This window comes from Schistocerca serialis, chromosome 1 (genome assembly GCF_023864345.2).
Source record: "Schistocerca serialis cubense isolate TAMUIC-IGC-003099 chromosome 1, iqSchSeri2.2, whole genome shotgun sequence".
NCBI lineage: Eukaryota > Metazoa > Arthropoda > Insecta > Orthoptera > Acrididae > Schistocerca > Schistocerca serialis.
Window position 1 is genome coordinate 765,510,355 of NC_064638.1, and position 144,179 is coordinate 765,654,533.

Consider the following 144,179-nt stretch of genomic DNA (forward strand, 5'->3'; position numbering starts at 1 on the left):
GTTTGCCTTGGACGATATTTGGTACCTTTTTAATCTGAAGTGTGGACTTTAGTGTGAAACTTACTGCACATGTAACTCCTCCTGCAATGGAACACATTTCCAATTGTGTACTTTGCGTCAATTAATTTTCGTCTTACATCCTCTGTAGTCTTACAAAACCCAGCTTCGTTAAAGGGCCATCTTTCCCCACAGTTGGTCATCGCACGTTATCAGTGCTGTTTTCAGCAGTAAGATCATGTACTCATCTTTCGTTCTAACAATAAGTCACGACTAGGCTTACACTCCAAAATGTTCAGCAAGAGAGAACGAGATGAAGAGTAAAAGGCGACCGCAGCGCCAGTGTTCTCAGACTCGACATACTGTCGGAACTACAGCGGGAACGAAGTAAGCTCGTTAGCACTGACGTAACAGCGGCGCCTTGATTTGTGGAGTATGCAACCCACAACATGGGACTCTTTCTCGCTCCGTTCCTAATCTGCAGAGCCATAAGATGAGGCCAGTGTAGTTCAATTAGTTCTACGAATCTAGTCGCCGTAGTAGCCTATTTAAACCGTTTACCAATACAACTCCTAAAGAAAGGCAAACGTGTTACTGGCCCAGAATTTCCGCGCTCATTGTTTGACTCTTACTCAGTGCGCAACACAGTGCTTCAAATTGCTCTAAGTGCCTTCTGTCAGCGCCCCATGCAAATATCTTCTAGGTATGGATAGTGTAAACTATAATTGTTTGCAACGTACCATAGTGATGTAGGTGAAGGCGAGAGGAATAAACTGATGTTGGACACCTGTGGTTTGTCAAACTAGGAAACAGCCTCAAATTGGCTTATGAAAGTCGCCTAAGCTCCAGCACATGAGACCGCACGAGATTTTGGCTAAAATTGTCCGTGAATATTAAAAATCGCTTATTTCTGTACTTATAAAATGTGAAATTGAGGCCTGCGTAAAGTTTTCCTCAGAAAATTGTGAATTTTAACAGCATAAAATTAACAGTTATCTGGTTTTCTTTGGTTGTTCTATTTTGTTTGCAAGGGTTAAGTTTGGATGGACTTATAAACATAATTAGTTTTTGCATAACGTTTAAAAATGTCTTGTTTCTTTCATTCCCTCATTGAATGTTAAAAATTAGCAAATTTTAACGAAACAGTCGACTAAGACAGTGGAGTAAGGGGGCAAGAGTATACTAAAAATCCGGCGTAGCGTGCATGTAACTTAGATTGCTTGTGCCGGCCAGTTCCCGGTTTGATAGATGTGTCCTCTATCAAACTGTCCCTATCGACTTGCCCTACACCACTCGGGTACGTTGTAATCACTTGTTTACCACCTGTATGCACGGAGGTGACGTAAGTCATGGGATATCTCCTAACATAGTGTCGGACCTCCTTAGTGCACCAGCTCGACGCGGCATGAACTCAACAACTGTGCGGAAATCCCCTACAGAAATATTAAGTCATGTTACCTCTATAGTCGTCGATAATAGCGAAGGTGTTGTTGCTGCAGGATTTTGTGCGCTAACTAATCTCTCAATTACGTACCATAAATGTTAGATGGGATTCATGTCGGACGATCTGGGTGGCCAAATCATTCGCTCGAATTGTCTACAACCAATAGCGAGCAACTGTCGCCCTGTGACATGGCACATTGTCATCCATAAAAATTCAATCATTGTTTGGGAACTTGAAATACATAAATAGCTGCAAATGGTCTCCATTTAGGTGAGCATAACCATTTCCAGTAAGTGATCGGTTCAGTTGGTCAAGACGAACCAGTGCATTCCATTTAAACACAGCCCACACCGTTATGAGGCAACTACCAGCTTGCATAGTCCCTGTTGAAAAAATGGTTCAAATGGCTCTGAGCACTATGACACTTAACTTCTGAGGTCATCAGTCCCCTAGAACTTAGAACTACTTAAATCTAACCAACCTAAGGACATCACACACGCCCATGCCCGAGTCAGGATTCGAACCTGCGACCCTAGCGGTCGAGCGGTTCCAGACTGTAGCGCCTAGAACCGCTCGGCCACCCCGGCCGGCAGTCCCAGGTGGAAACCTGGGTCCATGGTTTCATGGGGTCTGCACCACACGCGAACGCTACCATCAGCTGTCACCAATTGAAGTTGCGACTCATCTGAAAGACCAGTCCTCAAGGGTCCAGCTTGGTATGAGCCCAGGAGAGGCACTCGTGTCGGCTGTATGCTGACATAGCTCATTAACGTCAAATTTCGCCACACTGTCCTGACGGATAAGTTCGTCGGGAGTCCTACACTGATATTTGTGGTTACTTTACACAGTGTTGCTTGTCTGTTAGCACTGACGACTTTACGCAAACGCCACTGCTCTCAATCGTTAAATGAAGACCGTCGCCCATTACGTCGTTCAAGATTAGAGGTAGTGCCTGAAATTTGGTATTTTCGTCATACTCTTGACACTGTAGATCTTGCAATATTGAATTCTCCAACGATTTCCGAAATGGAATGTTCCAAGTGCCAAGCTCCAACTGCGATTCCGCGTCAAAAGCCTGGAAATTCCCGTCGTGCGGCCATTATCATGTTCGATACTATGTCACATGAATCACTCGAGTACAAAAGAAAGCTCTGCCAATGCATTGACCTTTTACACCTTGTGTATGCGATACTACCGTCGTCTCAGTATGTACATATCGCTATCCGAAGACTTTTATCACTTATGTCGCCCACTTCAAGCCGTCCATATCCACAGTCGACTGCTGAATAACGTACCAAAATGAGTGCGCACTTGCTGCGGCCCCTGCGGAAGGAGCGAGTCAGCAAGTCGAGTAGACCTGCCGCGGTCGTCCGGCGGCAATCCATCAGGCGGCCAACAAATGGATTGGAAATGCGGGCATCACTCATCGCCGGTGACACCCGCCGCTGTCAGGCCGAGCTGCGCGACGTGTGCTAAGCCTCCGACGGCTCTACCTCTGCAGCGGCGCTTCCCGCTCACAGCGTTTGCTCTGCCCTCCAGTAGAACACTGCCAATACAACTACTCCTCCTTCACATACAGAATCAATAATCTTAATGTAAACAGGTCTCGATGTTCTATAAAACGTACGTTCATAACCTAGCCGGGATCTTATAAATGCTTTATACAGGGTGGTCCATTGATAGTGACCGGGCCAAATATCTCACTTGATAAGCATCAAACGGAAAAACTACAATGAACGAAACTCGCCTTGCTTGAAGGGGGAAACCAGATGACGCTATGGTTGGCCCGTTAGATGGCGCTGCTATAGGTCAAACCGTGAGATATTTTGCCCAGTCATGATCAATGGACCACTCTGTAGAAATGGATCCGTATGAATGCACCCCAGTCCAGTAATCATTGTCGCGAGTCCCCTTGGTTAGGTAACTACAACCACTTCAAATATGAGACCTTGGAACGGTATCGAATCTTTGAAATGTAAAACTGTGTCCTCCATTGGCATGGCAGGTATATTACAAAATTGACTGAAACGGTTAAAATCTATTCATACACACTCATTAATGGAAAACAGAAAATCAATATGAGCAGTCCACTCTTCCAACCCTCCAATAGCAAACTGCAGTTAGTGTGTTTTGTCACACGGCTGGAAGAGCAGCAAAAATCTGAAAAAATAGTCAAAAAACACTGTCGACGCTCTGCCACTGATAACAACGGAAAATAGGCTACATTCACAGTACTGCTTTAAGAGATATAATTTTCCTGCACATTTCCATCAGACAAAACTTCTCCAACAACACAGACCAAATGTGGGACAGGAAGGAACGCAAGAGTAAGCCTCGTCTTCCACGAAAGCCCCATTTATGGAGCTGCCTGGGAATATTGTGCATCAAAGCAGTATTACAGGCCTTGTGCATGACGAACTATATGTCTTCTAGAAGCTTTCTACGTCGGAAAGCCTGTTGTGCAGCCATTGTCATGTTGTCAATGGCGGTTCGATGCCTCGTAGCAGCTAAGGAGCTTCCTGTTGATAGGTCTTTCATACGCTTCGGTAACTTGTTCGTACCTTTGCTGTTTTGAGTAGGAGGATCAAAATTACTCCTCCTATAATCTCAAAATTGTTCTGTCTGCCATATGGTACAAGAAAAATGTTTGGCGAATTTTTTTCTAAGATTGAAAATGAAAATTTGGACCGCCCGTCAGGCAGTAGTAACATTAACTCTCAATTTGAAATTTTAACACCACATAATGGAATTGTTGTTGGCTGTGAAAAACGTGTGGCGTCATTGGTGGTAGAGTTAGGGGTGGAAACGACGGTGTTCTTACTGATGCTGAGAAGGCACTGATAGATATGGCTTGCAATGGTAGCAGGACACAATCAGTGACAAGAAAAATCGCGAAGAGTGTGTGGCGAAAACGGAAAATGGTGCATATGGATGTAAGTGCAGGGGTTGACGCCACAATAAAACTGTGTTTTAAAGATGCGAACAAAGAGAATGAAACTTCAATGAACTGCGAAAATAGGTTATTAATTATGCTACACGAGAGTTTATTGCTGTTCATGGTGTTTGGCAAAACATAGGTTGTTATTTTGCGAAGTTTGAGAGCTGTGTGTAGAGACTAGGGAGGGATTGGAAGCTGAAAAGGGTCTGATCTAGGGCACCGCCGTCTGCAAATCTGACTCTGGTCGATAATCACCCACGTCTTCCAGATGGACTATATGTATCCAACATTTCGATATAACACAATTCACCACGATTGCATCCGTTTGGCAGTGCCTTTATTGTTCATGAAGAGCAAGTCATTAACAGGCCTGGTAACTAACACTTCCCAACACTCACCACTCTTTAACGGTAAGTGGTACTTGCAACAGTTACTCTAGTGATTACAGAGAGCGCACGTATCGCTATAAACAGCAGACAGCAACATCAGTATACGCTTACAGCATGAAGATCCATAATACGATGCCATTGGATTTCAATTAATTCTACAAACCGCAGTCGTGGCCGTGGTGGCCTGTTCGCAGTGTTTACCAACTCAACTCTAGGAGGAAGGAAAAATTGTTACTGGGGCAGAGTTTCCACACACAGTGCTTGACTCTTACAAGGGAAAGGCCTCAGATATGGCTAGCACATTCGGCTCATGTTTCACAGACCCCATGTACTACCTCTAAAGTTTATGAATGCTGTTCTTGATTTGGTTGTGACTGGGCGCAGTACTAAGAGACTCAGACAGTTATGAATCCCACCGCCACGTGGAGAAGGGAACTGTTGTACGACACTGGGCTGGCTACAGTTGCCTACAAGATGAGTCCTAGTGCGCGCACACATAGAAAGCGGGTCACCTGTGCAGTGATGTCCAGCACAAGGCGGTTAAAACCAACATGGAGAACATCGCCTCGTTCTCTAACTGGCCACCACACACTGACAGCCGAGTAACGGCGCCGACTAGTACTGACTTGCACCTGCCAATGAAATGGAATGAAAGAGACATTGTTTGCCAACGTCGGAGCCAATGGTGGTCGATGTGTTGTACGCCTTGCAGTCGTCCTGAGACGGTATTGCGGTAACTATTTAGTAAAAAAGAAAATTATATTTTTCGTTTCTTATACTTTATATGTCAGTTTCATGGCGAAATAGCCATAATTTTGATAATTATCATTGTTATTTTGATATTCCGCATTTAAGTAACGCGCTGTGAAATTTGAGTAGTTTGCAATGAAACACAGGGTTCACTATGATTTTGGGTTTGGTGCCTATTAACTCATACACAGCTGATTATGAAATTCAGCTAACACATTTAAGCTATTTATAAACTTGGGAGGAGATCTACATGTATCTCAGATCTTGAGAAAGTGGACTGTGTGTAACGGAGTCATTCGCGTTCATGCCCAGTGAGAATAACATGTTGATAACATCCATTGCATCTCCTACATGTTTTGAGGTATGAAATGATAGCATATAAAGAGGATTTTTCTGTATGGTTAACACGGAGACCATTCTTATCTACTGCAGTATAGCAATGGCTATAATTTTTTTTCTTTTTTCACTACAGTACTGTAATTTTGGAGAGTCATCAATAGGTAGTGAAAAGAGAATTGGCTAGTACGAAAATAAGCATTAAATTTCTTCAGATATGCTACTGCAAACCGGCACAATGAAGTTTTCCAGAGATTATTGACCTCTCTGGTTGTCAAATACTTGTTTAATAAGAAACTCTGTTTCAGCATTCAATCACGATAGCTTTTAATACGTTTGTAGGTGACACTGCATAGTCTCCGTTGTACATAAACAACTACTACTATTGCATTTTAAGCGGGATTCCGAAACCCAAAATATTTTTAATAATAAACAGTTGGTACTGGAACTTACCAAAGTATTTTCTTCCACAACTCAATGACTAGAAAAAAATGAAAACAATTCACAGAAGACAGTGTCATCTTATTGTTTCTATCCCAATTCAAAGTGAATTGCTTATCTGTTTCATTTCAAATACGTTTTTATGTATTAAAGATTATCTTCATCTTTAAGAGCAATTGCAAGTGGCTCATAAATGGCGTTAACCATGTTTCAACGAATAGAACTTTTTCTCGTTTTTACCTCTGAAATGGTAGTTCCTGTTGAGACAATATAGTATGTCATGATGTTACTTTCGATCCTTAGTATATTTAGAATGTTAGGCTTTCAGTTATGTTCAGATACTTTTTCTCTTCATATAACTGCTGGTCTCTGAAAAAAACCAAACAACCTCTGACCATTTTGCATCTTTGCACTCAATAATGGAACAATTTTCTAGGATTATCCATCACTCAGAAAGAAAATATTGATTGTATGAAAGCAGCTAGTAAGAATAATACGTAATGTTCACCTTCAGTCGTCGTGTAGGCACCACCTCTTCAAAAGTTACGCATTTTCACGACGACATCAGTATACACTACGTGCTAAAAAGTATCCGGACACCCCCCAAAACATACGTTTTTCATATTAGGTGCATTGTACTGCCACCTGCTGCTAGGTATTCCATATCAGCGACGTCAGTAGTCATTAGACATCGTGAGAGATCAGATTATGGCGCTCCGCGAAACTCACGATTTTTCGAACATGGTCAGGTGATTGGGTGTCACTTGTGTTATATGTCCGTACGCGAGATTTCCACTCTCCTAAACATCCCCAGATCCACTGTTTCCGATGTGATAGTGAAGTGGAAACGTGAAAGGGCACATACAGCACAAAAGCGTACAGGTCGACCTCGTCTGTTGACGAGGTTGAAGAGGGTCGTAATGTGTAATAGGCAGGTATCTATCCAACCATATAGGAATTCCAAACTGCATCAGGATCCACTGCAAGAACTATGACAGTTAGGCGGGTGGTGAGAAAACTGAGATTTCATGGTCGTGTGGCTGCTCATAAGCCATACATCAAGCCGGTAAATGCCAAGCGACGCCTTGGTTGTTGTAAGGATCGTAAACATTGGACGACTGAACATTGAAATAACGTTGTGTGGAGTGACGAATCACGGTACACAATGTGGCGATCCGATGGCTCCGTATGGCGAATGCCCAGTGAACGTCATCTGCCAGCGTGTGTAGTGCCAACAGTAAAATTCGGAGGCGGTAGTGTTATGGTGTGGTCGTGCTTTTCCTGGAGGAGGCTTGCACTCCTTGTTGTTTCGCGTGGCACTAGAATAGCACAGGACTACATTGATGTTTTGAGCACCGTCTTGCTTCCCTCTGTTGAAGAGCAGTTCAGAGATGGTGATTGCATCTTTTAACATGATCGAGAACTTGTTCATAATGCACGGCCTGTAGCGGAGTGGTTACACGACAATAACATCCCTGTAAAGGACTGGCCTGCACAAAGTCCTCACTTGAATCCTGTAGAACACATTTGGGATGTTTTGGAACGCCGATTTCGTGCCAGGCCTCGCCAACCGACATCGATACCTCTCCCCATTCCAGCAATCCGTGAAGAATTGGCTGCCATTCCCCAAGAAACCTTCCATCACCTTATTGAACGTAGGCCTACGAGAGTGGAAGCTGTCATCAAGGCTTAGGATGGGGCAACACCATGTTGAATTCCAGGATTACCGATGGAGGGTGCCACGAACTTGTAAGTCATTTTCAGGCAAGTGTCCGCATACTTTTGATCACATAGTGTTCATATATTCCAAAATGAAATACATCATAAACAGTCCCTCTCAATTAGTGAAGGATAATGATGTCCTGATGTACGTACCCATAACGCTAGAGGAAAAAAAGTGTCTTTATTACTAATTATTAAAATTGCCAGTGGCTCTGAAACGCGTTCAAATTGTAGCAATAAAAATGTTTCAGCATTTGCTCAACACGATAAACTGACAGGCCGCAAAGCAAATTTTACATCTAACCTAAAATCATTCATCCTAGCGGCTCCTTCAATTCCATGGACGAATTTTTATTTAAAAGTTGACAGCTTTTAAACAGAACGTAGTTTATAAGTGTAATTGCATAGTTAGGACTAAAAATTAGTTTTCATTAACGTCAACACTGATCAGGTATACACATGCTATAAACTGACTCTTTCCACACCAGTTAGGTTCAAATGGTTCAAATGGCTCTGAGCACTATGGGACTTAACATCTGAGGTCATCAGTCCCCTAGAACTTAGTACTACTTAAACCGAACTAACCTAAGGACATCACACACATCCATGCCCGAGGCAGGATTCGAACCTGCGACCGAAGCGGCCACGCGGTTCCAGACTGAAGCGCCTAGAACCGCTCGGCCACCCAGTTAAGTAAACGGCGGCTATTAAACCCTAATCCTCCGTCCTTTTTATCATTACGATGAAAGAATCGTTCAGATGCACTATGGAGCATGTAACTAACTAACTACGCAATGTTGCTTTTACCTTCCTGTGCCTGACGTGTTCAGAGGAGGAAATTGATTCGTATAATTTTTCCAGTGCTAATTTCTTTTGTGTTGGCAGAAGAGCCGACACCGTGTTACGAGTGGAGGCCGAAATGCACGCGTTTTAGGTCACGCTGGCTGGCTTGAGGAGGGAAGAACTATACTGACGTGAGGTCTGGAACATGACAAGGAATGAGAATTCAGAAAGCAGACACAATTAGTTTGATACTTAACTTTAATCCATTAATGATGAACGTCGCTCTTGACGGTACATGATTCACAATATTATCTGTTCAGGATACATTCTTGAAGTAATTTTAGGAACTGAATATGGCGCCTTGCTAGGTCGTCCAAATGACGTAGCTGAAGGCTGTGCTAAACTGTCGTCTCTGCAAATGAGAGCGTATGTAGACAGTGAACCATCGCTAGCAAAGTCGGCTGTACAACTGGGGCGAGTGCTATGGAGTCTCTCTAGACTAGACCTGCCGTGTGGCGGCGCTCGGTTTGAAATCACTGATAGTGGCGACACGCGGGTCCTACGTATACTAACGCACCGCGGCCGATTTAAAGGCTGCCACCTAGCAAGTGTTGTGTCTGGTGGTGACACCAGAATTTCGACTGCAGTATTTGGGTGTAAATTATGTTTCATTACTTATCGTTTGCAGCAGAGGGCCACAATTCTGTGTTTTTGTCCGATGACCTACCTTAACAGTGGACGCACACAACACAACATTTATCTGGTGACACTTGAAGCGTTTATAGCAGCAACGGAAGAGGGAGATGGAAAACATAGACAGAAAAAGAGACAGCGGCGTTTCAGAGTTTTGGCCAGCGACCAGAAGCGGCGCGCTCGATTTTCGATCCGATCCGGCGCTCAGCTCGGCACAAATGCTCGCGTGGGCGTTCGCTTTGTCTGCCGCGACCCGGGCCGCCGGCCTTTATGCTGTGCTGTGGCGGCAGCCGACGCGTGAAATGCTGTGTTTGTCGCTGCGTGGTGTGGCGTGGCCCGCGCCAGTTATTTCACGCGCCGCCGCTGCGGGGATAAAGACGCGGCGGGTGGGGGTGGAGCGGCTAAGGGCTGATAGGGGGAAGGGGTAGTAGGGAGGAGCCACAACGCATCAGGCTTACCGGGGTTAACTGCCACGCGCGCGTTTTCACTTCCCTCGTGGCACTCATAGCGACTAGGTTCGCGCACATTTTATTCGCTTAGTTCTTTGCGACACACGGGGAAATGCGTTTTAAATGGTGGGGTTATCGTAACGCCGTGAACCTGCAAGATCCTGTAAGCTTTGACCAAAAAACAGAATGACGCTAATTCAACAGCAGTAAATCAGTCTGACGGTCAGCCTGTAAATATTGCAGCACTATTATTATTCCGCAAAGGAAGGCTATATTATTACAGTAAGCAAAGCACAGTTTGTAACGATCCAACAAAGGAAAAAAAATTGGTCTTAAGGGACCAAACTGCTGAGGTAATCGGTCCCTAAGCTTACGCACTACTTAATCTAACTTAAACTAACTTACGCTAAGGACAACACACACACCAATGCCCGAGGAAGGACTCGAACCTCCGACAGGAGGAGCCACGCGGACCGTGACAAGGTGCCTTAGACCGTGCGGCTACCCCACGTGGCGATCCAACGAAGTTTCATTATTATACCTATCTGTCAACTGGCGTCCAGCCAACTGATTGCAACACACATGAGCCAGCTTTGCTGATGCCCTGTTGCCTGTGCCAAGTGCGTGGCATGTGACCCCACTGCCTGAGTTGCATCACCAACACTTGCCGTCAGTAGTGCACGCAGATGGTTGACATCTTGCTGTGGTAGCGAGCTCTCCTGTTTGAAACCTCCCCCTCCCCCATTTGTCCTACCACGGAAACAAGGAATGGGAATACTCTTTCGAGCAGGGGTAGCTAAGACACAAGGGTCTTGGAGTGGAAGGTACCAGGAACAGAAAATTAAATGTACTGTATTGACAATTGTACTTCGGCACTTGAGCAAGCCGCGCGGGATTAGCCGAGCGGTCTGCGGCGCTGCAGTCATGGACTGTGCGGCTGGTCCCGGCGGAGGTTCGAGTCCTCCCTCGGGCATGGGTGTGTGTGTTTGTCCTTAGGATAATTAAGGTTAAGTAGTGTGTAAGCTTAGGGGCTGATGACCTTAGCAGTTAAGTCCCATAGGACTTCACACACATTTGAATATTTGAGCACTTGAGCAATGCACACAGTTATTAAGAAAACAACAAACAATTGGCGTTAGCCACATTACATAATAACACATTCCAGTTTTCAGTTTAATTCAACAAGATCCGACCAATCAGGGTTCCTACGTTTCAAGTGGCCCAAGCTGCCCTTAAAACAAATGACACAAGCTAACAAGTAATACAAATTCAACTGACCTTTCGGTACTAAATATTTACAACGAGACCTCAGTATTCCCCACAGGTGTCAGCAGTCTCACCTAAAATGCTCATTTCTGATTCTCGGTTCCAACTGGCACAAGCCGCTCTATCGCAGTAACCACATAAGCCATAGAATCATTCAAATCAGCAACGGGTCTAACCGTCTACGTATGATTACACAAGACTGAAAATACTAAAATTTTAATCGACGTGTACCCGCCTTAAAACACTTAACTCGACTTCCCTGCTTGAATTGGCCCTTAAATTGCAAACTACGTAGAATATGAGATAAGATAAATTTTTCCAGTGATCTAAGGACTGCGCAAATAGACAAAACGCGGATTTTAACTCAGCGCTCAGCCGTCTTTGAGTTCACAATCTGAATCGGCTCTAGCCGTTTAACTTTTCAAACCAACAAAGCAGCTTGCAGAAAGATATTAATTATTTCAGTTTAACTCGGCGTTTAGTCGTCTTTAAATTCTGTAATGAATTTATCAAGTCGAATCGGCACTAGTCGTTTTAACTTCAGGTATACATGAAACATTTTTTAAATCCGGCCCGTGGCCACATATAACAGCATTTTTTTTTAAAAAAAAAAAAAAAAGAACTTCAAGGCTTTAGCAGATATTAAACTAAGCAGGTTTACAATTTTCCTGGGCAGTGACAGGTGCTTGGGAGTTTCAATTCAAAGCACTAATGAAGCTGATTGTGCAACAGGGCATTCTCAAACGTAGGACTCTATTGTCACAGCTCATGAAAACAATACTTGCATTAACCGGTGCCTACGGCGCTGACGACACACCCCGTTACTCGCAAGTCCTGCCAATTACCTGAAGTGATACGGGCACTAGCTCCTTCATACTTAATCAGAAATAAGGTAACCACTTGTGAGTGAATAAGCCCTCAAATCCTGCAACATAACAGATGGAAGGTTTTAGAAGTATTCAGTGATAACAATTTAAACATATAGGTGCGACTGGAGGCTAGACATGAACCATTTTACTGCTACAAATTACTCTACAGCAGTGCATAATGGTTATCAATACAAATGTGATAGAATCAAATGGTTCAAATGGCTCTGAGCACTATGGGACTCAACTGCTGTGGTCATAAGTCCCCTAGAACTTAGAACTACTTAAACCTAACTAACCTAAGGACAGCACACAACACCCAGCCATCACGAGGCAGAGAAAATCCCTGACCCCGCCGGGAATCGAACCCGGGAACCCGGGCGTGGGAAGCGAGAACGCTACCGCACGACCACGGGATGCGGGCTGTGATAGAATCCTTGAATGTAAAATATGGGTGGAATGGAATCTTTTCAATAGGGCAGTACTGCTAGAACATGTTAAAGATGGCCATAAGAATAATAACGACAGAGAAGATTTCAACTAGGTGGCTCTAGCCCTCCCACATATCACCCAAGAGCTCGTAATATGCAAAATTTCCTTTGCTAAAATTTCCTTTGCAAACGTTTAACTTGAAAAATAACAGAAATAACAACCACTGGGTAACCATTACAGCCACATAGCAGATAGTTTAACAGGTCTTTAGCCACTTTGTATTTTATATTTTTGTAAGCACACATAAATTTTAAATAAAGAAAGCACTCCGTCTTCAGGCCACAAGTGGCCCATCGGGACCATCCGACCGCCGTGTCATCCTCAGCTGAGGATGCGGATAGGAAGGGCGTGTGGTCAGCACACCGCTCTCCCGGTCGTTATGATGGTTTTCTGTGACCGCAGCCGCTACTACTCGGTCGAGTAGCTCCTCAATTGGCATCACGAGGCTGAGTGCACCCCGAAAAATGGCAACAGCGCATGGCGGCCAAGACGGTCACCCATCCAAGTGCCGGCCACACCCGACAGTGTATCCACTGCGGCAAGGCCGTTGTCACATAAAGTTTAAGTACAATAGCTATTCGGTACAAAACAGTTTTAGCCCTTATGTACAACGCCTGTTAATTTTAGTCGCAATGCTTTACATTTGTCCACTAAGACACAGCTCAGGAGCATACCCAAGATTCCACATTTCTAGCGAAACCCGCGCAAGATTCCGCACAACTTGAGTCTTTCAGCATACCACAACGTAACTTTTTATGAAAACCAGCTGATAAATTCTCCAGGAACGATACTTGATGATGTTATCATGAATCTAGGAATAGTAGTTCCCGCTTCGCACTCCCAAACCTTCTGGGCCCCAGCCGCAGCGGCATGATTTTCATCTTCGCTAAATGGCACCGCGGCACGCCCCGCTGCTCTCCACGTTGGTTCGCTCGCACTCTCGAGGGCTCCGGAACCCTGATCTACTGCGGCGTGCCAGGTGTTGTGCACCGACTCGTCCGCTGCTTTCTGTGCTTCCTCTTCTCACCATCGCGCGCCACCCTCCACCTTAAAACCCTGTCTTCGCGACCTCGCGCGACCTCTGGTCGTGCAGTCAGGCAGCAGCTATCGCCGATGTGAATCTCTAGCCAAAGAAGTAATCAGCACTCACCGCTGTTGATGGCTTCATCTTTGCTGCTGCGGAGGCGCGCCCATCGCGGTGGTGAAAGATGACCACCGTGCGCGGAATGCGACTCGCTGTCTCCTGGGCAGGAGTCCAGCTGCTGTAAGCGTGAGACTGGAAGTTTGTTGCGCTCTGGTACTTATCATGAAGGGCAGACCAAGTCCTGGAAGCCGGCACTGCAATGAAGACAAACTCTTGACTGCTGCTGACGGCTCCACGTGGTTCCCTCGCCTGGTGTAGCCTCGACATCCTGATAGACTGCTGCACTGCGAATGAAACTGCTACAGGTATGAGAGCTATTTATATAAGGTAGCGCCGGCCGCTGTGGCCGAGCAGTTCTAGGCGCTGCAGTCCGGAACCGCGCTGCTACTACGGTCGCAGGTTCGAATCCTGCCTCAGACATGGATATGTGTGATGTCCTTTGGTTTGTTAGGTTTAAGTAATTCTAAGTCTATGGGACTGATGACCTCAATGCCCCATAGTGCTTAGAGCCATCTGAATTTATATAAGGTAGCAGCAAATGCGTTGTCCTAATGCGCCGCTTCCAGTCCTGTGCTCAGCAAAACCATCGAAACCCGCTGGTGGGGAATCCCTTTGCCTGTGCTGTGCATTACCGCTGCACTGACATGCCTCACTGAGCACGCCTGGCCCAGCTTGCAGTAATTCAACAGCTCGGTTGCCATAACCGATATGACAACACCCTGCACGAACCAGCTGCCAGAGTATGACTGTCTCAATGAATAAAGAGTGTAACTGCTAATGGAACATTTCTGATTACATGATTGGCAAGGAGCAGCAACCTACGCAACATCCTGAAACGACCGTCGTGGCATAACACAGTGTCGTTTCCCTGGCACCATCACAAAGGTGTCAGACTAGGCAACGACGTGTGTCAGCATGCAGCATTGTCATCGCAGTGTGGTGAGTGATGAAAAACTAATTTGGCTGTTTCCTATTCGAGTAGTTGAGACTGTCACGCCGAATAGACGGAAGAGTGCGATGATAGGTTCGATTCGTGAAACTGGACTAAGGCAATGGTCAGAAGGAGTTCAGGGGGGGGGGGGGGGGGAACACTAGAGGAAGAAATGCTGCTATGCACCCAGCTAGGTGTGCACAGTATAATTTCCTGGCGCATTGTTCTCATTGTGCTCAATCCTCGCCAGCTATCTGTTTTAAATGCAGAAGGCCTGGACACTACGCCAGTAAACTCAAGGAGGGTGCGTGACTGGCACTCAGGTGGAACAATTACGTAGTGTTTGTAAAGATGTAACAGTGTTGTTACTAATAAGCGCTTTCATGAGGTATTTTTGCAGTTGTTATAGTCATAGGCTTTACGACGAGTAAACCAGGAGCAAAAGGTTACCATTACAGAGGTGGTAAAGTCTTCGGTAGAACAATTGGCTATAATGAGGGCAGATAAAAAAGACTTGCATAGGGAGTTACTTGCACTAATATGGAACAGGACCTCATCTAGTTATGCTAGTGTCACTACCCTAGTACTTCCTCTTTAAGGTAAAACAGGGAAAAAGTGTTAACATTTGTGGGCAGCCTGTTGACAGCCGCGAAGCTCTTACTGGTCAGAGGGACAGATACGGTTAAGTTACATTTAGCGACAGATGCCATATCGTATGTAATGTATCATCAGAAATTAAGAAATACCTAAACGTTCGAAGTGTCAGGAAAGGCTTATTGCAGCATTGCAGGAGGCAAACTAGTTGTAGGTATTATTTGGAGCAGTTAAATAGTGTGCCAAGGAGACAGGACGGATCTATTGACGAAGTTTCGTAAATCGAATAAATATATTCCGCGTCAGTTCATATGATTTGACGGGTCTGCGACGACAAGAATAAGGTATTTGTGTAAGAAGCAGAGCAAAGGACATTAGACGCATTATTGGGGGGTTGCACCTGATGTGTGAAGAAAGGTGGTGGCAGTATCTCCAAAGGAACTAACGAAGCCATAGCAATAGCAACGGCTTTAGAAGAGATAGTCGCAGTGACCAAAGTCCTTGATGAAAAGGGTATTTCTTCCGCTGACGTCGTTACCGAAGTCTTCGATCGCACATCACTACGGCGAGACTGCCGTGAGTCGTGATATAGGAAATGCGGAAAAATATGGCATCGGGAATGGGACTAGACAGAAGAGAGGACAGATTGGGAAGGGATGGAATGGGAATAATCAATCGTTAAATGGTAATGAGGCCCCAGGACTGGCGAGCAGCGCTCCTTGCAAATTTTAGCGCAACTGGAACGAACGTGTAACAGTCGGAATTTCGCTTGTTCCAAGTGCCAAACCGTGGAGAAAATATTTCAGACATTCATTAGTAGATGGCGCATGCTAGGAGAAAGGTAAGCAAGACCCTTGTTCTGCAAGGTTGTTGAGTCAGCTGAAGCTATGAACAGAATTCTTTGATTTTAAAGGTGCTACTCAAATATTGTTGTCAATGCTGCCATGTAAGAACACAAAGGCAAATCGCTACATAAAAATTCTTACTATGGAACAGAAGAATGGGAAAATGTCAATGTTTTCAAAATAGAAAAGACCATGCCAAATGTACACCATACTCAATTCGTTTGAAAGACCAGCCATATTCATCAGTTGCAAAACAGAAAGACCTGTTGACGATGTTGCCGTTTCTTCCTCAACAATGCACGATGTTCACCATATAAAAATACACCATGTTCAACAGCATCTGTCGAAAGTTTTTTTTCTTTTACACAAGGACCAAGCAGGACATGACGATAGGTACTGCTTCCAATCTTCTGTAACATGAACTAGAAATAATTAACTTAGAGGGTTCTCTTCCTATTAATGATTACCTATTTTCGCTCGTAGTACGACAATGTCGATGACGATGCGTGGTCTTCTTGAAGATTATTCACGTGCATCCGAAGATTTGACTTAATGGTTCGTAATGCGCATAGAGGGGAACAGGTGTACTTGAAACTCGTAGAAATAAAATACTTTTCTTCCATGAGCTATCAACTTTTTATTTGTTATGCACATATAGAACAAGATACGTCCGCACACCACGCCGGTCGAGAAAAGAAGAGCTATGTTACAAGCATTAAAACAAGAGAGGTGGTTTTAAAAGAGTTGAAGGTACAGGTTTTAAATTTTTCCGCCACCCTCACAGATTGTATTAATGCTGCGTAATTAAAAATTAATATATCTTTGGCGCATTCAACTGGCGCCTGTATGAATTAAAACATTTCATTTTGCTATACAGGTAAACGCTATAGGTACCTACACAACCAGTTAACTTTGCAACATCTGATCCCAAAATTGGAGTTGCGTAGGGAACAGAAGTCAGTACAGAAAGATTTTTCTCTTGAATTAAATTTTGTTACTCTCTTGCAAAAAATTAAAAAGCTATGACAAATGGGTTTTGTTGACTACAGTTATATTAATGAAAACATTACTGTCGTTACTGCTGCGTTTCTGTACTTGTATTATCACAAATAAAACATAGTGCCTCGGTATTAATGGCCATTGACATAAAAACTTTCGTATTGGCATTTACAACCAATCAATTGGCTGGTGTAACACATAGAACTTTCCTAATAAGTAACTAATTTTCTAATCTGTCAGATTATTTTTGCAGCATAATCCTGTCATATCAGAACACCTTCTCAATTTTTTGCATACACATTAGTTATTTGCGAAAAGAGAAACGTCGTTTTTTATTCTTCTGACAAGTGTGAGATTTGGCGCTTAGAACGTTTGATATTTAACCTCTTCAAATGTTTATTTCATCACGATTCCTTATTATACCTCTATGACATGTCATCACGAGTACCACTATCATATCAGGAGCAGACCTATTACTGTTCGCCTAGGAGACTCGAACAGAGTACAGACGGGTTTCTAGTCTGTCGTCTTGGCCGGTTACGTTAACATTGCTGCATGAAGGCTACTTATCAAGTATGGCATTCTCCAAGCTCGTAAAATTTTGATCCGCGGTTTCTCAAAAACGTTCAAGAAGCCTATCGTACTAGAGCAGCACTAGCGACGTCTAAGTGTGTATACAGTAGCGCGAAAGATGGAAATAACCGGTGATTCATCGGGTGTAGGCTTTCTTTGTAATTGATGAAAGTACATATGACATAAATACAGCTGTCTGATAAACATAGTTGTTAAGCTCATGCCAGTTGGTAAAATAAGATAATAATTGTCGTAAATTTGTTTTGCGTTGTCTGAGTAGCGGATTGATTCTGAGAGGCAGTAAAGCGACAAAAAGACAATTAGGACTTACGGGACGTAGCTGTTACTAGTCCAAAACGATTACAGAATTCTCAGAAAGCGAGTGGAGAAGCTAAGGATTCAGCCACAGAGCAAACGTCTTGTCCACGGAGTGTTCGTCCCTATGAAACGAATAAGTTGGTCGATAATAACGGGCAGTCACCGTCGTAGTTGTGTATGTTGTATACTTGTGCAAGGGGAGGCGACCATCATTGCGTTATTTAGTTGAAACTGCTTCAGTCAGTCAGAACTGAGTTGGACGTACACTGGCGAAATGTGCAGTGGTCGCCGAGAATTTAATGTATGAACACAATCAAACTACTTCTTCCACCAGAGGAAACAGCGGAAATGTACAGTGGTCGCCGAGAATTTAATGTATGAACACAATCAAACTACTTCTTCCACCAGAGGAAGCAGCGGAAAGCAACTGAGTAACTCATTGTCTTAAATTGTGAACGTTTAGATTGTGGAAGACAAAAAGATAACTGCAGAGGGAAAGACATTTTTGTTTTTGAATGGAAAAATAGAGATTCCTTTGTTGTATTCATTTATTGATGTGAGTTTTTACGATGACACTATAGGCCAGATAGTGAAATTTAAAACAATCAGTTGAGTCAGTATGCTCTTTCGTAATAAACCGTAAGTTTTATGAAAGATGAAAGGTATTAGCTAGATGTATTTAAATACAAATTTATGTCCAGCATGGATAAACGTATCTTAGCTAGAAAATTTCTGTCGAAACTTTAGAGAAACCACTGCCTTGTTTTCTTAGAAAAATTTGCTAATAGAATGTCAGCAGTAATCCAGAGAAAAGAAATTAATAGATGCCGAATTTTTATTCAGTAGCGCTCTCATATATTTTGGATTATTTAAAATTTTGCAACCAATATCTAATTTCGACAACAACTTCTTGTTAAAGAAGGAAATGTTTCCGCAAAGCACAATAAGTGGATATCTGCGTAGATGTGAATATCCGCAGTAATACACGGGGGTAACCGAAACAATAATCACTTTAAGTTAATGCACAATGTCCATAGCAAGATTTTCGTTTATGTGCATTACATGAGATAAATACACACATCAAAAAAAGGTTTGCATCAGCCCGATTCCCAGAACTCCTGAACATACACGTTGACTGTGGATATTGTATCACAGGCACAGTCCCTTTGACTGTTCAGAGATGTCACTAAACCCTCACAAAGATGTAAACAACCATGCATGAGCATGGAGGGGGTCCGACAGCCGATCAGTTCCTGTTATTCCACCAGGATGGAGGTACACGGCTCGTGTTGTCGGTAGTTCAACCATTCCTAGACGGTCGATCGCGTACACATTGTTACTTTGCGCCAGGAAGGCCTCTCAGCAAGGAAAGTGTCCAGGCGTCTCGCAGTGAACCAAAGCGATGTTGTTCGGACATGGTGGAGATACCAGACAGCAACGCCACCATGTTGAATAACACTTTTCTTGCAGTCATAGGACGTCGTGTTACGACTGAAACTGTGCGCAATAGGCTGTATGATGCACAACTTCACTCCCGACGTCCATGGCGAGCTCCATCTTTGCAACCACGACACCATGTGGCGCGGTACAGATGTGCCCAACAACGTGCCGAATGGACCGCTCAGGATTGGGATCACGTTCTCTTCACCGAGGAGTGTCACATGTGCCTTCGACCAGACAATCGTCGTGGACGCGTTTGGAGGCAACCTGAACGCCTTAGATACTCTTTCTAGCGAGCGCAGCAAGGTGGAGGTTCTCTGCTGTTTTGGGGTGGCATTATGTGGGGTCGACGTACGCCGCTTGTGGTCATGGAAAGCGCCGCAACGGCTGTACGATATGTGAATGCCATCCTCCAACCGATAGTGCAAACATATCGGCAACAAATTGACGAAGCATCCGTCTTCATGGACGACAATTCGCGTCCCCATCGTGCACATCTTGTGAATGACTTCCTTCAGGATAAAGACATCGCTCAACTAGAGTGACCAGCATGTTCTCCAGACATGAACCCTATCGAACGTGCCTGGGATAGATTGAAGAGGGCTCTTAATGGACGACGTGACCCACCAACCACTCTGAGGGATCTACGCCGAATCGCTGTTGAGGAATGGGACGGTCTGGACCAACAGTGTCTTGATGAATTTGTGGATAGTATTCCATGACGAATATAGGCATGCATCAACGCAAGAGGACGTGCTATTGGGTATCAGAGGTACCGGCATGTACAGCATAAGTGTTCAAGACATGCTTGTATACTGCACACATCCCCTCCTCCCATTTCTCTGTGTCCACCTCTTCCATATACCTCTTTATCCATGTCATCCTCCCACCTCTCTCTCTTCCTTCTCTGCCCAACTACTTCTCTCTCTCCATCTCCTCCTCCCCTCTTACTTCGTCCATCTCCACTACCCTTTCTCTCTGAGAATACATGCCTCCCCATCCCTCTGTCCATATCCTCCTTCCCCTCTTTCTTTCCCACCTGCCCACTTCCTTTCTACACCTTCCACTGGCTCCTGCATTCTCCCTCCTTCCCCATCTCCCTACGCATCTCCCCCCCCCCTCTGTCTCTCTCTACGTCCATTTCCTCCTCCCCTCTCTCTGTATGTCTCCTCTTGCCCCTCTCTGTACGTTTTCTCCTTCCCTCTCTTTGTAAGTTTCCTCCTCTTTCTCTATGTCTCCTTATCTTGCTTCTCTCTGTCAAACTCCTATTCCCCAGTCTGTGTACATCTCCTCCTGCCCCCTCTATAGATATCCTCCTCCCACTCTCATTGGCCTGTCCTGCCACCTTCTCTACCTATCCATTCCTGTTACCCCCTTTCGGACTGTCCAACAACTCCCATTCCCCTCACTCCCTATCCACCCCCATATGCCCCTGCTCAGTCCATCCCTCCCTCTACTTCTCTCACCACCTCTGAAGGTGTCGCTGCATGGTGGTACAACATGCGGAAATTATGTTTATGTTGATCTCTATTCCACTTTTCTCTACAGGTTCCAGAACTCTCGGAACTGAGGTGATCCAAAACTTTTTTTGATGTGTGTATTAAGTACTAGTGTATATTAGCAGCATAAAAAAATCTACCTTACAGAAAAATCTCAGAATAGACACCAGACCGAATTTCTTCCATAATGAATTTCTATTGAAAGAACTGGTAGTCTGCAAAAAATAAATAAATAAGTAAATGAACTTGTTTTTAAGTATAGTTGCATGAGTTGGAGTAAACAATTGTGTGTTCATTAATGTTAACACTAATCGTGTAATAAATAAACCGAAAATTAGTTCCACATCATTTCCAGAAAAGAACCATTCAAATAAACTATGGAACATGTAACTGACTAACTAACTAATAAATGATGACAACATAGGGAACATAAAGGATAAACGGCGTTGAATCAAAGATATGGTGAAAGTAGGAACGTGGAATATAAGAGGTATAACAAAAGGAGTCTTGATAAACAGTTATCTGGAAAGGATATTAATATTGCTATAATTACACACACACACACACACACACACACACACATACATACATATATATATATATATATATATATATATATATATATATATATATATATATATATACACTCCTGGAAATTGAAATAAGAACACCGTGAATTCATTGTCCCAGGAAGGGGAAACTTTATTGACTCATTCCTGGGGTCAGATACATCACATGATCACACTGACAGAACCACAGGCACATAGACACAGGCAACAGAGCATGCACAATGTCGGCACTAGTACAGTGTATATCCACCTTTCGCAGCAACGCAGGCTGCTATTCTCCCATGGAGACGATCGTAGAGATGCTGGATGTAGTCCTGTGGAACGGCTTGCCATGCCATTTCCACCTGGCGCCTCAGTTGGACCAGCGTTCGTGCTGGACGTGCAGACCGCGTGAGACGGCGCTTCATCCAGTCCCAAACATGCTCAATGGGGGACAGATCCGGAGATCTTGCTGGCCAGGGTAGTTGACTTACACCTTCTAGAGCACGTTGGGTGGCACGGGATACATGCGGACATGCATTGTCCTGTTGGAACAGCAAGTTCCCTTGCCGGTCTAGGAATGGTAGAACGATGGGTTCGATGACGGTTTGGATGTACCGCGCACTATTCAGTGTCCCCTCGACGATCACCAGTGGTGTACGGCCAGTGTAGGAGATCGCTCCCCACACCATGATGCCGGGTGTTGGCCCTGTGTGCCTCGGTCGTATGCAGTCCTGATTGTGGCGCTCACCTGCACGGCGCCAAACACGCATACGACCATCATTGGCACCAAGGCAGAAGCGACTCTCATCGCTGATAACGACACGTCTCCATTCATCCCTCCATTCACGCCTGTCGCGACACCACTGGAGGCGGGCTGCACGATGTTGGGGCGTGAGCGGAAGACGGCCTAACGGTGTGCGGGACCGTAGCCCAGCTTCATGGAGATGGTTGCGAATGGTCCTCGCCGATACCCCAGGAGCAACAGTGTCCCTAATTTGCTGGGAAGTGGCGGTGCGGTCCCCTATGGCACTGCGTAGGATCCTACGGTCTTAGCGTGCATCCGTGCGTCGCTGCGGTCCGGTCCCAGGTGGACGGGCACGTGCACCTTCCGCCGACCACTGGCGACAACATCGATGTACTGTGGAGACCTCACGCCCCACGTGTTGAGCAATTCGGCGGTACGTCCACCCGGACTCCCGCATGCCCACTATATGCCATCGCTCAAAGTCCGTCAACTGCACATACGGTTCACGTCCACGCTGTTGCGGCATGCTACCAGTGTTAAAGACTGCGATGGAGCTCCGTATGCCACGGCAAACTGGCTGACACTGACGGCGGCGGTGCACAAATGCTGCGCAGCTAGCGCCATTCGACGGCCATCACCGCGGTTCCTGGTGTGTCCGCTGTGCCGTGCGTGTGATCATTGCTTGTACAGCCCTCTCGCAGTGTCCGGAGCAAGTATGGTGGGTCTGACACACCGGTGTCAATGTGTTCTTTTTTCCATTTCCAGGAGTGTATATATATATATATACTTCCGATCTTCTTTGTATATATACTAGCCTTTTCCCTGCAGCTTCATTTACATGTATGTATATCACATATAATGTGAACATCTCTCCTCTCTTCTCTCACTATCTCTATCTCTCTCTCTCTTTGACTCTTTCTCTCTGCCCTCCACCTCTTCACCTTTATATCTATCTATCCTATGCTTCTGCCTCTCTCCGTCCATCCCCTCCCCTCTTTCTGTCTACCTAGTCCACTCCGACCCTGTCCATCTTGTCCTCCCCCTGCCCTCTCCTGCCCCCTTTCTCTCTACCCATCCCCTCCTGCCTAACTCTCTCTCCCCATCCATTCCCTCTTGCTTCGTCTTTCTCACCATCCCCTCTTCTATCCATGTCGTCCCTCAGACATGCTCATCTGCACATGTAGCGCATCGAATGGACGCCAACCAGTGCAGCACAGCAAAACAGCGTCAAGAAGGTGCTCGCCCACAAGCCAATCAAATGAGCAGGCAGCACCACACCCGAGGAAGACAGAGTTCAGCACCCCCTGTCAACGCTGATTGCATCAGTTGCCCATCCCTCGTCAGCCCAGTTCGGTTGCAGTCTTCGAGAGCCCTGATTGATAGGAAGACGTTGCTTAGCCTGCATCCCGTGAGTAGTAATAGGTTCAAAGTACACACAATAAGTCTCTTCTTTGTAAAAATGAAGTGTTACATTAATCTTAAAGTTTTGTACACATGATTTTGGATTCCTGCTACTTGCCATTCCAAATTCTCTCCTCCTTTCTTTGTATTGGTGCTGACTCCCACAGTAGCCATCAACAACTTGCACAACACACCTCTTCTGCAGCAAAGCCTATACGCTAAGGGCATGGAAACCCTTTTGTCCTGTGACATGTAGGCTGCCACGCAAAGCAGGCTCATAAACCAGGTCAATACAACTACAACTCACCTTTTCTGGTGGGAAGTCAATAAGTTGGGAACTGGAAAACTGTTTCTGACCCATGACATATAGGCTGCCCTGCTAAGCAGGTCGATAAGGCAGGTTGACACTATTCCCACGCAACAAATATGTCATTAAGGGCAGCCTGTATATAGCAGGGCTTGAAAAAGCAAGCATGCCTATATCTACATGCATATATACTAATCTTTTTCCCGCGACTTTGCTTGGATAAGTGTTCAAGACATGCTTGTATACTGCACACATCCCCTCCTCCCATTTCTCTGTGTCCACCTCTTCCATATACCTCTTTATCCATGTCATCCTCCCACCTCTCTCCCTTCCTTCTCTGCCCAACTACTTCTCTCTCTCCATCTCCTCCTCCCCTCTTACTTCGTCCATCACCACTATCCTTTCTCTCTGAGAATACATGCCTCCCCATCCCTCTGTCCATATCCTCCTTCCCCTCTTTCTTTCCCACCTGCCCACTTCCTTTCTACACCTTCCACTGGCACCTGCATTCTCCCTCCTTCCCCATCTCCCTACGCATCCCCCCCCCTCTCTCTCTCTCTCTCTATCTCCATTTCCTCCTCCCCTCTCTCTGTGTGTCTCCTCTTCCCTCTCTTTGTATGTTTCCTCCTCTTTCTCTCTGTCTCCTCCTCTTGCTTCTCTCTGTCAAACTCCTCTGCCCCTGTCTGTGTACATCTCCTCCTGCCCCCTCTATAGATATCCTCCTCCCACTCTCATTGGCCTGTCCTGCCACCTTCTCTCCCTATCCATTCCTGTTACCCCCTTTCTGACTGTCCAACCACTCCCATTCCTCTCACTCCCTACCACCCCCATATGCCCCTGCTCAGTCCATCCCTCCCTCTATTTCTCTCAGTCTTCCTCCAGATGCACTCATCCCCAGTTTCGAAACGCTGTATAAAGAGAATCATTGCTCAAAATGACGTCAAATTTGGACAGAGTATTATTGACGCTAGAGAAAACATCATGGAACAAAAAAATGAAAATTTGATTAATAGACGGCTCTTTAAACGTCAGAATATACACACCAACAGACACACGGTACATCGTCCGAGATGCTCAACATGACTGTCTCATGAAGGATCGAGCGCTAGTGACAAAGCCCTTCTACGAGAACAGTTACCGTGTGCCAGTAGCCCTGCAGAAGTTCCGGAGACCCACGTTATGGAAGACGTCATTGCCCAGTACCTGCTAAGGGTCAGGAGGTTCAGAATATACGAACTGCAGTGTGACAGAGGGAGGAAAGCAGTTGTTGCGACGTCTATCAAAAATGTGGCCAAAGCATTGCAGGAGGGATCGAGCAGTGGTATGTAAACATGTAGTACATGGGGAACTGCCTGAACGTTGCACATGTCTGGGACCACGGGGCATAAAATGCTATGAAGCATCCTGGATTGCTATCCACACAAAATCACCACGCTCAAGAGGTGGTTCCTGCTGACCTGTCAGCCAGACAAACATTCGCTCTGAAATTTCTTGCTAGGGCCGATATCTGCCAAAATTAGCAGAATTCTCCTCAAACATAACATCAAAAACGTGTTTCCATCCACCCACCAAGATTAAGGCTTTGCTAGGGAGTGTGAAGAATGACCTACGTCTACAGAAACCGAGCGTTTACCACGTAGCATGTGAATGTGGTATGGCGTACATCGGCCAGACGACCATGACCGTTGACATCAGATGCAAAGAACATCAAATACACACCAGAATGAGAGAGGCAACCAAGGCCGCGATTGGCAAGCATAGTTTAGAACTCATTCATTCTATGAAGTAAGATGATATCAAGATTGTAATACAAACATCGAGACACTGGGACAGCGTCATTAAAGAATCTACTGAGATTAAGGTCGCTGAGAATCTCATTATCCGAGACACCGGTTTCCATCTGAGCTCGGTTTGGAACGCGCCGCTCGATCTTCTGAAGACGCAACGGAGGCAACATCATAACTCCAAGGGACACAAGTATGAAGATACACTACTGGCCATTAAAATTGCTACACCACGAAGATGACGTGCTACAGATGCAAAATTTAACCGACAGGAAGAAGATGCTGTGATATGCAAATGATTAGCTTTTCAGAGCATTCACACAAGGTTGGTGCCGGTGGCGACACCTACAACGTGCTGACATGAGGAAAGTTTCCAGCCGATTTCTCATACACAAACAGCAGTTGACCGGCGTTGCCTGGTGAATCGTTGTTATGATGCCTTTCCGACTTTGATAAAGGTCGGATTGTAGCCAATCACGATTGCGGTTTATCGTATCGCGACATTGCTGCTCGCGTTGGTCGAGATCCAATGACTGTTAGCAGAATATGGAATCGGTGGGTTCAGGAGGGTAATACGGAACGCCGTGCTGGATCCCAACGGTCTCGTATCACTAATAGTCGAGATGACAGGCATCTTATCCTCATGGCTGGGACGGATAGTGCAGCCACGTCTCGATCCCTGAGTTACCAGATGGGGACGTTTGCAAGACAACAACCATCTGCACGAACAGTTCGACGACAACGTTTGCGGCAGCATGGACTATCAGCTCGAAGACCATGGCTGCGGTTACCCTTGACGCTGCAGCACAGACAGGAGCGCCTGCATTGGTGTACTCAACGACGAATCTGGGTGCACGAATGGCAAAGTGTAATTTTTTCGGATGAATCCAGGTTCTGTTTACAGCAACACAATGGTCGCATCCGTGTTTGGCGACATCACAGGGAATGGACATTGGAAGCGTGAATTCGTCATACCCATATTGGCGTATCACCCGGCGTGATGGTGACATTGGTTACACGTTTCGGTCACCTCTTGTTCGCATTGACGACACTTTGAACAGTGGGCATTACATTTCAGATGTGTTACAACCCATGGCTCTACCCTTCATTTGATCCCTGCGAAACCCTACATTTCAGCAGGATAATGCACGACAGCTTTGGGAGGTCCTGTAGGACCTTCCTGGATACATAAAATGTTCGACTGCTGCTCTCAAATGGTTCAAATGGCTCTGAGCACTATGGGACGTAACGTCTAATGTCATCAGTCCCCAAGAACTTAGAACTACTTAAACCTAACTAACCTAAGGACATCACACACATCCATGCCCGAGGCAGGAATCGAACCTGCGACAGTAGCGATCGCGTGGTTCCAGACTGTAGCGCCTAGAACCGCTCGGCCGTTCCGGCCGGCCTGCTGCCCTGGCCAGCCCATTCTCCAGATCTCTCACCTACCGAAAACGTCTGGTCAATGGTGGCCGAGCAACTGGCTCGTCGCAATACGCCAGTCACTACTCTTGATGAGCTGTGTTATCGTATTGAAGCTGCATGGGCTGCTGTACCTGTACACACCATCCAAGCTTTGTTTGACTCAATGCCCAGGCGTATCAAGGCCGTTATTACGGCCAGAGGTGGTTGTTCTGGGTACTGATTTCTCAGGATCTATGCACCCAAATTGCGTGAAAATGTAATCACATGTTAGTTTTAGTATAATATATTTGTCCAATTAATACCCGTTCATCATCTGCATTTCTACTTTGTGTAACAATTTTAACAGCCATTAGTGTAGAAATAACAACCCAGTTGTGGGGTGGCGGGTGTAGAAATTTACTGTTGTATAAATGTTTGAATGTAGAAACACTGCATTTCCTGGCCGATTAACCATATGTGCGGCGGCGGGTGTAATTATTGTTGTTAAAATGTTCCTATTATTTATGCTGTCTTTCGCCGTTCTCAGCACTGGCTCTCTAACTACAATATTGGCTACCAGAAAGTGATTAGCAAAACGTGAAGCCTGTAATTAGAATTCCTAGTGCCCACTTCATCTGAGTATACACTTATAGTTACAGCTTATAGCTCTGAGGAATTAGGAGATTGTCTGGGATTTATAGTCAAAAACGGTCGTGAAAAAACGTACTGTATTCTGAAAGTCACAGATGAAAACAAAAGAATCCACACAATCTAATTAACAGAGCAGTTCAGAGTCTAATGCGCTGATGCAACTATAACTGTCCAAATTAAATGTTTAAATGAATGCTCGCCATAATTTGATGATTAGTTTCATCAAACGCCACGCTAAATAATGGTAGAATGTCTGTCCCGCGACGGCACGTGAAAATACGACATACGCAAACTGAAGCTAGATAATGAAAATCATCCCAGAATTGACACTTCACTCGAAAATGATTTCATGGTTACGCGTACCTCGAGTAACTTAATACGGCATCCGAGGCTGTTTGTAGCAATGATACCGACGCGACGCGACTCCCGACACAGATGGCGTGTTATTCAGTGTCTGGAGAGAACTGGGGCCTTGCTTCCTCGCGCCGCGTTCTTATATATAAAGCCGCGGTGCGGACGGCTAAGGGAACGCCTGATCAAATCGGCTCTCCCGACTAGCCGCTGGGCTAGTAATGCACCACTTTAAGTTACCGAAATAAATCATAGCTTCTTTTGCTGATGGCCGATGAAGCTCTCTATTTAAATGTGCATTCAGCACACAGGTAAGTAATCATAATAAAATTTTTATGTGGCCAAGTTAAATATTTTGGGCGAGAGAATTAATTTAATTACACTGCACACAGTAGACGAGCTCTGAACTGGCCCTTTGGAGATACGCTATCGCTATAGTTTTATAGATATTCAAATGAAACTTCTCACATCCTTATGGTGATAGCGGATCTCCATTCTACTTAAATATAAACATCCTAGCCTTATTTATTAGCCTACTTAATCTATCTTGCTTCCTTAAGTTTTGAGACGAAAACCAAAAAATCATGAATTTCCACTAAAATCTTAATTTGTGAGATCCAGAAGACTGTTTCTATTAAATAATTATGTAAAAGATATTTAAATATAAATTTTTAAGTCTAGCTCTTTTCTGTTGCGCCAATGATTTTTACAGAAAAACATTTAAATTTCGAAAATGGTTAAAGTTATCGAACTGATATTCAACACATATTAATTTAGTATTACTCCTGACATGCTAGAAACATTTTAGGTTATTTACTTAATTTTTAAAGTATTGCACAACATTTATGACGTCAGAGCTAGTTACAGCGGACTGGCTGGCACACAATGGAAAGACTGATGTGAATTTACTACAGCGTGAGTAGGCTGCTTCCCTACATCACCCTCTACTTAAATTTTTTGTTTTTGAATGTTAATGAACGAAGAAAAATTAATCACAAAAAGGGAAGCAAGAGTACAGCTTAACTTCCTATGAAAATTAAAATTGAAATGTAAACATGTAGAAATATTAAAAGAAAACTGATTACCTACATTATTTATTTAAATACTGATATTCAACACATATTAATTTAGTATTACTCCTGACATGCTAGAAACATTTTAGGTTATTTACTTAATTTTTAAAGTATTGCGCGACATTTATGATGTCAGAGCTAGTTACAGCGGACTGGCTGGCACACAATGGAAAGACTGATGTGAATTTACTACAGCGTGAGTAGGCTGCTTCCCTACATCACCCTCTACTTAAATTTTTTGTTTTTGAATGTTAATGAACGAAAAAAAATTTAATTACAAAAAGGGAAGCAAGAGTACAGCTTAACTTCCTATGAAAATTAAAATTGAAATGTAAACATGTAGAAATATTAAAAGAAAACTGATTACCTACATTAATTATTTAAATTGCGGGCATGTTCACTGCCTCTTAAGCAACATTATTACTCAAAATTTAAGCAAAGTCAATGAAACACTTTGGCATACATATTGCCTTAGACAAACAAACACATAAAAATATGTAATATTATGAAAATCTTAAATCCATTAAATACATTTTTACATACACAAATTCATGCTACATAAACAGATGATTATCTCTTAACAGTCTTTTCTAAACCTGAAAGAGAATTTTACAAATCATTTTTACACACGTGGTTGTAGCCACTTTGGCTGGCGTCCTACACTTCCATTCACAAGGGTAGAGGAGGGGAAGTTGCTATGGTGTGTGTCCTTCACATTCACTCTAAATTACATGGGGAAAGGGGAGGGGTCACTGTGAGTTGTGTCCAAGTCACTCCACGCTTTCACGCAGCTACCAGGCTGCCATTATCTGGTTTTTCCTGTAGAACAAACAAAAAGAGTGCCTCAGACTCTGTTCACGTAACATCTAAGGGTGGGTCACAATGAAATGGGGATATATACATTTTATCCTTCAATATTTTTCTGGAACAGAACCTTTTTAATTTTACTCTCACGGTTACTTGACTGTCATAAAATCGGTAATCAAATGGCTCAAAACGCCGTTAGTCACGTACTAGAGAAAATTTATGCTCAAGGCATACAATCATGAATCCTATTTAACATCAATTTATTATTTCTGGGCCGGAACACTGAACCAATGCTCGGTACATTCCTGATACATTTCTATTTTATTTATTTAGCGGACTCATCTTCGATTACCTTATTCTTAGAGATAGTATGAGTATATTTGATTAGTAGTTGTTTTCTCAGCTTCTTTGTACATGTGAGTAACTTTTGGTAACAGTACAGTTGTGAGTGTTCAAAACACACTACATTTAGTTGACTACAAAATCCACTTATTGATCCTCTGCTGCTGTGTCAGTTCCACACCTGCAATTATGTACTTACTTCATAGAAGTGTATTTATGCTGAGCTAAAAATAATGTTTCCCGTCTGTCATTATGTTATTCAATTATATTGCTAGTGTATGTACTTATTTAACACTCACTCTATTAACATTTAAAGCATAGGATAGCACATTTACTTCATATCTTTAGTGTATTGCAGCTGATCAGTTTGCTCACGTGGCAATCCATTTCCACTCGATCGGACGCTGAAACCACAGGTAGTCTCTCTCGACCTACCACTTAAGTGCATCAAGTAATTATGGACGAGCGTAATGCTAAATTCCTTAAACCTATAGGACACCATGAGCTGCTCTGTCTCATCTAACATAAGTGTACCTATAGTCGCATTCACGCCTCCAACTCATAACCTCAATACATGTAGGTGTGTCCTGTCACACACTACACCAAAATAATGGCCAGCTCCGACCTTATAAATACTTCAGGGACGTGTCCTTCACCTCTCAACCACAAACACTGTTCAATTCTATTACACTGCCATTCCTTGCTACACAAGATGAGTTGATTCTTACAACTTGTCTGCATATTTTTCTTAACACTGAGCAATCTCTTTTACTATTAATTAGTTAGCTCTACAGCATACAATAGGTTTCACTGCCACTTCAGATCCTGCTTGTACACGAATTTGTATATCTTTTTAAAATATTATTGTGGGACCATTTCCAATAAAACAACAACTTTCTACTTATAATATTACCAGGGTTCTATACATAACTGTTACTCAAATACATTTGTATCTTAATTACGTCATACTTCTCTACTGTTTATGCCACTGTTAGGTTTGTCACATTAGGTTTTTTTTTTCACTAATCGGTGGATAGAATGGTTACAGAACTCATGGCTTGATAGCCATGACGGAAAATTTTTTTATTACAAAGAAGGAGTCGAAACTTTAGTGGATAGGAAAGATGAAGAGTGAGTGAGACCTGAAATGGGAAAGAAGATCTCACACAGCTGGGACTGCACAGCTGCCACACTGTGTAGAGGTTACAGAACAACCTCCTCCCTACAGCATTCATTCATAATCTTTGACCACGCCACGTCGATCTGAAAATACCTTATGATGCCTTTTTAGAACCTGTCTCAGTTCTTCCTTCTGATTAGCTGAAATTTTATCGATTTCCTGCAATTTAGCTTCTATTTTGTCTAAAATAATTGCTTCTTCTTCTTCTGTGTTCAGCTTATTTTTACTAAGATTAACACCTTCGTCCCAATATCTCCTGTTTTTTAGAACTCGTATAGGCAGCTCCCAAGTTTCATCATTAGTTACTACATGTTTATCACTAAAAGGTACTGTAATTACTTCGGTTATCGGCAAGACAATTTTTAACTGGCTTCTTTCAAAGTCAACAACACTCTGATATTTTGACAAGAAATCTATGCCAATTAAAACTTCAATACTGAGATTGTTTACAATTAAGCATGGATGATCAATTAAATTACCATTAATGTTAAAGGGCAGCAAAGCTTCTTGCTTTACCGTTTTTGACACCTTGCCAGTAGCACCAATTATTCTTAGTCCTGATACCCTCATTACTGTAAGCTTGTCTTTACCAGGTAATGCATCAAAGAAGGACTGAGATATCGCACTCACCTCACTTCCACTGTCTAAGAGACAACGTACATTGATACCCAACATATTCACTATTATTATAGGGTGGCTTATTCTAGGTTGTACAGGTGGTTCCTCAAACTCATCCAATAGTTCCTTTTGGATTTGTCTCCAACTAAAGTGATTGACATCTGTCTTCATTACATTTAGGTCACAGTGTGTAGGGGTTTCCTGAATTACATTTTCAGCTGCCTTTTCCAGTCGGTCTATTAATTTCAAATCGAAACACCGCACGACTTCACTACATTTAGTTTGCTGAACATAACCCAAATTACTGTAGTCTGGGCGATTCTGCGCCTCCAGACCGGGCATAACACTAGTTACAGCTAAACCACTTTCACTATTATCGTCGGGTTCCTTCTCAAGTGACAACTGGTCACAGCTACTGGGTTCATCGACCCCCAACAGGCTACCCTCTACATTCTCACTTACCTCCTGTCCTAAATCTATTAGTACATTATCAACATCCTGCACAGGCACTTTAGATAAGAGCACATCATCCTCATCGTAAATATAGGCATGAATTTCTTCTGCTTCTTCACCTGACAATTCAGTATTTTGTAGTTCCTCCCTATCGTTACACAGCTGCGCCTTCTCTTTCTCTTCCCACTTAGAAAGCGTCTCTAACACGGTATCTATCAAATACTGTGAGTGATCTAATATTTCTGTTGTATCCTTAGATGCTACCGACACTTCATCCACATGTTCAGTTTGAGTATTCTGATCTGTCTTACCAATTATCGTAACTACTGGCTTAGGAAAAGTAGCCGCCTGGTGAGCGCCAGTGTCCTCATAGACGGGAACTAGTTTTCCTGCCTCGGCCTACTACTGTTTCCTTTATTTATATTATAGTTAACTGGCACAGCATTGCTTTCCGTACTGTTGTTTACCTGCTTAATTTTGTTTGAAACAAAATTACTATCATTTGGATGCCCTTGCTGGTTCTGATAATAATTTCTCCGTTTCCTACCTCTCCTAGGATGGCGAACACCTACTGTTCTGATGCTTACGTTGCCATTCTGCTCGTTCTTAAAATTACTACTACTGTTATTAGCATTTCTTTTATTACGTGCTTGCTCCTCATTGGCAGCAACACGTTCTACACGTTCCAAATATTCAATGAAACGATCCAGATTGTCTCTAGGGGCAGATATAATTCTAGTTTGCCAATACCATGGCAGTTTGGCTTCAAGACCTAGTATAATCATTTCCGGTTTTAGCTTTTCCGCTAAATGTGACAAACGTGAGATCCATGACCTAGCAAACTCTTTAATTGATTCCTTGCCTGCATTGAAGCGTTTTCCACTCCAAAATTCTCTCAACACTTCATTTTGCTTATTGCTAGACCAATACTCATTAATGAAAGCTGTTTTAAACTCCGCTAATGTTTTACACTTCAAGATAACATCAGCTGACCAATGCATGGCGTCACCTGCTAAATGGCTTCTAATAAATGAGATTTTCTCTCGTTCAGACCAAGTTGGTGGAATCACATCTACAAAATCGTTCCAGAAATCTAGTGGGTGGATATTTTTATCTGGATCGAACCTCAAGAACTGCCGACACCCGATAAAAGCGGCGTTTGCAGCTACAACTTGTTGTATACTACCATTACCAGAAGTTACTGAAGCTACTTTACTTTCAATGTTAGCAATGTTAGTACTGATATTTTCTACTCTCATTTCAACATTATCTACTCTTTGCACAATATGAGTAGTATCAGTTTTGATTGCGTCTGCTTCTGCTTGACATATGTTTACTTTTATATTAACATCTTTAAACCTATCTGAGCACAGTTCAGATTCCGCCTCGATCTTTTCTGTTAACTTGTGCTCCAGCTTCGCATCTTCCATTTGGAAGTCTCTGCGAACCTCAGCAACGTTGGATTTTACTGTTTTATACATTTCAGAAAATTGTTGAGCAACCTTTTTCTTAATATCCTCATGATTGTAATCAATTTTATAATTCAAACTGTCCAGATCCTCTTTCAACTTATTGCAACCAGCCTTGAAGGTATTGTCCATTTCCTCCAATCGTTTATTAAAATTAGTTTGGCTGGCCATAATTCAGTTATTTACCTCAATTATATCAGATTTTAATTCAGCTGTCATTCTAGCATTACTGGCTGACATTTTTGCATTATTGCTTTTGACCTCAGTTATTTCAGAATTTAATTCAGCATTACTGGTAGCTATTGCTTGTAATATAACATTTAAATCAATAGCCCCAGTATCTTTGGGTTGCTCACTAGCTGGCTTTTTATCACACTCAGGTGACGAAAAACTAGCTCCAACACAAGAATCATCAAAACTAAATGAAACTTCTGATTGATCAGTCATACCTAACTTCTCCTGTTTAAACTCTACCATCTCTGATGACTGTTTCGGTTTTAACTCATCAGATAAACTATCATCCAATAAATTAACAATTTCTGCTGTCTGCTTTACTACAGGGGTCTCTATTATTGAATCATTGGCCCCTTTTCACACTACTGCCAGGAGACAATACTTCATATTTCACCTCAACATTACTATTTTTATGCATATTTACACTTGAACCGTTGTCTGGATTTACAGTTCCCTCAACAGATATAGGTTCTGATTTAAGTTTAACCTCAGTTTCTTTTGGTGGTTCCATCGCCGACAGTCTTTTAGTGCAGGTTAGTAAAATTTTTAACAACTTTTCACTTAACTTAGTTCCTTCTGCACGACGTACGGCGTTGCCGGCGCGGCGTACAGGATTACTGATGCGACGTGGCACGTTGAAATGCAGACAGCACTCCGACGGCTGTTGTGTGTTTGCGTGGCCCGCAACTGCAGGCGCGGCTCCGGCTGCCTCGGCGGATGACTGCGGTGCGGCGAAACTGGCTTCTCGCGATGCCGGCAGCGCCGCTAGACTCAGTGCCAGCTTCGTCAATCCCGATGCATCGTTATTCCAATTGTGTCGTCCACATGCACACGTAACACACTCACTGTTCTATTACTCAGTTGCATGTCGCATTTCACTCCCGAATTCGAATATTTAAAAATCACTTTCACTTCACTCAGTTTATTTCCTGTGTTCCCAGCCGATGCACCTTATGTGGGGCGGCGGGTGTAGAAATTTACTGTTGTATAAATGTTTGAATGTAGAAACACTGCATTTCCCAGCCGATTAACCATATGTGCGGCGGCGGGTGTAATTATTGTTGTTAAAATGTTCCTATTATTTATGCTGTCTTTCGCCGTTCTCAACACTGGCTCTCTAACTACAATATTGGCTACCAGAAAGTGATTAGCAAAACGTGAAGCCTGTAATTAGAATTCCTAGTGCCCACTTCATCTGAGAATACACTTATAGTTACAGCTTATAGCTCTGAGGAATTAGGAGATTGTCTGCGATTTATAGTCAAAAACGGTCGTGAAAAAACGTACTGTATTCTGAAAGTCACAGATGAAAACAAAAGAATCCACACAATCTAATTAACAGAGCAGTTCAGAGTCTAATGCGCTGATGCAACTATAACTGTCCAAATTAAATGTTTAAATGAATGCTCGCCATAATTTGATGATTAGTTTCATCAAACGCCACGCTAAATAATGGTAGAATGTCTGTCCCGCGACGGCACGTGAAAATACGACATACGCAAACTGAAGCTAGATAATGAAAATCATCCCAGAATTGACACTTCACTCGAAAATGATTTCATGGTTACGCGTATCTCGAGTAACTTAATACGGCATCCGAGGCTGTTTGTAGCAATGATACCGACGCGACGCGACTCCCGACACAGATGGCGTGTTATTCAGCGTCTGGAGAGAACTGGGGCCTTGCTTCCTCGCGCCGCGTTCTTATATATAAAGCCGCGGTGCGGACGGCTAAGGGAACGCCCGATCAAATCGGCTCTCCCGACTAGCCGCTGGGCTAGTAATACACCACTTTAAGTTACCGAATAAATCATAGCTTCTTTTGCTGATGGCCGATGAAGCTCTCAATTTAAATGTGCATTCAGCACACAGGTAAGTAATCATAATAAAATTTTGATGTGGCTAAGTTAAATATTTTGGGCGAGAGAATTAATTTAATTACACTGCACGCAGTAGACGAGCTCTGAACTGGCCCTTTGGAGATACGCTATCGCTATAGTTTTATAGGTATTCAAATGAAACTTCTCACATCCTTATGGTGATAGCGGATCTCCATTCTACTTAAATATAAACATCCTAGCCCTATTTATTAGCCTACTTAAGCTATCTTGCTTCCTTAAGTTTTGAGACGAAAACCAAAAAATCATGAATTTCCACTAAAATCTTAATTTGTGAGATCCAGAAGACTGTTTCTATTAAATAATTATGTAAAAGATATTTAAATATAAATTTTTAAGTCTAGCTCTTTTCTGTTGCGCCAATGATTTTTACAGAAAAACATCCAAATTTCGAAAATGGTTAAAGTTATCGAACTGATATTCAACACATATTAATTTAGTATTACTTCTGACATGCTAGAAACATTTTAGGTTATTTACTTAATTTTTAAAGTATTGCGCAACATTTATGACGTCAGAGCTAGTTACAGCGGACTGGCTGGCACACAATGGAAAGACTGATGTGAATTTACTACAGCGTGAGTAGGCTGCTTCCCTACACAGTGCATGCAACAAAGGACGCACGTAAATGGTACCTCAGACAACAGACACAATAGCTGAGGACGTTCTTCAGAGTCTCGAGCGGTAATTTGAACACCTGAAAATAACACTGCAGCAGCTCCTTGGGAGAAGGACTTCGAACGGATAGCCTAACACTGCACAACACGGTTAACAGAACGTCCCAAATCACAGAAGGACTTAAATGACGACAATCGGAAGATAAAACGTCTAGCACGGCTTGGACGTCATTGATAACATAATTCAGAAACACTGACAACGGATAAGAACCACAAAGTACCCGCACAACGTTAGGAACAGCGGCGGCTATAAGAAAATGCTGCTGTTAGTAGTCGGCGCACACCACGGATAGAGCACCGGACGCGGTGCGGACCGCAGAGGGAGCGCCTAGCACAACATAGCCATAATCACCGGACTCATTCCACACTGGAATCAGTTTCAGACAGCACCTGAAGAAGACTGCGAGCCACGCTGTTGAAATATCGCGCAGGAAAGACGCGAATAACCGGCAGAAACCCGATTATTCAACATTACATTTTATCATGCAAATATTAATTCATAATTCTCTGTAGTAAAATAGCATTAATATAATAAAGTTACCAACAGTGGAACAGAACCACATGAGCAGTAAAATTGCACATTTCCTTTGTAAGGGTATAGAGGTGAGTCAAAGTTTATAAATAATAATTATTAATTTACTATCTTGAAAAACATCGATAGTAAATTACGATCACACAATGTTATAGCGATGAAAGCAGACAAATGCAATGCAAATGTAGCTATGCATAAAGAAGGCTTTATTACAAAAACAAAAGAAGTCTTCAGAGCGAATAAGATTGTGAGTTCATAGAAAGACTCAAAGAACAAATTTTAGACAGTCATTAAACAAGCAGTTAATAAATGTGATTTTTTAATTTCTAGCAAGGAAGTGATAGTTGAATGATAACAAAACCACAAGCATTTAAAGAGAGAGCACAAACTTAAATGCACAAATAAGGAACTCCTGTTAGATCTGTTGTGAATCATGTAAATAGCTCAGTATACTCACTCACTAAGAAACTAAATAAATTACCTAATACTATACATATGCCAAGAAATAGACAGTTAGTAATACAATGCACCTAACACGTCACATTAAAGCACAAAATTATCTTTTAATCGAAAATTCATGTCATTGGATGTCAGTAATCTGTACACATATGTGCCAATTACCGAAACTATAAAAATGGTAATAAAGAACCTACTAAAATTTAGCAAAATTAGCCAGCCAGAGAGATATGAACTGATCAACCTCCTTGAAATAGACCTCTCACACGTCATTTCACTTTACGATAAGAGATACACAAGCAGATTTATGGATTGGCTATGGGAAGTTGCCTTTCAGGAAGCCTGGCAAATATTTTCTAAGATCAATGAGAAAATAAATTTTTCAGAGAACAAATCCAACTGGTTGACAAATTCATTACTATGCTAATCATAATCTCATTCTCTTTAATGGAAACAATGGATAGATTAATGAATTTCACTACCAAATGAGTAAAATACTTAATAGCATCAATTTATCATCGAATGTGAAACTGACAAGAGCATTAGCTTATCAGACTTAAAAACAGCTAGCAAGAATAGTATCATAAATCTGACATATTCTGTTAACCAACCTTAAGTGATTGCATAGTACATCACTCATCATCACACCCACACTCACATAAAACAGCGTTTTTTCATGAGATGGCAGATACTGTCATTAGAGTTCTCCTCCATAAGGGAAACATGAAAACAAAATTGGGTGCATTTAAAATTATACCTGCAAATAACGCCTACAATCCTAATATAGTCGACAAAGTATATAGAAAGAGAAACAGGGCTACATTTGCAAACAAAAATTACAAAATAACATTAGCAAAAGTGGAAAGAAAGGAGGAAGGTAAAGAAAGCAAACTCGTTATGCTGCTATATATTGAAGATATTTCTCTAAAAATAAGTAACACATATCGCAATACTAACGTTAAAATTAACACAGAGAATAAACTAGGAATGAATATGGTACGTGGAAGAGACAAAGCTGAAAAATACAGGTAGTCAGCAACATATAAAATTAAATGTGGTGACTGTAACATGTTCTACATCGGAGAAACAAGATGAAAATTCACTACACGATACAAATAACATATAAACAAAAGTGCGAACAATCGTTCTACATTCAGTATACATCTTCGAGAACATCTAAACTATTCAGTAGACACAAGAACTAATCTTTCCATTCTTCATAGAACCAAAAAAGGAAAATCCATGAACGCCTTACAGGAGCTGGAAATCTACACACATTTAGTAAAAAAACCGTAACATTTTAAATGAACTAACAGAGCCTAGAATTAAAAAAATGTATCCTGAGCTTTCACAAAAAATTTGTAAGTCTTAGAATTCAGCAAAAGACAGTGCTAAATTTTGCATTGATATAAATCGGTTTTCATCAAAGACATAAATTTAATAACAGACCATTTCTCTTAAACAAAAATCGATACTGTAAGAGACATGCATAAATATGACCACAAGTAGACTATAACTGAAAAAAATTTTGATCTTATACTGTACATAACAATTATACCCACAATAACTGTACATTAATGAACATAGCAATGCTTTGCCAATATGTATGGTAATTGAATATACGTTGTAATCAAGGATATCCCTGTAAATTGTCTCAGGAGGTAAATTTCGGCTCGTCGTTGCGACTTTGCTCACTTTGATGGAATGGAACTTGCAGGTACAATAAATGATGTAGAATATAAATGAAAAACACTTTTTTTGTTTTTTATTGTTTTAACTTGTACACAACATAATTACAAAATATTAATATATACAATTTTTCCGTTTCTTTTGCAACTATGTGCCAAGAGGATGATCTGGTTTTCTGAACTACCGGTTTGTGAAAGGGCGATATTCAACTGACCATGCGAGAATGTCTGGGTTTGAGACTTGTTATTTGCTACTGCCATTGAAACCTTGGTTCGGAATTGAGGTTTCATTGAACTTTAGGTATGTGGGCGCATAATGCCGCATTCGTTTTTTTAAATATACGTGATCAAAGCTGATGAGACCATTTTTGAACACACTGTACGTGGGAGAAGCAAATGTGTCTGGTGATTTAAGTGAAATGCTATCGTAGTTAAAACCGACTGCGAGAAATAAAACAAAACTGCACATTTTTACACCACAGTACAATTCACAGGGTTTTCTTTTCATAGTCGGTTTTAACAGAAAACCTGTACATTGTTGTTTGAAAAGTCAGGTATAGCTAGTTTTAGTTTAGTTTAGTTTTAGTTGTGTCATTTTCCGTAGATCATTTTCTCGATTATTTTATTGATATGATGTCCATCCGAATGTTTAATAGAGTATTGGGCAAAAATCTGTAGTGAACCAGTTAAGACCTTTTCGAAATTTTTGCTAAGAACGTATCCTATTTATATGTTGTACGTATTTAAAAAGTTTATATAACCCATGTCTGTCTGAATATATATATTATGTTTTATTTAGCGAGCAATGGCTCATTCTCATCAGTACCTTGAATATATATTCAAGATACTGGTGAGAATGAGCCATTGCTCGAAACAGGTAGCGGTAAATAAAACATAAAAAAGTATCTCTGATGGATTATTGTTACAGTAGTATGCATTTCATACCTTAGAAGAAGAGTATGAAGGTCGACGGTCGGAATTTTGTCGTCGACTGATTGGAAATAGCCGAGTAATCCCATTAATGCTGTTTATTGATGAAACCAGTTTCGCTCGTGTAATACGCGTAATTCGCATCGATGGTCCGCCTAAATCCGATATGCCTTTGCCGAGACACATTTTCAAGAACGCTTCTCTGTTAATGTATGCTGCTGCATGATAGACAATTGGGCCTGTTGTCTGATCACATCGTGTTACAGATTCCCGTTGGCTAGGCACACTTGAAAACTAGCTTCCTGCACTGTTGGAAGAGGTACTTTCTGCTGCATGGTTATGTTTTTCAAGCGTGACGCTGCCATTGCCCATTCTAGTCGTCTGTTGGCACACCATTTAAACCCATCATTCCTCGGAAGATGAATTGGCGAAAATAGTCACGTTTCTTGGCCAACAAGGGCTCCGGATGGTTCAAATGGCTCTGAGCACTATGGGACTTAACATCTATGGTCCCCTAGAACTTAGAACTACTTAAACCTAACTAACCTAAGGACAGCACACAACACCCAGTCATCACGAGGCAGAGAAAATTCCTGACCCCGCCGGGAATCGAACCCGGGAAAAGGGCTCCGGACATTGATGCTTTAGACTTATACATGTGAGGATACTTGGAAGTTAAAGTCTGCAAAAAAAAAGTAAATACAAGAGGAGAAATTGACTGGAATATGAAAAGTGCTGTCGCATTTAAAGAACGGCAAGAAGACCTCAGAAGAGCAATATTTGACGTTGCCAAGAGAATTGGAAAATACATTGAAATAGTAGGTGGAATTTGTAGAAATTACCTATGAACTAAATGATTTGCCTGTGCCTAACACCTTCTGTGAGTGTTTGTTTGGGTTACATTGTAATAGCTGTATCTCTGACACCAAGAAAAACTAGGCACGTGATATATGGAATGTTTCAGTCTGTAGTGCCGCTTTGGAAAGGATTACCATTCCTCCTGGAACACCCAGTGTAGTTACAGGCGATGGCAACGGACTTTCAGATCCAACATTCCGACTGCCACCCAGCCCCATGTTTACCGACACTCACAAGAAACACAGGCTTCAGTGCGTACGACGTGTAACACGCCCGGGAGTACTAATCGGTGGGGTACTTTAAACTGGTTGTCGTTTCGACCGTGCGCCCTGTCCACATCACGTACCTGATAATCCCGCGGCGGTCGTACTGTTCTGCTACACACTGCTGCTGGCTTGCCTGAAATTATCTATCGAAACTCGCAAGTGGGTTTAATGGAGCCACTCAAGTCAAGCACAACACTGTCCTACGTCTGATATGAACATCTATATTCTGAGACGATAAGAAATCACAGGTTGGACTGCTTTCATTCTAAGTCATAAGTTGGTTCAAATGGCTCTAAGCACTATGGGACTCAACTGCTGTGGTCATAAGTCCCCTAGAACTTAGAACTACTTAAACCTAACTAACCTAAGGACAGCACACAACACCCAGCCATCACGAGGCAGAGAAAATCCCTGACCCCGCCGGGAATCGAACCCGGGAACCCGGGCGTGGGAAGCGAGAACGCTACCGCACGACCACGAGTTGCGGGCGTAAGTCATAAGTTCTGATGCCAACTTCAAGATGATCATCTGTCCACAAAATCACTTGAAGCAGCGTACGCGTAACCGAACACGGCGCGGATGATTGTTGATGGTGCGAAAGCCGAATAATCGAACGAAAGTTCTTACGCTCGCCACGCATACACAGATTACTTTTGGTATCAGTCCTCCTTGACACTAATAATGATATAACACTGTCCGTAAAGATAATTTTTCAGTTTTCAGTTCTCACTTGTACGACGAGCGTGCGCGTAACCGTCGCGGCGCGTCTGATTGTTGATAATGCGGAAACGCGATGATCGAACGCACCTCGCAACAAGACACTGGCACTTGACTGCACTCTTTTATGGTAACTAATTTCTACTGATTCACATCAGTTCATTCTGAGAGACCGATCACGGCGCGGGTGGTTGATACTGTGCGACACGCAACGAGAGGTTGCACAAATACGTTATCGGCGGCACTGCTCATTTTTAATTACTTCTTGACGCACTTTCCTCCAAATTACTTCCATATTTCATCACTTTACTGTGATAGCACTTGTAACAAAACTTCAACTTCCATACTAACAATGCTTCTTACATGCAGAGCTACCCACAACACAACAGTTCGGTGACCCGCGCTCGACTGAACAACGCTCTGCCCGCAAAGATACTCCGCAATTAAGCCAGTGATATGATAGTACGCTTACAGTCATAGCATGTGACGTTGCAGATCTTTTTAGTGCCAGTATCCATTTCCAGCGGTTAGAGAGTAACTATTTTAGGCGAGTTTAATAACTCTTAACTGCCTGTTTAAATACATGCAATGACAAAGACACGACCTTCAATGGATATTTTTTCATTGCCATACTGATTTCCCTGTGCCCTGCACGGCGCTGACAGTTCGTGAAGAATGGAGGACAAGGCGATTAGTGTGACGTCACGAGTTCCTTGCGGGGCCCGTATTTCTCGCAGGCGCCGGTTTCTGCACGGTGGCCGTGGGCCCGCGCTCGTCCCGCTGCAGGCTCTCCCAATGCCGGCTGTGCTGCCCTCTCCTGCCGCACAGCGGGGCTCGTCAGCCTGAGCGGCTGCTGTGTCTCTTTAGCTTGTTTATTGACATTAACAAAGCGTTACAACGAAGGAAAACGTTACGCTTCATCAATTCTTTTGTGTATGGTACAGTGGGGAATAGTGAACGGCATACAGCATTGTACAAATACACTACTGGCCATTAAAATTGCTACACCACGAAGAAAAGCAGATGATAAACGGGTATTCATTGGACAAATATATTATACTAGAACTGACATGTGATTATATTTTCACGCAGTTTGGGTGCATAGATCCTGAGAAATCAGTACCCAGAACGACCACCTCTGGCCGCAATAACGGCCTTGATACGCCTAAGCATTGAGTCAAACAGAGCTTGGATGGTGTGTACAGGTACAGCTGTCCATGCAGCTTCAACGCGAGACCACAGATCATCAAGAATAATGACTGGCGTGAGCCAGTTGCTAGGCCACCACTGACCAGACGTTTTCAATTGGTGAGAGATCTGGAGAATGTGCCGGCCAGGGCAGCAGTCGAACATTATCCAGTATCCAGAAAGGCCCGTACAGGACCTGCAACATGCGGTCGTGAATTATCCTGCAGAAATGTAAGGTTTCGCAGGGATCGAATGAAGGGTAGAGCCACGGGTCGTAACACATCTGAAATGTAACGCCCACTGTTCAAAGTGCCGTCAATGCGAACAAGAGGTGACCGAAACGTGTAACCAATGTCACCCCATACCATCACGCCGGGTGATACGCCAGTATGGCGATGACGAATACACGCTTCCAATGTGCGTTCACCGCGATGTCGCCAAACACGGATGCGACCATCATGATGCTGTAAACAGAACATGGATTCATCCGAAAAAATGACGTTTTGACATTCGTGCACCCAGGTTCGTCGTTGAATACACCATCGCAGGTGCTCCTGTCTGTGATGCAGCGTCAAGGGTAACCGCAGCCATGGTCTCCGAGCTGATAGTCCATACTGCTGCAAACCTCGTCGAACTATTCGTGCAGACGGTTGTTATCTTGCAGATGCCCCCATCTGTTGACTCAGGGATCGAGACATTGCTGCACTATCCGATACAGCCATGCGGATAAGATGCCTGTCATCTCGACTGCTAGTGATACGAGACCGTTGGGATTCAGCACGGCGTTCCGTATTACCCTCCTGAACCCACCGATTCCATATTCTGCTAACAATCATTGGATCTCGACCAACGCGAGCAGCAATGTCCCGATACGATAAACCGCAATCGCGATAGGCTACAATCCGACCTTTACCAAAGTCGGAAACGTGATGGTACGCATTTCTCCTCCTTACACGAGTCATGACAACAACGTTTCACCAGGCAACGCCGGTCAACCGCTGTTTGTGTTTGACAAATCGGTTGGAAACTTTCCCCATGTCAGCATGTTGTAGGTGTCGCCACCGGCGCCAACCTTGTGTGAATGCTCTGAAAAGTTAAACGTTTGCATATCACAGCATCTTCTTCCTGTCGGTTAAATTTCGCGTCTGTAGCACGTCATCTTCGTGGTGTAGCAATTTTAATGGCCAGTAGTGTATGTACATGGAAAACATCGTGCCCGCTGCCCACTTCGACATTGGATGCCGCCCGGTGACGTTGCGGTCACGTGACGCGGCAGCAAAAGTATGTAAGTGGAGCAGACGGGGACGGGAGATCACCTTAGCGAAGATATTGGCAGTAAATAGGGAAATCCACTGAGATGGGTGATTCTGACAAAAAGAAGATTATTATTACACAGAACCTGGTCGAATGTTCCCGTGATACTGTCGTGAGACTCTACGGAAAGAGGTAGAAGGACAGTGAAGCTACCACTAGGCGCTAAATGGTCGGACGTCCACGACTCTTCACAGAACATGGGATTCGGTGGCTTGTCTGTTCTGTAATTAGGAGAGATGGTATTCTGTGGCACCTCTGCTTAAAGAACACAAAGTTGGTGTAATCAGAAGTATTTCGAAGCACACCATTTATCGTACAATGTTGAACAAGGAGCTCCGCAGCAGACCACCCTACATGTCCACGTGTTGACCCAACGACATCGTCAATACGATTTCAGTGGGGACGGGACGGTCGGGACTCGACCGTCGGTTAGTGGAAACGTGTCGGCCCTTGGCTCTTCGGTGTACTTACACATGTTTAAGTGAATCGCTTTTATGGAAACAAGTAATTAGTCCAGAGGCTAGATACAATGACGGAGACTGGTCAAGCAGGCCCACCGTGGCAGTGCTTACTCCGCCATAACCAATCCTGGCCGATTTGTTTTTGAATTTTGAACATGGGACACTTTTGCGAAAGTTCCAACAACATTAATAATTCACTGTACTCGTCTCCTCAAGAGATTTCCTGTGGCATTAGGAAATATATGTTCCCAGTAAACCAATTAATGAAAAACATACTTGCTGCGTTACTTCGGTTGATAAACGAATTGAACTGATTAAATATGGAAACAAATTATGTATCCCTAGGTACTATCATATGCCGAAAAATCGCTTAGATATCTCCTACGGTTCATGGAAAAAAGGATGCAAGTTTTGGGTCATCTTTGAAAAATGTGTATGTTGAACATGTAGGAGTTGCTTCGATGGGATGTCACAAAATTCACAGACAGGCATTTCTGGCGTATCGACATCGCAATGAAGGGTACTACTCAACGACATAACATGATGAGGAAGCTATGTCTTTGAAATATACATTCGCACAAGAAAAATGTTAGGATGTGTTGAAACGGTACAGTGGTTTCCGCTCTATAAGCAACAGGTTTCGCTGCTCGCTTGCACCGGGAAATAGAAACAGAGGCGGCTGCGCAGCCAATTTTATTACACGACGCGGCCGGCCGCGGGTGCAACAGAACCCACGTGGACGGGTGGAAAGAAATGTGTCAGGCTTCATAATACGTTTTTATATGTGTCGTGTATTATGCATTTCTTGTACGTGGATGTGAATCTGCACATGAACTTTCCTAATCCTCCTCACACCTTTCCGTGAAGTATGGCCAAATCTTTGTTGGGAAGTAGTTCTGTAGTATAGTAGTGCCAACCTTACTCCTGGCTAGGGGATCAGTGAGACAGCACAGGCAGGTAAAAGTCAAAGACTTTCCAGTGTCACAAGATTTGGGGTGGAGAGATTGGTCACGGCCAAGTGGTTCGACCACCCCCTCCACCGGGGTCCAGGAAGACCTCCGGGTGCCCGCCATATAGGGAGTGTTACAGAAGACGGGTAAGTGAGCAGACGTGCCCTCAGTGCGTCTGTCTCAATGTTCACGCATGGAAGAGAGGTATTTGAATATTTGTACTAATTCTTTTATTTCCAGCTTCGGATTGTGTCAGGTAATGAATGTGCTCGTTTAATTCCGGAAATTTGACCCCCTGTGTTAATGTATCTGGTCCCCAGTTTGCCTGTTATCCTCCTCACATAGTGGATGTCCTATGTAAAATATTGGGAGGCTTCCGTGGTATACATTTGGCCAACGCAATTCCGTCTTGCCCGTAGAAAAGTGCGTGCAGATTCCTATATAATATACCCGAGCTATAATTTGTAAAATTGTAATATCTATAAATTGGAACAATTGTTGCAATCGCTGTAAAATCGAGTGATAATATTTAAAATAAATACGTAATCAATTGTCATCAATATTTAACATACCTTAAAAATCACAAAGAAGTCAAGTTAAAGGAATTCATTTAAAATAAAAGCTATAGAATGCAGAGACCCACACATCAGCGTGTGAGCCCTCCAGCCCCTTGCCTAGTATCGTACAGAAAGGGCACGCTCTCTAGGTAGCGCTCTCAAGCTCCCCTCCCCAGTTATCCGTTGCGCAGTTTTGATTCAGGACTTGACGACATCAACTTTCATCTGGCGTCCCTAGGCAAGGAGGAAAGACGGTAAACTTTCAGTGTGTTCAATAACAACATATCTTTTCGGCTATTTTCGGTTGAAAAATGCGGAATTTGCTGTGGGACATCATGAATAATTCCCGCTTCAGCCCATATAGTTTCATGGAGTTTGTATTGATGTCGGCGCTATATGTGTCCTTAAGGCATCTCTAGCAGAGGTGCTTTCTAAGCAGGTAGCTGTCATTGAGTTTGTTTTGGAGGAAAAGCAGAGCATCGCAGATTTTCATAGGCGCTTGCAGAATGGCCACGGAGACCTGGCGGTGAAAAAACGCACGGTGAGTGGTTGGATGACGCGTCTGTCATCACTGCAACAAGGTCGCACAAACCCGTCTGATCTCCCACGTGCCGGCCGGCCGCACACAGCTGCGACTCCTGCAATGTTGGAATGTGCTGACACTCTGATTGGAGATGACTGACAGATCACAATCAAACACCTGGCTGCACAACTGGACGTCTCTGTTGGTAGTGCTGCAACATTCTGTACCACCTATTTCTGACCTATTTTGTATCTGTATCGATATTTCTGTGTCATTTTGCAGTATTGCTTATGTGTAACATATCTGTCATGGAAATTCTTTGACTGTGTATACATGTTTCAGCTACTTGAATTTTTGAACGATGTTGTTTAAATTGTGCTTGTGAATTTAAATAACTACTAAAATGATTGTTCTGTAATGCACTATAATTGACTTACTCCATAATTAGGGAACGTAGGGTTAAATGTGAAAGATGTGGGAAAGCCCTGCAGCTACGGAACTAGCCTGGCGGACTGGAAAAGGTGTGGTTGGCGCGCAAGTGTCTGGACTGAGCAGTGCTGTGGTTAACATCTCGCTAGCAGTAGCGAATCATAGTGGGTCACATGCCTGGAGTTTTGAAGCCAGAAGAGCTTAAGGGCAGTATTTATGGGCCTCGGATGCAGCATTTGGTGATACCATTATCGTGGCATGGTTTTTGGCCCTATAAAACTATTATTTCGAAGCCAAGAATAACAGTAATAGGGCGAGGCCAACAGTACTGCCCTGACTGCATCGCCGGCAGGTTAACAGCCTCTGCAAATTGCGCCACCAGACTTCCACTAAATTGTTTATACTTGGCACTCTGTAAATAGACCAGGTATCTGCGAAATTTAGTTGATTTTAATAATAATCGTGGTGTTGCTAAAAACTATCTTACACCCGTGATTATCGCAAATCACAAATCTGGACAGGTATGCTATCCTACTGAATTTAATTCCGAGTGTCCTACTTTATTATGAGAAAGTGGTTGAACTTGTATTTAATGTTCTGTTGTCATTTGCTCAGCCAATTAGATTTCTGAGTTGGTCAAAAGACTACTTATGAAAGCACATATGTTATTTAAAGAGTTTTAGTTGTTGTGCTTTACTTAATTAATAATTAATGGTAAACATACTTACCATTTATCATACATACTGGTGTAGTTTTGTTAATGAGCATGGTTCTTCAAACTATGAAAGTTTAAGGGCCCTCATGTACTAGCCCAGTTAGTTAATGAAGCAATGCAAAGGTTCCTTCGGAGCCAGTGTAGTTAGATTTGCGTTCTGTTTAGTTGCATCAAACCTAGTTTAAGAAAGAACTATTTACTGTGTCCTCTATTCTATGGCAGCTTGATATAAATTCAGAATCATTTCAAGCTTTCCCCTGTGCAGTATTGCTACTAGTTTTATTGTGTCGGTAATTGGTTTTACAAACTGTTGCACCTAGTTCATTTAAGGTACGTGTTGTTCAGAGGCATGTGTTACTGTTCACTATCTCGTTGGCCATTTTTTTTGTTAGTAGCACATGTATCTGCAAGGTTAGGTTACTGTGTTGTAGTAGAAACAGAAGTAAGAAAAGAGTTTAGTGTGTGTGTGTGTGTGTGTGTGTGTGTGTGTGTGTGTGTGTGTGTGTCAAAGCTGGTTAGGTTAGCCTCAGCACTGCCTTCTGCTTTATCGTTTAGCTTGACACAAGAATGCTTAGTTAGGCTGGCAACCGATTTTAATATGTAATGTTACAACTTGCTTTTGTGCTGAAAGAGCGTCTGTTCCTGGCCCACCTTTTTACTGTTTGTTATATTCTGCTGGAGTGTCTCGGAAACGAATCCCAGCTTGATTGTTCTGTTTCCATTAGGTTATCTCACTGTCACAACTACTTGCAAATTCCTCGCAGAGGTATAATGTTAGCGTCGATTGCCGTTTAAGGTGGTCGGTGATACTGTTACAACTCGTCCACCATTTCGGGTACTCAGAGGCATGTGCCCGTTGGGTTCGTTGCCGCCTAACAGAAACCATAAAGAGCAACGAAGGACCATCTGTGCGGAATTTCTTGAGCGTTACGAGGCCGACCGTGACAATTTTTCTTGAACATGTCATAGTCGATGAAACTTAGGTTCATCACTTTCAATCGGAAACAAAACAGCATTCCATAGAATGGCGCCACACCACCTCTCCTCGGAAGAAAACGTTCAAAACTTCACCCTCAGCCAGTTAAGTCACGGCAACCGCCTTTCGATACTCTGAAGGGGCTATTATGTTTGACGTCCTCGCTCATAGAGCAGCGATCAACTCGGAAGTGTATTGTGCTACACTCAGGAAACTGAAGAAACGGCTTTAGCGTGTTCGTTCCCACAAAAATGATACCAACTTCTCCTTGTACGTAACAACGCAAGGCCTCACACAAGTCTGCGCACCCGAGAAGAGCTCACAAAACTTGATTGAACTGTCCTTCCTCATCCAACATACAACCCAAATCTTGCATCATCCGACTTGCAGCTGTTTGGCCTAACGAAGGCTGCAACCCGCGGGAAGCAGTACACGGATCATTGAGACGTTACCAATGCAGGAAGACGTTGCGAGGTGCCGGGGTGGAGACGAGTTTGTACCTCTTTAATTCAGACGAATTTTGCATGAGAATGAGACGTGCACTGACCCCCTCCTTATCTACCAGGTAATTAATTATGAGCACAACGGTAACGGAAGGAAATGATGGTGGATCCTTATAGTTGGTAAAATAAGGAGTGCACACTCACAATAATTTAATAAAAATTGTAATCTACTCAAAAAAAGAGAACTTTATAATAATAAACAACAGGAAAAGGGATTCTGCCAATATTTACGAAATGATATGCGGATTAAATATTACAATGAGATTTATTATACATCAGGACATAAATGCACATGATTGTCTACACACACAGTAATTTAAAGGATAGGGTATACTGAGGCCGGCCGGTGTGGCCGTGCGGTTCTAGGCGCTTCAGTCTGGAACCGCGTGACCGCTACGGTCGCAGGTTCGAATCCTGCCTCGGGCACGGATGTGTGTGATGTCCTTAGGTTAGTTAGGTTTAATTAGTTCTAAGTTCTAGGCGACTGATGACCTCAGAAGTTTAGTCGCATAGCGCTCAGAGCCATTTGAACCATTTTTGATAGGGTATACTGAAATATTATGAGAATAAGAGTTGGCTCAAGGACAAGGGGCTCCTACTCTCTGTGATACAATAGATTGACGATAATGACTGGAGGTCCTAATGAATCAAATATTAATCTCCCAACTATATAGCAGTATCGCAATTAGAAGTGAGAGCTCAAATGGGATCACATGGAGAAACAAGCAAGGTGGACTTGAAGCAAAGCGAGCACGCATGCTGCTGAGGGATTCAATATAAAATTGATAAGGTCCTACAATGCCGGAGCCGAAAAATACTGTACCAGTACTGAAATCTGCAGCACGTCGTCGGTAGGCAGCGTCCTGACGATGTAGGCGCCGACTTCTGCCGTGCAGCGACTCTGTGTCAACCCCTGGCCTCGAAGGCTGTCCGAGAATTCCAAGTTCTGCCGAGAACGAGCGACCAAGTCGCAAGCCCCTCCGAATCCGACGAAGATCAGATCCCGAATCTTACTGCCCGCACAATGCAAGGGCGAAGCCAACATTGCTCTACTCTCTACTCTCCTGCGAATCAGCATTCAGTTCTGATTCCAAAATTCCCCCACACTGTCTCAGAACGTCATTCGCGCCAATAGCGAGCGTTCCCTCCAATTTCTAGCAGGGCTTTATGATGTCAACTAGCCTCGGTTTTAGTTGACCAATCATGCCTCCGCTATTCAGCTGAGGGCACTGAACTTGTCGTTTGACCGGCTACGAAAATAACGTGCCCAGACCACCGGCCATCCGGCGCCAGGCAGTCGCACCCTTCAGGGCACAGTCCACAAGTATTCTCAGAATCATGAGAACAATGCAGTCAGTCGGTGCCAGGAATCTTCGTTCCGGACGCGCCGGAACGGCAAACACATAAACTGCAGCGACACTCAGATGTCTCGCAGGTCGTTCCGCACTGCATACAATAGGCGAAACTAGACCGACGTCAGTCGTTCCGCCAGGCGCATCAGCCTATTGTACGAACCCCTCAGAATTCAGGGAAGTGCAGCCCCCAACCGGAAGCACAGTGTGCCGCGTCCTACGATGCTTGCCTCGCCCCCAGGCCACCCACGGAAGTAAAACAACATGTTTAGGAATCAAGTTAAAAGTATTTTTTCAGCTCTCAGTACAAATACTTTCATTACAATAACCTTATTCGGTCTGTTACCACCATGCAATGACATAGAACATTAATAAAATTAATAAAAATGAGAGGAGACATGCCAAAGAGGGCATGGAACCTGTCAACGTTGGCTCCGACGACGTGCACTAGAGTGGAACCATGCAGGCAGATAAGGCCTCCCAGTACGATGGAGTAAGGCCGTCACATTGAACAGTGGTTATGTTGAAAATTAGGGTTTTGTATCCAAACGAGTGGGGAATAAAACCAACTAAATTTCAGAAAAGAAATGTGCTACATTACTTATTGAACACCCCTCGCACAAAATTGAGTAAAAGAATTTATTGCAAAGTCTTGCAGTAGATACTTCGGTGAAAGGTTACGTTAAGCACTCGATGAAATTGTACGAGCAGCGAGCAGAACAGCCGCGATGGCGGCTGCGGCTGCGGCCACACACGTAGAGCCGCGACCGCGCGGGCTGTTAAATCTGCAGGCCGCGCACACCCACAGCCGCGTCGCGCCAGCGCCGCCTGTCAAATTTATGGCGCGTGAAGCGGGCGGCTGCGTGCCTGGCCCAGCGATTGAATTTCGCGGTCCGACAGCCGCGCCCCGCGACACAGGCGTGCGTGGAGGGCTGCCTGCGTGCCAGGCGGCGAGGTGGCAGCAGCAGCAGCAGCAGCAGCAGCGGCGGCTCCTGGGCACGCGGGCACGCCTGGACCACGCCGGAATGCCAGGCGTCTCAAACAGCTCCGCGAGCTATGTGCGTCACAGCCGGCAGTTTGTTCCTCCGTGTATGCGATTAACGGCTCAAATCTGGCTACACGCTATATACACTGCTGGCCATCAAAATTGCAACACCAAGAAGATGATGTGCTACAGACGCGAAATTTAACCAACAGTAAGAAGATGCTGTGTTATGAAAATAATTAGCTTTTCACAGCATTCACAGATGGTTGACGCCGGTGGCGACACCTACAATGTGCCGACATGAGGAAAGTTTCCAACCGATTTGTCAAACACAAACAGCAGTTGACCGGCGTTGACTGGTGAAACGTTGTTGGGATGCCTCGTGGAAGGAGGATAAATGCGTACCATCACGTTTCCGACTTTGATAAAGGTCGGATTGTAGCCTATTACGTTTGCGGTTTATTGTGCCTCGACATTGCTGCTCGCGTTGGTCGAGATCCAATGACTGTTGGCAGAATATGGAATCGGTGGGTTCAGGAGGCTAATACGGAACGCCGTGCTGGATCCCAACGGCCTCGTATCACTAGCAGTCGAGATGACAGGCATCTTATCCGCGTGGATGTAACGGATCGTGCAGCCACGTCTCGATCCCTGAGTCAACAGATGGGGACGTTTGCATGGCAACAACCATCTGCACGAACAGTTCGACGACGTTTGCAGCTGCATGGACTATCAGCTCGGAGACCATGGCTGCGGTTACCCTTGACGCTGTATCACAGACAGGAGCGCCTGTGATGGTGTAGTCAATGGCGAACCTGAGTGCACGAATGGCAAAAGGTCATTTTTTCGGATGAATCCAGGTTCTGTTTACAGCATCATGATGGTCGCATCCTTGTTTTGTGACATCGCAGTGAACGCACATTGGAAGCGTGCATTCTCATCGCCATACTGGCGTATCACCCGGCGTGATGGCTTGGGGTGCCATTGGTTACACGTCTCGGTCACCTCTTGTTCGCATTGACTGTGCTTTGAACAGTGGATTTCCATTTCAGATGTGTTACGACCCGTGGGTCTACCCTTCATTCGATCCCTGCGAAAACCTACATTTCAGCAGGATAATGCACGACTACAAGTTGCAGGTCCTGTACGGGCCTTTCTGGATACAGAAAATGTTCGACTGCTGCCCTGGCCAGCACATTCTCCAGATCTCTCACCAATTGAAAACGTCTGGTCAATGGTGGCCGAGCAACTGACTCGTCACAATACGCCAGTCACTACTCTTGATGAACTGTAGTATCGTGTTGAAGCTGCGTGGGCAGCTGTACTTGTACACGCCATCCAAGCTCTGTTTGACTCAATGCCCAGGCGTATCAAGGCCGTTATTACGGCCAGAGGTGGTTGTTCTGGGTACTGATTTCTCAGGATCTATGCACCCAAATTGCGTGAAAATGTAATCAAATGTCAGTTCTAATATAATATATTTGTCCAATTGATACCTGTTTATCATCTACATTTCTTCTTGGTGGAGCACTTTTAATGGCCAGTAGTGTATATGTCACCAGTAGTGTGTGTTTACTGCTCAGGACCACCTGTGTATCTGCGAACGTTTTTAAGCTTCGATACGGTAGGAGCGTCAATGTATCTGTGTGTTATTAATCTAAGAAACCTACATAACCTCCTAAGTGAATATTTTTCTTTCAAGCTCCTCTGCCTCGATGGGTAATAGCCCTTAGCGCTGGCTGCCTCAGTCGTGCAACGTGCCTTGCTCAATTATTCAAACATTGCAGCTTTGATTTTTAGTTAATGCATCGAAATTAAAATTTGTTAGGATCGACTATAATGTATTAAAGGCGACCGGGGGACCCGTGGAAAAGTTTCATATTTTTATACTTTTAAATAAAGACAGTATTTCGAATAAGTGAAGTCGTTGGGATAAAGGTAGATGTGCGAATGCTGCCCTCTGATTAGGTGTCTGAGCTGCAGCCAACCTTTTGGAGTAACGCTTCTCACTGACAGCTTCTAATGTCCTTTTTCTTGACATCGTAAACTTATCATTTATTGTTTATGAAAGTAGTATTTACACCACCACGTTTCTGACAGAAATTAATAATTAATGAGAAAATACCAACACAAAATAAAATAAGCAAAGAAAAGTAATTTACTGCTCATGACAACATTTGAGTTTTATCAGTTCATCAGTTGCTCGTAAATTCTAACTTTTGACGGCAGTGTACATTTACCTGTTGGTGAAGAGAAATGTAATGAGAAATACGAATATAAAATACAAAGAAGTAAGCAAATGCGTAATGTATCGGTCAGAACGTAGTATTATCTACTTACCTGGTATATCACTAAGGGCACTGTAACCTTTTACTGGATTTGGAGATTTTAATTGCACTCCGTATTTTATGTAAGGACGTTAGGCCATAGCGCAACAGGCAAATCACAACCCAAGGTGACGAGAACAAATATGTTCATCGTTTCGGAAAGTCTATTCGTTTAGAGAAGTCAACTTATACGACAGGCGGAGAACGAACTACCGCAGTGGCCCCGGTTATGGTTCAAATGGCTTTAAGCACTATGGGACTTAACATCTGGGGTCATCAGCCCCCTAGACTCAGAACTACTTAAACCTAACTAACCTAAGGACATGATACACATCCATGCCCGAGGCAGGATTCGAACCTGCGACGGTAGCAGCCCCGTGGTTTCAGACTGAAGCGCCTAGAACCGCTCGGCCACCGCGGCCGGCGCCAAGGTTATTATCTACGTAAATCATGTATACAAATTATTCAGTTAATAAGTAGTTTAAAACAAATTGCAGTGTACCCACAGGAATCAAATCATCAGTGTCAAAATAACAGTAATCGCCCTCTACAGACAAGCGAGACCTCGAGTTCGTGCCACCTCCAGTACTTACAATCGCGTCTCTGCCGCACGCAGACATCACAACCGCTTCTCCGTTCATTGAGTCTCCGACTACTCACCATCCTTAAAATTTTTTGTCTTCTTCCCTCTTTTCGGTATTTCCACCTCACCTCGGTTTACGTACGAACAGCGATATTAGGCGTTTGATTCCAACCAAAAAGAAGATTTCCTTCCGACACAACTTCCCGCCAAAAAGTACGCATCTCTTCCCGAATCCAATCATACTAAAATATCGTCTCCTGATTTAAGACCTCTACGCTAAAGACATTGACGTCAAAAGCTCTGTGCGTGACTGCCATGTTTTCGTTCAAAGTTTTAGTCTCTCATTCAGGCCCTGTCTTATAGAGATCAACGCACTGGCTGTAAGGCTCCAGAGTCACTTGCAATCACCTCCATGATTTTTTCCTCCAGCGAGTTTGGCTGCCCCGCTTCCTAAAAGCCTCCCTGTTGCGTCACCTCAGCCTGGCGCCATGATATCGCCAAGCCAGCTCCGCATGCAGCAGGTCGGAAGAATGCATTTCAGGTCCCTGTCCCTAAAACAAGCCACGTAAAAGTCACTCAGTTCTCCTCGCTGATTAATTATTATGGAAAGCACGCGCGCTACGCGTATATATATATATATATATATATATATATATATATATATATATATATATATATATATATATATGTGTGTGTGTGTGTGTGTGTGTGTGTGTGTGTGTGTGTGTGTGCCTACATGCATGCGCGCGCGCTTATCTTTAATTTTTTTTAGCTCTATGCGACTTAACTTCTGAGGTCATCAGTCGCCTAGAACTTAGAACTAATTAAACCTAACTAACCTAAGGACATCACACACATCCATGCCCAAGGCAGGATTCGAACCTGCGACCGTAGCGGTCGCTCGGTTTCAGACTGTAGCGCCCAGAACCGCACGGCCACTCCGGCCGGCTATCTTTAATTGTGTAGTTTCGTTCGATTTCTCTTACTTTCTCCAGAAGTGAAATCTTATAAAGCCGTACCTCCAACCCAACTTGAAAAATTGCGACTAACGATGACCTATAATTATAATTTTGTGCACTTCAATAGCCAGCTGCAGCTCTTGCTACCGGAGAGTTATCCAACTGGGGAAAAGGGAACTAAAGTGTAACGTGGTATCCGAACCACTTGGCGCTCCTGGCGACTCCTTACATCCCTGAGAGGTGAAGGCTACATTAAAGGCAGAAGTAAAATTTCCTTAGTCCGGCGGGAGTTCGATTCCGCGATATCTCCGTTCCGGAGCAGACATTTTACCGCTACACAACCAGACCAGACAGGGAGACCCATCCGATGTAGGGTCGTTACGAATCGTGAGTTAAATGTACTTTACATCCGAGGATTGCTCAGCTGTTTATACAGAGCATATACCGTAAAAATTACAAATAGCCTACAATTCCTACAGTTAATGGCAATATATGACATCAGTGGATGTGTTTTTAATAAAAGCCAGGATTCACCTATCTTCAGAGGTTGAGCATAAAACGGACGAAATCAGTTGCAGTATTCTCAGTAGTGTTACATTTGAGTTTTAAATTTAAACACACATAGGAAAGGAGACACATAGTCAAACGTCTGAGCTTCACTGGTAGCGAAAAGGTCAGGCCAGTCACTGATGATGGTGGTCCTTCCCGCTCATAAATGTAGGACCAGAACAAGAAAGGCGAAGAGAATAACCCTCGATTTCTTTTCATCAGGTAACCATTCCCTTTCCTGTTTTAATGCTCTTACCCATTTGATCGTTACTATCATAAGATCAAGACTCCTTTTCCAGAGCCGCAATGAATGGACCTAAAAAAAAGCCACTTGAAGTTCTAAAACCATGCTGAACGTCCAAATTTAAATGAAACCGTGTTTCCTCAGACAGGTAAGCGGTTTGACCCACATTCACGTAACTGTTTGGTTTTCCCATTGTGGCAGGCCTTCCCTTGCAAAAATGTAGAAGTAAAACTAAGTTTAAACTAATGTAGATAAAATTTATATAATGACATGACTGTTTCAGTAGGCAACAGTTCTTACTATTTTTTCAGCAAAGTAACATTGGCGATTTATTAGACACAGTGCTGTAAATATACCAACGTTTCAACATTCTTTTGAGATGCAAAAATATCTATGTAATATTTTTTGTAGGTGAAGTTTAACAAAATGTGGATGCACTTATAAAGCCAATTAAACCAATTTTAACTACATAAAATGGCAAACACGTAACTTAATTCATAAACAGAAATATCTTCTTGTAACTGGAACGATTCATAAGAAATTAGGAGAAACGACAAACAACATTATTCACTTAAAGCAGTATAGAACATTAATTTATGGACGTGGTGTAAAGAAAATATTTCGACAAGTATCAAAATGTGAATGTTTGCAATGTGACATGTGTTGCTGTCGAAATCAGTACACTATGTTTTGCACTTTGACGCAGCGAGGTGACTACTCGAAGATTTCCCAAGAATGTACGTGAGCAGATTAGATGGTAAAAATTGTCGAATTCAGCATATTCTGCAATTGCCTGAGGTGAATTGTCTATGACAAAACCTACGCGGTACGTTTTACGACCCCTGTTTAGAACTTGTCCAGTCTCTCCAGTCTACGGTTGCAGAAAATGTTTCATCTCTTGAGAACTTTGTGGTATATCTTCATTGAGCTGGGGTTCGCAGCTGCGACAAATGGTTTGAGTGATTTGATACTACCTGTGGCTGTTGTTTTTTTTTTTTATTTGTGTACTATTGTATAGTTTCGGTCTTAGCCATTTTCATATACCCTGCTAAAGGAAGCAGCAGAAATTCAACAGTAACAAATCAGATGACAAAAGTGCAAGGATTAATAAAAGCTTACTATTCATGACACCTCTTTGTATAATCTCATGTGACTGAATAAATCATCTCTTTAAGTCTGGTGTAGTAGAGCATAAGATCTCTGCAACAACATACTCCGTAGTTCCCATATTAAATACTGTGCGATCATAATGCGTAATTTGGGTGCAATGGATCGTAGACACACTTTTAAATGAGTGATGTGCACACGTGTGTGTGTGTGTGTGTGTGTGTGTGTGTGTGTGTGTGTGTGCGCGTGTGTATGTCAGTGTGTGTGTGTGATTTTGATGTATAACAAATGCAGCGAAGATATTTACGGATTTCAAAACAGATATTTTTCAAAGCACTATAAAGACTTACTTGAAAAGAGTTATTTGATGACCTCGACTCTAAACACTGGTGACAGTCAATGAGAATCAAGAGTTACTGCATGTAAAACATGGTAGGTGATGTGCTTTATTGATATTAGTTGATAGTTTCACGATGAACCAAGAAATGAAAGTTTCATCTCTAATTCCAGCTTCTCACTGACGGTAAGTTTGCAGAATCTTTGCATGTAAACAGTGGTAAGTGCAAAAACATAACCGCCAGTAGTAGTATTACGTGTTGTGTTCGTGCCAAGAAATTGTTTTTCGGTGATGAGCTGTACAAATCGGAGGTGATGTGGATAACTACGACTCAGATAAAGATTCCGAATATGTTCAGGAATGCAAATGGGCCTCAATAGTTGTTGCTAATGAGCAGATAATAATAATTACTTAAGCAAGTAAACAATGTTAAGCTATATCCCTTACCACGGTCTACGTGAATTTACGTGAGAGTGTGATGACAGAAATGTTAGAGGTCACCCCTCTCATCATTTACGTGCTCTAGTAAGGTGACAATAAAAATAATTTTGTATTTTGCTGAATCAAACAAGTAATTTTTGAGTTTGTTATACTTTGTTATTGCAAAAATTTGTAATGCAAAATCTTAGTATCATAAACTGAAACAGTTTTAGCATTTTGAATTTATATTTTTCAGAGGTTTCACAGTAACGTTTTGCTAACTCGCACAGTAAGTAAACAATCGTAAGTAAATGATTACTCACGTTTGCAAGTAAATGAGTGCTCACTGAAAACTTTTTAAGAATAATATTTTTAATAGGTTTTGCAAGTTAAAAAATGTAGCGTTGTATTGGAAACATTTGAAAAAATGACATACCGGAATAAATAAATCACAATTGATGCACCTGAAATTCCAGCTTGTCCTTAATCATTGTTTACAGCCAGTTCTTCAATTTGGTAGCTCATCCTCAACGTTATCTACAAGTTATATTACCATTAAGTTGCCTACCACGCCAAAACTACGAGGACCATTTACGCATATGGAGAGATGGAATATCACTGTATTTGCAAACGTGAGGGTGGACAAAGTGTGTGTTCTCGTATTTTGGTGTGAGCGCTGAGTACGTAGGAGGCGTGGCCCCCTCACGCCAGCAGCATCGCCTTGGCCACGGTGAGCGCTGCCTCCTTGTCCACCATCTCCTCCACGATACGCAGAGCGAAGTCGAACGCCGTGCCCGGTCCACGGCTCGTAATGAGCTTTCCTGTGGGCGCATCAACATTATTAGGTTCAATTAACATATCTTACATACACTATAAGGCAAAGAAACGACCCATTACAAAGAAATTATCCGAATGGGACGGAAATTAGTACATGTACAGACAATCAAATTACAACAATTCCAGAAAAAATGGATGATTTATTCAAGAGAAAGAGCTTCTCAAATTGAACAAGTCAATAACGTGTTGGTTCATTTATGGCGCTTATTCAAGCAATTATTCGGCTTAGTACTGATTGATAAAGTTGTTGGATGTTCTCCTGAGGGGCACCGTGCCAAATTTTGTCCAATTACCGCGTTTGATCGTCAAAATCCCTAGCTGGTTGGAGGCCCCAGTCTATAATACGCCAAACGCTCTCAGTTGGGGAAAGATCCGGCGACTTTACTGGCCAAGGTATGCTTTAGCAAACACGAAGACAATCAGCAGAAACCCTCGTCGTGTACAGGGGGGCATTACGTTGCTGGAACGTAAGCCCAGAATGGCTAGCCATGAAGGGCAACATCACTCCTGGTAGTTGGGCCACATGGCGGGCGGCAGTCAAGTTGGTATCCCATCGCTATCGCGTCTCCAGACTCGTCTTGGTCCTGGAATCTCATTAAAGAGAGTAGAATTATCGTCAGTGATGAGTCCCGCTTCGAATTGAGCTCCAGTGGGCAACGAAGACATGTCTGGAGACGCCCTGGACGGTAGAGGAATACCAGCATGACTGTCGCCCGCCACACGGCCCGACAACCTGGGGTGATGGTTTGCGGTGCCATTTCTTTTCGTATCAGGACCCCTTTGGTTGTCATCCGTGGCATCCTTACAGCACAGCGGTACACGGTAATAGGACGGTATTCGGAACAATATCTATCAGGAGGACATCCAACAGAGGCGGGCAGACGTCTTTCTGACTTAGTCAACTTGTGAAACTCTCTCTTGAATAAATCAGTCGGTCTTTTGAGAAATAAAAATCATTTGTTTGTTTGAACATGTACATCACATGTACACTGAACATGTACATCACATCTATCAGATTCCGTCTCCTTCGGATAATTCCTTCGCTGTGTGACTTTTTTCTTTTCTCTTAGAATGTATTATATAATATTTTAACATTGGAAACATTGGAAACCCATTGGAAAACGAGAGCTCGTGTAACATCAACATAATCTAACGATACCTTGGAAGAATACGAAACAATGGTTGCGCAGTCTGCTCAGTTTTTAATGTTACATCCAGGGGTGCCAACAGTCCCATATTGTAAGAGATTTTCCGTAGTTGAGGATTAAAAACTATCCCGTATAGACCTTATACAGGACGCTAAAATCCTTCATTTAATGTTTTCCAGCAATGTAGCATTTTCGTGAAACTCATTTGTCGAAATTACATCAATGCTAAGCCTATGTGTTGCAGATCAATATATATAAGTAACATTTGTCGGAATCACACTATCTCACCTTACGAATATATTGTTACACTAACATTCTCCCCAAGAAGACTAATAATTTCTTCTCTGCCGGGCCTACAGCGTCATGAGGTCAAATTATGACATCTATACATATTTTAAAATGGATATATATATATATATATATATATATATATATATATGTGTGTGTGTGTGTGTGTGTGTGTGTGTGTGTGTGTGTGTGTATGTGTGTGTGTGGTGAGCCCTCACGTATGCCGCTAAATGCACCTACAAAATTTTATAATGACACCACATATACTTTAGGAGAATGTCGTCATAAACATTGAGATTCGTGAACAAATGCCGCATTGTGCATGACGCTTGAATGTATTACTTATTTGCTAGTAAGTTTACTCCCAATATATTTCGCAGTCAGTATCCACCCATGGGGCTGAAAGTACCTACACATATATATCATTATACAACAAATAGTTCAAGAGATATGCCAGCATAAAAACTGATATACGAGAAATAATGATGCATCATGTAGGAAGTTTTAAAACATTTATTCCTTACTACCGAGACAGTCCTACAGTCGAGTCAACTTAAGAAAATCCCTGACTCCTTGCAGCGCTTTGGACAGTTCTCAGTGAAAAGAACAGCCGTCTATAGAGCTTTGAATAGGCGTTTCCATAGAGACATTTACAAAATCGCGTTGTAATCACGCCAAGCAGCTGCGCCCGGCCTACAGAAACGGTTCGAGATCATCTCACACCGATTCTACTGCTGGAGTATATATAAGGCTTCGTTTCTAACAGGAAATTGTCAAAATGAATGCCCGGGAAACACACGTCTGTCAACTAGTTTTTATATAAACCGACTCCCAGTTAGCTGCAAAATATTGTATGTAGCTTATTCTGGTGGTATTTCTTTGTTTTACAGTTTTACTTACGTCCAGGTGGAATGACGTTCATATTTGAGCGGAAATTTGTCTAGTGACAAGTTGTACAAATCATGTAAGTTCGTTTGTATAAAATAACATGTTTACAGATGAAATGACATTCCTCGCCCCCACGACGCTTTATCTTTGAAGAGTAAATCGTATCTCTGAAGGTCAGAGATGGTGATTGTGTATCACAGAATTAGAATTTTGTTGTTAATGCGTGGAGGTAAAAATGTTTACCTCCATGTGTTAACTGCAGTTAAAGGTTGTCCACTGTTTTTGTGTCACTCACGTGACTTTTTTTCCGTTTCGTTTTTCTAAAATTGCAATAAACTTTTCTAAATTATTTTTATCTTTCAAACTGGTTTGTTCTTTGAGGAAAGTGTTTAGATATTTATTCGTATGTGTGTAAATTTCCAGTTCTTCCATAATGTTCATAGTGGACCAGGCGTTTGTAGAATTGTATGTCCCGACTGCCATCCTATGTCACAAATGTCGCACTATGTGTGACAAGCCGCTAAACTGCTTGAAGCCAGGTTTAGCGATCTTGTCGCCTTAGATCGAAAAATTACGACAGAAAAACCTAACTGCGCTGCTTACGTTCTTGAAAGTGGGCATATTCCACCTGATTTGTTCTCACACATGAGATTGCTCCATCCATGTGAGAAGGATATACGTGAGGACCTAGTGGATGCATATGAAGGCGCTATTTGCGATTACACTTCTTCTAGATCGCATGTGAGTACATGGTTTTTGGGGACAAATAAGATGGTTGGAACTTTAATAGTGGCAACTATTTATTTACTGCTCGTACAAAATAGATACACGTCTCAAAGTTTTACTGACCTTCAGAGTAGTCACCAACATTGTGTATAACCCGTTGCCATCGATGTGGAAGTCGTAGGATACTCTTAGCAGTGCCAGTTGAGTTGACAGTTCGAGCGACACGGTCTATTGCCCGACGAATTTGTAGTAGTTCCGAAGCGGATGCCGTGAAGTGTTTCCTTCGGTTCAGAAACTGAGTTGAACTTACGTCAGGGGAGTGCAGTAGGTGGTACAGCACTTAGCAGCCCCACCAGTCAAACAAATCAGTAGCAGCTTGCACTTCACGTGCTTGAGCATTGTCCTGCAAAATGATGGCCAGATCCTGCCAAAAGTGTCATCACTTCTGTCCCTAAGCTAGTCGTAGTTTGTGTCCCAAAAATGAACAGCATTGAAGGTCAGTAAAACTTAGAAACACGTATATATTTTGTACGAGCTGTAAATAAATAGTTGCCACTATTAAAGTTCCAAACCTCGTATAGTGCATTTCCCAAGTTATTACATGATGTAGTTGAAAGTCTGTTTTAACACCAAACTGAGTAAATTATAATTCATTTTTATGTGAAGATTATGAGAAAGAACATCACAAAACAGAAAGATTTCGGGTACTTTTGACTTAATGCTTTTGGTGCTGTATCTTGTACTCCATTGCCTGTTCCCATTCGTTCCAATGTGCTTAGAAGATAACAGTGTTTCAATAAAAAAATTTGGTACTTAAATCAGATCTTTTGAACAAGATGTTTTGTATTTTAAACAATGTTCAGTTGTAAAGTATTCAGCAATAACCAATGCCACTGCCTAGTTCGTACCACAACGTATGTATGTATGGAAAACATAAGTTACTATGCTCAGTTACAACCACCTTATTTGTTTTACGTACGTAAGTTTTATAAAGTCTAAAATACAAATAAAATGATGACACATAGTAATTTCAAAATAAATACCGTTTGTTAAAATATCACACATGAACAGAGGGTGCTGTAGATTAATTTGACGTACACCGAAACAGACTTCATTGTAACTATAAACAGCGGGCTCAGTGTGAACTCAGCCTTTGATATGAACACTCCAGTTGGGACTACGTGTAGATATAAGTGGTGTTAATATTTTAACTTACATTTACCGATCTGTATTTTATCACTGACTTGCATAAATTTTAAACAACTGTGCACGTAAAAAGTCATGCAGGTTACCTTATTGTACCTCTAACGACACGTGAATTTCCTAATCGAGTGGTGTAATACATGAAAACTTCAATTAAATACACAGAAAAGTCAAGCCACCATCTTATTATGTTGCACCACCCGGCGTTTCCGTCGTCCAGACTTCCATCTCTCCATCTACAACCAACCCATCCCTCTGACTAACATGGAATGCACATCTCCTAATAATCCAACACAAAGGCCGAAACCGACTAAAACTACACACAGAGGCAGCACCTCGGGTCTACATCCTTCTACTATCATCCTCACCTACAAAGCCCTTATCCGCCCCATCCTAAATTAAGCCAGTGTGCCTGGATTTCTGCCTCGCCTAAATTCTATCAGTCCCTTGAAATCCTGGAAAGACGTGCACTCCGCCTCGCCTTCCGCATCCGCCTACCTTTCCCAAGTCTCATTGCGTGCCTACTCATCCATTAGCCACACTTCTTGTACTTCTTCCCAGAGCACCTTCGGATGCCATACAATAATCGCAAAATTCAGCTCCAGCACCCAGTTTCCCACCCACTGATAACTATTCCAGATAGCCTGCTGCGCCGCTACATCCGTATTCCACCTTCCATGCGCTGCCATGCCTTAACCATCCTCTGCCGCCTGAATTTTAACCAACTCCTACTCCCCAACGATGAATTCCGTTCTGAGACATGGCCTTCTTTCCAACACTAATTACAACGTTCCGTCTCATACTAGCCTCCCATTTTCTTCTTCCCACTTCATCCACCTTGCTGACTTCTAGTCGACACCTGCGGTTCTACAGGGCCCCATAGTCATACTCATCATCGCACCTTCAACCTGACATTTTTTCATGTGTCACCTACGATCCCATTACACCATGGCATCATTCACTTTCATCGATGACTGTACTTTAACCATAATTTAAAACTGTCAAACGAATTTTAAAAACCGTCGGTATTTTCCATCTACGTGAATTTTACAAAATCCTCCTTTATTGTCACTTGCTTTTATGTAAAAATTGTCGATATCATCCGACTATGTATTTTTTACAAAATCATTTATTACCTTTTGTATACATTAACCATCTTTAAATATAGTTCTACATCCTCTGGCTGAAGAGCGATTTTATACACTGTCCGGCCGCCCCCTTTGTGGGGAACTGAAAAAAAAAAACCTTATTGCAACTGGCTCCTTGAACGTCTTTTAACAATGAAGATGGGCACACAGTGAACTAAATCTCGATCTGGATTTGTAATACACATTATTTGCGATTGATTCCTGTATATTTTACTATTTAAGTCTCTTTCTCAATCAACAAACACAAATACCGCGTTTCTTCCACTGACTGTTCCTATTTCCCGAATGCTCTTGAGGCAAAAGACTTTTTCCACATAGAACCTCCTTTTTTCTGGAACCTCTTTCAAATTAACTTGTTCTTCCATTACGTTTAAATTACTTTGCAACAACAGGTAGCAGGAAAATCCGTAGATAGCTGTTTGGGCTGTTCAGTCTCCATTCTTATGTGATGGATTTATAACGGTGCATTTCCGGTCTCCAGAGACTTTTTATCTTTCGTATAAATTGCAGATCGGATGATGAATGTTCTGTTTCTTTGTACCCTCTAATTTTCTCATTTCAGATACTATACCTTCGCTCTCGACGCTCATTTGTTTTTGCGTTTTTGGCAATCTTTTATTTTATTTGGATAAGACTCAGTGGTTTTGCCTCCGTGTGAAGAATTCTGGTGGTTTCGTCTGTTGTTGCCTGATTTAGGTGGTTTTCAAAACAAAAGTCGAAATGGTGCTAATTCTCGCTGTTTTTTAGTACCAAAACGATGTCCCTCCTTTTGAAACAGAGATTACTACAGTTATAATCCTTCTTTAAAAGTTCCCTAGAGCTCTGTATTTGTCTGTTCTTTAAGCATTCTTCCAGACCAGAATGAGATTTTCACTCTGCAGTGGAGTGTGCACTGATATGAAACTTCCTGGCAGATTAAAACTGTGTGCTTGGATAGCTCAGTTGGTAGAGCACTTGCCCGCGAAAGGCAAAGGTTTCGAGTTCGAGTCTCGGTCCGGCACACAGTTTTAATCTGCCAGGAAGTTTCATTCTTCCAGACCTTCAAACAGGTTTTTATCTTATTCCCCTTGTACACTTATCAGCCAGAACATTATGACCACTGATTACTATCGATATAAACTCGTCCAGGCAATAGCAGCGTCATCTGGCGAGGAATGACTACTAGTCAGACTCACGCACGGTGTATATAGTATCAGTGAGTGTGCTGTCCATGTTTACATTGGGGAAGCCGCGCGATCTATCTGAGTTTGATCGAGGGCACATTTTGATGGCCCGGAGACTCGGCACAAGCATTTCGGAAACTGCACGACTTGTTGGGTATTCGAGCAGGGCTGTGCTGAGCGTCTTCAACATGTGGCGAAACCGAGATAAAACCACATCCAGACGTCGTGAGGTTGGGCGGCCATCCCTCATTACAGATGTCGTATGTCCCAGGTTGGGCAAGTGGCGAACTGTGACGGAACCGGCATTGGACTTTAATAATTGCAGAGTACAAGTGTGTCTGAACACACAGTGCACCGAACACTCATAACGATGGGCCTCCGCAGCCGACGCCTATGTATGTGGCAATGTTAACATCGCGGTATCCTATAGTTCGGGATGGACACAGGTTAGCGGCAGTTCCATTATGCTCTGGGGAACGTTCACTTGGGCATCCATGTGTCCAGTGGAGCTCGTGCAAGGCACCATGACGGCCAAGGGGTATCGTACACTGGTTGCAGACCTCGTACACTCGTTCAAGACGATCATCTTTCCCGACGGCAGAGGCAGAGGGATAATGCTCCACGCCACTAAGCTAGGAGTGTGATGGAGTGGTTCGAGAAACACAGCGGCGAGTTCCAATTGATGTACTGGCCCTCCAACTCGCCAGACACGAATCCGTTCGAACACGTGGCGCCAGAGCTCATCGCTCCCCTCCCCGGAATTCACGGGAATTAGGTGAGTTGTGTGTGCACATGTGGTGCCAACTCCCTTCGGCGACCTAGCGAGGCCTCATTGCTTCCATGCTACGACGCGTCGCCACTGCTATCCGTACCATAGGTGGAAATTTCGGCTATTAGGAGGGTGGTCATAATGTTCTGGCTGATCAGTATATATCGTCTGATGATGCAACAGTCTGATCTTCGTTAAATAAGGTTTATTTCTTCCATAGTTTGGTTGGAATACTACATCTTTCAAGGCCACCGAGCGAGGTGGCGCAGTGATTAGCACACTGGACTCGCAATCGGGAGAACGACAATTCAAACCCGCGTCCAGCCATCCTGATGCAGGTTTTCCGTGATTTCCCTAAAATCCCTTCAGGCAAATGCCGGGATGGTTCCTTTGATAGGGCACGGCCGATTTCCTTTCCATCCGTCCTTAATACGATGGGATCGATGACCTCGCTGTTTGGTCCCCTCCCCCAAATCAACCAAACTAATCTTCCAAGACCTCGATCTCTAGACGAGGGTATCGTCACACCTTTTGTTTCGTCGTATGTATTTCCATTTCTTTTTCTTGTCTCCCGTATTATGATCTGCTTTTGCTATTAACTGATTTCTTCCCAGCAGCCCATATTCACCTGTGACAGACTGAAGTAACCATTTCTTTGGTTTTTTAAATTTTTATCTACTTTTTTCACGCAACACCTAAATTAGTGTTGGAAAGACTTTATTTTACATCATATTTCATGTAGTTGCTAATTTACGGAAAGGAATAGTTTTAACGCATGTTTTCGTGAATGTTAAAAGTTAATGTAATCAACTGTAGGCCGTAAGAAAATCGCTTTGCGAACCGTCAGTTGTTCAGACACAGGCGACAAAATTGTGCCATCTTAACTGTTTGAGTACGTAACTTTATCCATAGTACAAAAGTAGATCCTGAATGCATTAGTACATGTCTCTGGTCCACGTGATGTTTCTTGTACATCTTTCTGTACTCAGATAAAACTGCAAAGTCAAAATTGAATTTACTTAGCCGCTACAAGAAAGGAATATAAAGTGACGGAGAGCATTTGACATAATAGAGACGTTAAGAGAACCTTACGCTTTTTACAGACTCGCTACTAGAACAAACCTCCGTGTATAACGTCACCGCCTGTTCCGTTGGAGCGTACAGTCACTGTCTTGCTTTCTACAGGCAAAATGTTATGTATTTCATTATTTCTCTCCTCGCGTAGCGTTAACATCCAACGAAGACCACAATACAGTAGCAGTTCCGTTTCTAAGTAGTTGACAGATGGTATAGCCAAAATAGGCGATGCAGTGTTTGTATCTTAAAGACCTAGTAATAAGCATGACTGGACCATTTCCCAACAGAGTGCACTCAAGTTAGCTGAAGTACGAATTGCGACAGACTTCTGATCCTCTCGAGCTACGAACAGCACGCGCTATGCCAGCTCACGTGGTGGCAAGTAGCAGCTGTTTTACTTGTTCCTAGCCTGTGGACTTTATTTTCTTGTCCCCTATCTCTTCCTCCCTTGTGCTAATATGTTTCTCCCAACATCACACTGGAATCTTTGTCTCTCCCTATTGTTGTTACTCTCAAACCGCTCCTTCCGGCGCCAAGTTAAATTATTGCTGGATGGCGAAGCATGTATCCCGTTAACAGTTCCCAGTTCCTTTTTCTTGGTAGGGATGTTTTGTAGGCTACTTTCCTACACATTCTCTCACACTTCCTCATTTCATACTTTACATTTCAATTACAAATTGGTTCTAAGCTTAGAAAGTAGCCATGATGATAGACTTCTGATATTTAAATTCAGGTGCGCCAATACATCTAGTTTATATTATTGTGCTAATCATCAGTGAGGAGGAAGAACATCAGGGTTTAACATCCCTTTTGTGACGAGGCCACTGAAGACGGAACACAAGTTCGGATTGAGGAAGTAATCTTTTCTGAGGAACTGTCCCGTCATCTGCCTTCCGCGACCGGGGGAAACCACACGAAACCTTCGTACATTTACTGGGATTTGAACCGACGTCCTCCTGAATGTGAGTCCAGATTGTTACCTTAGCTCCACCTCGCTCGGACTAACCAAGAACATTTCCCTTCACTTCGGCCACTATGCACTGTCAACAGCACCACACATATCTCTGAGATACGTAAAAACCTACCGTCCACGACTACTTTGTCTTCCTTGTAGTTGTACTTGTTGCCCTCCACCATGGCGTCCTTAAGAGGCGGAAAAGATGTGATATTCTTGCCGTAGCCAACACCGTGTGCCTTGAGAACTGTAGGCGCTGCAAATAAGAGCAGTTCATACATATTACTACTCAACGGTGCTAGGGAGTACTATTATATCCCTGTTAAATTCAAGTCATATCCCATGAACAAATACAACGAAAAATATTATTTCTTTTAAAACTTATTATCTTCACTGATAATCGCACTATCGCCCGAAACAATATGGTAATTATTTTTGACCTTGTGTTACGTTAAAAAAAATAAATGTGTTTCTATTAGTAATACGTACTCATCCCACGGATATATTATACTTTGGACAAATTATTTTTGATCTTTCAGTTGGTAATCATGCATCCACAAACCTGAATTTAAACCCCACTTAACATTTGGAGCAATTAAAATTCATTAGAATAATATCACATAATCAGTAACTTACTGAAAAATTCAAGAACAAATTGTGATTAACAAGCTTACTGCTTCAAGCTTCACTGAATATCTTCTTCCTGATATGTTGTTGTTGTTGTGGTCTTCAGTCCTGAGACTGGTTTGATGCATCTCTCCATGCTACTCCATCCTGTGCAAGCTTCTTCATCTCCCAGTACCTACTGCAACCTACATCCTTCTGAATCTGCTTAGTGTATTCATCTCTTGGTCTCTCTCTACGATTTTTACCCTCCACGCTGCTCTCCAATGCTAAATTTGGGATCTCTTGATGCCTCAGGACATGTCCTACCAACCGATCCCTTCTTCTAGTCAAGTTGTGCCACAACCTTCTCTTCTCCCCAATCCTATTCAATACCTCCTCATTAGTTACGTGATCTACCCACCTAATCTTCAACATTCTTCTGTAGCACCACATTTCGAAAGCTTCTATTCTCTTCTTGTCCAAACTATTTATTGTCCATGTTTCACTTCCATACATGGCTACACTCCATACAAATACTTTCAGAAACGACTTCCTGACACTTAAATCTATACTCGATGTTAACAAATTTCTCTTCTTCAGAAACGTCTTCCTTGCCATTGCCAGTCTACATTTTATATCCTCTCTACTTCGATCATCATCAGTTATTTTGCTCCCCAAATAGCAAAACTCCTTTACTACTTTAAGTGTCTCATTTCCTAATCTAATTCCCTCAGCATCGCCCGACTTAATTCGACTACATTCCATTATCCTCGTTTTGCTTTTGTTGATGTTCATCTTATATCCTCCTTTCAAGACACTGTCCATTCCGTTCAACTGCTCTTCCAAATCCTTTGCTGTCTCTGACAGAATTACAATGTCATCGGCGAACCTCGAAGTTTTTATTTCTTCTCCATGGATTTTAATACCTACTCCAAATTTTTCTTTTGTTTCCTTTACTGCTTTCTCAATATACAGATTGAATAACATCGAGGAGAGGCTACAACCCGTCTTCCTGAGAGACGAACATTATTAATAAAATTGTCACAAGTTCTCAAGATACGTTGCGTTTGATGAAATAAAGTGAGCAACTAAACGAAATTTATGGGCGTATACTTCAAAATGTGACTTAGTATTATTTTAAACACTTACCTGCACAAATAGCGCATACGAAACGACCAGCTCTCTCTTGCTCTCTTAACAGCGATCCAACCTCAGGTGACTGAAAAAGAAACGAATTTATAATTTATCTGTCTATAATCAGTATGAAACTTCTCTTAATGCTGAGCGCTAAAAGTGAACCACCTTGCTGTAAGGTTCCAACTGCGATATCGAAAATAATAGGTCCGTGTAACATCGACATCCATACGATCATAAGGTATTAGAACTTCTAAGTAAGGATGTCCACACATTCCCTGAAGCTTACAGCTACAGGCAAGAGAATATTGATACTCTAATTTTCATATCTGTTTAAAACATATTGTTGGTAGCTGTGTCTTTACGAAACTACTGTTTGCCCGATTTTAAATTGTATGCGCCGAAATCCATAACACTATAATTCTTCGAAAGGGACAAAATTTACTCATACACTTAACGATGCAACAGTATGTAGGTTATAGAGTGACATTTATCACTATATGCATGTTCCATTAAGTTATCGATATCTGGAGCGACTAAGATGTTTGTTGTCTTGTAGCAGATAAATAGAAATCATAATGGTGAAATAACCCGCATTCTTTTTCTCTCTTTGAATGTAAGAAAATGTACAGCTAGGAATGTTCGAACTGCATAAGGCTGTAGAGCTATAGAAGCGAAAATCTCAGACCTAGACAGCATGTAATACGCTTTATTGAAACATCGTCAGTACAACGCAGGCCTCACCTGTACGGAGCCATGTCACTGAACAAGAAAATAGATTAGAGATTCTGAATTGCTTTATATTACTCGTTTTGACGACCGCCTGCATAGCTGATTTATGACTGCAATTGTCTGTCACCTTATTTATGTCATTTCATTGAAAGCTAGCCATTTTTGTTGCTGTTTTCGTGGAATGAATAAAAAAACAGCTAAAAAGAAGTGGTAACGTGCTTGCCTCCCATGCAGCGTGCCCGAGTTCGATTCTGGGCCGGGTTGGAGATTTTCTGCGCTCGTGGACTGGGTGTTGTGTTGTCCTCGTCATCATTTCATCCTCATCATCGGCACGCAAGTCGCCCAGTGTGGCGTCGACTCAAATAAGATTGCACTTGGCAGCCGAACCCGAATGGGGCCTCCCGGCCAACAATGCCATACGATCATCTCTTTTTTTTTCACTCGTTTGGAAAATACGCTCTTATTCACCACGTAAGGGTTCTTTGAGACCCATCAAAAATATAGATAGTAAATGACGTTTTGCCATGACAGACTGCTCAGCTGTTTACATTTTTAAAATATTTATTATAACAGTCTCAATTCTAAATAGTTACACTTGATAACTAATTTCAATCACATTTAAGGACGATCCTCAGATCTGATTAATCATCGAATGAATATTATCGTTAAATGTGATCGAAACTACTTATTAATTGTGAATATTTGCAACTGAGACTGATATAATACATATTTTTACGAATTATCACTTCATCACTTTTTGTGAGCGCAGTACAGTCTGAATTAGGGGGAGGAAGGAGGGGCGGGGGCGGAGGTATAACATAGAAATACGTGACTTATATGACTGTACGTACAGTGATCTCAGTGCGTTCTGAGTGCATTTGAAACACAGAACTCAAGTCAAAGGGAAGTTGGATAGCACATGAAATACACCTGGACGACATCACGCAAGGACGGTTCGTCGACATATTAATCAGCGTTCGTCGAATCTCATAGTCTGAGAGACGGATCTCGCCCCGAGGCATCATCTCTCGCCTGTGGAGAAGATTCCACGAGGAAGGAAACATTCAGTGACAGGACCAGCAACGTCGACCATGTCCTGGAAGTCAGGATTGCCATCTCGCCTTAAGCACGACTCTTGCATAGCTACAGATCTCGCAGCAGCTTTAGATCAGGGTCGAGGGGCACGGTAAGGGGAAAGTGCCCTCTGTTCACGCGCAACAGGAGTTAGCCGGATCCTAGCGCCAGATACCAGCTGTCTCACTGTCAGCGTGGTTAAGTGGGCCAACGTAGGTAGTTCTGGCAGCAGCAGTGTCAGTGCCAGCTGTCATGCTGACAAGTTGCGTCTCCTCGTGGTGGGGGATAGCAATGGTAGTAGAGACAAGCCGTCGTTTGGCTTGCAGGGCGATTCTGGTCGTCTGTTCGTCTGGCGCTCCTGTGGGGCACGGGAAAGCAGTCGGTATGGCGGCGCCAGTCTTTTCGTTTGCGGTGGCTCTATTTTAAGAAGACGCACTCCATTGCAAGGAGTACGTGACGACGCAGTAAATTCGATTCAGTGACATACATAATTTTCCCTCTTCTGTGCATCAATTTCTCAAGTAATTCATTTTGAAGTATTTCAGCATAAACGGCGTAACAAGTGCTGCCACCTGATAGTGACGTAGGAATCTATTTGTGTAAAAACGCCTTTATTTTTCTGTCCAAAGTTGTGATTTTATTTTTTATTATTTTTGCAATATGTTATCTTAAAGACTTAAATTACATGTAACAACTGAATGTGTAATATACAATAAAATATAAGTGTAAGCGTGTTTGTTCAAGTTGGAAATGGAATTGCGCTGGCTGTACCAAAGATATTTGTTGTTGAAAGAGTCAACAGTGGCAGTCTGTTGCTGGCAGTAAATGTCAGTGTGCTCAGAAGGCTTAGTAGTTCTGTGATGTCAGTATACTGAGATGACGGAGGGAGATATTTATCGCCACGTATTATTAACCACAAAATCTTTATAAGACACACACACACACAGAGAGAGAGAGAGAGAGAGAGAGAGAGAGAGAGAAAGTCTCTCTCTAAAGTCATCATACTCCACACCTCAACAATGAGCTGACACAGATAAGTCTACCAGTAAACTTTGTAAAGTATAGCTCTCAAAAGTTTTTGAGCTATTTAGACTTCCATCAATTAAAATTGATTTCAGCAGAGGTGCCTTTTTAAATCATTTTTTCTAAACCCATTATAATAAGACATAGTTATTTCGTTTAAATGTCAGGATAAATTTGATTTAGTAACTCTGTTTGGAACTAAAGTTTATTTTATGGTGCTTCACGACTTCGTCCTGACCGTATTTCATATTTGATGGCCGTTACAGTCACGTGACAGAGTGTTACTAGCAGCTCATTATTTTTCAACATTGCAGTAATTAGTGGTATTTTTGATAATGTAGTTCATATTAAATATTTAAATGCAGTGCTAGAAGATACTAAATGACTGACCATACCTACGTCAACCTTCCAGTTATTGTATAAACAAAATAATTTTTCCTTTAATAAAGATTTCAAAATTATGCTCACAAAGTAAAGTACTCTTATGTTCACCTTTAAAATTTTCGTTGTCACAGGGCGTTGAGGACCCGATATGCCTACAGTCATTATTCCTAATTAGGAAGGATAGTTAACTAGTAAATCCCGACAGCCGTGTTACAAATGTAGACTCTAGTGGACCGGACAATAGTTAATTTTTCCTGGCCCATGTATTTATACATCGACAAAACTGAAATTTTAGTGGTTGTGAGAAAATTAGAAACCATTGCGACACTGGTGTCTGGCGTATCGGGAATGGAATAGGCACAGCAGAACAGCATTGCAGAACCGGAACAGCTAGGTAGCGAAGACAAAATAATAACTAATGACATAAAACTAGTGGGTTTTGAAAAACAGAATTATGACAAGTTAAATTTCCCAGTGAATGCATTTACAGATATACTGATGAGCAGGGTGTTAAATATTTTCATTAAAGGAAATCGAAAATTACAGTAATGGATCAAGAGCATAAAATTAATGTAAAAACAGAATTGATGAAATTAATGTTAGCAGTGAACCATAAGCTAGACGTGCAATGGTCTGAAACGCTATCGTCAACAACATATCAAGTGAGAAAATTTAATCTTCAAGCGTCAGTTAGGAATCTTTATTGAAAGTGAAAGTTTTACTTGACATGATAGGTACAATGAATGAAAGTATGAAAAATGTTGACGAATAATTGGACTCATAAGAGGACAGCGTCTGTCGAAAATAAAAGCTGTAGATGAACAGCTTAAAGCAGATAAAATCGAAGCTTGCACAGCGCTTCCTCAGTCAGTAAATAAACTTCAGAAACAGGCTGGCCTAGTGGTACGTAAAACTAATGAAAATATTCAGAGTTTAGAAAAATGAGTTAATGAAACGTTGGACAATAAAGTGTCATGAATTAAAGCAAATGTTTGTGGAAGAAACGAATCATTGGGAACTTCCACCGACCTACAAATTTCTGAAACTAAACAGAAAGAAAAACTGAAAATCGTTGTTTCTAAAATTTCAGAGGAATTAGTCCACAAGCATATTGTGAAAATGAAAAATCAGAATTGCAAAACGAAGATTTACAGCAGACGCACGAAGTTGGGCAGTCAGAGCTGTTTTAGGATTTAACATTTTGGAAGAATTCTTAGAAAACTTATAATCACAGAGTACAGATCGAATGGTATTAAGAATTCTTAGACGCACCTTGACGTAGATCTGGGGATAATACGAGGATGAAAGTATGTTTGTGAAGATCTGTATATGTAAAACATATAAGTGGGCTAGTTCCTGAGGACTGTTTGTAAATGACTATGCATAGAAAATTCCCATGGGATAGAAGAAAGTGTATCATTGTTGGTGATTATAATGGAAACCTTTTTGAGAAAATTGAGGGAAGCAAACAGTTGAAATCGAAGAGGCGAAAAAATTTTCATGGTAATCACGAATGGTATAATGAACTGAATCAAAACAAAGCATATTGCTGACGAAAGTAGATGGAGGAAGAAGTGAAAGAGATATCAGAGCCTGGAGGGGTGCAAATATATAATATCATGATAGATGTGATGAGGAAACACCCGCTCATAACGATGAGAGGCCTACATGGTGCAGGTTGTGACCACAGATCCCCTGATTGCACGTGTAAGCAATCAAATGGTGACGGCAAAACCATTCACATCAATAATAGATGTACTGCATATAATGGGAATACAGTCAATTGTTGTCAATTTTGGGACAGTAGTAACAAAATTCTGTGGAGTAACGAATAAAGAAGTTGTAGTCTGAAGAAGGTTCAGTCGCCAAAACGTGAAGACGAAAAACAAACAAATAAAACAGCTCTATAATGTTGTCTGAGGTTTTCATTTTAATGACAGATATGATCTGCAGGAGTATATTAATAGGGAGAACAGATTGTTCTACGGTAACATAAAAAGTGAGGATAAGCGTGTAATGACTTGCTTAGATTAAATAAAGATTGACTGTGGTGTTAATGTTTTTAGCACCATTGTAGAGACGTATGAGATGATGTATAACAAGTGTGTGGAAAAAATGAACGGGTTAAGTCAGTGGTCGTCAACGTTTTTTGCCCATGAGCCAACAGTGACGTTGTTGAATGGCACCTCGGGCCACATGTGGCGATCTTATTATTAATGGTAACCCACATATGTTAGTATGCTATGAAAATCTGATAGATTAGAAATAATAAAGGCTCTATACATTGGCCCCCGGCCGCCAGCACCCAAGTATCGATTTTTAAAAGCCAGCACCATTCGGAACACTTCATGTCGACTGTTACGTTTCAGACTGCTTCCACCCTCAGCGACGCAAAATTGCGGCACTAATTGCCCGATGGAGATTTGTTGTGTTTTCTGTGTGAGCAGATGACTAATTGATTAATAACAGTAACTATACTTACATTTAAATGCGCTACGCAATTTGAGACGATTACACATGTTTACTAAATGTTTTGAATGTTATTATTCTTCACTCATTGCATTGTATTATAAAAACTTTAATTTAATTTCATATTCATTGCAACAAATATTTAGACTACCACATTTGAAATAACTGTCTCTGTAACACTCATTCACAGATCGATGTTACTTCCATGCCAAAATTTATAACATAGGAGCTGATTGGTACGCTTCAGGCATGCCCATGATTTGTCAGCACTGGAAGACAAAAGAGAAAACATTCCTCCCACAGTGACCATGCTACTTAGCCCTCTGCAGCCTTACTTAGCTCACTGCAGAATTCACCATCGTCAGTTACAATTAAGCACACCTTAAAATATCATTGGCTCTGTACGTATTTTTGTTCGTTACTGAGCAGTAAAACAGCCTATTAAGAAGGTCCTGACGTTAGATGATATTTTTTGGATGCAGATTTTAGTTAATATAAACACATAATATAAAATGTAGCTGAGGACCACAGGCCGCCTGAATACTTAATTTGGGCTACAGGTGACCCGCAAGCCACAGTTTGACAACCACTGGGTTAACGGACAGTCTTAAGGAATGTTCAGAAGGAAAAGGAGATGTAGCAAACGGGAGTTCTAAAATATGTGTAGTGCATGATAGTGAAGATATTGAAGAGAAAGTGGGGTGTTGTAGTGGGGATAGTGAATCAAGTACAATGGGGAAGAACTGGAAGCGGATGTTGAAGAGGAAGGGGTATGGAGGATAAAATCAAGTATAGGGTTGTTTTGATGCTGGTGGAGGCAATGAAGGACAAAATACAGTGAACAAAAAATTGTTCAGCCTACTAATGTTGAGCAGGAAAATGAGATCGATCTATCCTAGTTATCAAAATGCTTCTGAATCATGCTGCGGATCACGTTGGTGCTGTTAGTAGGTTTCCGCCCTCTCTTGGAGACCAGGAAGTATCGGTTAGTTGGCATTGTTGCGGTTGTTTGTCTTCTTCTCGTGTTGACTGGCCACTCGGTTTCGCAAGCGTGTCCTGTCCGCTAGTGGCAACAGCGGCGGTTATCGGTATGTAGTAACTGTTGCCCTGTCTTTGGGGCGACCTCGCTGTTTTTCGGGTCATGTAAGTGTGCGAGTTCGATTGGGGACTCAGGAGGAGCCAGGTCCGCGTAGTGCCAAAACACGCCGGGACCACTGGTAGCACGCATGGACTGCCGGATGGAAGGGCTGTGGTTACGAGGGTGCACGACTTCGTCGTAAACCAGATCCAACAAGCTTTAAGATGAGTGCATTTCAATCCAAGTAGAGAAACCTCCACCATTGTGATGTCTCGCGATTCCCCAGTCACTTGGGTTCGTGTTGCTGCTCGTAGTGTCGCCGAGGCGAAGAGCAGCGAGTGGAGTGCTTGGGGAAGGAAGATCTGATTAGCTTTCCTCGACTTCTTATTACTATTTACTGCGTTCAACTTGTTACAATTTTTTAAGTTCAATCAGCGGTAATTTTCTTGCCTGGTGGACGCTAACGCCCCAGTTACCTGCCCTGGGGGTTAACATATGTAACGGTAGTGTGCGTTTCCTCGCCTTGCCGCTGCTGTCCGGTAAGGCGTGTAGATTCGACAACTTTCTTGATTGTAGGCCGGTTGGTGATTCTTCTTTTCTGGTGGTAGTGATTCCTTTCTCGTTCCGGGCGCTCTAAGCACAGTATTCTGTGGACGTAGTGCAGACCGCCGGTTCCGGCTTTGGCGTATTGTTCCATCGTTGCATTTGGTTTATCGGAAGTCAGGTAGCTTCAGCAAGATTATCATTAGACATTCGTTAAACTGCCACAAGTCTGGGTTACCATCTTGTGAAGTGAATGCAACTCTTGGCTGCCTATCTCATCGCTCGCGAAAGTGTTTGTTGCCGGACATTCTCAGAGGTCGATTCCTGGAGCATCCTCTGTGGCCACTTGGTTCTTGTAAGACGTGTGTGTTCTAAAAGGCGGTCTGATGGCCAGAAGTTCAGTGTAACGCTCCTTCAGCCCACGGTATCTCCGGGTATAATCTGTCTCAGTACCTTTTAAGGAACGTATGTACTGGTCCTTGTATTTTATTATTGTATTATTTATTACAATACCTTGTAATAACTACATTGAAGGTTATATACGTATAGTTAATAGTTCTGGTCGCCTTCTGGAATAAATGTAGCAGTGTAGTGTTCAGCGGATGTTGAGGGTTTTGTTACAAAGTTTAGCATCATCTTATTTCACCCGTTTGGTGACCAGTTGCTTGTTTTTTTAATTAACCTTTGCTATTGTATATACTATTTTGGAGCAGGTTATTAAATTTTTTATATTATTGCTGTTCCTGGCGTGTAAGGACTTCAGCCGTGATTGTGGTCATTTGCCTTAAAATTCTAACTTGGTATTTGTATTTTATCTGTAAGCCTTAACACCTTATTTACTGCCATTCCTGGCGTCTGATACCTTCTGCTGTGTTTGTGCCGACTTACCTTTAATATTTCAATACCTGTAAGTTGTAATTTGCAGCGAGTTTTAAACAGTTCTTAATTTATTGTCATTCCTGGCGTGTAAGGCCTTAAGCCTAGATCACAGTGGCTTGCCTTTAAAATCTGTATCTGTATTTGATGGTGATTTGCTAAACTGTAACTCACTGAAGACACTATTATTTGCACAGTTGTTTATTCCTTCATTAATAACGTGTGGTATTTCTATTTATCGTTGAGTCTGGAGTTACTGATTTAAAATAAATTGCGTGTAACTGTAAAAGGCAGCGAATAGTAACTGATTACGGCCCCGTCCACAATCGTAACCGAATCCTGCCTTCCCTTGATTACCAAGCTTCAGGATCAGCTGGGAGTAAAAGATCATCAGTGGATAGAATCTGTACAGACAAGAGAAAAGGGGAGATTAACGAAAATAAGGAGAAGATAGGGATGTTCCACAGAATCGTAAATACTACTCTGAAAATTAAAAGATTAATGAAATCTCAATGGACGGGAAGGCCAATTGAACAGGAATTGTTAGAGAGGAATAGGAAGGAGTAGTATGTAGGAAGGGGCAAGCTATAACAATGGTTAACATTTGTGGCTTAATGGAAAGGGTGTGACTGGACTCTGGGACGAGATCACTGCACTGTCAGAAGCGTTAGTTCCCTTCCTCACCCCTTCTTGATTGACTCCTGTTAGTAAGTCGCATATGTAATCAAAGCATCTGTAGTTCTGGAGGCTAGAAGGAAAGTTTCCATTGTTGTGAATCCTATGTTGTGTCAGTCCAAAGTTTATGGATGTTCACTCATATTTGTGTATAGTGAATTCATGAAAGAAATTTATGTAACGCTCCAAACCACCTTCAGCCCGAAGAAAGCGCATCACTTGTTTGTATCGCTTCATCTTTGCATCGATTTCTATGTGTTAGAAGACTGAAGAGTTAAAGTTGTTTGTATAGTTTCTTAAATTTTTGTGCGAAAATATTTTAGATATGTGACAATTGAGGCTCTAGAAAAGCTGTGTCCTGTCAAGTCAGCGAGTTTGCAACGCCCAGCCGATTGCTGAATCGCGGCGTGCGGCAAAGATAATAGCTGCGATGCAACTGGCCACTACGAACGTTTGCCGGCGACTGCATAGAAGAAACACAGTTTTAATCTGCCAGGAAGTTTCGTATCAGCGCACACTCCGCTGCAGAGTGAAAATCTCATTCTGGAAACATCCCCCAGGCTGTGGCTAAGCCATGTATCCGCAATATCCTTTCTTTCAGGAGTGCTAGTTCTGCAGGGTTCGCAGGAGAGCTTCTGTAAAGTTTGGAAGGTAGGAGGCAAGATACTGGCAGAAGTAAAGCTGTGAGGACTGGGCGTGAGTCGTGCTTGGGTAGCTCAGTTGGTAGGGCACTTGCCCGCGTAAGGCAAAGGTCCCGAGTTCGAGTCTTGGTCCGCCACACAGTTTTGATCTGCCAGGAAGTTTCATATCAGCGCACAATCCGCTGCAGAGTGAAAATCTCGTTCTAGAAACACTTATTGTTAAAGAAAGAATTAGCATGGAATATTTGTTCCCAGAAAATGGTTCTTGGCTTGTCCTTTGAGAATATCAATATTAGTATCCGAGTATTGTTCGAGTAGTGAGGCTCGAGAGAGATTATCGTGACTGCAATGAGATCGGCTCACACGTACGATATGTGAACTGGTCTGCAGTGGGGATAGAACTCAAATGTGTTCAGAGCAGTTCTACGTCGTTTAGGAGATATTTTGAGAAGATTATCGGCTTATGTAGGAAATGACTGTTTCTCAGATTTTTGGTAGAGTGTAGACTCACCAAGTATAAGAAAAACTCCGATTCATTGAATGTGAGATTAGTTCCTCCTAGCTGTGATTAATGGTGCGTCGTGCTGCTTAACAGCAACGAAATGGTAGGCGAACCTTTTTTCAATATTTGTGTGAGATTTTCCGTTAGATGGTGTATGTGAAGAGACGTGTTCACGCGAAGTCAATTAGTTGTCTTGTGGTTGAGGGTTAAAGCACGCACTAAGAGATAGTGGCCTTGCATTGTATTATTGTGATTCTATAGGCGTACACAAGCACTAAGGAGTAGTGACTTAGCGATGGTTTGGTTAGGATTTATTATGTGACTTCGGTTTGAGCGTCGCAATATAGTAAATTCCGGAAATCTCGTTGGATGCACTGAAGATGTAATCTATACTAAAGAGAACGGTCGTCCTACACAACAATTATTTATTGAGAAACAATCTGAAGTTTATTGAGAATGTGATAGCTTTTCCAAGAACCATTCAAAAGAGAACGCGCTAATTCTTTCTGAAAGAGATCATCGAGTGCTGTATTTTGAATTTTAGATATTAGTGGGTCGCGGAAGTCAACGACTGAAGTGGTTGAGTTTTGTGTGACTATTTGAAGTTCAGATGACTGGAAAGTGGCGGTCGCACTTAGGTTCTTCGTGTTATTTTATTTTATTATTTTTGTTTTGTTACATTTTCGCTTCGTGGAGTTTTGAATAGTGAACCAGCACTCTTAATTAAAACGCTGACTTGTACGTGTAGTTGATTTAATTGCAGGAAAAAAAATCAGTATTAAACTGAAAAGGTCAGTACCCAAGCTGTCTTTTATCCCCATACGATTACCAGGAAAAAATAATCAAAGTCGCATTTGAAAGCAGACTAATGTCTGGAATATATATTTTCGGAATAAAGTAAATCCAAAGGCCATTAAAGCAAAAGACTGGAATATTGGTAGAAGCTAAGTTCAGAGAAATTAAAGAAAAGGAATAGTATTTTTCAGTGAATGACTTGTAACGAAAAGAAAGACAATTAATCTTTAGACAGGGAAAGCAAGTTTGCTTGTTATGGAAAAGTGATTAATTATAAACGAAAAGTTAGTCCATGTAATCCTGAAGGATTGAGATCGACGGAATAATTTCATTATGATAAGACTTCATTTGAGTCAAGGATGTTGTTTTAGCAAGGCGGTACTTACAGAGGTTGTCGTTGATTGAGAACGAAACATAAATAGTATAAAATTATGTCATTGCATTATGAACTTATTCTCGAATATAAGTTGGTGTTACTGGTAAAGAAAATACATCATTCCTACTCCCCCGTGATGACTGGGTGTTGTGGGCTGTGCTTAGGTTAGTTAGGTTTAAGTAGTTCTAAGTTCTAGGGGACTGATGACCATAGATGTTAAGTCCCATAGTGCTCAGAGCCAGCCTACTCCCCGTAGACTCTCGCACTTAATATTTTTCTGGAGAGTGATACTAGTTTTCGTGGTATTTCATCCTTCGAACCTAGTAAACTCTGATAGTCAGATGCGTTGTTGTAATTGTTATTCAGATAGCTATCACTGACCCCATTACACCACGAAAAGTGTTATTGTGTCCATGCTTTCAAAGATAGTGATGTCGTAGCGAGCGGCAGTGTAATTTATAGCGTGAGAAGTTTTTTTCTAACTTGGATGCCTAGGGGGGGGGGGGGGAGGGAGGGGGTTCGGCAGCCCACAGGTATTAAATAAGTTTACTGACGAAAAATTACAACTTTCAAAGTGATTTATGTATTTTAACTAAGGCATCGGTTTATAAATGTTGTTAATTGTTATAAATATGGGATTGAGTGAATAAAAAATTTACATATTACAATACAAAATACAGATGTGTTCATATACAACAAACTACTTCAAGACAAGAGACGCACTTCACAGTTTTTTTCTGAATGTGTGTTACACCCATGTTTATGACAATGTCCACAATACTATTTTCGTATACTTAGATTGGTGTATTTCTGCTTCTTTGTTTCAGCTTTTCTTACACAAATATGGCACCGACCTTTTCCTGCAGGAGGCTGACGTGCTTCTGTTGTCACTTCTTTGATTTTCTTTTGTAGAATAGGCTCCACTGATTGAAAAATTTAGTTAGACAACCCTCTTGCATTGGCACTTCTTTCTTCTACCTGCAATTTCACTAGTTCCATCCCAGCTTGCAGAAGATAAAGTTTCCGTTTGTTGTGTTTCTTTTCATTCCATCTTGGATGTTGCTGGATGAATATGGTGGTTGCATTGATAGCACAAATGTCGATGAGAGAGTAAAATACAGATAGAGGCCATCTCTTTGTTCCCCTCTTGCAGGTGTACATACTCGCCATTTGATGAATGGTATCAATTCCAGCTTTAGTGGAATTATAATATGCATTTATCTCGGTTTTATTCTTCTCTCCTCCTACAGTACCTTTATCTTGGTGCATTGTTGACAACATCAGTAAGTTTTTACTCGGTTTCATTTTTGCTGTGTAGGACTCCAAAGTTACAGGAGGCCTACGTGTTGGGAACTGCACTAACTCACTGCAAGTTTACAAGATAAATAACAGCGGACATCAACAATCACTTCCTCTGAAAGTAAACCGATTGTTGTGAATATCAAGAAAACCAACCAACAAGAAACTAACTTGCATTGTTGTAGAGATGAGAAATACGAAATCCTATTAAAGGAAATTTTCCATAGCATGGAAGCCTAAGGGGGGGGGGGGGGGACCCATAATAAGTTTATTTATTTTTTCTTTCAAAGCATGAATTTTCTATAAAATATATTGGCACTAACGTTTCATAAAATACCCAACAAACAATTACTCAAAGGGAATATGTGGTATGAAAGTTACTTGGGCAAAAGCAGGGGACATAAAAAAATTGTGGGTTCAACGAATCCCCCCCCCCCCCCCTTAGGCGTCCTAGGATTAGTACATACGATTATTCGGAGTCAAACAGATTACATCGTTGAGTGTAGGCTAGACCCTGTCAGGACAACTAATTGTAGTATTACACGAGTGAGCCTCACTGGCCGACGTTGCTTTTCACCTGCGTATTAGAGTTTGTTCATACAGTGTATCTCCTACGATTGGAACATAGCATAAAGTTGGCGTTAGTGGTATCTAAAGTGTGGCGTACTACAGTTATTCGTGCAGACTATCATCATAGAATTACCGAATGTGCCTAGTGGACGATGACGCAAAGAGTGCTCCATTACCATTAACATCTGCGACAAAGTAGAGATGTTAACAGTCGAAGTTGAAGAAAGGCAAAGTGATACCGTTACTTGATAGAAAAAAGAGAAGGATAGTTGTACTGCAGAGACTGGTGTAGGCCGGCTAGACGTGCCCAGTGTGAAGTGCAGAGACTCACCGCGGCCAGGTTCTTGGCGCCCGGGATGCCGCCGGGCAGCACGACGGCGTCGTAGGTGCCGTGGGTCATGGCCTCCACAAGGCTGACGTCTGGCACGACCAGCGTGTCTCGCCGGCAGCGCACGGGGGAGGCGCCGGCCACGCCAGCCACCATCACGCGGATCTGTGAACACGTACAGCCGCGCACACTCAGCGACTCCGACGGCAAGGCCAAGGCAACAGGTCTCATTTACCTGCGGCTTGCATTGCTACTGGTAGGGAGGAGGCCTCGCCGTAGTCCAACGTGACACTTTTACAGCTTTGAATAGCATATACACTATTGGCCTTTAAAATTGCTACACCAAGAAGAAATGCAGATGATAAACGGGTATTCATTGGACAAATATATTATACTAGAACTGACATGTGATTACATTTTCACGCAATTTGGGTGCATAGATACTGAGAAATTAGTACCCAGAACAACCATGTCTGGCCGTAATAACGGCCTTGATACGGCTGGGCATTGAGTCAAACAGAGCTTGAATGGCGTGTACAGTTACAGCTGCCCATGCAGCTTCAACACAATACCACAGCTCATCAAGAGTAGTGACTGGCTTATTGTGACAAGCCAGTTGCTCGGCTACCATTGACCAGACGTTTTTAATTGGTGAGAGATCTGGAGAATGTGCTGGCCAGGGCAGCAGTCGAACACTTTCTGTATCCAGAAAGGCCCGTACAGGACCTGCAACATGCGTTCGTGCATTATCCTCCTGAAATGTAGGGTTTCGCAGGGATCGAATGAAGGGTAGAGCCATGGGTCGTAACATCTGAAATGTAACGTCCACTGTTCAAAGTGCCATCAATGCGAACAAGAAGTGACCGAGATGTGTAACCAGTGGCACCCCATACCATCACGCCGGGTGATACGCCAGTATGGCAATGACGAATACAAGCTTGCAATGTGCGTTCACTTCGATGTCGCCAAACACGGATGCAACCATCATGATACTGTAAACAGAACCTGGATTCATCCGAAAAAATGACCTTTTGCCATTCGTGCACCCAGGTTCGTCATTGACTACACCATCACAGGTGCTCCTGTCTGTGATGCAGCGTCAAGGGTAACCACAGCCATGGTCTAGGAGCTGATAGTCCATGCTGCTGCAAGCGTCGTCGAACTGTTCGTGCAGATGGTTGTTGTCTTGCAAACGTCCCCATCTGTTGACTCAGGGATCGAGACGTGGCTGCACGATCCGTTACTGCCATGCGAATAAGATGACTGTCATCTCGACTGCTAGTGATACATGGCTGTTGGGATCCAGCTCGGCGTTCCGTATTACCCTCCTGAACCCACCGATTCCATATTCTGCTAACAGTCATTGGATCTCGACCAACGCGAGCAGCAAGTCGCGATATGATAACCGCAATCGCGATAGGCTACAATCCGACCTTTATCAAAGACGGAAACTTGATGGTAAGCATTTCTCCTCCTTCCACGAGGCATCACAACAACGTTTCACCAGGCAACGCCGGTAAACTACTGTTTATGTATGAGAAATCGGTTGGAAACTTTCCTCATGTCAGCACGCTGTAGGTGTCGCCACCGGCGCCGACCTTGTGTGAATGCTCTGAAAAGCTAATCATTTGCATATCACAGCATCTTCTTCCTGTCAGTTAAATTTCGCGTCTGTAGCACATCATCTTCGTGGTGAAGCAATTTTAATGCCCAGTAGTGCATTAGCTGGCTAAAGTGCAACATAATATTCTATCACATTCTTTTCTTGTTTTCTCTTTGAAAATTATTTTTAGTACTAATGGTTGCTCACTATTGAACTACAGCAGCTCATAAATGAATTTGATGTTTTTAGGACATGTGTTTTTAAACACTCATGTCTTAACAATATCATAATAGGCATGTAATTACTGATACTTATTACTTTACCTACAAAGATACCAAGATTGATATCCTACAGATTACAACACAAATCTCTTGACAATTGTAGCGCAATTAGGGTAATAGTTCCATATATGCAATGCTCCTGAAAGGAGTCAGTATAGAAATGAAGTGTGCTTGTTTGGGATGGTTTGTCCCTGCCCTATTCACACTTTTGTAAGAACCACACTTCTGATGGCATCTTAAGACTGTTGCATTATATCATTTATAGAATAATTAATTATTTACAGAAGAATTTGAGAAAGAAACAAATCAAACTCTGAGGAAACATGTCACTCTACTAAGAGCAGATCTGGTTAAACAATAAACGTGCCGTACCAACAGATCCCTTCTTCTAATCACGTTGTGCAACAAATTCCTCTTCTCCCCAATTCTAGTCAATACCTCATCATTAGTTATGTGATCTACCCACATAATCTTCAGAATTCTTCTGTAGCAGCACATTTCGAAAGCTTCTATTCTCTTCTTGTCTAAACTATTAATCGTCGCCGGCAGGGGTGGCCGAGCGGCTCTAGCAGCATCACCTGATTTAATTCGACTACATACCATGATCCTTGTTTCGCTTTCGTTTATGTTCATCTTATATCCTCCTTTCAAGACACGGTCCATTCCGTTCAATTGCTCTTCCATGTCCTTTGCTGTCTCTGACAGAATTACAATGTCGTCGGCAAACCTCTAAGTTTTTATTTCTTCTCCTTGGATTTTAATTCATACTCCATATTTTTCTTTTGCTTCCTTTACTGCTTGCTCAATATACAGATTGAATAGCTTCAGGCTACAACCCTGTTTCACTCCCTTCTCAAACATTGCTTCCCTATCGGGCCCCTCGACTCTTATAGCTGCCATCTAGTTGCTGTACAAATTGTAAATAGCGTTTCGCTCCCTGTATTTTACCCCTGCCACCTTCAGAATTTGAAAGAAAATATTCCACTCAACAAAATCAAAAGCTTTCTCTAAGTCTACAAATTCTAGAAACTTAGGTTTGCCTTTCCTTAATCTATCTCCTAAAATAAGTCGTAGGGTCAGTATCGCCTCGCGTGTTCCAACATTTGTACTGGATCCAAACTGATCTTCCCCTATGTGGGCTTCTACCAGTTTTTCCATTCGTCTGTAAAGAATTCATGTTAGTATTTTGCAGCCGTGACTTATTAAACTGATAGTTCGGTAATTTTCGCATCTGTCAACATCTGCTTTCTTTGAATTGGAATTATTATATTCTTCTTGAATTCTGAGGGCATTTCGCTTGCCTCATACATCTTGCTCACCAGATGGTAGAATTTTGTCATGGATAGCTCTCCCAAGGCCATCAGTAGTTCTAATGGAATGTTGTCTACTCCTGGGCCTTGTTTCAACTTAGATCTTTCAGTGCTCTGTCAAATTCTTGAAGGAATATCATATCTCCCATTTCATCTTCATCTACGTCCTCTACAATTTCCATGATATTTCTCTCAAATACATGGTCCTTGTATAGACCCTCTATATACTCTTTCCACCTTACTGCTTTCCCTTCTTTCCTTAGAACTGGTTTTCCACCTGAGCTCTTGATATTCATACGGGTGGTTCTTTTTTCTCCAAAGGTCTCTTTAATTTTCCTGTTGCCAGCATCTATCTTACCCCTAGTCATATATGCCTCTACATACTTACATTTCTCCTCTAGCCATCCCTGCTTAGCAGTTTTGCACTTCCTGTCCATCTCATTTTTGAGACGTTTGTATTCCCTCTCGCCTGCTTCATTTACTGCATTTTTATATTTTCTCCTTTCATTAATTAAGTTCAGTATCTCTTCTGTTACCCAGGGATTTCTACTAGCCCTCGTTTTTTTTTTTTTTTTTTACCTATTAGATCCTCCGCTGCCTTCACTATTTCATCTCTCAAAGCTACCCACTCTTTTTCTACTGTATTTCTTTCCCCGTTATTGTCAATCGTTCCCTAATGCTCTCTCTGAAACTCTCTACAACCTCTGGTATTTTCAGTTTATCCAGGTCCCATCTCCTTAAATTCCCATCTTTTTGCAGTTTCTTCAGTTTTATCTACAGTTCATAACCAATAAATTGTGGTCAGAGTCTACATCTGCCCCTGGAAATGTCTTACAATTTAAATCCTGGTTCCTAAATCTATGTCTTACCATTATATAATCTATTTGAAATCTTCCAGTGTCTCCAGGCCTCTTCGACGTATACTGCCTTCTTTCATGATTTTTAAACCAAGTGTTAGCTATGATTAAGTTATGTTCTGTGCAAAATTTAACCAGGTGGCTTCCTCTTTCATTGTTACGTTAGCTTTATTAAAACGTGAGGAAAGATATCAGCTTATAAAAGTTCGCCAAATCAGTCAAACTCACTCGTGACAGAGAGCGAAATTACATTTACACAACACCAAGTATACAGAAATTAATTCTATTAATTTCATATGAAACTCCTACAGCCTTTTAGAAAACGTGAAGGTGAGAAAAGAAAACTGGATACAGTAAGACGCAAAACCTCACCCGAACTATCCTCACTTCTATATCACAATGCCTCAACCAACTGCGCGATGCTGATGCTCGACATCTATTCGCCTCAATTTCTGTACTGTAATCGCCGAAATGTGATTTGACATTTAATTTGAATAAATCTCTACAAGAACGACATGTTTACATGAATCTTAAATGGCGTTAAAACAATTTACTCCCGTAACACGCGAGTTATAACGCGAAAATACCTAAATAGGAAAAGTCTTTAACCATCAATATGACGTTTCCCGTCATTTTATTACAACAAACCGTACCAGTAACGAATCTCGAGACATTCAACGTGCTGGTGCTTAGAAATAGCATATATTCGTAGGATGTAACGTGTAACATGAAACCTATCGTATATAGGCTTCTGCCGAACACGACAAATAGAGTATGGCGTCTTGCTTTCTGCGTGTGACGTAGGGAGCGTTCTTGCTTTCTGCTGATTCTACTTTAGGTAGCACGTTGCCGAAATATCGCAGAACTTATTTTGTGCTCCACGAAATGGCTTCTCAACGATAAATAGCAGAAAGTGACGTCACAAACCTCGTAGAGCGCCACGTCAGCGTTAGGTAACTCGTCCCGTGTGGTGACAGCTTTAGGTGCAGTTCTCACTGAGGCGACACGGCACATGCTGCGACACTTTGCAGAATGGTTGCGCGACACGACGCATGTCGGTGTAACGCTCTACTTCCCGCTGTATGACAATACGCCATACGATAAGCGATGTGACACGCCATACGGCAAGCATCAAGACAGCAAGAATCACGATTCTGTTTTGGTTTCAGTGATAATCACGAGCTCTTCTGAGACGACGTTATTGTGGCTTATCATTATTTAAACTCAAGAAACTGAAAAAAGAAAGTAGCTACTGGATGCACCCGTACAATACTATACGTGTCAAACATGTTCAGCTGTAGTTTTTAGCGAGTTCTTCCAACACGAATACAAATTCCAGAAATTGTACAGAATGAGTCTAGCCAGTTTCCACTTTGTGGAGCAACTAGTATCAGCTGTTCTGACAAAGCAGGACACGAATTTTCTCCTTGCTATTGCTCTTGCTGAGAAACTTCTCATTACAGTAAGTTAAATTGGTGAACGTGTGTGAATGACATCAAAAATACCGCCAAGAAAAATTTATTTTTTGTAAGAACACCTACTATAGTACTTTATTCGATATGGTATACTCGTAAGTAATGGTTAGAGATGGATGAGGCTAGGTAGTATTCCTTCAACTATTCAATTTCGCAGAGTAGTACATGATTCAGTTAGTAGTTTTCAGAAGAAACGTTGCTGGATTCGAAGAGAGATCATTAGTAATAATGGTGTAGCTGTGGGTGGTGAATTGTGCGTAGGGATAGATAATGTTTTTGAAGAAAAAGCAGAAGGCTTTGATTATAAGGAAAATTCCGACGAATCCTCAATGGTTTCATCCAGCTGCTGATTCGGAAGCAATAGGAATGTAGCTTTCTGCTGTCTTTACGGTTGTCACAAAATTTCCTGAAATCAGGGAGCAGAGACTGAAATCCAGTCAGCATCACCAGCTGATGACTCCCGGTGTCTTTTCGTATCAGTAAATTTTTCGTTTCCCGCTTCGGCTTGTATAGGCAGGAGGCGAAAAAGAGAAACACGAGGCAGTTGTGCTTGCATCGTGGTGCAACCATATCGTTGGGCGGGGCGCATCGTAGGTCGTCGCGGTCAAATGTCAAAATGGGTTTGGTTGATTTGCGGAGGAGACCAAACTGCGAGGTCACAGGTCTCATCGGAGTAGGGAAGGATGGGGAAGGAAGTCGGCCGTGCCCTTTCAAAGGAATCATCCCGCCATTTGCCTGAAGCGATTTAGGGAAATCACGGAAAACCTAAATCAGGATGGCCAGACGCGGGATTGAACCGTCGTCCTCCCGAATGCGAGTCCAGTGTGCTAACCACTGCGCCTTCTACGTCAAAATGTATCACGTATAAACAAGAGACTAGAAAGAGGCACGGCTCTTCTTCCATTGTTAACAATAATTTTCACATGTTAGCTACTTTTCTTACGTAGCAATATATGCTCGAAAATCCACCAAATGTAAACTGGTTAGCGACTACATTTTCCATTGGAAATTTTTCAAAATATGCACTGTGTATTACTTTATTTCGAAGTATCACAATAAGAATGGGAAACAGTGAAAAGAAAATGTGTTCATTATCAAGCTTCTATATCACGCAATAAGATGAGTAAGAATCAATAGTTTTACCAAATAATTTCCTCAGAATCGAACGAGAAATATTGCATTGCGGAGAACGCACGAGAAACCCAAGATAATAGTTAATTTTTTGACTCGAAAATTGAGTTTTACTGCCTAGGTAACTACAGAGACGGATGCAGCTTTGCTTGACCCACACAAAAAACTTTTATGCACGTCGGATGACTTGAAATTTGCCCCCTCGCGTATCGTACGACACAAGTCGCGTTGCTCGACCAGCACTCAGTGTCGTGCGTGGCGGTTCAACAGAGAGATGTTTCGTTGTCGTATCGCCGTTGTCCGAGTGGTGACCAGTTAAGTCGCTTCTACTATGTTTCTATGTGCTCCGCCGATGCGGGTTGCTTCTGTATCTTGTCGCATAGCATATCGTATTATATCGTATCGCCTCAGTGTGAACCGCGCCTTATTGTTATCAAACAGGACGATACAAGATGAGAATTACTAAGAGTAATTTATGAGGAAATACGTAGAGAGCACAGGTGTTACCCCTGCGCGTCGCATGACGTCAATTGAGATGACCAGCTCCATCTCCTCGGCTCCTTCTGCCAGCAGCACCAAAGCCGTTTTGTCTGCCATGTCTGCTCAAGCTCCTCAGGACGATTTCTATCCTGAAAGAAAGAAAAATAATCGCAGTGATACTATAAAACATGTAGTAAATATGAATGCTGCTTTCCAAACAATTGGAATTTTTAATATTTCATGAGGCCACGTCGTACTGCGTGGAGTGAGCATGCAGAACGGGAGGGCTTTACGGCTCGGCAGGATATCCTAGACCACTAGCATGGAGTAAATTGTTTCTCTTCCCACTTAAAAGTCTCTCCCGGTGTTGGTATACATTGAGAAATTATTCTTCCTCACTCTTTCTCCTCCTAAAAATCATGTCACCTGATTTCTCTCGTATTTAATAAAACTGTTTTAGGGTGGAGATGCACTGTATTAAAACGACAGCACGTAAAATTTTTTTTGCCCAAGTTGAGCATCATACCAAAGCTTTGTATAGGCATACAGAATTGCCCTACGTAAGCTACGTCGTGAGTATCAAAATTCAGCAACAAACCTAGAGATAAGAACGTCTCACATTGACGGAAAATAATTCCCACGTGATTCGGATAGCAGCACGATACCGCGTGCAGCGCCTCTCCTGGGATCGTGACCATATCGATTGGACCCTAGATAACTGGAAAACAGTGGTCTGGTCAGATAAGTCACAATTTCAGTTGAGAAAAGCTGATGGTAGGTTTCCAGTGTGGTGCAGACCCCAAGAAGCCATGGACCCAAGTGGTCAACAAGGCACTGTGCAGGCTGGTGGCGGCTCCATAATGGTGTGAGCTGTGTTTACATGGAATGGACTGGATACTATGGTCCATCTGAACCGACCATTGACTGGAAATGACTATATTCGGCTACTTTGAGTCCATTTGCAGCCATTCATGGACTACTTGTTCCCTGTTGTAACTGCGACCAGGACGGTCGCGGGGTATCACCCACTAAAGGCGCGGCGGGACCCGCGGAGAGGCCCGCGAACAACAACACAACGGAAAACGACGCACATTACCAACGTAGGACAGAACGAACACGACAAGACCGAACAACAGAGTCACAAGGAAACAAACTCGTACACAAACCAGGAAGAAAGCAGTCTAGCGCAAGCGAGGTGCAAACCGACGTAAGCGAGATAAGACTGATGTGCTTTTTTTTTCTTTATTATGATTTCATTCCCCTGCCCCATCCGCCGCTCTTCAGCGGAGTGACATGCCAACTAAAATAAGAATAAAATGTTACACACATAAGGCGACAAAAAAGGGGAACATAAAACAGAGTAAAGGGAGAAAATGGGGGTAAAAATAGACTGACATGGAGACGTTCATGGGGGACAGTTAAAAAAGTCACCAGTAAGTTAAAAAACACAGTTGGCAATTCTTAAAACACAGAGAAGACACTTAATGGACATGCACAGGTTAAAAGTCGGCCACAGTATTAAAAACACTCCAGAACAACACACTTAAAACCCACTTGTAGCACACACGACGAAGAATAAAACTGCCAGGTGGGACTTGCCGAGGGAAAGGTCAGAGAGGATGGAGAAGGAGGGGAGAGCAAGGGGCAGCAGGGGAAGCGGCGGGATGAAGAGAGGAGGGGCGTCAGTGGGTACACGAAGAGGCAGGAGACACGTGGGGTGGGAGATGAAGAGGGAAGACAGGGCAGGAGGGAGTGCAGAGACACTGAAAGGGGGCACAAGAGAGGGAGGGGGAGTATGAGGGGGAAGCCGCTCAGGAGGAGAGAGGGGGAGGAGAGGGAGCCCTGAGGAGGAGGCAGGAAGATGGGGCTAGAGTTGGTAGGAAGGGTAGATGTCAGGGTGAAGCTCATCATCCGGGAGGGGTAGACGGTGGAAGTTGCGTTGGGAAAGGAGACGGAGGGTGTGGAGATGGAGAGAGGGTGGGACACAACGGTAAAGGCGCACCAACTGGTTGGGGGTGGAGAGGGAGGGAGACACCAGGGGGTGAGGGGCATCAAGGCAGTGGATAATATATAGTGTGCGGATGTGTTCAAGGAAAAGGAAAAGGTGGGGGAAGGGGATGAGGTCGTAGAGGATGCGCGTGGGGGACGGAAGGCAGATGCGGAAGGCGAGGCAGAGCGCATGGCGTTCGAGGATTTGGAGGGCTTTATAGAACCGGGGAGGGGCGGAAATCCAATCTACGCTGGCATAACAGAGGACGGGGTGGATCAAGGATTTGTAGGTGTGAAGGATGGTGGAAGGATGCAGACCCCACATCCAGCCGGACAGGAGTTTCAGGAGGCAGAGGCGGTTGTGAGCTTTGTTTTGGATGGTAAGGAGATGGGGAGTCCAGGTGAGGTGGCGGTCGAGTGTGAGGCCAAGGTATTTGAGGGTAAGAGTGAGGTGGATAGGATGACCATAAATGGTGAGGTAGAAATCATGGAGGCGGAAGGAGCAGGTGGTGCGGCCTATGATGGTCGCCTGGGTCTTGGAGGGATTGATACAGAGGATCCACTGGTTGCACCAAGCGGTGAATTGGTCAAGGTGGGTTTGGAGGGTACGTTGGGACCGTTGAAGGGTAGGATAAAGGGCTAGGAAGGCGGTGTCATCAGCAAACTGGAGAATATGAACAGGTGGGGGAGGTTTGGGCATATCAGCAGTGTACAGGAGATAGAGGAGAGGGGAAAGGACAGAACTTTGGGGCACGCTGACAGAGGGTTAGAAAGTATGGGAGTTGGAATTGCGGATAGTCACATAGGAGGGACGATGGGAGAGGAAGGAAGCAACGAGACTGACGAAGTTGATGGGGAGAGCATAGGTCTGAAGTTTGAAGAGGAGTCCGGGATGCCAGACACGGTCATAGGCGTTCTGGAGATAAAGGGAAACAAAGATAGTGGAGCGATGGGAGTTAAGTTGGACGGAAAGAAGATTGGTAAGGTCTTGATGTGCGAGTGGCCGGCACTTAAGTACGCTCTCGGGGGCGCCGCTATTGGCCGCTGGGACCACGTGTTCCACTGGTGGCGCCCCCACACTAAAAGCGGGCCAGGAGGCGCGCGCTGCCACAACTTACGGTGCAGCGACCACTATGGGTCTTCGACGTCCATGACGTCTGGCGCGGATTCAAATTCCGCGGCGCGCGGTACCAGATTCCCAAACAACGAATGGAACTGTAACTGGGTCACGGTCGTTCACGATGGTTTTGAAAAACATTGTGGACAATTCGAGAAAATGGTTTGGCCACCCATATCACCTGACGTGAGTCTCATCGAACGTTTATAGGACAAAATCGATAGGTTACTCATGCACAAAATCCTGCACCGGCGACACTTTCGCAGTTATGGACGGCTATAGAGGCAGCATGGCTCAATATTTCTGTAGGGGACTTCCAATAACTTATTGAGTCGATGGCACGTGGAGCCGCTGCACTATGCTGGACAAAAGGAAGTCTGACACAATATTAGGAGGTATCTCGTAACTTTTATCCCCTCAATGTAAAGAAATGACGTCGTTACAAATGAAATTTTGTTTCCGATATGTTGATGCTTTTGGACAAGCCACGGAATAATTTTAATAGACAGCTTCTTCTCTTTTTTTTAACCGCGCATTGTGAGTGTATTGCATTCAAAAGGTAAGACTAGACTAAAACAAGTCAGTAAAATTCTTCGCACTGAACATTTTACCGTAAAAAAAAAAAATACATCTAAGGTAAGTAATATTTTATAACAAGTCTTCTCCTTCGCGTCACCAGTTAAAAAATAGAGCAGTGAGTCCTTGAATTGAAGGTGATACACTTGAAAGATGCTTCAGAACCGTAACAACAGACAGAAATCCCACATTCTAGTATCAGACAATTGGCGATTAGGAGCCTATGGAAAAGGTAACCATAACAGAAATATTAAGTAATTTTTGAGCCGTTATGAAAATTAACCAGGTGATATTGAAGATAAGACGTCTGTTCACCCCTTCAGACCAAAATAAAGAAACAACATCAAAGTAGTGGGTGGAATGCGGTAGTCTGCTCCAGAAAGGTGAAGACAACTTCAGTTGCCGAAAAGGTTGTAGCCAGGGGTCTTTTGGCTTGAAAAAGATATTCTTTCTACTGATTAAGTACCAAAACAAGAGGCACTCGGGACATTAGTTTAGCATGAGGGAGGGATGGGGGAAGGGGGCAATTTGTATTAGGTTTGCGGAGGAAAAGAAGCACGATTTCTTACAGATAAAACTCAAAACTATTGTAAAGCTGTGTTTGCTTAAAACTAAACTTACTAATACTTCACATTATAACAAGTACCTGCTATGAACTTGGGTGACAGAGTATAACTTGTAGAAGATTTACATATATATTAGTTGCTGTGAGGCAGCAAATATTCTTATGGGTACGAATACTTTCTTTGTTAGCCACCTTCGCACCTGAGATCGGTAGCGCACTCTTGTGTGTGAGCGCACGACTTAGAGGGATATAGTGCTTTCGGGGGAGTACTATATAATGTCTGGTGTACTGAATAATGTAATATAAAGATGCTAATATCTTCCATCTGCAGCACGTATAAATTGTGACGTGTACATACTGTACAGATAAAATTACGACAGCGTACCTTTTGTACTAAACAGTGGGAAGAATTAGTATGTTTGCATATCATACCTGCAGTAGGAACTAAACAGATCGAAACTGTAGCTTTTTATGTTGTTGTATTACAGTTGTTAATCGCAATTTCTACTTTACATTTGCTGTAAAGGATCTGAAGACACTTGACGCCGAAACCAGTAAACATAATACAGTGTATATGCGATCAAATAATTGTAGTAAAAGGGGTTCTCATTGTGACTTTATGTTTGTATTTGAATCCACGAATCCATGTTGAGTTAATGGAAGCACATGGTAGCAATGCACAGTCGTATGACCGATGACCGTAGCAGTCTGGTCCCTTCAATCCCACAAACCAACCACCACAAACCACAGTCGTATGACGTGGATGCTTCCGGTGTGGTCAAAACAAGTCTGAATGACGTGAAAAGCACTGTCAGACAATGTCTACATCCACACGGTTACTCTGCAGTTCGCAGTTAAGTGACTGGAACAGCGTTCATCGAACCACTTTTAAGTTATTTCTCTACCGTTCCATTCTCGAACACCGTGCAGCAAAAAGAAACACACAAATCTTTCCATGTGTGCTCTGGTTTTTCTTATTTTATTATGATGATAGTTTCTCCCTATGTAGGTGGCTGCCAACAAAATATTTTCGCACTCTGAGGAGGAAGTTGGTGAGTGAAAGTTCATGGGAAGGTCTTGCCGCAGCGAAAAACGCCCTTGTTTTAATGATCGCCACCCGAATTCGGCTATCATAATCATGGCACTCTCTCTCCCCTATTTCGCGAAAATACAAAACGACCTGCCCTTCTTTGAACTTTTTCGATGTCGTCCGCAAATCCTATCTGATGCGGATTCCATACCGCACAGCCGTACTCCAGAAGAGGACGGACAAGCGTAGCGTAAGCAGTCTCTTTAGTAAACCTGTTACGTTTTCTAAGTGTTCTGCCAATGAATCGCTGTCTTTGGGTTGCTTTTCCCACTATATTATCTATGTGATCGTTCCAATTTAATTTATTCATAGTTGTAATTCCTAATTATTTAGTTGGGTTTACAACAAGAATTGCAAAAAAAGTGGAAGGTCCTGGTGATTGAAGATCGCCGTGGCACAGACGAAGCGATGGTGGAAAAACTGAAAATCAGTCGTGGATCACTTTTCAGCACTTTCCACTACATGGTGAACATGGGTAACGTCGCCGCCCGCATCAGCGTTTCGCGACCCCTCACACCCATCCATAAAACGCACACCAGCGAGAGTGTTGCAGCTATGCAGACCACCCCAGATTTATTTACCTGCCTGATCATCATGGACGTATGCTGGGATTCTCACTGTGACCCCGAGACAAATGAGCAACTCAAGCAGTGGAAACAAATGGAAAAGGTTTTTATGGAGTACTGCGGTGTGATACAACCAGATTTTACTCCGTATTCCCCTGGCCACCAAACTCCGCGGATTTAAACCCAACTGAGAATCTGTGGGACCACATCTACCGAGCTGTTCGCGACATGGATCCTCTACCGACAAACCTAGCGCAGCTGGCTACAACCCTGGAGTCGGCATGGCTCCACGTCCATGTCGGTTTCTTCCAGAACCTCACTGGTTCTATTCCGGCACCTTTCGCAGCAGTCAGCATTGCAGAAGGGATTATTTAAGTTTTTGACAGACGATCACATTAATGTGACTGGACAGTGTAATAGGTTGCCTGTTCATAGTGCTTAATTTCTAAAATTTCAGGTGCCCAGACCCACCTATTCAACTATACAACTGTTCCTCCCCCCCCCCCCACCACCACCACCCTCACACCACCGCAGCCATACAAATACCCCCCCCCCCTCCCCCAGCCCTAAAAATCACAACCTTGAGGCTACTAACAGTCGTAAACAAAATGCGATGTGTACCAATTACAACTTCGGAACGAAGCTCAACATACGACGGCTATTCGGAAAGTAAGGTCCGATCGGTCGCGAAATGGAAACCACAGTGAAAATTAAAAATGTTTTACTTGCAACAGTTATCTACATGATGCAACAACTTTTCTACATAGACTACGCTCGGACTGAGACATTTGTCGTAGCATTGTCCCAATTTTCCAATACCCTCGTCATAGCCTATGCTTTCTGCCAATTCTCTACGCTGATCAGCGGCATGTTGTCTGTGCCAAAATGTTATCTTCGCAGAAGCGGTTCATGTGAGCAGAGATGAACATCAGAGGGAACCAAGTCCAGGCTGTGTGATGGGTGATCAAACAGTTCCCCTCGAAAACGCTGCAACAGCGTCCTCTGTGACCCTGCAGTGTGTGGCCGAGATTTGTCATGAAGAAGACAATGTGTGACACTTGCACTATGTGGGATGCATGAAATCAGGCTTCTCTCTCTTGGGTATAGTGTACACACACACACAGATACCGTACCTCGCTCCACGCCTGTGCCCATCCTATCATGGTGATCAGCCACTGTCACGTTCATTGGAGCTTGGGCAGCGGAAAACTACAGTTACGCTGCGATTTAATACACGTGTACTATTTGAAAGCTTCATTGCCGATTTGTTCCAGTGAGTTCAACAGAAATTCCCTGGGAGGTGAAGGAACGCCATACTGGCGAGTTCCGGCCGAAAATTAAGTGTTGCCCATTACTAGTGGGGTAACCCAAAGGGGACCAGTTATGTGACAAGCGAAAAAAGCGAGGAAGAACGAAAGAAAAGAGGAAGAGCGAAGGCCGACTTTAAGGGGGAGAGGAAGAGGTCCAAAAGAAGGTGATTAAGAAGAGGGAAACGGTTGGACGGCACTGATAATGGATAGGGGCTGGGAACGTATGAAAGGAATTCATGAGGAGATACAGAGTGGATTCAGTTAAGCAACAGATTTACAACATTTATCTGTCCCTGGTAAGCACATGCTGCTTTTTTTGTTTTTAGCTGCTAATATGGAGCTACTCTTGTTATGACAAGTGAACGAACGCAAGAAAAAGTGTAAAGAACATGTTTTACATTTGTTGTTTTGCTTTCTGAGGCTTTGCAATTCACGGCAATGAAACAATGAAAAATAAATCGCGATATGGTTGCAAGAATACGACTCTGGTTTTTTTTTTCTATACGTGTTGTAAAAATTTACGTATGTTTGTATGTATGTGTGTTCCACATCTCCTGCTAAACCACTGAGCCAATTTAAACTAAACTTGGTACACATATCACGTACTGTTTGGAAAGAATCGCTGGGGGGGGGGGGGGGGGGGGGTAAAATTCATCAACCTATCAAGGGGGTTGGAGTGGGATGAAAAAGCATTGTAGCCCACGACCCGCAAATATCCATAATTTATTCATCCAGTATTTGAGAATTAGCGCACTTTATGTCTTGCAACAAACTTTACATCTAATTTCAAACATTTATGAAACCTTTTCTCACTGACAGCACTCACAAAATGACGAAATGAAAATAGTTTTTCCCTTACAACATTTTTGCTGCTCGTGCGATAGAAGTGCCGCGTGAAGCGTAACGTTTTATTTTCTTACCTCTTTTCTACTAATTCTGTTTGCAAAAAATCTTACAGACAATGTTTACATATACCACTGAATGTACCAGCAGTGTAATTCTGCGACACATAGTTCAGGAGATACGATGTCATAAACATTGAGCTGCATGAAACAGAAAATGCAGGGTGATATTCGACAGAGACGAAGGTGAAATATGTGTACATACATGTGTGAAACAAATTAAATATATATGAAATACACACATCAAAAAAAATTTTGCATCACCCTGGTTCCCAGAACTCCTGAAGATAGACGTTGACTGTGGATATCGTATCACAAATACACACCCTCTGACTGTTCAGAGATGTCACTAAACCCGCACAAAGATGTAAACAACCATGCATGAGCAGCGCCTATTAGACGGAGGGAGTCCGACAGCCGATCAGTTCCAGTCATTCCACCAGGAGGAGATACACGGCTCGTGTTGTCTGTAGTTCAACCATACCTAGACGGTCGATACCACGGTTCGATCGCGGCCTCATTGTTACTTTGTGCCCGGAAAGACTCTCAACATGGGAAGTGTCCAGGCGTCTCGCAGTGAACCAAAGCGATGTTGTTTGGACATGGAGGAGATACAGAAAGACAGGAACTGTCGATGACATGCCTCGCTCAGGCCGCCCAAGGGCTACTATTGCAGTGGATCACCGCTAACTACGGATTATGGCTCGGAGGAACCCTGACAGCAACGCCACCATCTTGAATAATGTTTTTCGTGCAGCCACAGGACGTCGTTTTAAGACTCAAAATGTTCGCAATAGGCTGCATGATGCGCAACTTCACTCCCGAAGCCTATCATTGCAACCACGACACCATGCAGCGTGGTACAGATGGGCCCCAACAACATGCCGAATGGACCGCTCAGGATTGGCATCATGTTCTCTTCGCCGTTTAGTGTCGCATATGCCTTCAACCAGACAATCGTCGGAGACGTGTTTGGAGGGACCATGGTCAGGCTGAACGCCTTAGACACACTGTCCAGCGAGTGCAGCAAGGAGGAGGTTCCCTGATGTTTTGGGGTGGCATTACGTGGGGCCGACGTACGCCGCTGGTGCTCATGGAAGGCGCCATAACGGCTGTACAATAGGTGAATGCCATGCTACGACCGATAGTGCAACCATACCGGCAGCATATGGGCGAGGCATTCGTCTTCACGGACGACAATTCGCGCCCCCATCGTGCACGTCTTGTGAATGTCTTCCTTCAGGATAACAACATCGCTCGACCAGAGTGGTCAGCATGTTCTCCAGACAAACACTATCGAACATGCCTGGGATAGAATGAAAAGGGCTGTTTATGGATGACGTAACCCACTAACCACTCTGAGGGATATACGCCGAATCGCCGTTGAGGAGTAGGACAATCTGGATCAACAGTGCGTTGATGAACTTGTGGATAGTACACCACGACCAATACAGGCAGACATCATCGCAAGAGGACGTGCTACTGGGTATCAGAGGTAAAGGCGTGTACAGCAGTCTACACCACCACCTCTGAAGGTCTCGCTGTATGACGGTACAACATGCAATGTGTGGTTTTCATGAGCAATAAAAAGGGCGGAAATGATGTTTATGTTGATCTCTATCTGGTTTTCTGTACAGGTTCAGGAACTCTCGGAACCGAGGTGATGCAAAACTTTTTTTGATGTCTGTATATACGGCATGTGTTTACGCAGGCAGAGCTGTGGAAGAAAAGAACTCCTCCTAAGGACCTGTATCGAATTCAACCAAATTTTGTACACATATAAGTGTGTAGAAAGAAATACTTAGGTGGTAAGAACCAGCAACTTCCCATTGAGGTGAGTGTGATAACCTGGAGAGGGAAGATGTGTGGAAGAGATCCACTGACCCTGAGGGCGAAGGATTACATGGGCACCGATATGATGTAGTAGGAAGTGAACAGAGGGAGGATGAGGAGGAGATGGACAGAGAGAGAGGGCAGTAGCAGATAGACAGAGAGAGGGGCGGAGGAGTTAAGACGGACAGTAGGGTAGAGAAAGTGGACAGAGAGGGAGAGGGAAGGAGATAGACAGAGAGAGAGGAAAAGAGGAGAAGGACTAATATAAATGGAATAAACACATGCCTGGGCAACGCTGCGTTACACAGCTAGTTGTATCACATAAAAACTATTTATGTACCTTTTACTTTACTGTAAAGTTACAATTGATCTCAGTAAATGAATGAGGATCAAACAAATAATGGAGAGTAGTCGGCAGAGGAAGGCGGGAAGTTTCGTAAGTTTGCTGTGGGCGCCAGCTATCCTAGTTAGGCCTCTGCTCGTTACTGAACGTTTTCTTCGATTGTTTACTGCATGTTCTTCAGAGTTCGAATCGCTTGTCGTTAATGGCCGTATGATTTCAGTCGAAATCACAAAATAATCTTAATAATTTACTGATGATTTCTGGGTTCCCAGTTTGTTTTTGGATGTCGCACGAAATACACCCTAACTCTTTTCATTAAAGCAGAAACATATTCTTTATGGGTTGCACTGGCAACCTGACTTCCTAAATTATTGCCATGTCGATAGAATCGCAGAATTTGCACTCTGTATCTAAACCAAGGATGCACTTGCACTGTCACCACTTAGTAAACTGTCGTCGCGCTTTCACCTGTTTAGACGAAATCCTCAAATTTTGGATGTTCTTCATAGATGTGATGGAAAAGATGAGTGCAATATACATCTCTAGATTTGTAGAGTTTCACCATCTGACGTTTCTTTTTTAGCCCTCTACCCGAATGTGATGGAAAAGATGATTGCAATATATATCTCTAGAGCTGTAGAGTTTTCACATCTGACGTTTCTTTATTAGTCCTCTAACCGAATGTTGCTTCGAACACCGCAGTGGTCCTACTAGAGTACGTCCTTGCCTTTGAAATGACTTCCCAAGCGTGAGCTACACTTTAATTAGGACTCTAAACTACGGTGCTACTAGGCATATTTCATATTAACTATCATTGTGAAGGAGGGATAAGTAGCAAACAATATCTCAGGAGCACCTGAGGATTTAACTACATACCTTTAGCCTTCGTGCCACACACGACTAACTAGAAACTTAGTCTATGCGTTGAGCTTGATCCATTTTTTTTAACAAACTCAGATATTGTATTTCATGGTTACTGCCGCACTTACTCTCTATTACCGTTCCGAGTTCACCGACGGGTTTATTGATCGTTATCAGTGTGAGCAATGAACGACATAAGTTGTTGGCTTGATTCATTGTAATCATAAGGGTCGGTCATACACCGTCGCTTTAAAGTCCATGGATTTAGCAGAGAACCAGACGTTAAACCGCGTAGTCCAGGCTGCCGTAACCTAGTTCCCCAATAGTAAGCAAACATTTGATTTTTATACTGACTAGACATAGAGAAACCCGAAGGCTTTATTGAACGAAAGTGTCGTACTTCAACGCTGAATGGACGTTGTACAGCCTCGTAAGTAAAATGGAGACGTCTGCAGTATATCGTTTCTCTTCTGTTGAGAAATCTTGAAATCTGTACCCCCATCTCAGCACACTGCAGTTTTACGCCTTCCGGTAACTCATACATGTCTCACATAAGATAATTTTTTAGTAAGATGGGACTCCACGTCATTGGCATACTGAAGAGACGGAAATAGCCACCGTAGTACAACAACCGAGTTAGAGAACTGCTACGGAAGCAAAGGGAACTTCACAGCAAACATAAATACAGCCAAACTTGCAGACAAACAAAAATTACACGAAGCGAAATGTAGTGTGTGGAGGGCTATGCGAGAGGCGTTCAATCAATTCGAAAGTAAAGTTCTATATACTGACTGGCAGAAAATCCTAATAAATTTTGGTTTTATGTCAAACCGATAGGTGGATCAAAACAAAATGTCCAGACACTCTGTGACCAAAATGGTATTGAAACAGAGGATGACAGACTAAAAGCCGAAATACTAAATGTCTTTTTCCAAAGCTGTTTCACAGAGGAAGACTGCACTGTAGTTCCTTCTCTAGATTGTCGCACAAATGACAAAATTGTAGATACCGAATTAGCTGACAGAGGGATAGAAAAACAATTAAAATCGCTCAAAAGAGGAAAGTCCGCTGTACCTGATGGAATACCAGTTCGATTTTACACAGAGTACGCGAAGGAACTTGCCCCCCTTCTTGCAGCGGTGTACCGTAAGTCTCTAGAAGAGCATAGCGTTCCAAAAGATTGGAAAAGGGCACAGTTCACCCCCGTTGTCAAGAAGAGACGTCGAACAGATGTGCAGAACTATAGACCTATATCTCTAACGTCGATGAGTACTAGAATTTTGGAACACGTATTATGTTCGAGTATAACGACTTTTCTGGAGACTAGAAATCTACTCTGTAGGAATCAGCATGGGTTTCGAAAAAGACGATCGTGCAAAACCCAGCTCGCGCTAATCGTCCACGAGACTCAGAGGGCCATATACACGGGTTCCCAGGTGGATGCCGTGTTTCTTGGCTACCGCAAGGCGTTTGATACAGTTCCCCACAATCGTTTAATGAACAAAGTAAGAGCATATGGACTATCAGACCAATTGTGTGATTGGATTGAAGAGTTCCTAGATAACAGAACGCAGCATGTCTTTCTCAATGGAGAGAAGTCTTCCGAAGAAAGAGTGATGTCAGGTGTGCCGCAGGGGAGTGTCATAGGACCGTTGCTATTCACAATATATATAAATGACCTTATGATAACATCGGAAGTTCACTGAGGCTTTTTGCGGATGATGCTGTAGTATATCGAGAGGTTATAACAATGGAAAATTGTGCTGAAATGCAGTTGGATCTGCAAAGAATTGACGCATAGTGCAGGGAATGGCAATTGAATCTCAATGTAGACAAGTGTAATGTGCTGCGAATACATAGAAAGTAAGATCCTTTATCATTTAGCTACAATATAGCAGGTCAGCAACTGGAAGCAGTTAATTCCATAAATTATCTGGGAGTAGGCATTAGGAGTGATTTAAAATGGAATGACCATATAAAATTAATCGTCGGTGAAGCAGATGCCAGACTGCGATTCATTGGAAGAATCCTAAGGAAATGCACTCCGAAAACAAAGGAAGTAGGTTACAGAACACTTGTTCGCCCACTGCTTGAATACTGCTCACCGGTGTGGGATCCGTACCAGAGAAGGTTGATAGAAGAGAGAGAGAGAGAAGATCAAACGGAGAGCAGCGCGCTTCGTTACAGGATCATTTAGTAATCGCGAAAGCGATACGGAGATAATAGATAAACTCCAGTGGAAGACTCTGCAAGAGAGAAGCTCAGTAGCTCGGTACGGGCTTTTGTTGAAGTTTCGAGAACATACCTTCAGCAAGGAATCAAGCAGTATATTGCTCCCTGCTACGTATATCTCACGAAGACACCATGAGGATAAAATCAGAGAGATTACAGCCCACACAGAGTCATACCGACAATCCTTTCCACGAACAATACGAGACTGGAGGTAGAGGTACTCAAGGTACCCTCCGCCACACACCGTCAGGTGGCTTGCGGAGTATGGATATAGACGTAGATGTAGAAGAGCGTTGTTTCTTGAATGACTAACTTCCACAGCACCGGACTGATCGATCTGGTCGATGTGTTAGCTGTCATGAGATCACCCTTTAGGTCTCGGTATTTAAAATTTCAGTCTCTCTCTCTCTCTCTGAAATCCTCCCCTCTCTCACACACACACACTTCTTTGAGGGCTCATCAAAATTTTATGCTCCACCTTGAGTAGCTATAGTGGATGAGCTTTGATCCTGTATTACTTCAGCAATCATGACTTCCGATGGGGACATTCCGCAATGTTACGCAGAGATGAAGAAGCTTCTGTAGCATGTGCTAGCGCGGAGGGCGGCATCAAACCATACCTCGGATTGATGACCACAACAATAACGACATAAATTTGCTATTTTATGCAATACACATATTAAGAAAACATCGTTCCGGTGGTGTCATATACGACCCCAATCACGATAACACCCCTAAACACTTTGTGAATTTACCTACAAACGATTCCAAAACTCTTTTTTAATGTACGTACTTACCCTCGTCAGGTGGCAACTTGTACTGAGAGCGCCTCACCACAAACAGATTTATATACGGTCGTAAGAGCGTCGCTGTTTACAGCAGAGACTACAACGTCCGTTGCGCAACACGATGCAGAGCGCTGCCAGTATGGAGACGCGATAACGCATTTATCTTGATAAGGTGCACGCACTGCGGGAGCAGTTAGCACAGCCTTTACCAGAAGGCATCCACAGTGTTTCATGTCACTGACTGCTTCAATCAACAGAATTTTAAGAGAATATTAAAATATAATGTGCTTTACCGTCCAGGTAGCTTAAGTCACACAACAATAAAAAAATTTAAAAAATAATTATTATTGTCTCCACATATGCAGGCTGCTGATACCAAAACTGTCTGTTCAGTTAGCGAACTCTCGTTCGAGCTGCTAATAACAACCCCATTAAGTCCACAACCATTTTCCGCCTTTTCAGTTGACCCGTTTTCCAAGCGGGTCAAATGGTCATTTGACGTTGTTTCTCTACAGCACAAGTTTCAGACCCACTTGCAAATGCCTGATGCAAAGCCCTAAACGGGTGGGGGATTATTAAGTCCTCATTAGCAACGCAAGAGGCTTTTCCTTAATTAATAAAAAATATGCCTAGTTATTCGTGTTGTATGTCACAGCAGTAATTCCCACATCTTCTTTTCTTTCTTTTTTTTCCTTTTTTTGCTGTCTAACGTTGCTAAAATTACAAAGATACTTAGACTACAACGGTAATTGTGCTGAATGGCATTTCATCTATCTTACTCTATGTATAACAAAAGCAATTACAACAAATAATTTGGTCCCTCGGGAACCAGTGTCCAGTAACCCGTTTCCAAAGTATAATGAGCTTTTCTAATAGAAAGTAACGTACAGACCTGAAGTACCTCGTAACCAGTGTATCCGATAGTGAAGAAAATGAAAAATATTAAGATCTGGCCGAATGAGTTTCCTCTTCTCAAAACATCACCGTGCACATTGAAATGCAAATTACTTTAACCGCCAGTATCAACACGCTCTATGACGTATCTACTTGCAAAACTGATCAGATCACAGGCAAGCGTACAGATGCTCCGTCTTGACAAGATATAGCCAATAAGCACACTTTTCCCGTAAATGTGAGAGAATCCTGAACCATCACAACCACAGCAGAAGAAAGAAAGAAATAAAAAAACACAGTTCCTGTATATCTTGTGACTACTTCCTACACTACCCTCAGTTTTAATTTTCGGCTCTCAGATAAATCAAAAAATTACGATATGAAATCTGGAGAAAACAAAAGAGGGTATGTATGTAGCTAGGGCCTACATGTAATTTTGTACACTAGAATGTATTCAAAATTCTTGTATATACATACATACTCTGCCAATCAATGTGAAGTACTCAGCACGGTAAATGCAAATGGCTCTAAGCACTATGGGACTTAACATCAGTCCCCTAGAGTTGGAACTACTTGAAACTAACTAACCTGTGGACATCACACACATCCATGCCCGAGGCAAGATTCGAACCTGCGACCGAAGCAGCAGCGCGGTTCCGGACTGAAATGCCTAGAATCGCTCGGTCACAGCGGCCGGCACTCAGCACGGTATCACATGTTTTGGTTATGTAGCTGTGGAAGAATGACTTTTAAATTTTTCTGTCCGTGCTGTAATTAAGTTAATCTTGTCTCGTGATCCCCATGGAAGCGATGTTTTAGGGGCTGAAGTATATTTCTAGATTGTGTGGCGGAGTGTAATTTGTGTACCACTGCTACTTACCCCGTTTCCTGCTACAGTCGCGAATAATTCGCGGGAGAACGATTGCCAAGTGAGCCTCCGTGTGAGCTCGAATACCTGTAATTTTATCTTCATGATCTTTTCGCGAGATATACGTTCGCGCGAATCTCAGCTTTTCCTTTTCTCACACGATATACGGCGAGCTATGGATGAAGATCAGTTGGCAGATTCTATATTTCTAGATTCCGGAAAGCATTTGCACAATGCCCCATTGCAGACTGTTAACGAAGGTACGGACATATGGAATAGGTTCGCAGCTACGTGAGTAGCCTGAAGACTTCTTAACTAACATCTTGACAAGATATATCCAATAAGCACACTTTTCCCGTAAATGTGAGAGAATCCTGAACCATCACAACCACAGCAAAAGAAAGAAAGAAATAAAAAAAACACAGTTCCTGTATATCTTGTGACTACTTCCTACACTTCCCTCAGTTTTAATTTTCGGCTCTCAGATAAATCAAAAAATTACGATATGAAATCTGGAGAAAACAAAAGAGGGTATGTATGTAGCTAGGGCCTACTTCGGCATCTCCAGGAAGCCGAACTGCCTATGTTAACGTCCAGTAGACTGCCAGCTAGATGGAAATGCTGAGCAAGTTACGATAAACGTGGAGGCTATCAGAGTACAATGGAACGACCGAGCGCCAAGTCTGCAAGCGAGGTATAATGACATGAAGGAAGACGAAAGATATCGTCATATTAGCGACAAACAGGACTAAGGAAGGCTAAGTACAACACAACAATAAGTGTTCAGGTGCCGAATCAGGAAGAAATAGCCTCTGAAAGAAGAAGTTACCAAAGTCTCTAGGAGAGCTGAGAGCGAGACAAAACTAGGACACATGATGCCACAGCCATCACAACCGCTGCAGAGCGCACTGGAAGCGCCTACATCCCACTCTTCTTAATAAATGGCTGATTACTGAATGCCGATTGCCGACTGCCCAGTGCGTAGTGTCAGCCCTTGTGTCAGTTGCTGCTATCCAGCGAGATGGGAGGTTATGGAGGTCGATCTTCGAGGCGCATAGTTGCCTTCGCTTGTCTATGGAATCACGATTCTGGCTGGAAGACGCTGCTGTCGCCAGATGCACTGCCAGCTTCCGAGGCAACGCTGAGGGAATGTGGAGGAGATGTAGGAGTCCGGTCCCAGACTCCCACAGTCGTCAGGAGAGAGCCGGGCGGGATGTTAGCCACGCTCAAGAGCGCCAAAAAACACCACTGACAGCAACACATTTATTAGCAGTTATACAGGACTGTCTTCCAAAGCGTCGCGCCACATCCGGGCTGACAGAGTAAGTAGTGGGCTCATCAGCAGCGGAAGACCGTCTATTAAGAAGGACGGGATATTAATTTGGTGCTTCCAGTGCGCTCTGCAGCTGTGGAGATAGCTATGATATTATGTGTCCTAGTTTTCTCCGGCTGTCAGTTCGCCTACTGACTTCAGACTTTGCCCACTTCACCTTTCAGGGGCTCTTTTCTGCTGGTTCGGCATCTGAATACTTATTTTTGCGTTGTACCTAGCCTTCCTTACAATACTCTGCTTTGTCACTAATATGACTATATCTCTTGGCTTCCATGATGTCATCATGTTTCACTTGCGGACTTTGGCGCTAGGTCGTTCCTGTGTGATGCCGTAGCTTCCGAGTTTACCGTAACACGCTCAGCATCTCCCTCTAGCTGGCTGTCTACTGCTCACTGACACAGGCGGTTCTGCTTCCGGTAGCTGCCGAGGCAATATTTGAGCGAATTTTTAACATCCGCTTTCGGTACTGTCCTGGGGCGTAACGAATAGAACCCAATATGTTGTCCTCGATGGCGAATGTTCTACATCTACATCTGCATCGATACTCTGCAAATCACATTTAAGTGCCTGGCAGAGGGTTCTTCGAACCACCTTCACAGTTCTCTATAATTCCAATCTCGTATAGCGCGCGGAAAGAACGAACTCATATCTTTCTGTACGCGCTCTGATTTCCCTTATTTTATCAAGGTGATCGTTTCTCCCTATGTAGGTCAGCGTCAACAAAATATTTTCGCATTCGGAGGAGAAAGTTGGTGATTGGAATTTTGTGAGAAGATTCAGCCGCAACGAAAAACGCCTTTGTTTTAATGATATCCACCCCCAAATCCTGTATCATTTCAGTGACACTCTTTCCCCTATTTCGCATTAATACAAAACGTGCTGCCCTTCTTTGAACTTTTTCGATGTACGCCTTCAATCCTATTTGGTAAAGATCCCACACCGGGCAGCAGCATTCTAAAAGAGGACGGAAAAGCTTAGTGTAGGCAGTCTCCTTAGTAGATCTGTTACATTATCAAAATATCCTGCCAATAAAACGCAGTCTTTGGTTAGCTTTCTTCACAACATTTTCTGTGTGTTCCTTCCAATCTAAGTTGTTCGTAACTGCAATTCCCAGGAATTTACTTGAATATACGGTCACTACGGGATACAAGTCTGTGTGGAACGTAGTTTATTTAAAGAATTTAACGTGAAATCTATTGCAGTGCGTGGAATATTAAAACAATTCTGGCCATTTTTTCATTCCAGTCAAGTAAGGAAACATAATTACACTCTCACGAACAGTTAAACATACCTGAAAGTCTTTCTCACGTCTCGCCACCCACACACTCTGCTCTGCTCGCGCAGCCCAGGGCTCGTAACAGCTGTCTCAACTGCTTCACCGTGCAGCCCCGTGGAAATAGCTGCTCACTAGGGGCTTGTGCTGCGGGGGACTTGTAACCGCCGGTACCTGTGCCCGTTGCTGCAGGTAGCAACGAGTTAATACCCGGGAACAAAAGCACGCTTCCTGCCGGCGTCCCCCCGCCATCTCAAGTGGCCTGTATGCATGAACCAACCTGTCAGATACCAGCCCATACGAGAGACGCCATCCTTTCAAACCAAATGCCTGACACGGAATAGCTCCAGAAATACTGTGGAAGTTTATAAATAGTTAATTTCTGGTCACATGACCGTGACGTAGGGAATATAAGGCGAACACGATAGCTATTTCATACGCATACAAATCGTCCATGTCACAACTAGTAGCGGGTTGACTCGAAATACACTTTAAAAAAGAAGATCTTTGCATACCAAGAGAAACAGAGCTGTAGTTTGCTTTGCAAATGACTTAGGAACTAGAACTGAATATTTAACAATTGCAGTTCTTCATTCTGCCGTGGACTCTAAACTGCCCCAGCCTTCCTGGCGCTCTTTCTTGTGGTACACTTCATGAACTGCTTCAGGAGTTTTTAAATCTGGTGTTAGGCAATGTGCTGGATATTGTCAAACACACATATATCTTTAAGATGTCATAACTGTTGCTTCAGAAGATGTATTACAGGAAATACTAATTAAATCGTTAATAAAAGTGTTCAAACAATTTCTTTCAAACAAGCACACACGGTTTAAAACTACTGCAAATAAAAAAAGATCGACACTGCACAGTAGTTTGAGTGCACAAAGAAGAGTGTTATGTTTTTGATGAGAGATTTCGTTAAATAATCCAAGCATTTTATTATCTGACGTCATGACTGGAAGTGGTGATGTATGAAGTGATAGTTGGAATTTAAAATTTCTATGTGAATTTATACCGTCACGGTTGTGGATTATCCGACCACTACAGGTCAGCTAATTGTACTTCAGTTTTAAAGGTACTATAGAATTCCTAAGCTGACTGGTTCTCTCAGTTACACCACGACGAAGAAGGAAGGACAAAGGATTTACTGGGTGATAAGGTAGAGAAAACAACAAATATCTCTGCGATGTATTAATAAGCACTAAACACAACACACTTAGACCATGGTCCAGTCCGAAGCAGCAGTTGTCGTGGATAGATGTCGGAGATTGCTGAAACATTTGCACATCCCACGCGCTCATGCCCTGAGGTCCACACTCAGTGCGCCAGTGCCCTCATACACTGCCAGCTCCAATTAGCGCCATAGCCACAAAGGGCGTCTGGGGATGAATTATGCGGTAGGAATTTGGATTTTAACAATATATCCATCATCCGTAATTTTCTCTCATACAACTGCCGCCTTTCACCCAGCACACTGGTCACTCCACACGCCCCCGCTACCATGGACAAGATCAGACAGGTCGCCCCATTCTTTGTACCTAACTGCCTGTCGGCCAGGTGAGCTAATCCGTTACTTCCAGTTGCCGACTCCTCGCGACCACGGCTGCAGCCAGCCGCAGTGCGCTGTGAAACAAACAGCTGCAGCTTGCATTTTTATAATAGTTCCAACCAATTCCATTCTAATATACACCCTCCCCCCCTCACCCAGTTTAAAAAATCCACTTTACCCAATCAAAGTCAGCTATGTTGTAAAGCCGGCCGCTGTGGACGAGCGGTTCTAGGCGCTTCAGTACGGAATGGCTCTGCTGCTACGGTCGCAGATTGGAATCCTGCCTCGGGCATGGATCTGTGCGCTGTCCTTAGGTTAGTTAGGTTTAAGTAGTTCTAACTTTAGGTGACTGATGACCAAAGATGTTAAGTCCCATAGTGCTCAGAGCCATTTGAACCATCAATATCCTTTCCAGGCTGTTTCAAGACTTGTTTGAATCGTCAATATCGTATGCACCAAGTTCTATTTCCACAATGTCTTTTTCACCATCAGTATCAAGATGCAGTTTGTTGTTAACCTCAGTGGTATTTGGGATGCTGTTACACAACTCTAGTCCAATCAATGCATTAATCCATTCACCAATCACACTCCTCGAATTTCTCACACGAAATGTAGATCTCCCCCTTTTATAAAAGTTACTTTCGAAGACAAAAGATGTTGGGGCATACTCGCTTTTTTCATATCGCTTAGGTGTCGTTACTTGTTAAGCAGATCTATAACAGTATGGTATAGGCTACATTTCCTCTAAGTATTCTCGCATCAGCTAAAAAAAAATATGTTCTAATCAGCTTAATATCTGTTACATCATGCATCACAGGACTAGAGTATTAAACTGATTTTTGGCTCATGACGGCGCACTAAGATCTACCTCTGTCATCGGATGACTCTACACTTTCGATTCCCACTTAAAGTAACCGAATGCTCGCCACTTATGAAGTCTCGTAAGGTAACAGCACAGAGAAGCTGTAAAAATCTGGTTTATACTACACATCGCTTTATAAATTCGGTAACACATCTGATTTGACTACGATGGTCGTCTGTGTGTGTGGGAGATTGAAATTTCTTTGAAAGATACCACCGCAACGGAAAAAAACATCTGATTACCACTCCAAGTCAAGAATCATACTCGTGGCGCGCTAGCCATCGCTTCCGCCTGCCAGATGGCACGTCATTGATATCAGATTGATAAGCTAATTACTTAAATTGAACATGAGTCACTTTGCATTGCGAGTAATTTTTTTTTCAGCAGTTGGATTACACTCACCAGCTAGCTCAAATGGGAATCCCCAGAGGGAAGACGATGTTTCTTTCAAGGAACTCTATTGAGAACCGATATTTGAATCTGACCACAGATGGATTCTACCACCGGCAACATACATTTTTCTACAGGCACACACAAGAGTCACTGACAGTGTTACACTCTCTGATAGAAGCACTGTCTGTGATTTAGAATGAAGTCTATCCATTCAACCACATGCTTGCATTGGATCTTATGGAGACATCTTTTAATTATTACAGCCACCCTTATATCTCGAAACGAGTCACCTTTTCCGAACCTGTCTAATAAGGACCCCATACAGCAAAGCTCCAATGCGGTTTTAGGCATTCCCTCTGCATCTTGTAACTGCTCCTCAGTCTCTACCCTCCCTACCTGCAGTTTTGTCCATGTGATTCTTCCAATTTAAGTCAGAACTGAATGGAAGTCAGAGAGCACTATATCTACCACCTTCTGCAATCTGTGGAGAAACAAAGTGAGCTGATTCAACGCGACAGGACGGCAGACTGACCACTTGGTAGAAGTGGAAACATACTGTCGTAGATCTGCCAAACATTTATGATGTGTAAGGCCAGCGCCAAACGAAGCTTTCTCCTGCAACATGAGGTAGTAGAAAAGACATTACAGGCAATTTCAGTTGATTTTCTTATCAGGAAAATTAGGAGGACTCCACATCATACAGGAACTGGAAGAAGAACAAGGATTTTGCTACTGCATTGAGGTGCGTCTCCAGACTACACATAGGTACTGCAGTCAGAAGGAGATCTGCATCTCTCAGGGTGCATTCGCGTCTGTCACCCAAACATTCTCTCTATCATCGTTATTTTGTAACATCCAACAGGAAAAATTAAGAACTATAAAAGCTCCTACAAGGTCACCCAACAGAGAACTTGATAATATTTTTAGCACATCTCTCTTTTCTGACGTATTGGGAAATGCATATGATCTGTGTGCTAGCATAAAGCATATGCAGTGATCTTATTAAATACACAGGTTTTGATCCATGGGAGCAGATGGCTCATGATCGAAGTCACCTGCACAGACCAGTGTAAAGTTTCATTGCCTGTACTGTAGGAGGACCATATCCCACAGACTATCAGTCACAAGAGAGGGTCCTTGTGTTGTTGTTTGACACATTTTCTTCTGTTGTAACACGTCCAAGCAGTGTATGACTACAGATTTGTACACCGCCATACATTTTGTATCTTCCACCTCGACTTTGAGATCTGTGTTAGATGTTAAACTGACAAACACATCTTGATCCATTGGCTCTTACTGAAAGCTGGACATCTCATGGTGTAAGTTCTGTTGTTGCTACTCTCTCAACACACAGGATGGTCGAAATAAAAGACAGAGGCGGTATTTCTTATTCACAAAATATATGCAGAAGACATCACAATATTTGGAACCTGGAAGTGTTATGGCATTATGAAGCATTTCCATACAGCTGTCTGAAGGTGACTCGTGACCTTTACATGTAAACCCATCTTTCACAGTGATCTGGCAGCAGATGGCTTGATGTTCTGACTGATTCCTCATATTACAGTTATGTACAGTCATGCTCAAAAGTATCCGAACGACCTGAACTGCATTTCGCATGATTCGCATGCAACCCACATAACGCAGCTGTCTAGCAGGTCCTCTAATCGCTCCTTGGTAAAGTCGTTTGACTATTGAAAATGGTTCCATCAAGTCACCACTGGAAAACACTGCTCCGTATCGCAAGAACTGAAGATGTAAAGTAATACCATGATACTAGAAATACCAGGGAACACCTTTTCACAGATAAGACTGTCCTTAAGGCTTGTAAGCTCACATTTATTGCAATAAATGACATACCTGAAATTTTACCACTCTCATTATTACGTCAGATAGGAAATGCACGTAATAAGTTCGTCGTGTTCATGATTTCCTCTTCAAAGTAACAAAATGGCTCTGAGCACTATGCGACTTAACTTCTGAGGTCATCAGTCGCCTAGAACTTAGAACTAATTAAACCTAACTAACCTAAGGACATCACACACATCCATGCCCGAGGCAGGATTCGAACCTGCGACCGTAGCGGTCGCTAGGTACCAAACTATAGCGCCTAGAACCGCACGGCCACTCCGGCCGGCTTCAAAGTAACATACCGTACTTGTTATTTAACACAAAATGACATTAAAATTTAAGTTATTCACGCGCAGCTAGTTGAGAATTTGTATGAACTTCAAATGACACGACGAACCTTCTCGTCCTGCTTATAGATTCAAACCCAGGTCATGCAGACTTAAGATTTCATGACTGACGGAAACTAACAGTCATTCCTGACTAGGCATACAGAGGGTGATATACCTCGATTTTAGGCATTATCAGTTAGCAAATACCAACTTCAAATTACGTAACGTAAACATTTTTAACGGACGCGAATTCCTACCCAGCATCTATTGTCTCTGTTAACGAACTACGAGAGATATTAAATATTGCTTCTTCACAAGTAACTTACTTAAAATGCCGTGAGGTAAATCTTTGTGTTGGACAGGGATTCGAACCCAGAACCTAATCGGATTGTTATCGAAGCACAATCAACTGTGACATATCTGATTTTCTCGGCAGTAGCTAGATGTCTTAACTGAAATAACGAGACGAAACATTAATTTTTTCCTTCGCAGAACTCCAACCCGACACCTATCGCTGTTATATTCTAGAGAAAACGAACGTTAAATATGGGTTTTTTATACCAGCAGCGACAACTGAGCATGTTTGAACTAGAAATAATATGACGAAGAGCTCAGTGCTGACTGGGAATCGAACCCCACACATATCGTTGTTGACTACACACTAACAGACGTCATCTACCGAATTTTTCCCCACCAGATAGCTCGGAATAACATCCTTGAACTTACAATGATCTTGCAAATAGTTATATGTCTCACTGGGAGTCAAAAACGTCAGATATCGTTAGTGTTAACAACGATTGAAAATGCATTAAAAATCAAAATTACTATCCATCAGCAGATAGGTGTTCTCATGCTAGAGCTTGATAATTTATAATGAAAACCTTAGTGCCCGGCCAGGATTCGAACCCATTCACGCGCAATATGTGGAGATGTTGAGGAATCTGCAGTTTTGAAGAAACAACAAATTGTAGTCGTGCTGTATTCTCACGAAGGGGTCAAATTCCGCGTTAAGGGCGGTCTGAGTTGCATTCCCAGTTCAGAACCAATTTTATCGGCATACAGAAGCTCAAATAAAAGATGCAATAAGTGTCCTGTGACCCTACATAGCGTTTGTTTTGTCACTAGAAATAAATAACTAGTACAAGGAAGGATACTGGTGATAGAGTGTCTACATGTCGCCACTCCTGACTTTATTGTGGTTCAACCTAACGTCTACATTTTTTTTTTCTTCAGAAGGTAATGAAGTAAATTAGGCTTCTTCTGCTTGATTTTACACATAATTAACATAAATATGTCTTCCTGTGAAAGAACAGGAAAGAAAGAAAGACAGAAACTAAATAAAGGGTATATACCAGTTTCATCACTATGCTTCCCGCAAAACAAAGTAATATGTATACATAGGCTTAACTGGTCTATACTGATGAACTTCTCTGATTACTTTCTGTTGGAAATCCTCCTCCTGCTACGTGAAGTACAAACTTTAACCAAAAATAATTCGTCTAATATACGAAATGCTTGGATGTGTAATGTAAATTACGCACTTTTATTGGTTACAGTATTGTCTTAGTTTAAAAAAATTGCGTAATTTTCTTTGTACATTTTAGTACGCATCAACTTGTGGTGCTCAGTTGTAAGGTATACCCAGAGGTCCTCCCTATTGCTTCATTCTTTTGTTAGGATGTCATGCATCGTTTGGCCTTTCAACCAGTTAATTGCATTTCGTTTTGTTTTAGGGTAAGGTATACCGTCAGGGTTTAAAAATTCAGCAGGCGTAACGGCGTTGGGCATAGTTCTGCAGACACTCGCTATCTTTTGTCTTATGTAGAGCCATATGTCTTTTACCCTGTCACACAGCAATCTATGCTCTGGTATATTACATAATGTACACAGCGGTGACTTGGCCAATCGAATAGAGTGAAGTTTAGAGTTCGACGTAATTTTCCTGTTTACAGCAACGTACCAGGTCGATTTGACATACGTTGGTAGGTTACGGCAGTGAATATTTTCCCATATTATTTCCCAGTTATAACAAGGATACGTTTGTTGTACATCGTTTCTGGGTTTGTCTTTCATCAAGTTATTGTAAAGTTCTTTTACATTCATGATGTCTTTTTCAGGGATTCTTGCCTGTATGTAGATGTATTCTACTAAAAAGTATTTCAAGTTGTATAGTCCGTTGGGTATGTGTTGGACATTTATAGGTGCACTGACGTCAGCATTTCGTTTAACAAATGTGCAGCATTGTTTGTATGAGGTAGAAACTTATAAGGCTTGCGCTTTTTTGCTGACATAGGTGAGATTTAACCCACCACATTACGTAGGGAGCATCAGAATGTCATATTTGACTTTGAAGATACGTCCGCGGCTCACAAAATGTCCTAGTGCACATGCGATGCTTTTAGACAAAGTCGCAGGTGGTGGCAGAACTTGTGCCACGTAATTAACTTTGGATATGATGTATACATTTGCCGCTGTTACTTTTTGTACATTTGCCACTGTTACTTTTTGAAGTTCATCGAGTTTCCTAATACTATGCGAGGTGTAACAGAAGATTGTAAATTTACTGTTTTCAGCCCAGGAAAGTCGTTGCACGTGAAAATTGCAACTAATCTCGTCCTTTAAATAGCGGTTTGCGAGTTCTAGCCACTATTGGCCTTGTAAGAGGAAGGCAAAACACATACCTCTTCGCTGGCCCTGTGGTGACGTGTTGATCCGTGAAAAAGCGTCTGTTATGGTTCGCGGTTCCAGTCTCGCTGTCTGTAACGTTTTTATCCCATCTGTGAAAGAGCTACAAGCAGTCAGGTGAAACATCGATAAGCAAATCGCAAGAAATACTTTCAGCTCATAGTGAAATGGTGAAAAACTTACAATGCTGCACAACAGGTAACGCCTCTTTCCGCTGCTGACAAGCAAATTTTGGGCTTCTAGGAATACATAACTTTATTTATGAAATGCCACATTTGCATACCTGTTGAGTATGACACAGCATACCAATTAACCACAGACCCAATCGAAATCTAAGTGAGTAGTATTTTACTAATTCGTGCCGATAGAGGCACGCTTGTATACAGATGCTCAGTTTTATTAAAACAGACTTTTGTCGTAAGGTTATCGTGGGTATTTTTATTTCATTTCTTATAATACAGTTCACAATTTTCGTAATGTTTCTTTTAGTTTTGTTAAAACAGTACTAAACATGAGAGAGAAATTAATCATCAACGATATATGCGAATTCCCTGATGTTATCTATGACAGTCTGAGAATGCACGTGCAGTTTATTGATTACATGCATGTAGAAAACCTGTTCTGAGTTAAAGCTGTCAAACAAGGTTTGAAGAAGAATAAAATGCCACTACCAGACGACAGCTAATGTAGAAAATACTTTTCTGACTATTTTGGCATGATGCGCTCTCCCTAGACACAATAAAAATGCTTCGAGATGCATCTGCTGCCTGGCTGTCTATTAAACCTGAAAAGAACAAAATGTCGCAGAACTTAGCCCTTTTTCCACATGCGACTATTTTGGGTTGAGTAGTGAACGGAATTATGTTCAAAGTTCCATTAAATTGATTACTTCAGCAGACTGCAGAATTGCGTTTTAAAAAATGTAGCAGCGGATGTAATAGAACTCGTGACGCCTTATCAACACTGCGCGACGCTTACCGTTACGCTAGTAGCTAGCAGCTCCAGAAATCGACAAGTCACTCCCGAACTTCCGTATTCCACAGTCCTGTGAGATAATCCATAAGGCAGGATCTAGACTTCTGAGAGACAGACAGTTACAGCTTTTCTTTTGCACTGCACGGCGGTATCAACAAACAGATAGCGCAATAGAGTAGCTCAAATGGAAAGGAACACTTCCTCTTTAAAATTTTGCATCCTACACTGTTGGCAGTTCTGTGTAGGTGGCAGTTACGTTATTTTATTTCGGTGATTGCAAAATAGAGACGAATGTATGCACAGGATAGCCGAGGCAGCTAGTTCATGGCGATTCGGTCAACCAAGTAAATGACTGTACTGAACATGCTGGAAACCACTACAGGGAGTCTGTGTGTCAGAATTCTCATCGAGTGTGCAGCATCGGTGTTATGATAGAAAAATGAGCAACAGAGCAGAGGATTTGGTGGTCTGTTGGATTGATGGTCGGTTCGTATACTGACGGTCTAGGTTCGATTCCAAAGTCTGCCGATGCTTTTTGATAGGGAGAGTCAAATTCTATTCGTTTCTGGTTACGCCAAGTGAAGAAGGTATAATGCAATTGTGCTCTGAAATTCACATTAAACACGATATTCCTTCTCTACCAAGTAGACGTTAGCTTGAACCACAATAAAGTCAGGAGTGGCGACATGTAGAGAGTATCCTTTCTTATACTAGTTATTTATTTCTAGTGACGAAACAAACGCTATGTAAGGTCACAGGACACTTATTCCATCTTTTATTTGAGCTTCTATATGTCGATAAAATCGGTTCTGAACTGGGAATGCAACTCAGACCGCCCTTAAGGGGCTCCGGAAAGGCTCAAAATCATGAAAAGTTCAATTTTTACTTTTTTGCGTTTTCTGAATCTGCAGACTATTACCTTTTAATAGATATATAATTTATTCAATTCCGAAGACTACAACTATTTTTAAATTTTTTTTGAAATGTGTTCTACATGGGCGTGACCCACTGTGGCGCTGTTAAACTGCTGTCAAATGGTGTTATTATTAACGTCCGTGTTCATCAGGTACATTTTAGTGATGTGAGATAAAGTATGTGTTGTGGCTAACCTGTGATGGTTCAATATATATCGCTGGTGTGATTGTCGATTGTTTCATGTTTATTTACTCTGTAGTTATCTCGAAAATATTCGTAACTAATTCTGTTTCTTGAGTCTGTTTTGTTGAAGTATAATAATGAGTAAAAGTAAAGTTATTAGAAATCCTCTGAAGGCTTTTAAGAAAAGGAGAAATGTTGGAAAGCCAAAGGTATGGGTTATTACTGTAAACAATAAAGACGATAACCAAGTGAGTGAACCTAACCTCTCAAGTACACCTGCCCATAGCAGTCAAAGTGGGAAAGAAAATACTTCACAGAAGAAGCTTGGTTCAATGAGTGCAAACTATGAATGTTTTATGGGCGAATCGGATGTGAATGAAATATTTGATATGTCGGTTCTCAAAGGAATTTTTTCAAACTGTGTAAGATGTATTCATTGTAGTGAAGTTGGCCTGGAACTCTCCATAATAAAGCACGTAGGACTTGGTAGTGAAATAAACTGAAATGTGATAAGTGTTCATACATGACCACCTTTTGGAACAGTGTTGCAGTAACTGCAACTGAAGAAAATGGTAGCAAAATCTACGAACACAACAACGAGCGATGCTTGCTTTAGACAAGGAACGCCTTCGGGCTGCAGACAGGGCTGTAAAGAGTCTACAAATACAAGCAAGAGTATACAGGAGGAGGAACAAGAGGAAGCTGGAGGAGGAGTTTGCAGAGGATGAAGATAATCCATCCTATGGACCTGGAATGCACTAAAAAGTTAATCCAATCTTTGTCGCTCGATTCCCAAAACTTTTATTTTCTCATACTAATTACATGCTTTCTAAGGATCTTCCAAACATATTTGTTTCAAACTTTCAGTAAATGTTACACAGTACCTTCTGCATAATTTAACACAGCCTTTTTCCAAAAAACTGTATATTTTTGAATATATAAATAAAAAATTGCAAAAAAATGTTGTGAATTTTCATTACAATTGAAAAAAAATCATCTTTAATAACTGAACTAAAATTTTGTAAAATCCCTGTGTTAAGTTGTAGCCCATATTCCAATAAATAATCTGTAAAAAGTTCAACTTCCTACCTCAAATACTTTGTGAGGAAAGATGTAATTTATAAGCGTTATTTTAACATTGCAAGTATAGGGCGTCCCCTTAACGCGGAATTTGATCCCTTCGTGAGAATACAGTTCGACTACAATTTGTTGTTTCTTCAAAACTGCAGATTCCTCAACATCTACACATATTGCGCGTGAATGGGTTCGAATACTGGCCGGGCACTAAGGTTTTCATTATAAATTATCAAGCTCTAGCATGAGAACACCTATCTGCTGATGGATAGTAATTTTGATTTTTAATGCATTTTCAATCGTTGTCAACACTAACGATATCTGACGTTTTTAACTCCCAGTGAGACATATAACTATTTGCAAGATCATTGTAAGTTCAAGGATGTTATTCCGAGCTATCTGGTGGAGAAAAATTCGGTAGATGACGTCTGTTAGTGTGTAGTCAACAACGATATGTGTGGGGTTCCATTCCCAGTCAGCACTGAGCTCTTCGTCATATTATTTCTAGTTCAAACATGCCCAGATTTCGTTGCTGGTATAAAAAACCCATATTTAACGTTCGTTTTCTCTAGAATATAACAGCGCTAGGCGCCGGGTTGGAGTCCTGCGAAGGAAAAAATTAATGTTTCGTCTCGTCATTTCAGTTAAAACATCTAGCTACTGACGAGAAAATCCGATATGTCACAGTTGATTGTGCTTCGATAACAATCCGATTAGGTTCTGGGTTCGAATCCCTGTCCAACACAAAGCTTTACCTCACGGCATTTCAAGTAAGTTACTTGTGAAGAAGCAATATTTAACATCTCTCGTAGTTCGTTAACAGGGACAATAGATGCTGGGTAGGAATTCGCGTCCGTTGAAAATGTTTACGTTATGTAATTTAAAGTTGATATTTGCTAACTGATAATGCCTAAAATCGAGGTATATCACTCTCTGTATACCTAGTCAGGAATGACTGTTAGTTTCCGTCAGTCACGAAATCTTAGTCTGCATGACCTGGGTTTGAATCTATATGCAGAACTAGACGGTTCGTCGTGTCATTTGATGTTCATACATATTCTCAACTAGTTGCTCGTGAATAACTTAAATTTTTAATGTCATTTTGTGTTAAATAACAAGTACGGTACGTTACTTTGAAGAGGAGATCATGAATACGACGAACTACGTGCATTACCTATCTGACGTAATAATGAGAGTGGTAACATTTTAGGTATGTCATTTATTGCAATAAATGTGAGCTTACAAGCCTTAAGGACAGTATTATCTGTGAAAAGGTGTTCCCTGGTATTTCTATATAGTGGTATTACCTTACATCTTGAGTTATTGCGATACAGAGCAGTGTTTTCCAGTGGTGACTTGTTGGAACCATTTTCAATAGTCAAACGACTGTACCAAGGAGCGATTAGAGGATCTGCTAGACAGCTGCGTTATGTGGGTTGCATGCGAATCAGGCGAAATTCAATTCACGTCGTTCGGATACTTTTGAGCACAACTGTACATGATCACTGTTGCAGTGTTAGCTAGCCATCCCTGGACAGTATTGCTCCCATAAAGACTCTCTCTCCTTCTTAAACAAGTGATGTCAGTCATTCACTAGTGGTAATCAACAGCTTATCAGTGGAAGAATGGGATGGAAAAGACACCATTGATATACTGTAATAATCATCACAGTTGATAGAGTTACCGATTTTAGCAGTTTTACCAGCCTTTCCGTAATTTCAGTGCCAAGCAATGGTGCAGCAGCATGCTTCCCAGTTTCTGTACGGTGGTCCATTGATCGTGACCGGGCCAAATATCTCACGAAATAAGCGTCAAACGAAAAAACTACAAAGAACGAAACTTGTCTCGCTTGAAACGAGATGGCGCTATGGTTGGCCCGCTAGATGGCGCTGACATAGGACAAACGGACATTAACTGCGTTTTTTTTTTTTTAAATAGGGACCCCCTTTTTTATTATATATTCGAGTGGTATTTAAAGAAATGTGAATGTATTAGTTGGATCACTTTTTTCGCTTTGTGATAGATGGCACCGTAATAGCCACAAACATATGCCTCACAATTTTAGACGAACAGTTGGTAACAGGTACGTTTTTTAAATTAAAATACAGAACGTAGGTACGTTTGAACATTTTATTTCGGTTGTTCCAATGTGATACATGTACCTTTGGGAACTTATCATTTCTGAGAACGCATGCTGTTACGACGTGGTTACCTGTAAATACCACATTAACGCAATAAATGCTCAAAATAATGTCCGTCAATCTCAATGCATTTGGTAAAACGTGTAACGACATTTCTCTCACAAGCGAGTAGTTCGCCTTCCGTAATGTTCGCACATGCATTGACAATGCGCTGACGCATGTGGTCAGGCGTTGTCGGTGGAACACGGTAGCAAATATCTTTCAACTTTCCCCACAGAAAGAAATCCGGGGACGTCAGATCCGGTGAACGTGCGGGCCATGGTATGGTGCTTCGACGACCAATCCACCTGTCATGAAATATTCTATTCAATACCGCTTCAACCACACGCGCGCTATGTGCCGGACATCCATCATGTTGGAAGTACATCGCCATTCCGTCATGCAGTGAAACATCTTGTAGTAACATTGGTAGAACATTACGTAGGACATCAGCATACATTGCACCATTTATATTGCCATCTATAAAACGGGGGCCAATAAACCTTCCTCCCATAATGCCGCACCATACATTAACCCGCCAAGGTCGCTGATGTTCCACTTGTCGCAGCCATCGTGGATTTTCCGTTGCCCAATAGTGCGTATTATGCCGGTTTACGTTACCGCTGTTGGTGAATGACGCTTCGTCGCTAAATAGAACGCGTGCAAAAAATCTGTCATCGTCCCGAAATTTCTCTTGTGACCAGTGGCAGAACTGTACACGACGTTCAAAGTCGTCGCCATGCAATTCCTGGTGCACAGAAATATGGTACGGGTGCAATCGATGTTGATGTAGCATTCTCAGCACCGACGTTTTTGAGATTCTCGCGCAATTTGTCTGCTTCTGATGTGCGGATTAGCCGCGACAGCAGCTAAAACACCTACTTGGGCATCATCATTTGTTGCATGTCGTAGTTGACGTTTCACATGTGGCTGAACACTTCCTGTTTCCTTAAATAACGTAACTATCCGGCGAACGGTCCGGGCACATGGATGATGACGTCCAGGATACCGAGCAGCACACATAGCACACGCCCGTTGGCATTTTGATCACAATAGCTATGCATCAACACGATATCGACCTTTTCTGCAATTGGTAAACGGTCCATTTTAACACGGGTAATGTATCACGAAGCAAATACCGTCCGTACTGGCGGAATGTTACGTGATACCACGTATTTATACGTTTGTGACTATTACAGCGCCATCTGTCACAAAGCGAAAAAAGTGGTCCATCTAAAACATTCATATTTCTTTACGTACTACACGAATATGTAATAAAAAATGGGGGTTCCTATTTTAAAAAACGCAGTTGATATCCGTTTAACCTATGGCAGCGTCATCTAGCGGTCCAACCATAGCGCCATTTGGTTTTCCCCTTCAAGCTAGACAAGTTTCGTTCTTTGTAGTTCTTTCGTTTGACGCTTATTTCTTGAGATATTTGGCCCAGTCACGATCAGTGGACCACCCTATACCACACAGTGTCCTACACCGATCTCCATATTTCAAGCAATTTACCATTATGATTGCCCAACTTTCCCTATGCTGATGGAAGTCACAGAGCATTCTCACATTCTTAGGGTAACATTAGGGATTGAAAGATCTTCTCACATCGCCTTTGACCAACCCTCCCTGCAACGTTGTCAGCAGTTTAATTAGCAGCTGACCAGAAGTAGACCACTACATTCCACGTCTAGTGAAGGAACAGAGAAAACCAAGTCCGTAACTGCTGCTCAGTGAAGACTGTACCCCAACCATCTTACTCACGGCACCCAGGCACCCATCCAAATGCACTAGATGATTTCAGATGTATGCATATCCAAGAGATTTCTACCACTTATCTGTGTATAGTAGATGGGAGAGTGTTGTGATGATATAACAGATGGTTAAGAAGAAAACGTTTGGTTTTATGAGTGAGAGAGCTCCAGACAGACGGAGTTTGAAGCATTTTAAGTAAATCAACTGCGCTATCAACTCTAAAGTATTGTTCCAGTGTCTGGGGTCAGTACCAAGAAGGTATTGGTAAGAGAGAAATGATCGTGGAAAATAAACATTTGCATTCCTTAGGCTACACAGTTCTGCACGTATAACACACTGTAATACTAGAGTTGTGCCGTTTCCGACGTGTTAGTCGTGTGGAACGCTATTAATATTCAAATGTAAGAAATATACACCCAGCGCATGACATACGTTTTCCCTGCAAGTTTCTCTACAATAAACTATGGTTACAAACTTTAAAGTGATAAAGTACTACCTTGCACACCAAAGGAAACACCGATTCTTTATAACACAAACACTACGTATGTTTTCAGAGGTGAATGGCGCCTGCTGTTGAAGTTCAAGCCGTATTACTGTTCAGGAATTATGATATGTTCACAACTGTCCTATTAAATGACCGTCGGCAGCCGAAAATGCATACGAAGAAACACTGACATCACACAAGGAAATAAATATCACGATTAGTAGCCAGAGGAAATGTGACAGTCTCACTGCAGTTTACCACCACCCCAGGTAAACTTCTTCTTGCACAAGAAGTCCTGGTCCGATGTTAGGCTATATTGCTCATCTGTGGGATTATACTCCCATTTCGTCTTGACGCCACGCCTCTAGAATTCCTCCTCTCTCCACTATTAAGGTATGTATATGTAGCATCAGTCTTCTCTCCCCCTCCAGAACACGCAATTTTATTGATTTTGTTCAGCACTAATTTCATGGTATTTGTCTCTAATTTTATATACTCTCAGTCAATTTCCGTTATTTTACCAGGTTTTCTTGATTTTACATATTTTATCGTATTTCACTCAATTTTTACGTATTTGCGTTAATTTTTCCTGATTATATCAGATTTTCCTCGAATTTTACCGATTTTATGACATTTTTCATATTTTTCCACAATTTTCCGTATTTATATGATCGTACCGCTGACATACCCACGTGCTGTTTGATTTTCTGCGAGAATAGTTGCGCATCTTATACATCAACCTACTAAAAATTCTAAGACTTGCCCTCTCCCCAACGATCCACTTGCATGGATCTTGGATAGGACGAACATGAAAAGTATAGTAACAGTCGCTCCGTACTTATATGAAACTGAACACTCGATTTTTGTTCAAAATGTGACAGAGAAATGGAGTACTTCACATACATCTACGTTCGTCTACAATATGGAACCGAAACAGGTTTCCCATCGATGGACAAGTCTCATCACACATGAGTTGGAAGTCCTCTGATGACTGTGATATGGAGAGATTTGTTGTTAACGATCGCGGGTAGATAGTATTCTAAGTCACACACAGAACAAGCAACTGTATACAAGTCGATTGCAGGTTATACCACACAATTGGCACACCCCAAGAGAACGACAGAAAAAAATGGATAAATGCGTGGTCGATGACCTGCAACAACGCCTCCCTCTCTCTTTGATGCATCATCAGTCTACCATTAAATCATAACTCGTTATAACCGCTCTCAACCGATCACTCCACCTACTTTCTAACATCCTTTAACACAGATCCATGTCAATTTAGAAGCAGATGGCTCTCTTTTTCCAGGAAAACATCAAAGACAGCAGTCAACTTGCATATATCACTATTGCCTCAATAGATGTACAGTAGAATGTTGTTAAAAATTATACAGCAACTGTCTGTAAGTTTTTTGTTAGCTGACACTTCCCAATTAAAAGTGCCGTCAAGTTTCTAGTTACATTGACGTCTTTACACACACTACTGCCATGAAAATTTAAAAGTAGCACCCGTAACTGCTTAATAACTTCAAACCACTCATCTGAAGTGACGATGAAGTCACCACGAGAGAGTTTCTCAATCCACCCACAACTTGTAGGTTCTTCTGAAACTTCCATTATCTTGCCATTAGGATGGCCAAGTGATTTGTCTGTGGAGGCGCATCTGGAAGCAATGTATCCAGCAATGTAGCACAAGCCTTCTAGAGAACACTCTATATCTTCTATCAGCTCTGAAACAGTTAAATCATCTGGTGTAATGTCTATTCATTTTTCTTTGTACATGATTTTGTTTTTCACTCTCTCGTATGTAGAAGGACGATGAAGCTGCACGGCTTAAAGTATGAAGTATTACGAGTGTTACGTATTATATGTGTGTATGAATATGCGAATATTTAACAACAGCATTAAGTATTTTTATTGAAGCGAAGTGGAGCCAAGCATGGAGGATTTGCTTCATTTTCTGACACGCACTGGTGTCCCTGAAGTCGGCTGCCTTCATCTACAACTGAAATGTAAGAGAGGAAGACCGAATAGCCTAAATTCGTGCAAGCAGAACATTTCTAATAATGCATTTGTATTATCCTTTAAATTTTTTCCGATGATATATATATATATATATTTCTTTTTTATTGTTATAACACAAGCAGTAAGTTTAGGGCGTAGTTTTAACTCGCCATTATCTTTCCACAACAGCTGCTCGATTACTCGTTCTGCTATTGTTTTTCCATCGATTAATGAAAAACCATCATCCAAAAAGCGATTTGTCAGAAGTTTCACCATATCTGACACATCAGCAAATGCCGGCCGGGATGGACGAGTGGTTCTAGACGCTACAGCCTGGAACCGGGCGACCGCTACGGTCGCAGGTTCGAATCCTGCCTCGGGCATGGATGTGTGTGATGTCCTTAGGTTAGTTAGGTTTAAGTAGTTCTACGTTCTAGGGGACTGATGACCTTAGAAGTTAAGTCTCATAGTGCTCAGAGCCATCTGAGCCATCAGCGAATACCCAAATACGTTTCGTTTCATCGTTAGGGTTGATGAAGCACATGTTTTTGTAGTCGACGTGGAATTCCTTTCACACTTTCCCTTTTTTACCTTGCAAATCAGAAACAATATCAAGTATAAAAAGTCCCACTTTCTGTGTCTCTTTGATGACACTGACCAGCAAATCTTGATTCATCGTAATATCAAAATTATAATACACAGGCTGCTTCCATGTTCCACGTAACCCACGTGCCATAACCATGTGTACCTGGCTATGTGGCCCGTATATGGTGTCGGTTTCTTGGTCGAAGCATATACGACTGTCCACAGTCATTTCATACAAGTCGACATGCACAGCCTCTCTGCTTCGCTTAAGCTTGTTGCTTGCTTGCTCATTAAGTGCGACAAATCCGTCAAAATGCCAAGAAGACAGAGAAAAGAATTAGGAATCCATCTTTTTAACGTAGAGAATTCCGGTAATTGTGTACACAATACGTTACTCAGATAAAAGTAAGTTTTTCTGGACAGCGAGCGCAGAAACAAGGCTTTTCTTACACCTTCATGACTGCAACGTGTACTCTTCTTGGACTTCATGAGACATTTTGTTTGTGTGTCCGTAAATACTTCTTGTAAATCTTGCTGCATTTTAGCTATTACTTTAGCACTTTGTCGACACTGAAGGCTTTGGCAGTACTTCCTCTTTCTACTTAATGCATGAGAAAGTAATTTGTTCGTCGTCAACGTATTGTTTTCAATGATTAAACGCTGGTTTTTTTGTCAGAAGTGATAATTCTTTTCCAAGTCTCTTTATTTCATCCTCGATACGGCCTTTTTCTGTTTCTGTGCTTTCATCTACCTTCGTTGTCGGCAGTGACAAAGAAGCTAGCTTGTTAAAAGCTCGTTTACGCGTTTCACGGTCTTTTCTTCTGACATTTCTTTGTTGGACAGAGGATCCAGCAGCGGCAGCAGAAGCGGTTTTATTAAGATGCAATGTAGGAGCTGCGCCAACGGCCTTCCCGCCAGATCACCAAAGTTACGCGCTGTCGGGCTGGGTAGCACTTCGATGGGTAACCATCCTATCTGCTGAGCGATGTTGGCAAGCGGGCTGCACTCACCCCTTGTGAGGTAAACTGAGGAGCAACTTGAGTGAGAAGTAGTGGCTCCGATCTCGTAAACTGACATACAGCTGGGAGAGCGGTGTGCTGACCACATGTCCCTCTATATCCGTATCCAGTGACGCGGTGGGCTGAGGATGACACGGCGGCCGGTCAGCACCATGGAGCTTTCTGGGCCTGTTCGAGCGGTGTTTAGCCTTTTTTAATGTAGGAACTCCTGTTGGCTTTAAGATCTTCTTTGGCTGAGGTTTCAATAATTTGCCTTGGAGATCACGTTAATAATCGTCTCCTTTGAAATGTGTGCAACGGATAGTAGCATTTTTAATGTTAATACTATCACGTTTTTTACACAGCTAAACCCGCCGAGCGCACATTTCAGGATCTTTGGGCATCTTACAATAGGCAACACTACTACCTTTAGTGTTCTGATCGTAGTTTTCACATACAGCCACAGCACAGTTCGGCTTTGATAACGTCAAACAGAACAACACATACAAACGCGCGCGAATTCAGTGGAGTTTCTCGACGGTGACATATTGCGCAGAATGGTGAAAAATCTTTGTTTTGCGCAAGCAATATGAGCCCCTTCTGGCTCTTATCTATCAGTAGACAGCTGATAGATTTCGCTAGAGTAAATTATCGGGCAATGGATCTCGAACATGGTGAAGTGGACTGGTACTTGTGGTGTTTTCTAAACTGGAGGGGCTGTTATAGACTGTATGAAGTGAAATTCTGCATTGCATGGGGGTCCGTAGCGCATGAAACAAAGGTGCTTTATTGCACAGTAGTTATTGCATTCACACAGAGGTTATCATTCGATTATTATGTATAACGACAAGTTTTTCTGTTTTGTGCTGCATTCCTCTGTCTGTATGATGGGTACCTCTGAGTAATTGCGTTGCCGTTCACATTGATTGGGTAATCAGTGGAGGTTGAAGTCAGTAGATTGCATCTCCTTCTGTGGCAGTTGCTCACCTTAGTTATTCAGTGTGAATTTGGGTGCCCACTTTTAAAGGAATCATGGGCTGATATATATATAAAAAATAATGTACCTGCACCAGTTTCAATTTTTTTTAATCATACAGTTTTCAGTACACAAGGCCATTAATTATTGCTTTACGTCAGACGTCCAGAAAGAACATAGAACGACTTAAGATGCCTGACATATCTGTACAACAATGGATAATGACCTTTAGGCCTACTACTGGTCGTAGTTTTTAAAATAAAAAGAAGAGTGCAACTGATGCTAACATTATTCTCAAAATCAAAATTACAGTTGCAGAACGTGCATCAACATGCTGTAGATGCTGGGTAAGAAATTATGACCCGTGTTTCTTGAGTGGAGATCATTTGAAATGTCACCTTCAACGAGTAAAATTTTTGTTTAGTAATATTTGGATCTGTTTAGAATAAGTTTTTTATTTTGCTACGCCTGTTTTAAGTAACAAGTATTCCTGGGCAGTATTTCTGATTTTAACTGCGAAAGAGATTTCTATTGAACTTGGTATGAGTTTCGATGTTATAACATATGGGGGGAAATTAGGATAATTTAAAAATCAGCCCGAAACCCCATACCACACAAGCCCCGTTCCACACCTGTATAGTGTGATAATGATAATAAAAGTAATAATATAGAAATGGATATACAGAATTTATGAAATGTCAGTCTTATTAAAATTGTGCTATGCTATTTCCTCATTATGTTCTTGGCGAATATGAGAAATGACATCTAAAAGAAATGTTTGGCAGCGGTGCAGAATGACCCAATGTTGAGAAGTTGCCTGGTCATAGGAAGAGCGAGAAATAATATGTGAGATTAGCAGATGAGACGGGAGGCAAGGTAACTGAAAACCATTAAGAAGTGTTGGAGGTCTTCTTTCACGAAAATGTCAGCTGATCTACTTTCGGTATGATATGACAACGTGCTGTGGCTTCTTAGGGTTTAGTTAAAGTCCCAATTTTTGTGCTCGTCGTGATACAAAGGTCGTCATTCAAGAATACCTGATACGACAGCAGCTACCTTCTTAAGGTTGTCGCTTAGATACAACTGCATGTGGTCAACCGACAAGTGGTAGCTACATGAATAAAGCACAGTTATGCCTCTGTTAAGCTGGAAGCAAATTCATTAACTGATTCCACTGCTTGCATCTGCATATGTAAGACACTGTGGATGTAAGCATTATTCGAAGGATTAATTTTCGGGTCTGTCACACCCACTGAAGGTGTGGAATAGTTTCCACAATTGCCATAATGTATGTGTATATATATGCTGCGCCGCAATAAAAGCTGTGTGAGCAAGACGGTCTGGAAACATTACAGGTTCTTTATGGAAAGAGATGTGCGGTATAGAAGTAAAGTTAGCAGTATGAGATGTATCTTATCTCCCGCGGACGTTTTTGGAATGTGCTTAATCTTTCATCCCCAAATATATTTTTCTTGCTGTACTACTACGGAAATTCTGCCAAAAGATGATGAGCAGTTCATTAATGTTACCTCGCGTTTTATCATATATCATGTATTACCAGACCTCTCGACAAGAGCACTTACCTAACAAACTTGCACCAAAATTTGCCACGCTTTCGAGCATAGCTGGTAACTTATATTTACGTGGCTGAGCGACCTCAAGAAGCCCTCTTTTCCCTCTGTAACAAACTGGAACTACAAAACGGAAATTTTAATTAGGAAGAAACAACGTTGTTCATAGTTTGCAAATAATGCACTCTGCAGTGCTCCCTGTGAGCCCCTATTATTGTTCAGGAACTTGGGGAGTAGCACTCTACACGAGGACTGCATCAAGCAGGTGACAACTGTGTAATTACTAAACATGTGGATTTCGGAAAGGGCTATGAAATTATGGCACCTTCCCTTATGGGCCATTTACGCAACGAGAACAAATTCAGTTTATAGCCTCAGTGGGTGCTGGAGTTCCTGCGCCAGAAACGCAAACCTTTATCGCTGAACCAGATAGAAATATCCTGTAGCCAATAATGTTCCCTGTTTTTAGTTCGTACCTGAAGAGACTGCAACATTAATAAAACGGGATAATAAAACACTGATAAAAATTTTCTAGCGTTTTATACACACACACACACACACACACACACACACACACACACACACACACACACGAAGTACCTTTGCAATTTTTTTAACCTAATACTAAAATATAAAATGGTTGCCTCAGAATCATAACCATTTAAACTCCAGCACATCGTCGGTTCTCGCATCAGGTTTGGTTATCTTCTTTCTATTTTTTTGTTGTTTCCTATTAGCATACCCAATTTTTCCAATTCCGGATTTATAGGGACTGGCCCAAAGGAACAGTAGCTCCGTAGAAGTATATGGCCCGTATATGGTGTCGGGTTCTTGGTCGTAGCATATGCGACTGTCCACACTCAATACATCAAAATTCAACACGCACAGCCGCTCTGCTTCGCTTGAGCTTGTTGTTTGCTTACTTATTAAGTGCAACACATCTATCAAAAGTCAAGGAGTCAGCGAAACGAATTAGAAATCTATCTTTCTAACGTAGAAAATTCCGGTAATGGTGTACCCATTACATTCCTCAAATAAATGTTAAGTCTTTCTCGACAGATCGCGCAGAAGCAAGGCTTTGCTGACGTATTCCTGACTCCAGCGTGTACTCTCCTTGGACTTCATGAAACTTATAGTTTGTGTGTCCGTAAATGCTTTTTTAAAACTTGCTGTACTTAAGTTGAAAACTTTCGCACTTTTTCCTCTGTGTGCGTCATGCATGAGACAGTAAGTTGTTTTCCGTACTCAACGCATTGTTTTCACTTATTAAACACTGTTTTTTCTCTGAGTAGTGATAATTCTTTCTCAAGACTCTTCGCTTCATCCTTGATACGGCCTTTTTCTGTTTCTGTGCTCTGATCTACTTTCTTTTTTTTTCGGTGACAAAGAAGCTGGCGTGTTAAGTGCACGTTCATGTGTTTCACGATCTTTTCTTCTGTCACCTCTTTGTTGGACAGAGTTTCAAGCAGCAACAGCAGCAGTGGAAGTGGCTTTATTAAGATGCGATGTAGGAACTGCAGTCGGCTTTAAGATCTTTTGCTGAGGTTTCAATAATTCGGCTTGGAGATCACGGAAATAATCGACTTCTTTAAAATGTATGCTGCAGATAGTAGCATTTTTAATGTTAATACTGTAAGTTCTTCTACAGAGCTGAACCCATCGAGCACGTGTTTCAGGATCTTTAGGAAATTATGACAGGCAAGACCTATAGTCTTCTGATCGTAGTTTCCACACACAGCCACAGCACAGTTCGGCAGTGTTAACGTCAAACGAAAAGAATAAACTCGACCGAACACGAAAATAAATGACAACACAAAACTTACTCGGTTCAACACATAGGTGCGCGCGTGAGCTGAGCGGAATTTCTCGACGGTGACGCATTGCGCAGAACGGTGAAAAATACCCCTCATGATAAGGGTTCCAAACATGCATCTCAATAATTAAAGGATAATTTTTAAGCATGTAAGTATACCTTGAACAAACGGTGTAACACCAAATATTTCAGCTAATAAGTTCCCCAAAGTAACATGGAGCACGATGAGGCACAGTTAGTAAAATAATAGCTTTAAATCAGAGGAAGAAAGAAATCCGAAACATATTTATTGTTGTTGATAAGAAACAATAAAGTTAATGTCACGCACAAAAGCCACGTTGATAAAAGCGAGCCGTTGTGAAGAATTTCTTGACTAATAGTCAATCGAAACCTTGTTTTTTTTTTTCGTTTTCATTGTGGAGAAAAATCTTTCTCACATGTATGTATATTTGAACTGGGACATAGCTCTCGCAGCTTCGTGATGCAGGTGGGGAAATTCTTGTTGTGGAAAGTTTTCGTAGAATTGTTCTGTACTTTGTACTACAAAAACCTTTTCCTTCAGCCGTGTATTGCACTGCAGATCGATCATTTCTATCTGTATCTGATAATGGTGTTCCAAAGCGACGAGTAATAGTAGATACACTCGTAACATCTACAAATCGTGCTCGAAATTGCTCCTTAATTTTTACAATTGTTGATACCTATTCTTGAAATTAGCACTACCGTGGACCAATCCAAGGGTGGAGATATGTGGAGTGTTTTCAGACAATAGTTGGCTCTCCCAAATAGCAAGCTTCCTTTCAAAACATTTACGTTTTCCAACATGTCAGATATTAAATTATTTTCACCTTGCAAGAGGACATTCAGACTGTTCATTGAGATGTAATGTCCACAATAAATGCAAAGTCTGATATCCAGGAAGGGTCTTCTGACTTCTGTTCACTCTTTCCCTTGTTATGCAAGAAATGTACTATGACCAAACGCAAATTAAGAATTCTCTCCACCATTTTACCTCGACTGAGCCAGCGTACTTAGGTATAATAAGGTAAGTCTCCGTCCTTCTCTCCTAATTTCTCCAAGAACTGCCGAAACTGGCGATACGTAAGCTCACGTGTTTTCAGATAGTTTACAGTCGCATGACGTTTTCTAACTTTACTACCGAGGGCCGGCCGCTGTGGCCGAGCGGTTCTAGGCGCTTCAGTTCGGAACCGTGCGACTGCTACGGTCGCAGGTTCGAATCCTGCCTTGGGCATGGATGTGTGTGATGTCCTCAGGTTAGTTAGGTTTAAGTAGCTCTAAGTTCTAGGGGACTGATGACCTCAGAAGTTAAGTCCCATAGTGCTCAGAGCCATTTGAACCATTTTACTACCGAGAGGGGTAGCGCAGTGGTTAGCGCAATGGACTCACATTCGGGAGGACGACGGTTCAAACAGGTGACCGGCCACCCTGATTTAGATTTTCCGTGATTTCCCTAAATCGTTTAAGGCAAATGCCGGGATGGTTCCTTCGAAAGGGCACGGCCACTTTCCTTCCCCATCTTTCCCTAATCCTAGCTTATACTCCGTATCTAATGACGTCGTTGTCAACCGGATGTTAAACCCCAATCTTGCCCCCTCTTCTTTTTAATATTACTGATATTGCACAAAGCACCTCTCGATCTAGAATGCAGTGAATTCCATGCCACGTCTCTTCTGCGCGTCCTCGCATTTTGCGCATCAGTGCTGTGAGATTTCTCTGATGACATCGCACTGCCGGCGCTCCAAGCGTGGTCAGTGAGATTAACCGAATCCAGTCCATATCGATACCATCAATCACTTACTCGACAGCGTTGAGTAAGTCTACATCTGCCATAGTCCCTTTCAAAGGCAGTAAGTCCAAAACGCCCTCTGTTACACGAAGAGAATTATCGACGCCTCGTATCTGCAAGACCTGTTGCGTCATACAACGCAACAGAGAAAGGAACAAAGTTCTTAGCCTCATTTATTAACTGCATGTGGACACCGCCGGCGATAATTCTTACGCATCGTGTCACTGCTTATGTGGAAAGGCCAGTTTCTTGAATCCTGCTTACTTTCGTGGGACACAAAAGTTTTGCAGCATTAGTGAGACAGTCTTTTACAAACTCGTTTTGGGAAAACGGTTTACTGGAGCTTGCTATTCTTAATGCAGTTTTGAAACTTGGTCGAAGTGCAGAAGTGTTTGCCATTCTGGAAAATTGAAAACTGTATGTTGTACAGGAAAATAGATGCGAATGTAACACAAGAAACGAAGACTTCAAAAGATATCAGCTATTATTTTACACAAAAACCTGTTGATGTGTCTCATCCATTTTCTTAAGCGCACTTAATTTGTCTTGCCGTTCTTCACCGTTCAGTACACTACTCTCGTCTTTATGAAATAAGTTGCAAAATAAGTTGCAGTGTTTTCAATCGCGGACTTGTGCTGGCCGCCTAATATTCCGTGGTGCAGCAAGCACTTTTTGAGTTTTACTGAACTGCTGTCCGCCTCGATTGCTGAGTTGTCAGCGCGGCAGAATGCTCTGCAAAGGGACTCGCGTTCGATTCCCGGCTGGGTCGGAGATTTTCTCCGCTCTAGGACTTGGTGTTGTATTGTGTTCATCATCATATTGTCCCCATCGACGCGCAAGTCGCCAAAGGGGCGTCGGCAAAAGGCTTACATCAGGCGACCTATCTACCGGACGGGAGGCACTCACCACATGACACTTCATTTACCAACTGCTGTGAAGAAGAATTGAGTTCTCAGTTGTGTTTAAGTGAGTGAGATCTCCCGTTCTTTGCTATTTCGTAATACTCATCATTTCTCAGTGAGTCACACGCAAGGCTACAGTCGTCAGTGGAAACCAAGAGTGGCAGTGCTTTGATCCTCATGGTATCGCGTAAACAAGGAGGCGGAATCATCGCCACTCATTTCGTATACGAGTCTAGTCATAGATGTCGTAGTTCTGCTTTGCCCACGCTACATTGCGCAGAACGGTGGAAAATCTCTCTGTGTACGCAATACCCCTCATGGCAAGGGTTTCAAACGTGCATCTCAATAATTAAAGGATAATTTTTAAGCATGTAAGTATAACAAGTCACACACAGTTGTAATACAAGACCTCATGGATTCACTATATTGAAATATTACCGTCACATAAAACAAACTTGGTCACTTACTTACTAATGTTGTCACCTGTCAATACAAATCTTTTCTGACCACGCCCCCCTTTTACTTTAATGAGCATCCTTAGTTTTTAATAATCTGATCTTCACTTAAAATCCTCCTCCTCAAATTTTTCTCATTTACTTATCTACATACATAAAGTTCTTCAGTATTGCAACTATTTGTTTATTTATTCCCACTACGTCTTCTGCAAAGTGTGACCCATATAGAATTCAGTCTATGAAAAAATGTTCAAAAATTCATCATTCATTACTTTTTAAAATCCAAAGAAAACTAAATAAAAAACAACACAATACTTAAACCAAACAATGTATTGCGATATGATACTGATCATACCTACTGTGAATATTTCCCATGTCGACTTTACTTTAGCATGCCTTTTCCTTGTACTCTGCAGAGACAACAATCTCTTTACCTTAAATTTATTCCTGCCTTCTCTCCATGTCCAACTGCTGCAAAACCACATACTTTTAATAGAAATTTTGCTCTTATGCTTCCCTTCTTATCATAACTTTGTTCCTTCCTTCTCCCCATACTCAAGTCATTTCTTTCTTCAAATAACTAAAACATTTATGAGCACCAAATGGTTACACCCAGTGTAAATATATTTAATTAAAGAAAGTGTACATTTGGATATGAAACACAGCTTCCACTGATGGCTTTCCTTGACTACTGAACAGTGTTCCTTCGTGAAATCTGAATTTCTCTCTCATTATTGGTTCTTATTGTGCTTTTGACATTCTTCTTAATTGCTTTCTAATACTAAATGGTACAGGATATTGTGTTTTGTAAAACATTATAATTTCTTTTGTTTGTTGTTTACATTCATACCCCTGGAATAATTTCAGGCCTTTCTGAAAAAAATCTGTCTGTATTGGTTTAAGATTCATACTAATTGCTGTCTATGTAATCATTCTATGTTTTCACCTTCATCAAGTTTGGTCAACAACTCTTCCTCTATAGTTACATCATTTACAAGCTGCTCTTCCTTCCTGATTACTACCTCATTTGGCTCCTATGGTGATCTGCCTTACATTTTCCTCTGAATCCTTCTCTTCCAACACCCATTTATCACTGAGAAATCTTGCTAACCTCATTTCTCATAGCAGACTCTCATTTTCTATTCCCAAATAAAGACACTGTCTTGGCTTTCCCTAAGCCACTCAATTCCTGGCAAAATTTTTGCTGTTAATCCCACTTGTTCACTGGAAATTCATTTCTTCGATACAAAACATTATGTTAGCCTTCTCCTTTACCATGCTACTACTGACACCATTCACCCCCTGCAAAATTATATCTTTAAAATGCTTCCTAATCACCTCCAAACTCATGCTGTCAGTTAACCACTTATCGCTTCCAGCGTCGATCATTAATGTCAACTCTTTGTCACTGACGCAACCACTTAGCAATAACTTTGGTAAGTCCATCTTCTTCTCTAATAGATGTTCTAATAACAATTCTCTGAACTCTATTCCTTCCTCACATCTGACGAAAGCTGACTCATATACTATTGTATTAGTTAGGGGATTGTCGGCTAAGCTGGTTCCTGCCTCAGATGGTTACTCACAAATTCTCAGACCTTCAGTACCAACTGGCTCTTTTGAAGATGCTTTCCAACTGCTTGATCCCTCAGAAGTGGACTCTTTGAAGCACTACTCTCTTTTTTGTATGAGTTACTTCACATTATTTATCTTGCACGCGTATGCACACTTTTGTAGAAAAATATTTCGAGTTGTCTATGAAAAAGTAATGAAATGTGTATGAACTGTAAATTAAGATCAATGATATCAATGAAATCAGCCTGTGGCTGAAACATATAGAGAGACTTTATTTTCATATGTTTTAGAAAAAGCAAACTGAATCTCCCCATTTCTCTTGTCTCCACTGAACTTAGTGTGTGTGTCTCTGCAGTAGATATTGATTTGATTTGTAATTCAATATGTTAAAAACGGTTTACAGTCTTGTTACCATTTATAACTAAAAGTTCTCCCCACAATTATTAAGTTATACATGAATTATGATTTTGTAATATTTGTTTCAGAAAAGCTAGCTCGAACCACAAGCTCAGCAGAACATGGCAAAGGGACACAATGTGAGAAATGAAGTTCACTTTGAGCCACTGATTTAATTCTTCTATAAGCAAAGTGTGTCCCTGAGATAGTTGGTGGATCATTTAAAAGTGACTTGCGATTATACTGAACAAGTGCAAATTACATATGGTCTGGTCATTGTCTCCAAACTGTGAATCTGCTGTTCTTGCTTCTATCACAGACAGGCCCACCACGAAGTGGATCACTTGAGTGCATTCAAGGGTTAAAAATTTCAGTGTCTCTTTGAGAACCTATGACAGCAAGCAGAGTTCGATAAAAGCAAAACAGGGCGGCGGCAGCAGAGGAGCAGCAACCAGAATACATCGAGAAATCTTGCAATTAAATTTTCTTCAGTTTTCATCATTATCATACATCAATGAAATTGAATTAAACTAGAAATTCTAGATTGTGAAATTTATTATTCTTATTTTTAAGTTTCCTCATTCATTTGTACCTTAACTTAATATTTCCATCTTCAAAAGATTGAAGATCCCAATCAGTTATTAATTTCAACTATCTGTTTGGCAAATAATTTTAAATTTATTAGCGAGCTCCAAAAAAATTTTTCTCTCCATATGTAGTGTAAATATCCTTATGCTGTACAGTAATATAATTCATGTATGTCTGGCTCACCAATATTTTTAAAAGAATTATCACTGTTTGTGTTGTTGAGCTTCTTGAGTTGAGCAACCATCTATACAGAATAAATTTGTATTAAGGTTAAAAATTTATATTGGTGGCTAACAGTTCCAAAATACATCGGTAAATAAGCTTAAAAATTTTCATTAAAAGTTCTATGCTGTGCATCATTTGTTAAATTTCCTTTACTTTACATGATTATGTAAGCAATAGTTGCATTCTCAATTTTATCACTGAATGTGGCACAAAGCTTTATTCTCCTTTTCTTGATGGCAAATATATTCATTCTTCTTGACTTATTTCTGACATAGGTAGGATAATTTGTTATGAAAGTGTTTGGATTTGCATTAACATCACCATTCAATTATGTAACTCGCTTAAAATCTCAGAAAGCATCATATACCTTCAGATAATCATTTGGTGGGTCTAGATTGCACATTTCTTAAGGAAAAACTTCGTTTGCTCTATTATTTGTGTAGATATTCTGTAGTTGATATGATCATACAAAGAAGAGTTAATCTTCTGGTTATTTTTTTTTATTTCTTTAGAAAACAACAAAGATAAAGTATGGAATATCAAATTTTGCAGAATTATAATAACTGATTATATCTAGCTCAAAATTTAACTTTCCATTTAATTCACCAATCCATCAAACTCTATGGTTTGTGCTTTGAAGAAAGATGTTGGAAATTTCGAACTTTCAGTCTTTCTTGCTCTAGTTTGAGTGAATATTCTTGTTCATATCAACCCACAGAAACATGGATTTTCATTGATTTCAGAACAATTTCACCATGTTAAGAAAGAGAGATGACATCTCCAACACCAGCAGCTTATGGTCAGCCCACTAAAAATAATGGTATAATTTGCGCTAGAGCTCCAAGGAAAAAATTACAGTTAAATATCCTTTCCACGTCACTTCTATATAGCCTCTAATATCTAGTGGAAAAAGTACTTAATTTTTCTTACTTTTGATCTTCCCATTATTGAGGATATGGCCTTCCATGGTTAACTCATTAGTTAGAGGTGAAGTCAGTCACATAAGCACAGATGAAGCAATGAGTGGATGTTCCATTCTAGAGAAAATACTATTTCCTGTCTTTATAGTAATGACATCAAACAGTTTTTTCACATAGTTGACCATTAATTTTTTATTAGATTTTCCATCATATGTTGGATAATCTGCAACATCAGCTCCAATAATACTAAAGCTCTTGCATTGTTGGGCATGTTTAGGATGAATCCAACCATCTCTTATATTTATATTACTTTCTGTATTATTATTGGGAAGATTAAGGTTATTTTTAGTCTTCTCATTCACTGCGAATAAGTAAAACTAATAGCTCTCAGTCCTATTCATTTATGAAGGATAAAAATTTGTTAATTAATTTGTAAAATAACTGTTACAGTAGCACAACTGAACTCAATTAAGTTACATTCCATCAGCTTGATTAAAATTTATGCTGATAAATTCGAACGGAGTACTTTCATGAACATCATTGTCAACAGATTTTTCATTAGCTGCAATAGTTTGGTTACCTACTCCAAGGACACTTCCAATACTATCGTATACATATACAATGTAACATCTGTCTCAATAACAACTCCATTTAAAATTTCCTCTGTTTTGATGTGATTACTTGGCTTTCCTCTTTACTGAATATATTTTTCCATTTATCACACTATATTAACCAACAGGAATTTGTATCATTTCTCTATCACAATACAACTGGACTATACTTACAACAAAGAAAAAATTAGTTGGACCACAAGTCAAGCTGTATAATATCCAAGTGGACTAGTTTTGAATTTCTTTTGGGTGGTGTTGTTTGTGTCGTGGGGTAAACTGCAAGTGGTTTGACAATCTAAGTTTCTGGGCATTCTACAGGATTGTGTCCAACATTGTTGTAATATTAAGTTAAGCTTAATTATACATGTACTGTTGTAGATATTGTATGCCTATGGTGATGAGAAACATGGAGGAAATTTGTACAGGCATGGTTTAAAACGTTTAGTGCATAATTCACTACAAATATAAAGGCTATTGCAGAATCAAATGCTGGTTTGAAACAGGAACTAAGTGCTCGATTAGACAATATCAGTGGTATACAAATGCTAAAGGGGATGAACTTGCAGCTATGACAGAGAGTAAATGTAATAACTGAACCTTAGAGTCAAGTAAGAAAAAACAGGAGATTAATAATAAAAAATCTCAGAGCAAACAATGCTTCCCACAGAGGATTAAAATTCTGAGATAATCAAACAGTGTGACATAGTCTGAAATTAAGCAAGTGAGAAATTTAAAGACACAGACAAGGATTTGAAACATTAAAAAGACATAACAGAACAGCAACTTAAACCAGTACACAAACAAATCTCAGACACAAAAAAATTGGTCTGAGCACTATGGGACTTAACTTCTGAGGTCATCAGCCCCCTAGAACTTAGAACTACTTAAACCTACTAACCTAAGGACTTCACACACATCCATGACGGAGGCAGGATTCGAACCTGCGAGTGTAGCAGTCATGCGGTTCCATACTGTAGCGCCTAGAACCGCTCGGCCACTCCGGCCGGCAATCTCAGACACACAATTAAGGTTAAAAATGTTATAAGAAAGCAAAGATTCTTATGTAGCTGCTGTTTCAGGTACTACTTTTGCTAATTTGGAGGACTGTGTAGGTAATTTAATTGAATGTAAAGTACAAGAAAAGACTGGATCACCCTTCAGCACACCTCATTCTAATTCAGAAACAAACAGGACCAAGAGAAAATAGCAGAAAATTTGGTATGTATTAGACAAATCTATAGAGGAATTAAACCAAAAGAAGTTAACAAAAATAGTTGACTGTCAGCAGAGCAGATAGGCATTCCTGTTTGAGGGGAAGTCTGTAACATTATGTGATTGCCTTATCATTTTAAATCATTCACTAATCGAGCAGTCGCTCGGCAACAGCTACAGTTAGCAAATAATGTTGCGAGAATGTAAAAGGTGAACGACCTGTGACGTAACTTGTTTATTGTCGAAGCGCCGTCAGAGATGCTGTGAGTTATTGACTTTGAAAACCGCGGCGCGAAAACGGACAGAAGAAGAACATTTTTTTTCACTTTTTTTTTGATGTACGAGATATTCTCGATGAACAGTAATTCATTCTTCTCTTGTCTCCTGTAACGTGTGTCGGACGCGCATGTCTTGCCGCCGTATTGTTATTGTTAAAAATAATATTGTTCTACTGTAAAGTAACCGTGTAATACTAAAAGTGCCTAGCAGTAGATTTATTGTGCGACGTGTATGTGAAAACGTCAAAGGAATTGTTTTCATTACGAGAAGTGCCAGTCAAAACGGCATCCATGTTAAATCCTTCATTGCAGTGTAAGTTCGTCTATTAATTGCCATAAATTCAGAGTTAAATGGAACTGGTGTATGGACTATTCATTTACTATAGAATCTATGTCTCACTTCTTCATGAAATTATTTAATTTTCTATATGTTTCTGCCAAATAGAGAGTTCACAGTCACGAATTCTTTCGTCGAGTTCGGACGGAAGTTGCATGCGGCGAAATATTTTCTCCGCGCCATATTCTACTGGTAAATGCTTGATAAACTACGGTCCCTTAGGAAATTCATGTAGAGCTATCCAAAATAATTATATTTTGAATAGGCATTTACTCTCCTCTGCAATGCAACTTCCGACTGATCAGACGATCCAACAAGAAACAGCCGCACACGGTCGGCGTTCGCAAATATGTTTCCACCGCTGATTATAGCTATATGTTACAGCACAAAAGTAACATATTGTTATAATTAGCGACTACGAAAGGGGACATTTATAACTGTATGTTTATGTATTCACATTACGTAAACATATCGTTATAATTGGCGCCCGAACAGGGACCCGAATTAAAAAAAAACTTAAAGGAATAAAAATTTATGTAAGATAGGCATTGTGGAAATATTCATAAATAATTGTAGCTAATCTTGTGCTTTTTATTTGTTACATGACATCAAACGCCATCCAATAAAATTTCCATTGAGCGAAAGAAACGAGATATTCAGAGAAAATTACGGAAGAGAGATTTTTTTTTGGAACAGAATTTGTGCGAAAATCTAGTTGCAACGCCCAAGGCAGTCATCAACAACGTAAGTTAAAATTTCGTTAGCCATAGCCAAGCTTCCTTAATTTCATCCGACATTAATCAATTTGTGACGATCTTTAGTAGTTGCAGTAAAATTTGCTCTGAATTCAGTAGATTGCATTTAGTAGATTAGTAATTTCTTCAAGTATTGTTTAAATTCCATTGTTGTGTATTGCATATCATTTGTTTTTAAATATCCGCTGCCTGTTCACGGAGCTGACCAGCCTTAGTTTTCATTTGTTTTGAAGAGTGTGCAGCCATACTTTCTTTACGGTCCAGAATAGTCTCTTGTTCTCGTGACGTGCAACTCCCGACATTCCAAACTTGGACGTAGCAGTGACAACCGACTCGCAACCGATAAATTACATCTCTGTCGACAGCTGACGGCCGTAGCTCAAACGAACTTCATTGACTTACTGTTTATAAATAAGTGAGCTATGGCAGACGATAAAATGTCATCACTAGATTGAAATGAACAGAATGAAACGAGTGAAGTGTCGCGTCGCTCACGGTCCCGCACAATAATTAGTAGGGCTGAGACACCAATCGAAACAATTGTAGAAAGTGAAGTGGGAAATCTTACGGACTTTGATGCCTCACACCATACTGTTACTGATACTGAACTAGACAATGCCAGCATAGTTTCTGCCACTAGTAGTCGTAGCCATATACCGGTTACAAGGGAGGCAGGTGAAAGCAATTCAGGGGTAGTGACAGACGATGTATTCAAACAGCTACTGAGTCAAATAAGTCAAATGATGCAGGACGGAAATCGCCAAATGTTAGCCTCGCTTGAAGATAAACTGTCTACAGTCGGCGAAGAAATAAAAACTGTTAGAGAAAACGTAGCCAAAGAAGTAGCAAAGCAAGTTAAGGATGCTGTTTCTCAAATGCGAAGTGGAATAATTATCGAACTGAATGACACTTTAGCTACCATGCAAAGCGAGACAGCTGACATCCGAAACGCAACCAAGAATCTTGATTCCACCGTAACCACGGTTAATCACAGATTAGACAGAGTAACTACGCAGGTAGAAAAATTAACCGAGGAAATGTCAAACTTGACTCTGGAAACGGAAACGAAAGTAAAGGAGAGGCTAGATAGTCATGAGAGAGAATTTAGAGAAAAGTATGAGAACTGGATTGCTGGAAAGGGCAAATTTGTCGAAGATAAAATTAACAAA

At 42.1% G+C, this 144,179-nt stretch overlaps 1 protein-coding gene across 2 annotated transcripts; it reads right to left on the reverse strand.

Annotated features, from left to right (window-relative positions):
* Nucleotides 1-59,068: 59,068 nt before the first annotated feature.
* LOC126458167 (Parkinson disease protein 7 homolog) lies at nucleotides 59,069-105,483 on the reverse strand. 2 transcript variants are annotated; one of them, XM_050095038.1, is made up of 6 exons: nucleotides 105,409-105,483; nucleotides 91,255-91,371; nucleotides 84,094-84,255; nucleotides 70,741-70,810; nucleotides 69,116-69,241; nucleotides 59,069-59,604 (listed from the first exon to the last, which is right to left on the reverse strand). In XM_050095038.1, the coding sequence occupies exons 2-6, from the start codon at nucleotides 91,342-91,344 to the stop codon at nucleotides 59,486-59,488; spliced, it is 567 nt and encodes a 188-aa protein (XP_049950995.1). In that variant the 5' UTR covers nucleotides 91,345-91,371; nucleotides 105,409-105,483; the 3' UTR covers nucleotides 59,069-59,485. The 2 variants fall into 2 exon arrangements, with proteins under 2 accessions (XP_049950995.1, XP_049951003.1); XM_050095046.1 differs by having other exon boundaries at nucleotides 91,255-91,376; nucleotides 105,409-105,440.
* Nucleotides 105,484-144,179: the final 38,696 nt, after the last annotated feature.

Coding starts and splice junctions, on each gene's coding strand:
- LOC126458167 (XM_050095038.1), bottom strand. CDS start 91,344: ATGGCAGACAAAACGGCTTTGGTGCTGCTGGCAGAAGGAGCCGAGGAG. Junction 69,242..70,740: donor CGTATGCGCTATTTGTGCAG/GTAAGTGTTTAA, acceptor TCTTATTTGCAG/CGCCTACAGTTCTCAAGGCA. Junction 59,605..69,115: donor AGACAAAGTAGTCGTGGACG/GTAGGTTTTTAC, acceptor ATGCGCCCACAG/GAAAGCTCATTACGAGCCGT.